Source organism: Calonectris borealis, chromosome 14 (assembly GCF_964195595.1).
Source record: "Calonectris borealis chromosome 14, bCalBor7.hap1.2, whole genome shotgun sequence".
Lineage (NCBI taxonomy): Eukaryota > Metazoa > Chordata > Aves > Procellariiformes > Procellariidae > Calonectris > Calonectris borealis.
This window is the reverse complement of record NC_134325.1, coordinates 15,797,187-15,941,365: the sequence shown is the minus strand read 5'-3', so window position 1 is coordinate 15,941,365 and position 144,179 is coordinate 15,797,187. Positions and strand designations below refer to the sequence as shown.

General features: G+C 38.5%; 3 protein-coding genes and 1 long non-coding RNA gene across 7 annotated transcripts; 1 reads left to right on the top strand and 3 right to left on the bottom strand.

Annotated features, from left to right (window-relative positions):
- Positions 1-2,845: 2,845 nt before the first annotated feature.
- Positions 2,846-4,814, bottom strand: FANCF (FA complementation group F). Its single transcript, XM_075162793.1, has one exon. It carries the CDS (start codon positions 3,953-3,955, stop codon positions 2,846-2,848), a length of 1,110 nt encoding a protein of 369 aa, XP_075018894.1. The 5' UTR covers positions 3,956-4,814.
- A 19,326-nt stretch (positions 4,815-24,140) lies between these two features.
- Positions 24,141-122,529, top strand: GAS2 (growth arrest specific 2). Of its 2 annotated transcripts, none has more exons than XM_075163295.1 (8): positions 24,141-24,952; positions 34,682-34,843; positions 43,047-43,171; positions 62,861-63,002; positions 73,232-73,295; positions 78,115-78,259; positions 81,609-81,716; positions 121,145-122,529. In XM_075163295.1, the coding sequence occupies exons 2-8, from the start codon at positions 34,702-34,704 to the stop codon at positions 121,361-121,363; spliced, it is 945 nt and encodes a 314-aa protein (XP_075019396.1). In that variant the 5' UTR covers positions 24,141-24,952; positions 34,682-34,701; the 3' UTR covers positions 121,364-122,529. The 2 variants fall into 2 exon arrangements, with proteins under 2 accessions (XP_075019396.1, XP_075019395.1); XM_075163294.1 differs by having other exon boundaries at positions 24,141-25,119.
- Positions 118,152-121,366, bottom strand: LOC142088208 (uncharacterized). The gene is made up of 2 exons (XR_012675767.1): positions 121,212-121,366; positions 118,152-119,709 (listed from the first exon to the last, which is right to left on the bottom strand). It is a non-coding gene; the product is annotated as an uncharacterized LOC142088208 (long non-coding RNA).
- Positions 122,530-123,459: 930 nt separating the features above from the next.
- Positions 123,460-133,028, bottom strand: SVIP (small VCP interacting protein). Of its 3 annotated transcripts, none has more exons than XR_012675765.1 (6): positions 132,843-133,028; positions 131,790-131,840; positions 129,211-129,324; positions 127,704-128,433; positions 126,302-126,715; positions 123,460-125,586 (listed from the first exon to the last, which is right to left on the bottom strand). XR_012675765.1 is itself a non-coding variant. In XM_075163296.1 (4 exons), the coding sequence occupies exons 1-4, from the start codon at positions 133,026-133,028 to the stop codon at positions 128,419-128,421; spliced, it is 366 nt and encodes a 121-aa protein (XP_075019397.1). In that variant the 3' UTR covers positions 127,650-128,418. The 3 variants fall into 3 exon arrangements, 1 of the variants encoding a protein (XP_075019397.1); XR_012675766.1 differs by having other exon boundaries at positions 123,460-125,596; positions 126,314-126,715; XM_075163296.1 differs by lacking the exons at positions 123,460-125,586; positions 126,302-126,715 and having other exon boundaries at positions 127,650-128,433.
- Between the last annotated feature and the right edge of the window lie 11,151 nt (positions 133,029-144,179).

Sequence of the window (144,179 nt, the reverse complement as noted above, 5' to 3'; positions counted from 1 at the left end):
CTTTTTCCTTTTGTGTTTACGCTTTTATTAAAAACGGAGTTCCAAAAAATTTCAATTAAGTGTCATTTGCACGGCTACCTAGCAAACTTGACAAGCATGCTGAAATAATAGGGGATGTGGACTGGTGCATTTATTTCAATAAATGCCATACGGATTTTGGAATTCAGTAATCATGGATCCGGCACCTCTTTATAATGTATTTGGGACAGAGTGGAACATTTTTGCGAAATTGCTACAACTAGGTTCTTCTGCTTCACTGAGGCTAAACCACCTTTTACCATTCAGCTTTCCCCTAAGGAGGACAGAATTGGAAATCAAGTATATATGGTCTACACTGACCCATCTCTCGCCTGCCCCTCCCAGATTATTTCTTTACTTTCTTAATAAAGTCACACTGAAGGGCCTATTTCTTCCTAGCTACTCCAGTAGAAGATTCTGTAGTTGCACTTAGCTAGTAAAAGGTATAATGATACATTACTTGGAAAGAAGACATCTATCTTCATAAACTGAATTTTATAAGAGAAAGCTTAAGTTTATCAAAAAGCAAAACTTGACATAGCACAAGTACAAACTCCCTACAAGCATCAGATTTATCCTAGAAATAGTTAAAAGCTGCTAAGAGACTTAACTCATGGTCAACATGCTGAGTACATTAGGAAACATTATCTACTCTGACAAGCAAAAACGAGACTTAACTCTCATTGAAATTTGTCAAAGACTCAGGTACCTGGGAACAGTCAGTTTTTAAATAGTTGAGGTCAATTATACCTCACTAAGAGAGGGAATGCCAGAAGCTTCTACCCAACTTAGCTCTCCATGCAGAAGGAGCATGATAAGGTTTTTTTTTGTTTCTGTAGCATTTGTAACATTACTGCAACATTTGATATTCTCCCTTAACATAGCCGGAGAGAAGGGAATGACTTTGACTAGTATCTTTGGGTATATCATTCATCAGGAACCTCTGATAGCAAAAAGTACTCTAACAGACAAAAAAACCTTATGCCTGTTAAAAGCGTTAAGAGCAAGCTCAAGTGCAGAGTTTCCATACCAAATGCCAAAACTACATACGCAGGGAACTGTGGCTAGACAACATAAGTTCAAACTTCATGCTTTATACTTCTAAGCAGTTTTAAATGCTTATAGACAGTGTTCATATTCCTTTCGATACCACCAGAAATACTGACTCAGTCCTGAGGTCCACCGACATAGTGCTCTCTTTTAAGACTGACCACGACCACAAGTTCCAGAAGGGGGGACACCCCATTGAAGAAAGAGCAAGACAACTGCCACAGCTGTAGTTTTTAGAATATGTTCATCTGCACATCTCCATAATGTCATTGCCTCACTGACATGATGTAGCAAGGAATTCAAAGAAAACAGTCATATTTTTGATAGGAGATTAGCAGCATGTCCTTCTAACTAATTAAAGTGTGCTACCCTTGAGTATCTCTTTTGTTTTAGAAGAGGGGGAAGAATAAGAACTTATGCATGTCTTTAATTATTTCCATACAAGTTAGAATAGGCATTATTTCTTTTCCCAAATAAACAATATTCATCTCCTCGTACTAATTGTTTCCATTTCACAAGATCCTTCCCACTCTAGTTTTGTGGTACAGAAATAGTTGCCATGGTTGTATACATTATTTTATGTTGTAATACAGACCATTGCTCTAACTAGCTTCAATCCAGTTTATACTTTTTAATATCTTGTTTGCTTTTTTTTAAGCTTATAAGCAGAAGCAAAGCACCTTCTAACCCTTCCTAAACAGACTTCAGCCACAGAAGAGAAAGATGTCTCAACTGATCTTGAAACCACAAGAATATGGGCTACAGGAACTCTTTGACAGGTACTCCACACAAAAGGTTAATGAAGATCTTTTTGCAGTATTCACATATATTTCCCCCGTCTTCCTCGACTATTCTCTTATCACACTGCTCACTTTTGGTAATACTAGTTTACAGCGCTAAATATACACGAACATGTTACCTCTGCATTACAACACTCATTTTAAATGACAGTGATAAGGTAAGATAGAAACTACCCTGATCAAGTTTTGTTCACAGAAACTGATTAAACATAAAAGAATGAAGAAAAAAACCAATTGTCATCTAATAAAAAAGTTTGTTGTCCACTCACTTTTCTGTTCCACAAAACAAAAGTAAAAATCATGTAATAGACTATGGAAAAGGGAAGAAAACCACACAGAACACCCTACATTTTACTGCAGTTTTCTTAGAAAATACTTGCATATTATCATATAATATAGCAACTAATAAAGCATTCTAATTTTAGAACTTTTCAATAAGCTTTCCAGTTGGCTTTCTCTCACCTTCACTTAGACCCAGGGGCTAAGTCATGTGCAAGAGTTATAGAAGCATGAAAGTGGCCACCAGAGCAGGCAGCCCAATGAAGACAACCGCTACTAAATTAATCCTGAATTTGGGGTTTTCACATTTGAAACTCCACCCTCCCTTCGAGCTTTTGGTCAGCTCCAACAGTTAAAGACACAACTACCATGACCATATCTGAACTGTAACATTTTCTGAACAGAAAACTATTATATATTAGAAACAGAAAGCATTTTCTTCATTTTATTAGGTGAGCAGCAAGTACTGAAAAGGAAGACATTTCCTGCAGTGACCAGAATTGACAGCGCAATTACAAGAAAGCACCAGGCCTCCCTGAAGGACTTCACATGCAGTAAGAAACAGTGTGATCAGCAGCCACAACAATGCTTGGTTTTCAACCCAAAGCGAGGTATGGTTTTCTTGCCTTTCATATCAAATAGAGTTAAGCAGATTTGCTTGATTTCAGAAGTTTTCATGTTGCTTTTGCGTTCACGCATTAGCGCTCTGCTTCTTTCCTCAGATATTCCTCTATCTCCATCAGTAAGTCAGTCCACACACTTAGGCCACAGACTTTAAAGTCTCCATCCCGTGCCTTCAGGAGTTTCAGAGTAGCTTGGGTCTGTCCCCTGACCAGTGCAGATCCCTGACAGAGGCAGCTGAAGCGCTCCCTCAGCTCCTCCCAGGACAATTCAGCTTCGTCAAGACAACTTTTAACCCACCGTCCCTGCAAGGGGTCATAGAGCAACTGGCTTCCCCAGCCGGTTAAGAGGTCCAAATAAGGTCTGCTTAACTGGGAATAGTGACCAGCTAGGGAGGCAAGAAGGGAACCTGGGAGGAAAAGGCAGAAGGCAGAAAATCGCTCCAGGTTCCCCAGCAGCCAGGAAAGCAGGGGCCCGGCACCATATCCGTCTCCTGTTCCAGTCGCCTGGCTTCCGTCTAGGCTGTTCCCATCCCGACACCTGCCTCCGGCCTGCTCAGCACCACTCCCCTGCCTCAGCAACAGCAGCGCCGCCGCCGCCACCTCGAAGGCCCGGGGCTGGGGGAGCTGCTCCAGAACACCGGACAGCCAGAGCAGCCGACCCGCGGCCTCCCCAGCCGGCTCGGCCTCCTGCCCCTCCTCCCGCAGCCGGCTCAGCAGCAGCTGCGCCTCAGCTTGCAGCTGCGGCTCCATCCCCTCTGGGGGCCGCGGCGGGCCGCAGGGCAGCGCTAGCAGGCGGGAGGCGGCCTTCCGGCGGGCGAGGAGCGCCAGGCTGCGGGGCTCGGGGCCGGCCTCCGCGCCGGCAGGCTGCAGCAGGCTGTAGATCAGGCGGCGGCAGGCAGCGGGCGGCAGAGCGCGGTTCTCCAGCAGCGCCAAGCCCAGCAGCTGCAGGCAGCGTCCCAGGTGGGGGAAGCCGAGCAGAGGGCTCGGCTGACCCCGCCGCAGTCGCCGCCCCAGGGCCTCCCGGAGCCGAGGCCGGGTGCGGAAGCGGTCATGGAGGTGCTGGAAATACCGGGCCCACTCTAGAGCCCTGTCCAGGGTCATGGCGTCCCAGTCTCGCACCAGCGCAGAGCGGGAGACGGCCAGGAGCGCGGGCAGCTGCCCCACCTGCTCCAGCACGGCCTCCATCGCCGCCGCCCGGCCTTGGCGCCACCGGTTTGAGCAGAAGTCCCGCCTCCCGCCGGGAACCGCAGCCAATCCGAACCGGGGAGGGAGGAGATTTGTAACTCTATTGGCTGAATCTGACGTCAATCCGATGCGGATTGATCTTCCCTTAAAGAAGGCTCTAACCAGGCGCCTACGTCAGCTACTTGTGTCTAATCCCTCAGTAAAGGGCGGGTGGGAGAAATTGAGCCGAATTACAGCGTTAAAAACCGAGCTGGATTAAGAAGTTAAAAAAAAAAAAAAAAAAGCTAAGAGGCTTTGAATAAGCCTTAGACTAGTATTCCTAAATACCCCTTAAAAAAAATAAAACTTTACAAGAGCAAACATCCCCTGCCCCACATTTGGGGGTTTTTCTTGATTCCTGTGGTACGCCCCATCCCTGGAGGGGCAGCCATGGCCGAGCTTAGCGTGGAGCCGGGCTGGCTCCCCAGCACTGCCCGCAGCTCGGCACCCTGCCAGGGCCGAACCCTGCTCAGCCCTCCTGGCTGGGTTCACCCTACTGACCTACCTACTAATGGCTTGTAGCTCATTAGGGATTCCCCAGTGCCTTCCCTGGGTACCCGCACTAGGCTTCTGGCTGCCTGCAGAGGTAATGGCTGACACCTGCCCGGGCCTTCTGGGCGCCAATGCAGCCAGGCTTTCCCACATGGACACCCCCCAGACACCATGGTGGAAACGTGCTAGAACCGCTCCTCTCTGTAGCGAGGAGAGGCGACCCCTTCTCCCTTTCCCGCCTCCGCCAGCTGAAGGGCAGTTTTACATGGAAGGCTAGAGATATTAGGCGTAGCTTGCAGGATGCAGCCTACCTGTTGGAGCAATCGTTCCCAGGTGCTTTCCTCACGTCCATCGCCTCAAGGGCTTCTGCTCAGCTGGGGGACGGGTCCTTTCCCTCTGTCCTCGTCCCCACAACAGACCTGCCACGCTCAGCGTTCCCTCACAGTGTGGAAGGGAGCAGACCAGCCCGGCTTCTGGCAGCTTCTGCAGGTGCCCCCTGCTCCCCGGCTCCTGAGGGGGTGAAGCAGTGGCGGGAAGGCGGCGGGGCGCTGGAGCTGGTAGGTTTGGGAGTTGCTGAGCGCTCCTCAGGGAGTTCACGAGCCCTGTGGCATAATCCTGGCCACTGAGCGGGTACAGAGGCAGCGGAGAAGCCTGGTGAGCCCCCGGTGCCGTCGGCTGGGCCCCAAGCTGGGCTGTGGGGCAGCGCCAGCTGCAGCAGTGCCCAGGGCGGGAGGAGGGCAGTCACCGGGGCTGGGCCTGGGGCGCGGGGGGGGGGGGGGGGGGGGGGGGGGGCATTCCCTCCACATTCCCTCCTCACCCACGCCTGGTGGGACATGGCCCCATGGCCCACCCCTTGGGTGATGGTAGTGAGGGACAACACAAATCCCGCTGCCAGCCTGCCTGAGCAACTACTTTGGTAAGGGCTTTCTGAAAGTCAAAGAGCAACACCTGGCAGAGTAAATGAGGTTTGACTGGAATTTATTGCAGGAACCAGCAACAGAAACCAAACTATAACGCTGTGAGCTACAATACTGTAGGGCAAACCATAATACTCTTCCTCTTATGTAGAACGCATGTTTTCTTCCATACACTTAGTGCTAGAAATGGTTTCCCCCGAGTTTGTTATCTAAACAAACTGCATTTTTGGGTGATGGAGTGAGTGTGCAGTAGACTCACAGTAGCAAATATCCGTTAGCTCAAATAGTAAGGGACACAGCTCTTGTAGCCTCTGAGTTACACCAGACTTCAAACTAACACAGTGAAAGACAAGAAAGAGGCCCACAACTCGCTTCTACTGCTTTCTTTTCCATTAAGGAAAACTGAGGCTGGTAAACAGAGCCATTGAACCCATTAGAGTCCCATGCCTCGCGAGGAAAGTGCGAGACCTTGTCCCCCAGCCACACATCCTTGCCCTAAAGGTAACTGCTAGCTGTTGGTGACAGGCTTCTCTAAATCACATCACACTTCCAAAATAAAGCAAAAGAGAGAATAAGAAAATTGTAAGTAAGGGTTTAGATACTAGTTTTTCTTCTTCACACCCTCTCCTGGACTGCCCTGGATGGTTGTTTAGGAAAGATCTTTCTCAAGTACTCTCAAGAAAACAGAGCGCTCATCTGAGCTCTTACCGTATTTTCTTATTTCAGTCATCTATTTAAAAAAACATGGGGTTATAGACTTGATCATCTAGATCACCTGTAGGTTAAGGGCCTAATACAGGAATTTGAGTGAAATTCTATGGCCCTTCTGGTTGAAGGAGCTTGTAACAATCCCTCAATATCTATGAATATAATGTATTTTAAGGTATCCTTTTAAAATAGATGTTTTTCTCCTGAAAAATCTCTTTTAAGCTTTCTGTTAACTATTTCTGGAGTAATAAACATAAAATTGGATACAGGTGGCTAGAGATTTGATGCACTGTTAATAATGGAATTGCTTTTGTTATTAATAAATTCATACTTACCCATCATCTGCCATGCCCATATACTCCAAAGCATATTATAAACTAATATACATTAAAGAGAAGATAGAACATGCAGACTTTTCAGTTACATACAATTGAGTGCAACACTTTGGGACATTTTACTTAATGCTTTACTTAAATGGAAAAATGATAGAAACCTGAAGTGGTTGGAACATGTTTACATATTATGTACTTTGGCTTCTCGGTTAGGTTTAATGCAGCATCTCTTGAATTAAGTGCTGTGGCATACAGGAAGAAAACAGTTTCAGTGAATTCCAGACCCACATTCTATTTTAGTGAGGGATATTTTTGGAGGTGCATATGCTCCATGTCATGAAGAAGAGAAGAGATATTTCCCTTTACATCAGAAAACTTTTCACAAGAAATCTTTCACATTATTGTTCTTTTTTTTATTGGATAAAGTATATGGGTTTATATCCTGTGAATGTCTCTGTATGTTTCAGTTGAAAGAAATCAAATAATCACATTTGCAGCACCAACAATCTAACAAAAACAGGTTGTGAAAATCTAACCAGACGGGAAAAATATGGTATCTAGAATACTCTCGCATGTGAAGGGAGATGGCCTGCATGCTCTAATGGGTCTCTGTAGAGCTGACTGAAAAATGGAATTTCCGTTTTACGAAAAACTGAATATTTCAGCACTTGTTTTTTTCTCAAATTAGGATGAAGAGTCTAAATATCAGCATTTTTCATCAAGGGGATACAGCTTGACATCTCTGTAATAAAATGGTTCATGCAAAAAGACATTTATGTATTTCTAGGTATTGCAGCTGTATTTGGAGTCTCTAGTCATGATGGGGCACAGTTGATGCATATAATGAAAAATAGAGCCTGATCTGAAAAACTAGGAGAGTTCTGCATAAGAACGCATTAGAAGATGAATTCAAGGAACAAACAAAAGAAACAAGGTAACACTGAAAGAGTTATGATTCATGTAATAAATTGTTACACTACAATAGCCCTTAAAAATAGTAATTCTTTTTCCACACTCACCATCGAAGGAACTCCCTTTCTACTCTGAGAGTTGTGTTATTATTTGAGAGCCTAGCCACTCTCAGAACGTGCTTTGGGATCTTCTACTGTAAAACTGGAATTTATTTATCTGTCGATTGATCTGCTGATGCTAATGCCATGTAGTAATCAAACTAAATTGAACAAACATGGTTTCTTTCTCACAGGTGAATTATTTTCCTATAACTTTTAAGTGTTAGTACGCTCTCTTCTATGATCAGTCTTAGTTCCAGCTTGAGTGGCCCTAGGGTTTTTCCTACCAACAGCAAGGTTACTAAGCATCAAAGTTTGCATTTTGTAGTTACTGTCTATGAACTTATGCTAAGTCTGTTGCTACTTGATAGTATTGCTGAATTGTGTAGACATCGTTTAAAAATATCTGTACAGTGCTGAGTTGGTTTTCTACTGAGGAACGTCTATGGGATAGTGGAAAGATACTTGGGAGGTAAGCACTACAAGACTGAGGAGGTGGGGTAGAGGGTTAATGTTGGGGAAGGGGATGGGAAAGGTTGGGTCAAGACGTCAGGAGATATGGTAAGAGCACAAAGATGGGGGGGATAGAATAGTGAGTGCATTTTCAGATAGCTGGGTGTGTAGGGGGTGCTTTCCTACTTAGCTTGATCACTTTTTAAGAAAAAAACTTAAAACTTCACTTCTAGGCCTCACATAGGTCTTTGGTTGTTTAATATCAGTGTGCTTCCCCTATTAATAACTCTTGTGGTAGTCTCTCATACTGTTTTAGGCAGTGTTTGGATGTGTATTTCATGTTACATAAACTATGCAGTCTCTATTTTTTTCTAACAAGAAATGGAACCCACAAAGGTATCTTAAAGAAAATCATACAGACTACATGTGTGAGTGCATGAGGCTTCCTTCTATGAAGGATGGGGAAATACATTAAAGCAGAATTTTTCAACTATTTTGAAGAATTAACACTTCATTGCACAGTCTGAAAAGTATCCTCTTTGTTTTGTCTGATTTAAAAGCAAAGAAGAAAATAGACAGAAGAGGGAACAGGGCATATTTTGTATGATAGGCAGATTTACAATTGCAACACATCGGATTGTTTAAGCTCTCTGCTATATGCTTCTTGCAAGTAGCTATGATACTGTGAACAGGGTTAGCTAGTTTTTCTTGTGTTGTGAGTTTTGGTTCTGAGGTTTTTTCTTTTTTTCCCAATAAAGTCTATCTTTTATTTTAATATCTAAAATGAACATTAAAGTAAGAAAAGAGTCTTTAAGAGTATTCGTCTACTGTTGTGTTAAGCTGTAGTAAACGTTTCTCCATTACAGCTTTTGATTGATAAGATACATGACAAAGAAAGTTGTTGAGCAAATAAGAAAAGTGTCTGTTAGGTACAGAATCTGGGAAGTCATTTCCACAGCTCCCTGAAAACAAGCCCACTTTTCAGTGAAGCACTGCAAAACAGTTTCACAAGCCCTGCATTTTGTATGAATTACTGTACTGTTTTATCTAAGCTGAGAAGTCAAGTAAAAGATTCATATGAAGTTTTATGGAACTAGTGAGTTTCTTCACTCTAGTTATGGAGCCAGTAAAATTCACCCTGGCAGGGAATATCAGTTTTGAAGCAAAATTGGTCAAAGTAGCCAGAAGTCTGGATTCCATTGTTGTATTTTCCTTCCTCTCAGAAGTCATATTGGCTGTAACACTGTTATACTATTTCTCCTGAAGAGAAATTTAGTACTCTGTATACTCAGTATACCTAGCATTATAAAACTCCAAAATGGCCTTTCCTTAGGTAGGAGGTGTTACTTCAAATTACAAAAACAACTACATTGAGAGAGATGTTTGATCGTCTTCTATATTTCTGGCACCAATATTCACTTTTTAACTGTAAGGAGGTTTGTTTAGCTGCCTCAAATTGCGTGCTAGGAATAAGGTTGCCACACTCATTATATAGTGACTTATGTACATTGATGATTCTGAACCATTCTTGTAGAATTTCTTTCTATTTCTGCACCAAACTTTGCAGAAAACTGAGGTTATTAGTCAAGCCAGTACCTGGCAGACTCTGTCACCCCTTCCATAACTTCTGGTGAAGTCCTCAGAATTTTTTTGTCAGTGTAATCTCTCATATCTCAAAGGGTATGGTGGGCTTTTGGAATGAGAACAGAACAAGTGTATGATTAAATTGCATAATAAAGGTATTGAATCTACTAATTTGTACATCAGCATGAGCTTCAGACTGTACAAAAGGCATATGTGTCAGCAGGGGGTTTTCCCCTGAAACCTCTTTGTGCTATGCTCCAGTTAGGATAGCACGGTAAATCCTGCATATGCTGATTGTAGTGTATCAATGTATTAATAGCAATGCCTATTTGCGATAAGTTAGACCTATGATTTCAGTAATTGATGTCAATGACCAGGCAGCAGTTGTATAATGCACTAGAGTGAAAATTGATTGAAATTCCATGTGTTGAAAGAGTGCTATATGTAACATATGTCATTACCAAGATAACCTAAAAAACACTCTAATTAGGAATTTTTCTTATGTCTGGCTATACCAAAACTGAATTTTTAGGAAACTAAACATATAAACAGGCAGACTTTGCTGCCTAGCCCCATTTCTAATTTTGATACTATGAGTCAGGACTATACTAGCAAACCTATTAAGCTAGAGTATAGCTCTTCAGTATTATGCACATAAAAATAAGTACAACTGAGTGGCAAATCGTGCCACCTTTTTCTGACTGTGGATAGTTGATTAGAAGGGGTGAAGTTACTACACACTTATGAAGGTCCCTCTCACCAGATGAGCCACGTTAAATAATCATGTGTGCGCTCCAAAACCAGTTGCAGTTGCTAAGTGTGTATTAGCTACAACTAGTTTTGCCTTCAGGTTGTTTGAGCTAATGAATTTTAGCTTACATTTGCTGTAGGATAAGAGCACGCATGCAGTCAGTTAATGTTGCTCAGCTGATGAAGGGTAAGGTACTAAGCTGTGTGCTTTGATCACTTGCCATTGTTTCTGGTATCTTTTAGAGAGGTTTAATTTGCTGTCTGTTGTGGCCATGGGTTTGATAGATCACAGCACGTACTGATTAGAGTATTTGTCTACATGTCTTTTTCCGGACTTCTTTTCCTTCAAGCCAGGAAAATTCTTAGTTACTTATGTTAAGTACTTTTATTATAGGATCAGATGCACAAATTCAGCCTTCTAAGGCAGTTTGAGCCCATCTTCCCCTTTTTAGGGTACCTGTTAAGAAGTATCTTAAAGAGCTATCTATTTCAGAGACCATCTTATCAGAATCCTCTGAAAATAATAATCCATAAAGCTTAAGTCATAAAACACTGTTCATGGCTAAAGGTTTGTAATTTTGATATATAATGCTGTGGAACCTAGTTGCATATACTAGGACTAAGCTTAGTGTAGCATCATGGATTTAGTATTTAACAATGAAATGTCTCTAAGAGAATTGGGGGGGAAAAATCTGTACATTTAAGAATAGCATCTAAAAATTCTTTCCTACTCATAGATTGTGTGTTTCCATGACAGTTAAATTGCTGTCATTCGCAAGAGTACAGGGAGACCTTATAAACACAAACTTTCGTGTTGGAATTGGTTATATTTTTCACTTACATAAAAAGATATATAAAATTCAATGCAAGACAACTATGTGTAGAGCTATTTACACGTATGTCTGGGTTCTAATAACATAAGTCACTTGGATTTTTCACTTTCATTGCTCTAATATCCTGAGAACATCTTAAATTATCAGACACACTAATATTGCTCTTTCATAGCTCTGTACAGTGTCTTTACGAATAATACATGTCTGTGTATACAGAGATAGCCACATTAACACACACACATGCACATGCTGGATAGACATTTCTTTTTTTGAGCAATAAGGCTTTTAAGTATCTGTTGTTTCCATTTTCATGTCTCCAAAGCTTTTATGTGAATTCTTCCAGCACATTTCTCATTATTCTCTCAACCTTTCCTCTGCTGGATGGCTGGGGTTTCCAGACATATAACCTGAAATGTCCTGGGAGAATTTACATAAAAACAATAAAGCCAAGGAAATGGAAACCACAGAATATATACATAATTTTTTTCAGTCTTTGCTAAGAAGCTCATTGGTTAATATTTACAAAGAAACTCAATTTTCCATATTAACATCCTTTTCACTGTGAAGCAAATGTGGGAGAGTGGGATGGTAAGAATCATTACTTAAGTGAATGGGGGGTTATATGTTAATCTCATTAATGATTAAAAGATTTTACTTTTCTCCATCCTACTATATCAAGAAGAACATCCCATGAAAAAAAAAAATCATATAAATGGCTGAATCAAGCAAATGTTAATGCAAAACTTTGAAGGATTTTTCTTCCTATTTAAGAAAAGTTTAAGGGTTTTTTTGTTTGTCTAAACACGTATAAAGGAATACTGTTTCTGTTATCTATACTCATAGCATCCTCTGAAAGCAAATAATTAAAACTGATACAGCTGCTTATAGGATCAATAGTACAGTAAAACAATTTAGGTTTCTATTGAGGGCCGCTTGTTAATAATGAGTTGTGTACCTGTCTCTAGGAAATGCCTCTGGCAGGTTTTGACAGGACCTTCCTGACGGTAAGCTTCTCATATCATAGAAACCACTACAATAACTGTTGTATTGTCCTGATATTGATATTTTCTGCAGAAAGGGCAGGCCAAATAAACACAGACTTAAACTTTTTTCCTAGCGCCAGAGTTTTTAACTTAATGGTGTTCTTTAAGAAGAAGTTTTTCCCACATTTTACAGAGAATACTGGTATTTAGTTAGTAAAAATGCCCAGAAACCAAAATATTTTGTTCTGGTGTTACAGTTCTCCACAGCAGTTAGGATTTGTGTATTTCATATTAATTCCATATTATTTTGGTTGTCTGACTTGGTTCCTGGTCCAGTGCTGAACAACAATTAAGGATTTGTATAATGGTGAAGATTGGAGCCTTTGTGTATATCCAAAAAGCATCACAATACAGGTAATATATGTATTAGAATATGCTAGTTCATAGCTGAACCTGAGACATTGCCGTTAGCTTTCTCAATAAGACAGGTAATCAGCAGTGCTAAAACAATGAATTGTACTTGCAGAAAAGAATAACAATGTGTTTAAAAAAAAAAAAAAGCAGAGATGAGATTGTAGCACATAGGATACTTGCATAAACCTAAAAACCAGCAGAAAAAAATTGCTGTGTAGTTCATACCTGTGAATGGGATGAAGGTGATGGGTGAAGATGAATTCCCAGAATTAAGGAAAAAGTCTAAAAGAGAGGTCTGTTCTATTAAGGGTCTCATTTTTGGGGGGAAGAAAAAGGTAATAATCATCCGGTATTAAACCTGGAAATAATTAAATTCATATTAATTCAATTTGTTCTAATGAAAACAGTGAAAACACTATTCTTAGTTGAAACCACTGCTGCAAGCGTCCTTATATTTCTTGATATTACAATAGCTTCCCTTAGTTTGAGAGAAATACGTTTGTAACTACATGAAGGAATTGTTACTCGCTAATGAGTGTACTGGAGTTTTATACTCTGTGTGGAGAAAATAACACTCATGAAACAATAAAAAATTATTGTTTGTATATGTTTTTCTTTCTGTGAAATGCTGATGCTCATCAAGTGTTTAGAAAGAGTGTGAGGTTCTGTTAATTGATAACTTATGACCCTTCAGGGCTGGAATTGGTTCCCTTGCTTTTTGTAGGAAGAGTTGGATCTAACAATTCTCAGAAAAGGACAATATGGATCAAGTCTTCCAGACAAAACTTGCCTATGATTGACGGTTCAAAAACACCTAAGGGAGTTAGGTGCTTTGCCCCAATAGCAAGTCAATGGGAACCAGATGCCTAAGGGTCTTAAGAGCTCTTGAAAATTTGTGTATTAACAGAGATGCTTGTGTCCCAGTTAGGGATACTTATTCACCTAGTGAAAGCATCTTGTGCAGCTGGCAATAGTCATGATTGAAGCTTTATACAGGAAATTTAACAGTTTATAATCTGGGTGTAACTTGTCTAAATACTGCAGTCCTAGTGGATAGATGCTATAAACTACAGTACAGAAATGATTTATCCAAGAGAATAGTCCAGAGCATTTCCACGGGAGTTATCTGAGTAGCTTTTTAATCTCAAAATTAAATTTCCTTCTATTTTCTTGGGTAGTCTTTGCTATCAAAAAGTGATTTCACTATGAATGAGGGGTTAGAATTTTCTGCTGAATGAAGTTATCAAATAAAATTACTTGGGATAAATCAAAATGTTAGTTTAGATAAAATCAGTATGTTTTGTTTAATATTTTTTACTTAACTTTTAAATGAACATTCTTAAATGAAATTATTTTAAAGATTTAAAAAATGAAACATTTGTTCAAAAAAATTTTCAAAAAGCATTCTAATTCTGTAGTAATGTTGACGAAGGAGGGTTACTTTTACCTGAACAAATTTTTACTCTAAGCAGAGAATTTGTTTGGGAGGTTTGCGTAAGGCACTTTCCAGCCTTCCATTGCAATATTTTGGACCTTCTTTTATTAGTTTGAATGGATGTTCACTGTTTTGAACTGCTGTTCCCTGACTTGATCTATTCAAAGGACTTGGAAAAGAAGAAAGGGTCATGTCAGTCCCTATCTTGTTGACAAGATCGAGATACATGGCCTGGTTCAAAAATACCCTTTCTCTTGCTGGTGTGGGAAGAACTGCAGAAGAGGAAGAATTAGAAATGTAGAGACTGTCTGATAGCATGCAGTGGTTCCTCAGACAGCAGGCTTAGCACGGGTCGATAGTCAAATGGAAAATGTTTGTTTCTCCTTTTGCTTACATTATATCGTTTTGTTGTTTGTTTCTCTTGAATATATAACTGTTTCTAATAGCATTTTGTTATTCCTGGTTTCCAAGTCCTTTTCTTCTACAGTTTTTGTGAAGTTTTCACATGGGAATGATTTCAACATGTGTATTTCGGCTTCGTACTAAACATGTAAGGTTCAAGTTATACACAGCACATTGTTTCTAGGTAATTTATCCTGCCTTCTGCCTACTGTGGCTAATGCTACTGTGGCTAATGCATCACTATCTGAGGTAATGTGAATTAACTAGATTGGTGGGAAGTACTGACAAAGATATTGGTCAAAAATAAAAGCATGGACGTTATTTAATTTTTTTTTATTTTTACATGTTGTTTTAATTAGTAAATTGCAAACAGTGACTTCAGTCCTGTTCTGAGGATTCCTCCAGTTATAATATTAATGGACATAAACAGAAGTTTAATCCATCAGATTTGGTTATGGATTTCCTGTTAAATTTGTCCCCAAAGTGATTCAGCGTCCTAGTTCTTAACAGCTCACTGAACATACCCAGCCAGTTGTAACTGGTCTGTATAGAAATTACTGCCATGTTCAGCAAAATCCGTGGAATTGTTCCGAATCTCTGGGGAGAGTTTTGTTGAACTTGCAAAACTGGGAGTCTTTGTTAGATTTTATTTTATTTTTCAGTGTCTTTTCAAGGAGAGACATTCCAGACTCTTTTTCCTAAAATTTACACATTGTGGGCCTGGCATTCTTTGTACTTGCTCCACTTTCACAGTAGTGTAAACCTCTTGGCTTCATTAGCATTTCTCCTGATTTCTGTCTTTTATAGCATTTCATGAAGAAGCAGTGGTGAACTCAGTTTAATCGTAGGATATGAAATATAATTATGTGTTCTATTAGGCTACCATATTTATTATTAGGTTCATAATCTAGTTTTTATTATTAGAGTAATAAAAATTAAAGTTACCCTCAGAAAATAATGTCCAGTAAGACATAGTGTGTGTTACAGCAGAAGATGTGGATCACCTATTATGCCTTGGTAGATCACTGTATATTTTTGTTTACATTACAGTTTTTTCTACAGATCAAAATTTCACACACATAATTACTGGGATGGAAATAAAGAAGTCCTTATGATGGATTTAGACCCTAGCACTTGCATATACTAAGGCTGAAGTATGTCAAATTACTGTCTTTCCCATCTTGTTTTTTGTTGAATGAAGCCTGAGGGCCACAGATACACAGTACAGTATTTAGTAGCGAATTCCATATGGAATTACTAGCATCCAAGTATCTCATGCTATCAGATGATCTAGATAACTCATCTGAATATTCGATCTTAGTTGTTTGGTCTACTTTGTTCCTAATTCTTCTCACCGACCAGGCCTACGATATTTTGCACAAGTGTTTTTTCACATTTGCTGAATTATTTCTTGATTTCATTATTTTGTGGGCTCTTTGCCTGGACTTGTGACAGATGAAGAAAAAGCAACATAGTAAATTAAAAAATCACACAGAATGATTTTTAATACTGGAATTCTGACCCTGGTCTTATTTGCAAGCAGGGCTATGATGTTCACAAGGTAGAAAACCTAGCTTTCTATCTATAGCTTTCTCTCCTCATTATTGGTTTTGGGCATCTGGTTTCAAGGTTGGTCTGAAATTTGATCTTCCTCAAATTCTCTCAATGCATTTCAGCAACATATGTCATTAATGAAGGGAGCTGGGTAACCGGTCTCACCATTGTTTGTAATTCAGCCTATGACAGGCAGCAGGAAAGCAGAACAGTTTCAGCCAGCCCCAATTAGGAAAACATGCCCAAGGCATAGGCTATAGCATAAACAGAGATATGTCAGGCTCCTCCCTAGAAGAAAACCAAAAGCATATACTTGGCAATGATGCTTTGCTTTTACTCTGAACAAGAAACCTGTTGAACAAAACCAACTCCTTATTTTGACATTGGTATGGTTAACGGCAAGGGTAAATAATCATTCCCAATGAAGAGAAAGATAAACTGGAAAAGGATGATTTGTGGATTGCAGGTGCTGAAGTAACATTTATGCAAAATAATAACCTCCTAAATTAAAAACGTACAGAATTACAAAAGCATATTTTTGTCTGAAAGAACCATACTAAAAATATAAACACCAGTCTTTTGTCAGCAATTAGATATTCCCTTATCACGTTTCAGACTGTAATGCTGTGAACTGGGAAGATTCTTCTGAAGGAAACTGCCATACCACAACATGCCCTTACATGAAGAATAATGTCACTGAGATGATTCTGGAATTGAGCAACTTCTTCACAGCAAGAAGAATGCTTGCAAAAGAGGTAATACATTAAAAAAGTAATATTTATCATTTCTGTTGAATCCTCAGTCTGTGACATCAAAATGTTTAATAGGTGTCTCTTACCTCACAACCCTCATGAGATACACTTAATAATCATCTTATAGATTGAAAGTCTGAAGCATCTGGAAGATTAAGTAACTTTCCCAAGATCACACACAGATTTCTTGTTTTGTTATGACAGCAAATGATTACCAGAGCCAAGATTATTCCCAAACCACCTTACTTCCTTTCTCTAATAGCATATTACCAGATATGTGGTTTGCAGGATAAGGAAGAAGGAAAGACAGAGACAGGAAATATGTGCAGGACTCTTCTATAAATTGAACTAATAAATCGAGCCCATCTTTATATAATTCTTGCTGTCCACTAACGTCAGACTACTTTACAAGAGAAAGTTATTATGAATATGCCTATTTTACAGATGGGGAAACTGAAATAAGAAGTGATTTGACGAAAATCATACCACAGATAGATTTGCGGGGCTGGGGAAAGGAACCGAGTCTCCCAACCCCCACGAGACAGGAATAACTTATACTCATTAAATGAGCTGGCATTCACCCTGTTTCATTTGGCAGTGTAATATAGTGCAGAAGGAATGGTGTTCTTTCCATTAGGAATGCTTCGATGATGCCACTTTAATAGAAGAATGAAAAGAAACGCTGGACTCAAAGCATTCCCTAAGGTATAAGATTGACTGTTTGAACTGGGCAGCTGGAGGAAAAAAACTGGAAAAGAATAGCGATAGAAGTAATATCTAAACTATAGCTTCTGAGGAAACTTAATTTGAAATGTTGATGGAGAAAGTGTAGGGTTGAGGAATAGATGCTGAAAAGTGGTGTCAGAAACACCAGGACAAAGGCTGGGAGAACCATGAAGGTAGTGTGGAAAGAAAATCAAACTCACAGATATGTTAAGTGAACACCTAATTTTTGCCTATAAGGACCAGCTTGTCTCTCTTCCTCTACATTGCTGGCCAGGCAATGAAGCTCTTGAATTTTGTTGTTTCAAAGGCAGGTTTATTACAAATTACACGTTTTGTGAGTGTGCATCACTTCAAATGGGATAGAATTAATTATCTGCCATTTTTTACTTCATGAACAGAGCAATGTGAGGAAAGTAGAACTGAACTTGTGAGATAGCCAAAGAATCTGCTGCTTTATGGGGTTTTCGTACGGAAACAGGATCCCAAACTGGACTGCAGAAGTTGTTCCAGTGACGAGGCTAGAGTAGCTCTGTGAAATTGCTGTATTTTCACTAGGTAGCCAGTAGGGAAGGAAGACATATTTGGCTCACATCGACCTGTACAGAAATACCTCTGTATGCCAAATACTTACTTCTGGGTTGAGCTTAGCATTTTCATTTAGAGGTATCAGATCACTAACTGGCCTATTGAAATACATTTTTCCCCATTCAGTAAAATATTATGATAACTTCTTTGAGAAGTATGGACTGGAGTGGTGTGGGAAAATATCGATGTGGATATGATGAAGTTATGAAGACTCTGAGATGAGTCCGTAGGTCTGTAAGAAGAGATTTAAAGCTATATCTGTAGTTATCTACAGGTCTCTCAGATTTGGAATAACTGCTGATAATTTAGTTCTTATAAACGAGATGCAAAAAAAAGCCTCAACTGATTTCATTAATGTTAAAGGAAGTTTCTCTGTGAGTTATATTAGGGACAGAATTGGGCCCTGGTTTACTATAAATAGAAACTCAACAAAATATTTTCATACAAAGTCCAATAACAAAGGGAATAAGTTAATGGGAAGGGAAATTGAAGCAAAGCATCTTAATGATTTGTGGTGGTTTTGGCTGAGTTAGAGTTGATTTTCTTTATAGTGGCTAGTATGGGGCTGTGTTTTGGATTTGTGCTGAAACAGTGTTGATAAGACAGGGATGTTTTCGTTATTGCTGAGCAGTGCTTACACAGAGTCAAGGCCTTTTCTGCTCCTCACCCCACCCCACCAGCGAGCAGGCTGGGGGTGCACAAGAAGCTGGGAGGGGACACGGCTGGGACAGCTGACCCCAACTGACCCCAATTTTTGAATATCCAAAAGGGATATTCCATACCATATGACGTCATGCTCAGCATATAAAGCTGGGGGAAGAGGAAAGAAGGGGGGGGATGTTCGGAGTGATGGCGTTTTGTCTTCCCAAGTAACCGTTATGAGTGATGGAGCCCTGCTGTCCTGGAGATGGCTGAACACCTGCCTGCCGAAGTAGTGAATGAATTCCTTGTATTGCTTTGCTTGCGTGCATGGCTTTTGCTTTACCTATTAAACTGTCTTTATCACAACCCACAAGTTTTCTCACTTTTACTCTTCTGATTCTCTCCCCCGTCCCACCGGGAGGGGAGTGAGTGAGCGGCTGTGTGGTGCTTAGTTGCCGTCTGGGGTTAAACCATGACATGATTTTAAGAGAAACCTAGGTATGTGTCAGGAGAAGGAAGACATTGAAAGACAAAGAGAAAAAGAGGGAAGGCAGGATTTTGACCAGCCAAGGGGGGAGTAGGTGGTCAGATGTTACTACTCTGTTAGAACATTTTTTGTTTAAAAGAATTTTCGAGTTCTTGAATAATGAATTGGTCTTCTGGTATTCTTTGTCTGGAAAATTTATTACTTGCAAGAAACTGTGACGTGTGCATCTGGACTGTTTGTAAATTGCTTCCCAAAGCACAGCATTTATCTGTTAGTTCCTATGAAAATTAGTTTGTGTTTTTTGAGTAAGCCTCTATACAAGAAGCAGCTGATAAAATTATTCCAGAACACTTCTGATACAAGAAGACAATGTTGCTGTGGTAGCTGTTGGCATTCTTAGATTGTCTCTTTCTCGTTGCTGTTCTTGTGCTGTTCTACTGTTGGTAGTTAAAATCTCATGCTTCTACGTGATGTTAGATAGCACCTTATTTTAATGACTTGTCTATCCCAAGTAGAAACCAACCACAAAATCTGGGGCTCTTGTTGTAAAATATAAGAAACGAGAACAGAGAACAAATATGCATTTTCCCATCACTTCATTTACATTTGGGCTAGTTCTGACAGGTATTTGAGTTAGTTTCAGTCGCTATGTTGTCTCCTGAGTCACTTTCAATTGCTATGTTGTCTCGTGGAGAGGCAGTGCAGTATGAGTTAGACAACTTTGAGTTCTGTATGTGAGTATCATCGATTTCACTTCAAGAAGGAAGGAAGGTGTAATCAGGCCTATCTAATCTACCTAGGTATTTAAATGGTCTTTATCAATGTAGTATCTGAGATCCTCATATTTAAGAAAAAAAAAATAATAACAATCTGCCTTGTTAATGTTTAAGGCACTGGCTTGTTTAGAAACAGATCATTACACTTTAGTTGTTAAACAGAACGTAGACTTTGACCTGCTAATCAGCGTCAACCGCAGTATTTTTCTTGGCATGTCAACTGCATGCTCTGTATCCATGAATAAACTATTATGACACTCAGCCAAAAAAATAGCTTGCTATTAATCAGAATTGTGAGCACTTCATGCCAGTGGTGCACATTCAACAATGTATGTCCCAGTGATATATTCACCTGTAGCTTCTGAGCAGTCTATATATGCTGGTGCACAGTACGTCAATTCAAGTACGTGTACTCCATGATGATAGAAAACTGTTGTTGGGTCAAATTTCATCCAGGTGTTTTCCGTGACACTGATGAAGGTTACTCCAAAAGATAAGAAGTAGGCATGTTTTAGTAAATATGATGCAGAGGAAACCGTTAACTTCTGTTTAGGCTTACAATGATGAAAACTTCTTTTTCTCAGATTACAGCAGTCAGTTTCACATTTATGATTAAAACCAAAAAAGTTTCATGAAAATTGTAATTATTTTAAGTCACGTATAATTATATGAATAGAAAGTAAATTTCTTGCATAGTAAGTTTACAAGATGGAAGGACAAAACATACTACTTCTATGGTGAAGGAATTGTTTGCAGTTCATTAAAGGAGCTTTAAAATGGGTATTCCACTGCAGATTCAATAAAAGTTCAATCGATTGCAAAATCATTGTGTGCATTGAACTGAATTATCAGAGGATCGAATTAACTTACAGCATGCCTTATTTTCATGGTAATTAAAATGGAAAATTATGCATGACTGAACTAATTTTAAGTTTTACCCATTCATGTTTTTCCATGGCAATTCTTCAAATGGCCAAACACAGGACACATTTTAACTAGGATTTATATATTATATTCCAACTGTTTTAACAAAAATGTAAAATTAGGAGGTATCTGCCACTGGTCAGTGCAATATATTTCTGTGAGTTCCACAAGGATATATTTATTGATCATGGGCCCACAGGGCTACTGACTACTCTGCCTTTTTTAAAAGTCAAGGAAGATAGGGGAATTTTTTTGCAAAGTAAGTACTATAATACTGGGACAATGCTAGGTCATTTATGAAACATGTTCTGTGCTCATTGTGCCTGCTCCATAGAGTTCTCATATTCTAGCAAGCTGACCCGAGTCAAGTATCAGCAGTTTTACTGACCTCCGACTCCACATCTTTCAAATTTTAACTTCTGTGGCATATACTGAAAGAAAGAAGAGAAGAGAGTAAATGCATTTCTGCATTCTGAACTTGCTTAATTTTCAGTTAAATAGTTTAATTGTATAGTCCCTTAAGTGGCAAAAAGCAAGAAAAACAACAGGTATGACATTCTCTACTCAATATACACTTTATTCATCATTTCTGCTACTCACTCTGTTGCTCTCTCCCATCTCTGTTCTCTTAGGTGACCAAGGTATCTCCTGTTTAATGACTGTATGTGCTTTAAGAGTTGATATGGAATTGGGATGCCAGTCATAAATTACATTGTATACATTATATTTAACTCCTATTATACTGGTCAGTTGTGACACTAATTACATACTGAAGAAGGAGTATTTGGGAAATTTGGAAAATCGCTGGGAAAGCGTGATCTAGAGATATGCCAAACCAGATGCCTGTGTCTCTCCCCACGGAGAACTTCACCCTCCTCTCTATATTCTCCATCTCCTGCTCCCTTTTCTTCCTCCCCTTTAGTGACTGCTGCTTCAGCTCCCTGTGCATTGATAACCCTTTGATCTAGGTAATTTTCTCTCCCTATTTGTAAGTGACCTGCAAGGTACCTTCTTAAGAAAATCCTGACAACGCCACAGCATGATATAGCATCCGCAGATCATCAGAGATGGTGATCACAAGACAGTTTTAGAAAAGGGCTGAGGAATTTTATGGATTAAAATGGGCAGTTTTGATCATCCTTGCTGACCTCGTGCTCCAGAATTTCATCTCTAATTATCTATGCATCTAGATTTATAACGTGCAACCAAGTTAATCTTTCAGAATCTTTAATCCTGAATTGTTGTTCCAAATCGTAGAAAGTTTATGACATCTTTAGATAGAATTTGCTGCATCTCAGCCAACTACACACATCTTCTATTTCTTTTGAGAGTTAATATTCCCTTCCTACTGTTAAAATTATCTAAATGACAATGTGTAGAACCATTTTGTCCTAGTCATGGTAATAATTTTGCTCAGGCTTCCTGCATGCACATATGACTTCCAAACAAGCTTTACCTTCTTCATTGTAAATCCTCCTCCCTCTCTCTCTTCTCCTTCCTATGTCTGTCTTTAAATCGTCATTTATTCATATGTCCACTCATCCTCTTATCTGTTTGGAAGTAGGCTGTGTCAAAAATATTATCGGAACATGTGGACACTTGAAGTTGAAACTGTGGGGAGCTAAGATTGTTTATGTAGAGGAATAGTGAAGAAAATGATAGCATTTCACAAAAGACTTTTGTGTATTTACTCTACAAAGGTTAGCAAGGATGTTATTGAAATATCCTTATGTAGAAAATCTATTTGTGCTGTGGCTCCAAAGTTACTGTGTCAAATTTGAAAGCCAAATTCTAATGTTTAAGTGTGAAACATAAAAGTAGTCCTGCCTGAAGTGTGAATCTCAGTGCATTCGTAACTGTGGTGTCACTACTGAAACTTCCATAGCATTTATATAATGTACATTTCAGATGCATACTTGGCGCTGTGTTCCACTCAGTCTTGCTTGTATAAGATTTGATCTAACCTTCAGGTTTTTGTTTTTCTTAACCGTTGTACTGGGAGTTGCATCAATTCTTTATGAAGTGATGTAAGAAACTAATGACTGAAATAATAAAAGGTAGGACATGTTTCATATAGATTATGTATCTATGAATGCATGCTTTTCTACTATCAGCTGATGTTAGATTATTCTTTGGTACAAACTGACCGTATCAAGGAGTGCACAACCAACTTTGGCTTCAAAATCTTACAGCTGCTTTTTCAGCCCTTCCCACTGGTACATACGTAAATGCACATACAAGATTTATTGCATGACGCCTGTAAAAGCCTTAGCTTAACTCCTGATGTAGAATTGCTCCTAAACTTAGTAGGAATCTTGTAACTTCAAGAGTACACAGGAACTTTGAGAAGCTTTTACTGGAGACGTAACTGCTGCTTAGGGGAACGTTTTTCAATTTCTCTATAAAGTAGCATGATTTTTAAGTATAGAGGGCACCTGAACAGAATTGGTCTTCTCATTTCAAGCTGTTTTTTATATTGAGGTGACACACAAATTGGATTTAAATTGCTGCTCATTATTAAAAAAAAAAATCTTTCTCAAGGTCAGATAAAACCTCTGTAAGATCATTAAGTGCATACAGGAATCTGCTCATCAGCTCACCATCCGCTCCACCCCAGTGTATTTTCAGGAAATTTGAGGGCTTTTTTCTTCATTGTTTTTTTTCCTGACCAAGAAATTGAATGAGCCAAAGAAAACCACCATGCCCAGGGGCATCCAAATTTTGCTAACCAGGACAAAACTAGGAGTTCATTTAAAACTGTCCCGTTACACACATAGTACATGGCTAGAGCTCATCATACTTAAATACATCAGCATGCTGATGAAATGCTCTCATTTAAGTAGCAGTCATCACAGCAGTTAATAGTCCATCCGAACAGCATAATATGAGTATAGAATACAATAAATAACAAAATATGTGTGTATTCTGATTGGCTAGAAATTAACATCTGCTACTCAGAGAAGAGGAATTTGCTTACAGTGCAATTATTGAGAAATAGCCCAGCATTAATTGCGCAAATCAAGTTTTCCCAGCAGATCAGAGTACAAAGAAGTGAATGTAAATAAAAAATAAGGGTCAGCTTGATGTGCTTTTTCAGCAATCAGGTTAAAACAGTTCTTTCAGTATAATTATACATAATGTGCTTTGGCTAGAACAATTTAATTAAGAGGATATACACTGTGAAAGAAAAATAAGTGTGCTGTTTGACTGGAGCACTCTTATGGAAAGTGATAACATGATACCATTAGGAAACTCAACAAGACAATCTACATCCATGCATTAAGAGAAGCAGAAGTCTGAACATCTGTTTCCCACTATTGAATTCACAAAAGGGGCTTCTCTGTGCAGGGAATAAGTGAATAAACAACAGTTGGAGAAGGTTATCTCTGACATTTAACAAAATGTTGAAATGTCACAAAAATGAAAGAAGGCAAGAATGAAATGACTGAGATAAAGGTGTGCTAGGAGTTAGCTTGGCAAACGAAGCACAGACATACAAGAACAAGCAAAATCTCTACCCATCACTCTTCTAAAAGTGTAATACAAGAATGATTAATTTATGAACAGCATATGTTTTTTGTCAAAAATAGACAACAAGGTGGCATGAAATTGTTTTGGCGAAATATGCAATAAAGCAGAGTTCCCCAAGATGTTCCTTTAGCCAGAAAAAAAAAAATGACAATTAAAAGAGGTGCTATTAAGTGTTAAAAAATTCCAGAGACAACCAGTCAATTTAAAGAAAAAGAGAGTTTTATCTTGGATGTAAAATTTTCCTTTCTCCTTTCCCTCCCACCCCCCCCCCTGCACAATCAAGAGTCTTGGAAAGGGAGTAATAATAATAATAAAAGAGAAATGGACCCAAGCACCCACTTGCTGCCAAGGGCTGTAACACAATATCTCAGCATTTCAAGGGTAAATCAGTGTGAACTGCGTTTGCCGTCCCTCTGAAAAAAAGTAAGTATTTAACTTCCGTTCAGTCTGTGTGGACTGCTGAAATATAGGAAATCGGTTTCGGAGAGGAAAAAAAAAAAAAAAAGAAAAAAAAAAAAAAAAAGAAGGGTTTCCCAAAGAGAGCACCGAGCGGAGCGGACAGAAGTATGAAGAGCGGCAGCGCGGCTGCTGCCGGTCTGCTCAGCTCCGCTCGGGGGGACGGCGGCGGCTGCCGGAGGCGGGCGGCTGAGCGGCGCGGCGGGCGAACAGTGAGTGCGGCCCCGGGAGCCCTGCCTGCCTGCCCCGGCGGCGGGGGGAGCCCTGTCTGCCCCAGTGGGGCTCCCAGCCCGGGCTCCTTTAAATCCAGGGCGTTTCGCGTGTCTCGCCGGCTGCCTTCGATTTTAAAGAGAAAGGGGCCGGGGAGCGAAGCGGGAAGGTGAGCTTCGCCCGGCGGCTCGTTGCTGCGGAGTAGGTGCTTTTGTTTCCTTCCCCCCGTGTCCCGGGGCGGCCGTGGGGGGCCCGCCGGGGAAGCGGCAGGGCTCGGCGGCGGGCACCGCGCAGCGGGGCGGGGGCGGCTGCGGCTGCCTGCGCGCCGGGCAGCGAGGGGCTTCTTTCTGGTTGTGGGGTTTTGTAGTTCTTTTTTCTCCCGCTCTCTAGCTGTCCGGAGCTTGAAAGCATCACGGAGGAGGAATGAGAGCGTGCGTGGGTGTGTGGTGGAGAGCCACGAGCGGTTCACCCGGGACTCGCGGCGGCTAGCCCGGGGGTTGCTGGCGGGCCGCCCTGGGCATCCCGCGGAGGGCCGGGGGCCGCGGCGGGTTTGCTTGGTCCTGCCCCCGAGGGGCAGACCTGGGATCAGCGCTTCCAGCACTCATGGCAAAGCCATTAGCTCAGCCTCACTGTGGAGGGGCCCCGAGGAGGACAAACGCATCCCGGCGCAGCGCAGAGCCGGGCTCCGCGGCGGGTGAGAGCGGGGGGGCGGCTGCCGGCCTGCCGGGCGCTCGCAGCGGTGCGGGCAAAACGCGGGTGGGTGGGGGGAATTCCCCTTGCGAGGCGGCGTGCGCGCTTCCAGCCCCTCTTTCGGGTAGTTCCTACTTGCTGTGCGCTGCCCCCAGCCGCCCCAACCTCTGGCTTATCTTTCGGGCCGCTCCGCGTAGCCCTGGCTTGCTGGTGGTGCAAGGAGAGGGAGAGGAGGACGGGTTTTGTACGTTTGCAGCGCGCGTGGGAAATGCGAGCGCCCGCATCGGAGGCTGCGGCAAGTGTTGGGTGGGAGGGGGCGAAGCCCTGCTGCGGTGCGGGTGGCTGCGCCGGGGCGCTCCCGGCCTGCCCCCTCTGCTGCCCCAAAGGGCAGGCGGGATGAGACCCCTCTCATGCCAAAAATCTACCCTTCCAGGTTCTTGCTTTCCTCCTCGGGCTCTAGATTCAAATCTCAGGAGGGCAGAGTTTGACTTTAAGACGGCTCTGTTTCTTCACTAGTGCTTTACGCGTAAGAAGCGAAGGTTGCTGTCTTCCTTATCTAGGATTGCTGTCAGCTGAGCCCTGGCTCTACTGGCTTTGCATGCTTCTAGGGGAGAAGTGCTCTGGGGGCACCGGGAAGGATGCATTGCAGGCTCCCCAGTGCAGTTCCAGCACACTTCTGACATTACTTTGAAATTAAAAACAAACAAAAAAAGTATTCTTCAGTTTCCATGTACATTAAGTTATGAATGGTTTCCTCACTGTGGAGTGGATGCTGTGCCAAGTGTAATGGGTTTATGATGGTTTTGTGATGTGGATTGTGATTTAATAGGAAATTAGCTGACAATCCTAAATTCGTATCATATGGTACCATAGGCCATCTGATCAGCATTATACCGTGGTACCCTAGTTGGAACCGCAACCAAACCAAACCTAGATGGAGGTGGTGAGGTGAGGAAGAATCAGTACTATCCTCAAGTTTCTAGCTGTTACTGACTTTAGGCTACTAACGTATTTGGTCACTTTATTTATTTTACCCACAGTCTTATTTAAATTGGCACACTTACTATCCAAAGTACCTCTGCGACTCCACTTTGCACCTCTCAGTTAAGCTTCACACTAATTTCAGGACAGGATTTGGAAATGGAACTTCATAATTAAAAGCAAAGCTGATGATTTGGAGTCAGCTTGTAATACTGTCTGCATAGTGTGCTTGCAGTGAGACACACGCTTATACTCCTCGTAAGATGTGATATGTCAGTTTAAATATGTATTTCCTTTTCTAGTTGGTGGCGGTTGAAACTTCTTTTGTACTAATTTTTAATGACTATTTTGCTTCGACAAGCAGAAAAACATACAGTAAGAGCCAGGCAAAGAGAAGCCAACTTGAAAGTTTTTGGACTGTGTTAGGAATCGGGCTCAGTTTCCAGAAGTTATAATTTTATGAGCAAGTAGATATTGAACATTCCTAAAGTTTTGTTTTAGTCTATGTGAGAAGGACTTTTTGCTTTCCTTTTGGTAGAGGAGACATTATCAAGGCAATGAAATTGTTTCTACTAGGCATAGTCCTCAAAATGTCTAGGCTTCCAATGATTAGCTCAGATTTTTGTGTGCGGTTAACTTCATTTTGGTCTGGCCTCAGACCAAGGGCCTTACAGGTCTAAAGTATCGGTAAGCTGTTGTGCCAGGTTCTCAATCCTCCGCTCGAAGTACTGCACACATTTGTAACAAATATATTCATAACGTGAAGGACAAAGGCTTCTTGTGATTAAAGTTTACTTTATCAGTGTAGATCACATTTTGATGTAAGCCCTTAAAAATTCTAATTGATTAATGAGTTTCAGATGGTGGTTCCCCTCCAGTGCCCCTCCCCCTGCTCCTAACATGTACAGTATGCTCCAAGTTAATCTGGGAAAGCTCCAGAAACCTTGGGCTAAATTGGTTGTGGTATAGTTTATAAGGATAATAAAATAACTAGAAAAATTGAATTTCCTTACAAAAATATGCTTGCTGCATTTGTGAGCTTATGTTTTATCTGTTTGTTTATGGTAGTGAGAAAACTAAATTACAGATATATATATTTAGGATGATGCAGACAAGAATGACCTGTTGTTTCTTACAGAAGTGAAAGCTCTGTAATAGCTCTTGAAGAGGAGCTATGTGATGTAGTAGCACTTTAAAAGTGATTGTATTTGTTTTTACATATGTAAAAGGGCAAAATGAGAGTGATTACTGTTCTGTAGTAAACTGGAAATTGCAGGTGGTAAAGGTTGACTGAGTAACATCTATCAGTGAGTGACAGGTTTCTGTGTTTTTTCCTACTGCTTCTTTCAGTCCACTTTAAGGATTTCAAGTAGGGGAGTTTTCATGGTTTCACTTGGGGAAATTATTCCAGTGTCTAGCAGATCTCACCATAGGGAACAGCTTCCTGACAGTAAAAATATCAATTACAGAAGTTGTTAGTTACCTCTGTGGCTCTCAAAGGAAGACATTCATATATCTTTTTTTGCCCCTTTCTGCATATATGTGTGTGTATACACATATGTATGTATATGGGTGAGGGGGTGGAAAAACAAGAGCAGCCGTTAGTCTGTGGACTAATCATATCCTCTCCAAATCTGAAAAATATGCCAACACCGAGGCAGGAAAACTGAAATCAGTTTTCAAATTTGAATGTATTTATGCTTGAACGTGCTATGTGTAAAACTGGCACTTGCTTATGTGAAAGTGGTGATTGCAAGTATGGATCCCAAATTGTGGGCAGCCTCATTTCTGCTTGCACAAATGCACGTTTTGTTGCTGCAACTTAATCTGTTTATGAACATTGAATCTTTTATTTAAGCCTCTTTTGCACCCAACTTGCAGTTACAGTAAGCAAATGCTTCACACAGTCCACTTAATATCCAGTAAAGTTTCAAAAGTTCTGTTCTTTTCCATCTGCTTGAGGTGATTAGAACTAGCAGGGAGATCCAGCAGAGACCCTTGCCAGATACTCATGAGCTCTGTTCTGGCTTTTGATCCTCTGTCTCCTCTCTTTCCAGGATGGCTGCTTTCCAATAGCATTACCTTCTCTCTAAGACAGCAGGAGATTGTCTGCAGTTATAGCCGATACCCCTCTGTCAAAGCCAATGTGCAGTCTAGTGCTCAAGTTCCAGTTCCTTCAGAGAAAACTATTGCTGCTCTTGTCTAAGTTGCTGTCTGCTCTCTCTACCACTGAGAGTAAAGCTATTGCAGAGTTCTGTGCATGATGTTTGGTTTCTTCTACAACTGATAGCTAATGTGCTTCCTCAATCATATTACAAGAGACCTCATTTCACGAGCATAAAGCCTGCATATTTAATTCTATAAAGTTTTTATGAAACAGAATCTTTTGAACCCAGTGTCCAAGGTAGAGTTACGCCATCTTCTGTTCCAGTTGTTCCAGCTTTGTAGAGCAAGTAGGCCACTGAATTGGCATATGTGCAAATCTTCAGTCTTGAATGACTCTTGTTTGGCTGCTGACAGAACAGAGCCAGTCAACTAGTTTGCCTACTAGGCAATAGTGTCGGGGGGGCCAAACCAGATGTCTGTTGCACAGTGTCACAGTCAAGCTGGTATGGTGCAAAGGGGATGCCATGTAGGATCTTTGCATCAGAGATGATTTGATTGATCTCTAAATAGAGTTCAGCATTTGCTTTATGATTTTTTTTTTTACCTCCATAGACATTATTATTCTTTTTATGCTTTTCTAACTGAATACAAATACAAAGAAAAATGCTTGTTTTGCTGGATACTTAATTTCTATGCTAATTCTTAAGCCAAGTCATAAAGAGCAAGTGACTCAGCAAAACTTCTTCATCCCTGACCTGGAAGGATACTATCTAGGAGCAAGTTTGAAGGAGTGGTTCAAGCCTCATTTTATTTGAGAACTAATGCACATGTTGTAATTAGGAATAAGGCTGAAGTGACAATGAAACTCCTGTGATACAGAGGGCACTACATAGCCAGCAGCTACTCAGTATAAGCCATTATGTATATATGCTGGAACTGGATGGGTAATTTGGAGTAAAAACTTATTGTTTTGTATGATTAATTCACAGGGTGGAGTATATGTATTTTCTGTGTATGTTTATCTATGCATTCACGCATACTTTTATGTATAGATTTTTACTACGTAGAATAAATTTTTTCCTCCTGATTATGCTTGACTTTAGTTGAAGAGTACTATTATCACAATTTTACAGGTAAGGAAGGTGGTTGGAATAGGAAATGGAATTGAGTCCAGGGATCTGCAACTGTGAGTGCCTAATTGTGCAGCCAGTTTTACTTTCTGGATTAAACTATCTTTCCCTCCTGTGTGTTTTGAGTACACAGTGTATCATTCTTGAATCCTTTTGTTCTACCAGTTAACCCCAACAAAAGTCAGTGAAATTACAGAAGATTACTTGTTTGATTCTCATTGCTTTCACCTGATGATCCCTGACAACAATCAGCAGATAGTGTAAGTTACACTGCTGGCAAAATATGTGCAGTGAGCTACAATACACAGAAGACTAAATGTACTACTGTAAAGCAAAATAAAAACTTCACTGTTTGGTAGAAGCAAGCAGAGAGAAATATAACCTTTTAGTGTGTTGAATCTGTTACATGTCACTGGGTGTACTGTAAGCTATCCCACACTGAATTCTTCAGCTAGACAATAAGTCTTAAGAATTTGAGATGTTGTTCTCTTATTGAAAGAGGTGGAAAAAAGGGCTGTGCTGCATAAATATGACCTGTAACAAAACAGAATGAAAAGTAGTTAAAGACCTTTTCTTGTCTGCCTTCAGAATAGTAAGGGGAAGAGATTGCTTTTTGAGGAACAAAGCATCTAGAGGTAAGTTTTGAAAGTGCTTGTGCGTATCTCACGTCAGCCTCACGTTTATAGAGAAGTGTAACATTCTATAAAATATTCGACATGTTTGTGTTGGCTAGTTTTAAAGAACTTTATATATGATGATTTGATGTTGCTGTTAGAAAGTAGTGAGATTAGGAAAACCAATATTTTTTGGCTACTTTGTTCATACCTTATGTCTGCCAAAAGGAAAGGATGAAATAGTTGTTGGAGCCAAAAAGGCTTGCCTCAGCTGTGGTGGTGTATCCTTGAATGCTACTGTCTACCTCTGTGGCAAGTTAGTCCATTTTTCTGAACAAACTCCTCACTGCTAAATTGTCAAGAAACTTCTCTCCAGCTCACCAGAAAATAAATATGTTAAGACATTTTAAGGAGGTGAGTTGATGGTATCTGAGTGAAGAATCAAGAGCCTGGCCTTGACTACAGGTAGAGTCTTCAAAGGGGTCTTGAAGAAGCTCAGGACCCAACTGCTGTCACCTTTACCTAACTAACTCAGTTCGGCTTCTTCATAGATCCCAGCTAGTATGTGATGAAGTTTTAATGTTAAAGTATGGGCTATTACAATTGATGAAGTAGATGAACATTCTAATGAAGCTTAGGTACTTCAGCACTGAAATATTGTGGAGGCTTAAGTGAAACTTAAGTTGTTTAGTAGCGGTCAGCGTTTGCATATAGAATAATTAAGAGTTTGATAGCTTCTGATGCTTGCAGTTTGATAACTGACCCTCAATATGACTTGTAGAATTTGTGATGGGAGCTACAGGTAACAAATTGCGCTCTGCTCCTTGAAGGCTGGTGGGTTTTTTGTTGTGTGGTTTTTTTTTTTTTTTTTTTTAATTTTAAACATCCAAGGTAGGAATTTTGTGGCTTTGATTCTAAGAAGAAAGTGTTTTACTGAAGTGTAGGGCAGGTTTTCAGAGAAGTAGTGGGGAAGGGGAAAATTAATTTCTTTCAGAAATGAAATTAAAAAAAACTTTCAGAGAGGTAAGGTTGGATTGTATGTGATTCATCTGTGATTCTTCAGGGTTCTTCTCAGTGGGGACTCTTCATCAGTGTTAACTTTCTCATTCCGCAGTCCTCACTTTGTATGCCTGTTTCACCAATTAACCCATGCATTATTGTTAATTCAGGGCTACTATTTCAAGCAGATCTAGTCCCAGTATAGAGACGCCTGGATCATTTTCAGCTTCTAGAGATTTTTGTCACCTGTCTATCTGTCTTTCCTCATCTTTCCTAGTTTCCCGTTCTGAGAACCTGTGTTCTATTAAAACTACCTTAAACTCAGAACACCCTTCTTCTCTCTGGATCTTCTCTCTTCTTAGTACCACAGTTACTACGAAACTGAAGCACCCATGCATCCTCCGAAATCAGAGCTCTTTGTTCTCCCACTTTGCTTGTTTGAGACCTTTACACAGCCTGGTTACTAAGTTTTATGAAACAAGAGGTAGGTCGGTATGAAATATATTTAAAGACAGCCCTGTATTTTAGAGACAAACTGAAGTAACATCTCAAATCCTGAATTCTCTGCTCTGCGTCTCCACAGAGATCAACCTGAAGCGTAAACGGACTGCAGTGCTTGTTTCACAGACTGATGGGGAAACCCAAACTGCCTCCATGTAGCTGCTCCAGAAGCCTTCCCTCTCTTTTCTCTAGTCTTAAAGAAATGCAACTTTCAGACCTTAGAATTACCACCAGTGGCAGCAGCCTGTATCGTATCTGGCTGGCTGTCAGGCATATTATAATGATGTTGGTTACCAATTAGCTCCAGGTTTTGTAGGGCACTTCACATACGTGGTTTTGGAGGTGATAAGGTAGGTGGACCTTTCCTGAGGTGAAAGAAAAGGATGTTGTCTCCGTAGTCTTCCTCTTAACACAACCCAGCTCAGTGCGTGTGCCATGTGTTACACTCCTAGCAGGGCAGACCCTGCTTAGGGTCCCATGAATATTGCTGTGTGCATCCTTGAAATATAAAATTACAGAATAATTTAGGTTGGAAGGGACCTCCAGGGGTCATCTAGTCTAAGCCCCTCCTCAAAGCATGTATGAACTGTGAAATTATTTCCAGTGAAGAGGTGCAGTGTCTAACTGGTTCCTTTAGTACAATGGTGCTTCTTTTTTGAGGTGTCTTTTTCCAACCTGTGTGTCGAGAGAAACAAATTGCAAGATTTCATTTCCTAAATAGTTAGATACATAGGTGTTAATAAACTGAAAAATTGTTGCCAATACACATTTATTTGTGTATTGTATATGAAGTGAACATTCAGGAATGAGAAATTTTTTTATTACTTTTTACCGATATAATTTCAGAGGTGATTCAAGAGAATAAACTAGTTTCAGTTCTGGTTCTCACTGTGTCAATGGAGTTTATAGACTCCAGAAATCAGTCAAAAAATGATTTTAAGGCTTTTTTCCTGGAAAGAAAGTGTATGACAGAGGTATTCATTCTTGTCAATTATCTGTCCTGCCTGTGTTTCTATCCAAAATGAAGCAGTGATTTGAAGCACTAAATTGCGTGGTTCTGAGTGACTTAGAGCAACTTTAAATACACTTGTCATTGTAATTCCTTAGCTGTCAGTATCGTCTCGTCCGAAGGAATCTATTTTGAGAGTGACATTCCAGATTGATTTTTGCAGAGCTAACAGCCTAATTCTTCTCCCTCCACTCCCTCGCACCCCACCTCAAATGAACAGGTATGATTTGGATTTAATCAACCAGGAAACCATAAATCCAAGCTGACATTTTTACAAAGTCAGTTTTCAGAACAGAGCTGTGCTTAAATTACATACTTTAGTCTGCCTTAAACTGCTCTGCTTTGAAAGGAACTTTGATACATAAGGATTTGTTTTGTAAGAAAAATGTAAAATCTACGGATAATTCAGCACAATTTTATGGAAAGGCAATTGCTTTTTACGTTCAGTAATCATTTTCCTTTTTTTTAGAGAAGGAATTGTTTTCAGTATTCTTGTTATTCTAGGCCGCAATGGAATGGTATAAAAAATTGTTCTTTTTTGTTGTTGTTTTTAAAGTCACTATTACCTCTTACCTGACTTGAAAGGTACGCAAAGGACAGAAAGAAACAGTGTTTGCAGTGTATCATAAGCTGAAGCCAGCTGACGTGTAACCGCAGTTGGTGTGGATCAGGCGGTGACAATAGGCAAAGAACTATTCCTTATGGACCTCCCACCCCCACTTAATGCCACCTACGTAAGACCTTGTGACTGCCAGTTGGTGTGACTGGGCTTTCGGCAGCAGCCAGGCAAGAAAGTATCTCAGCTCATTGCTACAAGCATTAGGGTCCAGGTCTGAATTTCTTTTCAGAGAGCAAAATAACCTTCTTTCCTTAGCACACTTCTGCCACAGATGGGGGAATTAGTCCTTCAGGAGCAGAGCTATAGGTCCAGTGGGCCTAACGTCTCTGGCTGCTGCAAGACTCAGAACAGTTAACTAATATTTAACACATGACGTATTGTCTTACCTGAAACTGAAGTTTCAGTAAGTCGTCACTGAAGCAGAGGATTAGTTGTATAAAAGGTGGAAGTGGGAAGTGTGGGTGACCAGCACTAGCTGTTGTGCTGCTTTGCGAAGAAACAATACTATTCAGTAAATATATTTGCTGTGTTTTTTTTTTTTTTTCTTTAATTATTCTAAAGCTGTAGAATAGACTGATTCCATTTGGTAACTGCATTTGTTAATTGTTAGTAAGTTTGCTGTAGTAGCATAACTCAGTTGCTCCTGTGTTTTTATTGGGCCTCATCCAAAAATCTCCGAAGCTTTCCATTTATTTTGAATGGATATTGGATCAACCACCGTAGTGAGTTGTTAGCTTTGTTTAAAATGTTTATTTTGATTTGATTTTAATCATTCCTTGCAGAATATTTGGTTATGTGTTGGCAACGTGTAGCTTGGTGAGGACAAATGAAGTTGACATTTATCTGTATGATTTAATCACTTGCAGTGTGATCCATTAACAAAACAGGACTTCAATCATCGATGTTGTATTCATGTGTTAGATCCACATCTGTTTGTCTGACATCTGATTTCTTAGAATCATAGTTACTGCTGTTGTCTTATACAATTCTAAAAACAGAACCTGCAAAACTTTATTTGGTATAATGAAGTACTTCTTTTTTCTTTTTTTTTCTTTTTTTTTTTTTTTAATGTAATAAAACAGGTACAACAAGCGGATAAGCAATGTGCACTGCTCTGAGCCCGAAGGCACGTGGGCCTGGCCTCTCGGATATGCATCAATACAGTCAGTGGCTTGCAAGTAGACATGAGGCCAACTTGTTGCCGATGAAAGAGGATTTGGCCCTGTGGCTCACAAACCTACTGGGTAAGATACAATAAGACAGAATGCAGATACTGGGCACTGAGAGAACTCTCAATTCCCAACTGTTAGCTGGGAATTCAACCCTTCAGACTTCTTTGCATTTCAAAAATAAAGGTAGTTATGAGTAGGTAGCTACCTCCACAGAGTGCAACTGTTAGCAAGGTCAGAAAAGCTAATAAATAATTTGCCCCCACAGAGTTTCTGTGAGTAGCATAATTGGACTTAATTATTGATTTCATGTTTATTTTTCCTCAAATTTCCTTTGAAGTGTTCTTTTGCATGTGTTTTCTGTATTAATACCATTAAGTTGAATGGTGCTAATTACTGTCATCAACTACGTCTTCCATTTTTATTGGTAGGCCTCCTAAAGAGTATGGGTGTACGGACTGTCTTGAACAGAAGGAGCTGTTAAATAGTTCTTTGCTGACCAAGCAGTCTAGTGATTGATAATTGCCGCCCAAGGCAATGCATGCTAAGACTTGTGGAAGCTGGTGCATAGAGGGGTCTGACATAGTGGCTGCAGCTGGGACCTGGGGATTTACTGGTTGCAGCTGTACGTCTTGGTGTGTGAAGCCAAAACATGGTGAAAGAGGATGCAAACCAAAAGCCAAGAAAAAAATCAGGTACACATGAAGAGGAGTGAAAGAGAGTATGTCCCTGGCAGGAAGGAGAGAGACAGTTCTTTGGGATATACGACTCATTCAAGAAGGTGGAATTTAGAAACTATGAGCCAGAAAATAGTATGTTGTTTGTTGAGAACATTCAGGGGAAAATGGCTTTTGTGTGATCTCTGTAAGTCCAAAGGATTCTACCAAAGAAATACATGACTTACACAATACCTCATCCTAAGGGAAACATGCCAGCAGTTCCTCTTATTAATCAAAGAGGAGAAAATATTTCAGAGGAGGCGATGTTTACATGAAACTTTCGTTGATGTTACTTTGGAGGAAAATTTGGATGAGCATTTTTAAATTTGGTGTGTGTGGTTTTGGGGGTTTTTGTTTTGGGTTTTTTTTTTTTGTGGAAGACTGTTCTAGTGAGACATAGGCAGTGTCTTGCCTTGGCAAATGCTGAAGCTGAACCGTCTCAGAGATATCACAATAATAGAGTATATCTAGTGCCTTTCATCTGCACGTTCTACATTGCTGTATTTCCTCTTTTTAAAAGAGGAATAGAAGTATCCCTATGTTGTGAGAGGTGTAATCAATAAGTACAGTGTCATAGAATGCAAGAACACAGTATTTTGCAGGTAGGCAATACCCATTTTAGAATTGGAATAGTTATGAATCCACAACTGCAAAAGTAGCACTTGTTTTAAATTACATCTTTGTGTGGTACTTCCATTTAACTTAATGAGTTTTGAATAGAAAATTGTCTAGGCAATACCAGAACAAAATCCAGAAATCCTGACTTTTCATTCCAATTACTACAAGACAGCAATCCAAGACTGTTTTTTGAATCAGAAGCAGAACATTCCATTAAGGATTTAATATATTGTTTAAATGTTTTAAACAATGAAGTTTTAGTGAGCCACTCTAAAACAAATAGAAGCTTGTTTGCAGTTCATAACAGAGTTCTCACAGTGACAAGTTTAGGAATGAGGTCATTTTTTTTAGCAAGAAAGTAGCAACCAGCAGGAGGTTCTGAAATGCCAACTATAATTAAAAATCTGATTTTTCATATGGACACCAAATTCTGCACTGCAGAACTAAATGGGCACAACCTTCTTTTAATTAAGTAGCATACACAGTTCATTTGCTTAATGCGTTCCCCCACACCTTCTCACACCAAGCTCTTCTTTTCTCAGAGTTTGTCCTGAAGAACTGAAATTATAGTTATTTGTTAAACTGCTTTGAATTCCTCTGTAGACATTGTTATTCAAATTAATAACTCAATTAACTTAAAATTCACATTCAAAATAAATTAAGTGTAACTGAATTAAAGTAATTAATATTCATATAAATATATTAGCTCAGAATTCAAATTTGGTTTAATTACTGTATAATTTAGGCTAACTTTAATGAGAGGGGGGGGACACATGAGCATGTTGCTGTAAGATAAAATAGGTATGAATTTATAGCATGCCGTTACCTTGTTGTAAAAACCTGTTTGTACTCTCTCACTTTTCAGCATCCAAAAGGATAAAAGGATATGCAAGACTCTTTGTTTGTTTGTTTTGTTGTGTTTTTTTTTTCCTCCATGGGAGAAATAATGTACTTTGCATTAATGGTCGGTAGGTTTTCACGTGCATGGATGTGCAGATAACACAGAGTAGGTAATATTCTGTGTATCCACACCCTAGTTTGCTCTGTGCTGTAACTTGTGTGGCCTCATTGTAAGTGTCTTTATGCCAGTTTTAATGCAATAGGATTTCTCAACTTATAAAGAAAATTAATATGCATTTCAATTAATTTTTGCCATGTTGGTTCATGTTTTGTTTCATGTATATTTTGTTCATTCATTTGTACTATGACTCAACAAGGACACATAATCTTTTCAAATAAATGTAGATTTAAAAAAAAAAAATAGAAAGTATTTTAGGCAAGAATAGGTCTGAACTTCTCTGAGGTAGTTTGATCACCTGATGGTGTTTTTGGAAATTTTTGTGGAGAGGCAAATATGTCCTACGCAGTGTTACTGAAAGTTAAAATGGTGACAGTTTTGCAGCAGCAAAGCCTGGTGTGGGTTCGAAATTACAAACTGGAAAACATTAGAAGGATATTGCACTTTATAATATGAATGAAGGGTTTTGATATTAGATGGAAATTAGGCATAGCTAGAATTTGACCTTACCCGAGTGACAAATTGGAAGACTGAGATACATGGTGCAGCTGGAAAATAATGCGTGTAAGAATTTTTAACCCTGAGACTTTGGACATTTTACTCTAATTTAGCATGGACATTGTGGGTTTTTTTAGTAATCACTAGTACTTTTTATGCATTTTGCTAATTATTTTTGGAACCATGTCAGAGAAACTCAGAGCTTCTGAGAGGACGGTTTGTCATTACACTCCATTGCTGAATAGATTTTAGCTGCCTGTATTCTGGGGGCTGGAAAAAGGACATCGCAGATGAAATCGATGTGTCAGATGGGATTGACTCATGCAATATTGTACATTATAGCATTCTCAAAGTGGGATGCGTCAGCATTGTGGGGGTTGGGGTTTGCGTGCTGGAGAGGAAGATTGGAGCTATGGATATTGTGTCTCTTGCCCTCACTTCCCTCTGCTGAGCTCTGGTGGCTCAGTCGAGAGATCCTTGCAGTAGCAAAGTTAAGGAGATGTGTTGACCCAACTGTCTTGCAAATCATGATCATCTCTCAGCCTTGTTTTTATTATGTATAGAGCCAATGAAGCACTTGGCAATGTTTTCACTGCTGACACACTCCAAATTTGGTAGATTGTGTATGTACTTATTTTAGTGGAATGCTCTTGTGGATACTGAAAACTTCCCTTCCACCTCGAGCAAGCTTCACATGGGAATTAGCACAGTTGAGCCATAGTAATCTTCTAGCAGAGGCAAAGTGGCAATTTGAAAGCAAATAGAGTTTGCTTGTCTGTTTTACTCTCCAGCACTGTCTTGTTTTCTCATGTGTGTCCGCAGAGGTGAAAGGGCTGGCATCAGGGGGAGTGGGCCTCATCACCAGTCTGTAGTTCAGGACAGGTACAGAGACATGGTTTCTCTGCTTCCCCTTTGGCTATTGTGTAGAGCTCTGATCTTTTTTCCCATACCTGGAGCCCATTTACCAGCTGCAGAGGGTTATGGTATTGTAGCTTATTCCATCCACCTTCATTTAGCACATGGGACCACGGAATAGACCTGTAAGACGTACCTGGGCACATGTCTGGGCTCCAAGGTTTCAGTGCTGAGGCCTCTTCCTAACAGAGCTTTCTGGGCTTCAGAAGCTCATAGGAAAGGAGCTGGAGAATGCAAGATGCTGAGGAATTGGACATGTAAATGTTGAATGTTGTGTAAGGCATGTAAAAGTTGCTTGGGTGCAAAAGTGAAGTAGGCTTGAAGAAAAGAAACAGAGAGGTAAGGATGTTAGGAGAGGCACTGAGTTAAAGAATTTAAAGGTGTATTGAAGGAGGCGTAAAGTTTGAGGGATGAAGGGTGGGAAGTCTTCTGCAAGAAAACTAACTTTCTTTGATTCTGAATTAAAGCAAAACCTGCTTCAGCTCGGTGTTCTTGTTCATCTTGTTGTCTAAGAGGATTCTGTAGCAGTACCTTTATTTTCAACATCAGCGTGGTCAGCTCAAGCTAGTGGGAAATGCAGGTTTTAAATATCTGAATATCAAGACATTCATGATAGTGATACTTCTAGTGATTCTGTTGGCACTGATGCAGTTTTGTATTTAGTTGAGTGGCTTTATAATTTTCTTTAGTATCAACATGCCTTTGGGATTGTTTAGATGTTCCATTTCAACTAAGTGATAATATCTCAATGCTATCAAAAATATTTCTCTTGCTTTCAGCTATTGTAGGAAACAGAGTAGCCTTGTCAGAAAAGAACCAGTTTTGTATGTGCATAAAATCATTGGCCTTTGTTTTCTTTACTTTTATTGTGTTTTGTTACCTTGGGTTTAAATGCCACACAATTTAGGAGGGTCAGGAGGAGTTGTCCCACTGGTGCCTCAGTACTGTGGAAGCTCATCCTTCTACCAATGTGTTTCAGAGATTCACCCGAGTGAATCTCAGAGTTTGTTAACTACTAGTTACTGGTTTTACTAGTAGTTTTGTGTTACCACTGAAACGTACAATTAAAATAGTCGATCGGCTAGTTGTGAGGCTGGAGTCAGTGTCTTGCATTGTAGTTATTAAACTAAGTGTGGAAGAAGTCAGTGCAATAATAGAGGAACCAACTAGATTTTGGTACTTTGTTTTAGCCTTTGAGTCCCTCCACCTTCTTCTGAAAGCTCTGGTTGTCTGAGATGGCCCGTCGGGAATGCTTTATCTTCGGCCTCTTGGGCACACACCCTGAGCATGGGCTCTTTTTAGTTATTCTTTCATAGACCTCCCAGGCTGGTTGCATTAGGACCCCCAGGGCTGGATGGCTTTATACGTAGCTGCCCACAGTTTCCAAGTGGTAGGTGTTCAGGTATAACAGTTTGTCGTCTTAAAGGGCATCTGGTGACTGCGGTAAAGGAGAGGGTAAGCAATGCTTGCGAGGTTTGAGAAAACCTTCATATTCCTGTTGTGTTTTTTTTTTCCCCCATACTTTTAGTGTTGTTTTTTATTATACTTAATGTTATTACCATTCTATAAAAACATTGCAACTGCTTTCTTGTAATTATAGGGGGAGTTATACATTTTTAATGGAGTTTAATGTTTTTTCCATACAAATATACAGAGCCATTTTTTTCCTCAGGCTATGAACATTACTCTCATTTGAATCAATACATTTCAACTGTTAAATATGTCAGAGTGTCTGTTTTAGCAAAGAAATGCCACCTTTTGGAGCCATAAAATACAGTGAATTGAAAGCTGACACCTAATATATTTTTCATTGGATACAGATGTTCAATGCAAAACTCATTCTTTCAGCTTTCATAAAAGGGAACAGAACTAAAATACTCTAGCTTAGTGTACAATATGCAGTGACCAAACTGCTTATGCAATTCAGCATTTAAAATAATATAAACGTATTGTTAAATAGCAGAAGATAGAAGAATTTTTCCATCTTTGTGTAAAGAGAAAATACCTCTAAATAGGCTTTAGGTTTTTTTAACGCTTGACCAGTGAAATAATAAATCTATAAATCATAGGACAGAATAGATATGTAGAATGTGATTTTCCTTTTACCTGTGTTTAAAAAAAAAAAGCTTTTCAAATTAAAAAAACCACCTTGAGTAGGTTAAAAATATTTGAAATAAATTTTTAGAAGAAAATGAGACTATTATAAAATGCAATACTGTATTAAAAATAAAGCAGTTCCTATAACATAGTCATTTTTCAAATTTAGCTTTCTAATGGCTTTATATCTTTTGCCAAAAATGCTGATGGGTCAAATGAGAAAATATGTAGGCTAGAAAAGTGATGAAGGCTTTTGAGGTGCTGAGATGTTCAATTTTTCTATCTGTGGGCTATTATAGTTTCAGTCCTGGCTTCAGCTGAGCTGGAGGCACTGCTAAAATATTGTCAGTTATGCGCAAGCTACCACTGAATGTCTGCAGTGCTGCTACTGCTCTTTTGCCTGGAGAAGTCATTTAGGTATACAGGAGCTATAAAGTGGGCTATATGGCAGAGAGAATTAAAGACGAATAAAAAAGGGAAAAAAACTGCACATTAAACAGGCATTTCTGAAGTAGAAATGTGTTAGAAAAAACAAGTTTAACTTCAACCAAAAATATAAGTCTACTATTGTATCTGAAAATGATTTGCTGCAAAGATCTTTATCTTAGTCTTTGATTTGAACTGACCAAACTGAAAAGGCTCACAATTTTTTGCTCAAAGGATGCTGAAGTATCTAACAGTTTTCAGGCAAGGGCCTAGAGAAATCAACTTCCCTTTAGCATTTTTGTAATCATACTGCTTTATAATACTGTTATCTTCAGTGTTATAAGTGACATTGAGTACATTACAATGTACTAGCAATATATTGCAGAAGTACAATATTAATTTTTGATTATCTACTTAATTTTTGGTACTTTTGAATGTTAGTTTTCCCCTCTCTGCTAAGTGAAAAGGTATAGAAAAGCTTTACTTCTTTTTTCTAAATCTACTTTTCCTAGGTTTTTTTGACAAAAAAATATTGTGAACCTGTTCTAAACAGGTTAATGTTTTCAGTTTCCAGACATCTCATGGAAAATAAATTTCCCCAAACTAACTAGAAAAACAAAATAACCTGGTTTAGTCAGGGAGCTGCTTGTTGGTCAAAAATCTGTGGGGAAAAAAACTCGACCAGCAGTGAGCAGACTTCTACTTGTTGTCCTGCTTGCAGACAAGCTGGTTTTGAGTAGCAGGAATGGATCTGGATGGGATGAAGAACCACTCTCACTTCAGATTTTTAATTTTTTCTTTGGCAGGGTAGAGTATTGTTACTGATGATTGCTATGGAACAGCCTATGAAAAATGAGTTGATAGTGTTATTCCTGTTCCCAAATGACATATGTAAATATCACCAAAAATAAATAAATCCTGTCTTAATAGGAGGAGCAAAAATTAGTCCTTGATGCTCTCTTGATATTAGTAGAAGGTAAGAGGGCTGAAAAATACAGCTGCTCGTCAAAAAAGTGTCCAAAGAGAAGGCAAATTTTCCAGTAGAATTGTGAAAATGGAAAACCTTGAATAAGAAATAGGGATATTTTTACCTGGAAATGATGTTAAGATGCTGGAAGTTTAGTTTAGGATGTTAAATGATTCCCTTCTCATCTGGGCTGTCCAGCCTGGTCAGAATGCACATCTCATCACAGGACTCTTGTGATCAACTCCAGGAGGGTGTAATTACAGTGTAATGGAAGGTCGTCTGGTCTGCTGTAGCCAGGGAGGACGATCTGTGGCATGAAGTATAGCTGAAGTATAGCGTCATCTAGAATGATAAAAATTGATATATTTTGAAATCAGAGTATTTTGGCTTTATTCTTTGGGTGAAAATTTTGATCTGTGTGGCAAGTAGATACATAACATGGAATTTCACTTTCTTCCTCTTTTCTAATGTACCTAACTTCTGAAAAAGCTCTTTCAAAGGAGCGTTGCAATCACTGTAGTATTTTGTCAACTTCTTGCAGGATCAAGTCTTAAAGTCTTCTTAAAAAAGTACAGTCCTTTCCTTCTTGACATGGTTTTCTACTTCTGTTACAAAATAAGCTGCAGTAGTGTTAGCAACTCTTACAACTCTTACACTATAGCTACCCACACACACTGGTGTAAACCATTTGCCTGCTGTACTCTGTCTTTTAAAACACTATGTTAAAAGCACTGGAATATCATAAGTAAAAGGAGATATGGGGATTCTGATACACTAGAATTATTTTTCAAATACCACATGCGTTCCCAACGAAAGCATGTTACTTTTTAACAATTTGCTGTATGTCTACCAGTAAAGTAGTAGCGAGGTTACTCACTAAATATTCAAAGTAATGGAAGTTATTCAGTTAAAGCATATTTCAAACTGTTGTCAAGATTTCTACTGATTTCTCTTTTTACACAAATGCAGTCAATACTATTGCACACTTTCTGCCATGTTAACTTTCTGTTTGCTGTTCAGGTAGAGAAATAACAGCAGAAACCTTTATGGAGAAATTGGATAATGGTGCCTTGCTTTGTCGGTTAGCTGAGACCCTGCAGGAGAAATTTAAAGAAAACAGCTTTGATGCAAACAAGCCTGGCAAAGTAAGTGTCAGTAAATGTTCTAGCATGTATTATCAGTATCTGAGGTATCTGACTGTTTTGGTACTGAACTTTTTTGTGCAGTTAAGAGATTTCATTTGTGGAAGCTCTGCAAATGGGCAGGGAGGCAATTGCTCCATGTAGAAAAATTACAATGTAAAATTGGGGGAATTAATATTTCTTGGGTAATTTTTAAAGTAACTATGAAAGGAAGTTACTCAAAAAATGACTCGTGGAGGATAAGACATAGAACAAGATCCAGCAGTGTGATCTGGTAGCTAATAGAGAAAATGTGATCCTTGTATTTATTTGCAAGGGGAATATTAAGTAGCTGGGGGAGGTGCCTTTTCCTCCATAAACAGCTCTAGGGAGGCTAATAATAAAATTCTACAGTTAGTTTCGGTGCCTTGAGTTGAAAGGTTCTATTGGTGTACTGGAAGGGGTTCAGTAAGGAGTTGCAGGGATGATGTGGAAAATGTGAACCTTCAGAAGATAACTGAAGAGCTTTGCAAAGGTCAGGTTAAGATCTTGCTTGACCGCAACCTCCCTTTAATTTAAATGATTTTCTTAGGACAATCTTATTGGGAGAAATTAAAGAGTGCAGCAAGTTTCTTTTTGGGAGAAGCTAAATTAAATGGTTGACATAGACATTAATGCCTTTACTGTGAAACTGTGTTTATTTTTCTTACTGAATTCAGATACATCTTCCCTGAAAGCTAAAACAGGCAAATACACAGCAGGTAAAAAAAGAGCTCAAGAGCAGAAATCACAAAATGTATCTTCTATTCTTGATGTTCTCATAACTAGTCTGTAGCAGAAATCAGGGCACAGCATAAATTTTATCAGCAGTTCTGAGAACTGACAGCCTTGTGTCGGCTGCAGCTGCGTAAGTTGTTTTTCTTGGTTCCAAGCTGATAATTGTTGTTGCAGAAGGAATTGGCTGGACAGGCTTTATTTATTTAATTATTTTTAACCTTCCGTGGGTTGGGGTGGGTGCAGGGGAGCATTGTTTGTTTGCTTTTGGGTGGTTTTTTTTCTGAAGAAAAAGGAAGAGAGAGCTGGGAAGAAAGGTAAGAAGTAGAGAAGGAAGGAAACCTTCCTCCACAAAGGAGGAAAAGACATCTGGAACTCATATTTCATATTTCAAATTGTAATCAGGGTTTGGTTAGTAGAAGTACTGGATGACTTTTGAGTTCCTCTTTATAATATGGTCCAGCTTGTCTTCACCTAAGTGATGGCCTGTTGGTGTTACGGTAGATCGCAAGTTGAGAAAACACTTATGGCAGTCTTTTTGGTTGAGCCTAGGAAACTAGCTAGGCAGAAGGAAGGGTTACTTGTTGTTTTGTTTTTTTCCCTTAACAAACAAACCAAAGGTACCATTATTGACAAAAACTACTAAACGCTTCAGTGAATACCCAAAAGGTAAACTTGGCTATGGAGTTCTAAAACATTCCCTTTTCATATCTTGCCCAGCTGGCATACTAGAAAATCAATTAAATCACAAAGTGCAAAGCATATTTTTACAGACTGACATCTCAGAAAGCCATGTCTATTTAATACGAAATTCTCAGGAAAATAATAGTCATAAATTCATCAACAACTACAAAATTCTAGTGAATATTCAGAAATTCAAACAATATGTTTCTGTTAGGTGTCTAACTACTGCTTTTGGGGGTTTTGGTTGTTTTTTTCTTTTTTCATATGATCAGACTTTGGTTTCATGGTGGCCCAATTGGGGAGAGCTACCATGGGAAAGATAACCCAGAAATGTTCCAATGTTTGGTACTTCTGTGTTTGCCACTGAAAAGAGGTAGACCTCCTTTCTTGTATTAACTTCCTCAGGTGAGAATATGGCCTTCCTTACTTCAGTTACCTGATCCCCCTTTTTTGAACCTAAGTTACATTAGAAGCCAATTAGACATTTGTAATCCCATATGCTGTAATTACTTAATTTGTTGGTCTTTTATTTTTCAAACTGGTATAACAGGCAATGCAATTAAAGGGAAAAAATTCTGCTCTACTGTTATTTTTCTCAACGTATATTATTTCATACTTAGTATAGTAAGAATTCAAAGAAATGGCAGAGTAATAGATTTGTGTCATTGTAGGCTATTAGGGAGGTATTTATCCTTTCAGATTGTAATTCCCCATGTAGCAGTCCTAGGCAGTAGGACTAGTTTACACATTGGAAAATCTGATGTGTGGTGCCAAGGAAATTTATAAGAAGACTATACCGTATGAAATTTAGCATAGTAAGAATTCCATAATCCTCCCCTGAATCATTACTATGCGTTCTGTTAATAATACATGTGGAATTTTGAAGCCATTTCTCTGTGCTCAGGAAAACGGAAACATTATGGTCTTTCACCCAGGTGCCTTGGTGACTTCACTGGCAGCTGGAAGAGGCTGCTGACTTCCATAGAGTCCAGCCTCTATCTAAATAGATAACATGCTTTTCTATCCGTATATGTAACTTTTAATTTTTTTAGATAGAAGCAGACTGGTAAAAAATGAGTGGCTGACAGAAGGATCCGCTTGCAGGCAGCACCAGGTTGCAGCTGAGTGAGGGAGACAGGATAAGGCTGTAGATAATGGGGGGGGGGGGGGAGAAGCGCAGAATCTTACTAAGTCCCTCCACAAGCATGAAGATTTGGTCTATTTTCATACGTGAAGTTTTTCCTTGTACAAGAGCTACTTCCTAGGTGGCAAAGCTCCATAAAATACTTTGGTTTTACTTTTATCTTAGAGGAAGGTGATACATCCTGTTCTGCTTGATATGTACTACTGATCATGAATTCACTTTTGCAGCTCTTTGGGGCTGTCTGGCCAGTTTAGCAGCGATAATGCTAAGAAGACATTAAAAACTAATACTGCATGAACTGACTCATCAGTTGTTTGCCATAATTCCTTAAGTTCATATTGCAATACTCTACAGAATGGCAGAGGTTAAATCCTATTGCACAAGCAGTTAACCCAGAAGCAATAAGTTTCTAGTCGCTGTCGGTTTCGCAGTTTGTTTCATAACAGAACTGTATCACTCCCCTTCGTATTAGGGAGGACTGAACTTTCTTCAGCTTTCAGGGTCCCCTTAGGTGAGCATCAGCCTTTTTGAACGTGGAATAAATCAGGAAAGCATAAACCAAAAAATTTGTACCTCCCAAAATATCGGGTTTTCCAAATCTGGAAGGAAAATGGTGGTATGGATATAAACCTTTCCTTTTTTTGTCATGTGGAGACACTTGTGGGTACTGGGGACATTTTCAAAAGAGTTAGGAAACTACTGGTAATATGACTTGGGAATACAGCTTTAAGAAACTGAAAACACTTAAAAGGTGTGCGGTGCAAAAGTAAAGTCTTCTTTCCTTAAGAGTCAGAGGAAGGCAATGAAGGAGTAACTTCTGATGAGTGAAGGAGATCAATGGAGTAGGTTTTTATGAGTGACTGAGTTAGGTTAGGATTCTTCAGTGTGGAAAGAGGCAGCATGGAGGCATATGATGGAACCTGCAGAGTCAGGAATGGCATGATAGACGTTCAGTCTTACAAAAACTATGGGACATCGAACGAAGTGAGTAGGAGCCAAACAAACAAAAGGGGGTCCTTGTTTACGAACCGGTTGGAAATTTCTTCCCAATGAATGTTAAAGTTTACCTGGGTTCAAGAAAACACTGAATAAGGTAATGGAAGAGAGGTATCTTGGAAGGCTGAATACACAGAAACCCCATCTAGATGAGGAAGTCCCCATAGCTGAAAATGGTTGGAGCTTGAGAAAGTATTGAAGGTGTAACATGTTTGCTATGGTCTTAGTCTTCCCTACTGGCTTACTTACGGCCAGTCTGGGTTGGATGAACCTTTGGCTGACCCAGTAGGGTCACTCTTATGTTCTATGCGTTACTGCTTCTTGGGGCTGAATACCTTGCTGGTTGCAGGTAGGCATGGACAAATCTATCCTTTCACAAGGGTCAAACTTCAAAGAAATTATTTTAAATTAAATATGTACTTTTTGTTCTATATAGAGATGCCTCTTTAGGACTGAATCCATACAGCTAAAAATAGCACTTGAATTATACTCTGCTTTGGTATCTGTTATCCAGGGGAGTAATGTGTGATTGAGAGTGCTGGAGTTTGGCAGCCTATGGTGCCATTTACGCAGTCCCTGCTCATTGCCCTTATGAGCTTAATGCCCTAATGGGCACTTCTGGGTATCATAATAGATACTCTGAATGCATCCTCCATGAGTCTAGCTCCCTAATCCTGTGGTGTTTGATTTGTTAATCATTTTGTAATAAGTTACAAAAAAAGCTTTTCAGTTTCTAAAGGGGAAACATTTAACAATTGTTCATTTCAAAGGCTGTTTGAAGGGTGCTAGGTTCTTTTGCAAATCCCAGAAGACAATGTTCTTCATTGTTAAGCAGCTAAACCATGCTTCAAAACCTGGTGATTCTGAAAACGTTGATGTTGTATCTGATCCTTTGCTTCAGACAGAAAAAACTTTGAGTTTTAAATGAAAATGGAAATTTTAAACAGTGAGGGCAGTATTAGACTGGTGTGACTGTATGCTATATTTTTAAACCAGTCTTTTTTTCCCCTTTTTGGAGATTTTAGAGTCATAAATAAATCTAATCATGTACATTTATAAAATGACAAGGAGATGACTGATATCAATCTTAATAAATGCTCAAGATTTGTATGGTAATAAGTTGATGGAACTACCTGTGCTGCTGCCGCTAATGATCTACTGTCTAGAAACTACAGACTTATTATTATAGCAGGAGTTATTCCGTAAAAGTGATTCATGTCACAGGATGCCATTTTGTAATTTTCTCCCATTGGCTTGGATTTCATCTCTATGTTCTCCTGGCAGTATTTTACTTTTCCTGACAGATAGTTAATTTGAGAATTTCACAGCTGTAGAAACAAATTCAAAGCATCAAGGCATGTGCAGCATGCACAGAGCCCACATTTGCTTGGGCTTAGTTTAGTAAGCCCATTAATTAAGATTTAAAAAAAAACATAAATAAATTGTGTTAATAGTTATCACCATTTTAATAGGCAGGGCATAATAGTCTCCCCACCATCCCTGAAGCGGCCTACATATTTATGAACGTTCCACTGAAAACAATGTTTTCATGGCAAATGAATGAAAACAGGTTGAAGCTGAATCATCCTTTTTCTCCAAGTTCTCAGAAGTTAATCAGATAAATCTCAACTGAAATCTCTCTTAGAAATACTTTTGAATAACGAATGGGAATCTGAAATTCAACCTCATTTTCAGGAAGCTGGGATCTAGATTTGATTTGGCCTATAAAAGAAATAGAAGTAAGTACAAAATAAATCTAGACGCAGATATTTCTTAAGTCCTAGAATGTTTAATTCAAACGTGCATTTAATTTTATTCTTCCAATTGGAGCTGATTTAATAAGATAAAACTGAATGTGCACTGAAATAAAGCTGTTGTGTAGGAAAGAGCGAGTAAATTTTGTCCTTGATGTGCACATGCACTTCCATTGAAACTGTCTATGAAAACAGTAATTTATGCACACACACATTCATGTATTTCCTAACATGAAGAGATTCTGTCCACTTCTTGCCCATAGTCCTAGTATCTGAAGTGTATTTTGCAGTTGTTCCATATCCAAAGCTTTCCTTTGCTCCTGGGAAATATACTTAGTGAATCTGATACTTGGTGGGTGTAGATCACTGTGACAGCATTGACTTCTCTGAGTCATGCAGCTTTGTGTAAGGTAAGATTTTGGCCTAGTGATAGCACTGAGAGAGTCACATTTTGCATTTGGAGAGTTACAATTAAGAGATCTAAACTGAGATACCTAAACCAAGATTTGGGATGGAAGTTTTTTGCCCTTAATTAAGTTCTAATATTGAAGTTGGATCTCGGAGGCAAAACAATTCAGCAGTTACACAACTGAAAACTCACGGTTTGTTTTAAATTTCAAGATGTTTATGTTTCTAAAGAGAATTATGTGTATCTGTGAAAGTAGAGGCAGAATCCTGTAAACTAAAGGACTTGAAAAGCCAGGGTATTGACTTGAATTCTGTCAATATTGAAAGAAGGGGCTAGTGGCAAAAGAACAATATTATAAACTGGAGGCCGACTTAATTTCCCATCTCAGCTGTAAGCTTATTGTTTGCTTTTGGGAGAATACATCTCTGTGCTTTCATTTTCCACATCTGTAACCTGGGAATACTGTTCACTGTACAATAGTGGCTTGATTTGTGAACATTGTAAAGTGCTTTGAGCAATTCTTGTGCCAAACAGTATTGCTACCCCATTTGGTGAGCTGTGATTAGTATTAGGTAGTTCCCATTATGAAAACAAATTGATACTTGACTCTGCTTATTTACAAGAAACATGGAAACTCATGGTTCTCTAAATGTAGATAGGAGAGAGACCTTTGCTTGTGAATCTGCTGCTTCAAAGAGCTCTGCAATGGGGCCACAAGCAAATGTAGTGAACCTAGTCCTCCTAAAGTAGAGAACCTGGACCGATGGTTTAGGATTTGACTCATCTCCCAAACCAGTGAGTCAGGATTGAGTAACAGTTCTGGGATTGCTCTAACAATTTATAAGAACAAAAGATGTGTTTATGCTTGTTTGATCTTTTCAATCATTATGTGAATGGGGAAATTATCAGAATCCTGGAGGTTCACGAGAAGTAACAAATGCCTGTGAGTCTCCAAGGCATGCATTGTCAAGGAAAGCAGTGTCTGGCAGCAGTTTAGAAATGAGGAAATTTGTTTTTAGAAAATACTATGTATCTTCATATGGATATATTGTCACATAGGTTAAATGACAAATGAATATGCTACTGTAACCCTCATTTGTAAGTAATCCAGGAAGATCCGTTCAAGTCTTGGACAAGGTGAGACACTTGTACAGATACTGTAAGGTTAAATTGTTGTTTGTGTTTACGGAAGACCATACACATCTGACAAATTGTAGAAGGTGCAATACATCATATTAGTATATTTTCACCTAAACAGATGAAATATCAAACCAGGAAGAGAACTAGGAAAATATTTAATAATTTCCCAAGGTAGTTAGCTTGGCTGGTGGACAGGAGGCGGGCTGTGCTTGGCATAATTCAAAGACTCAGTAGTTGGTTTAAGATCTAACTAAACCTGAATAAAGTAGTAAAGACCACAGTATTTTGGAAGAGCTCTTAAAAATGAGGAGGCTAGTAAAAAATTCTTTGGGCTAGATATTGTAGTTTATAAAATCAACACCGAAGCTCTTTGACCTTCCCTTACCAGAGTTGTCAAAAAGTGGGTGTGCATTAAAAGTATTCAGGATATTAAAATGCAAAAAATAGGCCAAACCAGATAACTTTGTTTTTCTTCTTCAAGTAGAAAAGATCCTGCCCTAAGGAAATCTTCCTCTCGACAAATGATTGAGGTGCTGTGCAATGAACATTAGTGAATTTATAATTTCCTTTCATTTGGTCTTTCTGAAATATAATAATAATTTTTCAACTTACTGCATCAATGTATTCTCAATTAAGAATAAGACTAACAGATTCCTAAACAGAAATCAGATATGTGTGATTGCTATGAGAACATCCATTAGGTACGATAGAAAGAATTGCTTCAATTTTTTTAAATTTGGAAAGAGTATAAATTTTCATGCCTGAAGATGTAATTCAAGTTCAAATGGAAAGGGCTAAGAATAAATTTTTCTCTTCTATCTTTGTCTGCTTTGAAGTATCTTCCTTTGAAGCATGTGGATCTTAGTCCTCTTAGACCCTGGATGGCCAAGCTGAAAATCTGATCTAATCAACATGGTGGTTCTATTTTTACTGTAGGCTTCAGTTTCTCAAGTTTATTGTGGTCTGTAGATGGGATGGATTCCCAGCAAATACAGTATTCTGTAAGCTTGGTGCCTTGAGCCTGTCTGCCCAGCATAAAGAGTCCTCAGCTATGGCAGAGCCGTGTTCAGGTGCTCTCTGTAAGTTATAAATCTGACTCTCCAGTCAGATTCATTGCATGAATGTGGTTAGGCTATGAACAGATTCTTTGTGGTCTGGGGCAGCAAGTTGCTTGTCTGCACACTTGTACTTTCTGGAGACTTTTGTTTTGCAGTAAAAGCTTGTGGAGCCAATTTCTAATCATTTACAGTACAGATATGTCCCTCAGTTACTTGGGGGGAAAAAAAAAAAGTAGAGCATTGTCTTTTTGTATATTAATCTTTATAGTGGCAGACTGCTGTGGATATGAGAGGAAAAGAATAATCTTGTGAAATGACTCACAAGTGCTAATCCATCTGGAAAGAATCATTTCCACAAGACTGTAAAGCTGTTTGTTAGAGAATACCTTGTACCTTTCTCAGACATGTCAAGAGCTTGCTGAGCTCATGTTCAACTGGATTGCTACCAGGTTCTTGCCGATACTGTAAGATTTGCTTGCAAGAGGTCATGTGGACAAACCCTATATGCCTCAGCAAATAATTTTTACAACTAAGGCTTTTCTGCTTGCAGGAGGATTGCATGGTAGGATAGAGTTCTGTTTCTCACCAGACCGTAAAAGGAGATTTCTGAACAAATTTAGGATATTCTGTGGTTGTCTGCTTGGCACCTTCCAGGTGAATACATTGAAGAACTTTTTATAACCTTTAGGTGCACTTGAAGCCATGCACTCTGTTGGGGGCAGACCAACACAATCCTGGAAGGAGCACTGAGACCTCTCTCCAGGTCGTTCTTCCCACTGATACTTCTTGTCCTTGGGAAAGCATGGTTTGTTCCCTTGTTTGGCTGGAGTGTATTTAATGTCTGTGTGAACTGGCCTTGCTCTTGTTAGTGCACCTGAGGTAGGGATTCTCCTGCGTACCCCTCCCTCCACTCCTATTTGACATTGCAGAAATAATCAGAATTTGCATCTCAAGGTAGTTTTCATGGAAAAAGCAGTGCAGATTTAAGCAGTTAACTGCCTGTTAGATCCTGCTTTGGAAAATATCCTAATGATTCAGACTGCAAATCAGGTCAAGAGGAGAACCAAACTTTGATTTCTAATAACATCATTTAACTAGAAGGCATCTCAAGTTTTTTTAATTAACATTGGTTTTGTATGGAATTCTAATACTTAGACACTTCATAAAATTTGTATTAAAACTGGAAGTTTCCATAACATTTTTACCATTACTTCAGTCCAGGTATTGCAAATAGGGATGGCATATTTTCTGAAAGAAATATATAAACAGCCATTTTTAGATTTGCTGGATTTTGCCTTTTATGTGAAATGCGTTGCAACAATCCTATTATTTATTTTGTTAAGTCTTTGAAGGAAACTGCAAAAATCTTTGTAACAGATCTTTCTATGGGGCTTTTTATTTAGACTATTAGGAATAGTCTGGAACAGAAATATAAGATTAGGGACTTGAATGGAAATTAGCATATATTTTTAAAAGCTTGAGAAAATATAATTTAGACCGACTATCTTCAGCTTAATTTAGCAATTCTTAGGTCAAGCTCAGTGTTAGTAGTTTTTAGGGAATAATGAATAAGCAAGAATTACAGAATTTGGTCCATTTACCAATAGTGAGTCTTGAACTTAAAATACTGAGCCAAAATTTCTGAAATAATGGGAATAGAGAATATACAGCCATAAGTGATGACTGCAATGCAGGAGAAAACAGAAGTCACTTTCAGGCATAGACACCAATTTATAGATATCATAATTGTGTCTAATTTGTTTAAATAAACATGTATTCCCATTTGGGCTTGTATATGTAAATTGGTCCCAAATGCTTCAAGTATACAGTAAAGCTTTGTTCGCAACTTTAGAGGCTGATTTAAGGCTGGTTTGGAAATTTGGCTGTATAGATTAACATTCCAACATGTTTTTCAAATCATGGACATTTTAAAATTCTACGCCAGCTTAGAATTCCCAGGGGTCTAGCAGTTTCCTTGTGGTTTCTAATTGGAAAACTCACAGAAAATCAGATTCTTTATCATAAAGGCAAAGATGCAATTTTTCTTAAAAATGAACATACAGGGCTTTGGAGAATCAGACTTACCTGCAGTGAGCTACATGTGAAATTCTTTCTGAATGTTTTCAGCATCTGCATAAAAATTCTATCTTTGTTAAACATCTGGAAATCCAAAAAGCGAACAGATAAAGCATCTGAAAAAATTCTATCTTCCTCTAGACTGCGTAGATCTTTATCACAGTCTTCCTTGACACTTGGCTCGCGTTAGGTAAAGCACCATTTGGAACTAATCTTACAGAAAGAGCTGGGAACCCCCCACCCTGCCTCGCACTTCAAAAGGTCACCAAGTGTGAGATTGATCATTGAGAGAAAAACAGGAGGAAAAGGAAGAAGAGGCATGACTGTCATACAGCAGTATACCCAATGTTATAATTATTACATCACGGAATTTAAATGGATTCTTACATTTGTTATTCAGACTGCCAGTGAAAGGTTATCCACTATAATTCCATAGATCAAAGAAATATATTGGTTATTTGAACTACATTGTACCACACTGTAAGTGAAATTATGGAAACATCTTTCAATATGAAATTTTAGAACCTATAATGTGTTTTGATGAACTTCAGATATTCCAACTGAAACTTTCTAAGCATTGTCCTTAGCTTGGGTTGTTCTGGAATGACTAAGGGGAAGAAGTGATTTTGAAATTTCTGAGACTAAAATGAGTTGGTTTTGCCAACATTTAATATTTGTCATAGTTAACTTCACTTTGAGAGAATTATATCCCCTTCAAGAATGTGATGTTTGATAAGACATGATCATGGGTTAATAAGATGTTTTTTGAAATGTGTCCTGTGAAAATCCACTCAGATTTGACCAGTTTATATCTCATGGAAAAATTGCTGCTTATGCATGTAGTTGCTATGTTCATTCACAGGTCCTACTGTGTGACAATGAAATAGCCACAAACAACTTACTCAAATGCAATCCTCCTGTTTTTCTCATTAAATTACAATATAAATGAGGGAAATTCAGAAACTAGGATTCTTAAACTTCTTCAACTAACTGTACATTAATTCAGCTCTGACTTCTGTGGTTGTGATGGGGAAAACCTTACGATCACGTATCAAAGATAAGGTGTAATTGTCCTCTGAAAGAGCAACTGTGCGAATTGCCCCATTCTGTTCTACGCAGATATTATCTAAGAAACCTATTATGAAATGCCAATCTTAAAAATCCCCATCTAAATGTAAATTCTGAAAACCAGAGGTCTAGGGACAAAGTACAGAGCATTTATTGAATGGGAATGAACTACGGAATCCCAGGCTTTGCCCCTTGCGTTTGTTTTCAGGAACACTGCAAGGAGGTCTTTGCCATGACTTATCTTTGTGTCTCTGTCTTAGTTTCTCTGTCTATAAAATATTAATAAGCTGCTTTTCTTTTTTATTTGATTTTAGTCCCTCTCTTTAATGCTATTATAGCATTAGAAAAAAAACAAACCATCTTTGATTTTTGCATTTGGCCTGCTAGCATTTTCAGATTGTAGATAAGTAGAAGCAGTGCTTTTAATTTGTGGCGCGTACATGCCTGGAGTTTGTAAATTACTTCTACAAGATCTCTGAAAGACTATTGATAAAAGTGAACTTGTCAGTAGGCATAGATATGTTATACAGTTGGATGTCCGGAAATTTTGAAAGTCAATTTATAGGTCTCTCCGAGACTATAGTGACTTAATCCCATCCTCGATTACACAAATTGAGTGGGCAGGAACAGGGTCTGACATCTGTTTAAATGGGCTCTTTGTTGTCAGCTTCCATTAGTTGTGCCTCACCTGCTCTCCAATGGAGGGTTCCTGGTTGTTGGTGTCTGTGCGTTATCCAGCTGCCCAACAGCCAGCCTCTCATAGGTGGCCGCCTGATTCATTCACAACGTCCCACGCGTTTCCTCCTTTAGTTTCTCTTTCCAGATATTTCCAGGTAATTCAGTTGCCAAATATCGGTTGAATCCTAACAGAAATTCCTCACATGTCATATTTTACTGAGGCTTTTGCTTTCAGTTAGATAGATGCCACTTATTCTGGCAAACATCATGATTTTGCCTCCATATGTTGAAATGGACATGTCCCTTAACTACATATAAATTAATTATTAGTCAAATAATCAAATGTGCATAAGCTGGTGAATGAAGCTTCTGCCTTGCCAATTTTTGACATTATTTACTTCTGGGTATCCCAGTTGTCTGGTGCATTGTATGTGAATTGAATCATCTCTTGTATTCCTTGGCTTTCTAACACACTGCTAGAAGTAGGAGTTGCAGTGTTTCTGTTAAATTATTTTTTCGTAACTATTTATTAACCCCATCTTTTTTGGAATGATAACCAATGTTTTCATCTTTTGCTGTGTGACCAGTAAGCTGTGTCATGGACAGAGCACTTGGAAGAACAAAGCCATGAACAAAATCTTAACTTCTAAAACTATATTGTTGTTAAATTAAGCTTATTCTCCATCTATGCTTACTCTTAAGAAGTAAAAACTAATGCTACGTGGAAGAAGTGGGAGAATGTATTCTACTTCGACACTAATAGCATGGCTAAACCATTCACTTAGTTTTGTATTTATTTTAACATTGTAGTCTGTGTGTTGATATAAAGCCTTGATGATGTTAATTATTTTTATTGGCATATCATAAATTTGTTAGGTATTCCAAAGTGAACACAAATGCTTTCTTAGAATCTAGGAAGTTGATGATGAGTGATTTTTGGCTTTTGATGATCTCTGCAGTGATTACATAGGGTAAAAATCTGGTCAACACATGATCTTTAAACTTGAAATCCAACCTGCTATTCCATTAAAATGACATCTCTCTACAGTACTTAATATGACAGTGCAAAGGTTGTATTTCACTGAAGGACAATGTTTCGCCAATTGTTAAGTGAATTGCTTAGGGATGCTTTCTTTGTTGTAAGTGCAATGTCATTTTTCATTAATCTGGAAGCTGTTCCTGGTTCCATGTCTGTTGAAAAGTTTTGGCAATTTTTATTGATGTCTCCTAAGGCTTCAAAATTTCCATGTTGAGTGGTATGTGTGGTTGTGTTGGTTTTTTGTTTTGGTTTGTTTTTTTTTGTTGTGGTTTTTTTTTTTTAATTTCCTGGATTTTAACTTTTGTTGTGGCTTTGGGAGGCTGGGGGGGGGATTATATTTTTTTTCTTAGGTTTTATTTTTTGCAGTGGGAAATGCTTCATTTTAAATTCCATGTATGTATTTCTATATTCAGTGTTTCTTCTATGCATTTTGCATATGCATTTAGCACATTCTTTTGCTTGTCAGTCCAGTTGTTATATTTGGAAAGTGTTCTCTCCCATAGTAAATGGGGTAGGGGGAAAATAAAACTGGGCGCACCTTGACGAGGAGTAGTTATTTTACCTTGTAGGTATTACAGTTTCATTTATTTAATGTCTAGTTCATACTTGTCTATATTTTATGGCTATTCACCAAACCTGAATTTTGCCACTGCAAAGGAGTCTGAGGTAAACTTAATTTTCCTTTGCCGAAATGAGTGTCTGGGACACCACTTCTGTGATTTGTAAATGGGATCTGAAACATTTTAGGTTTGAGTTCCTGAAGAATTAAGAATAGCAACTGAGTAAATGATGGCTGGCTAGGGGTATTGTCACTCTGTGGTCAGGTGAATTGTAGCAGTTCTTGTAACAATGAGATTCAGTTCACTTATGTTTGACAAATTAACAAAAGACAAGGAGAAAAGTCATATTTACAGAGAAGATTGTGGCAGAATTTCTCTTTTGTATTGCCTATCCTAAAGAGCTAATTCAGATTTTATAAGGGGAAGGAGGTGTTCTTTTCTAAGAATACCTGAGCAAAATGAGGGAAGAATTTAAGAAGGAAAAGAATAGCTCTTTGCCCAGTAGCAAAGTTAAAGGCAAAATTGTAAAAAGTTCTGAAATAGGTGCATGTTCTATGTAGCTGATATACTCAAATTTCAGTATGAATTTATGCTTACGTAACACTAAACAGTTACATGAGACACCACTGCAGTCAGCTACTGCAATCTCCATAATGTAATTTCACCCCCTCTTTTTGGTTAATGTGGGTCATCAACCGATAAAAGCAAATTTTTCCTATGAGTGCCTAGCTAACTGTAACCCTCTTCCATAACAAACAAAATTGCTAACCTTTTTCCTTTTATTCAAGTGCAAGTGACAGTTCAAAAAGTTATGAAATCATCTATTCAAAGAGCGGGGTATGATTAGGAATCTTCAGGATATGGCTCAAGTCTGCTATAAAAAAATGGGTGTTTTAATATGTATTTGTGGACCCTCATTTTGGAAAAAAGGTACAAAAAATACATTTTTCCATGTGATTTCAGAGCATCGGTGTAAGAGAGTCCCTTTTGGGTTTAGAAGTGAACCTGACAGCATTTTTCCAGTATTGCATCATATGTTTCACTCACACTTTCACATCCTGCATTAAACCACATGCATGCACATCAACAAGACAAGATTGTAAAAGGAGTGTAACTGGGGAACTGTTTTCATGATATTTGATAGGAGTAATTGCGGCCACTGCTGTTTCAAAGCAACTGCGGTTATACTATACTATGTCAACAAAAGTCACTTTTGCCATATGGAAACCTAATTACTTCAGAATGATCTGTTAGAAAGCACTTTTGAGATAGTCAGGCCATTTATACAAATCAGTAAAAAATATTTGTGCATGAAACCTTTCTTAAATAAGAGCTTTCATGTGTTATAGGTTGAACATTACAGTGATAGTTTTGGGAATATTAAAAAAGTAGACTTCTATTTAAAAGGTGGTAGGGAAATTTATTAGGTGATGAGAAAATATGAGTATTTCCCTATGATTTCTGTGATAAACCTGATCGTGCTATTGTTGAATGGAGAGGAGTTTTTTTTGCTGTTCTCTTCAGCAAGACGCTAATATTGTGCGAAATGGGATGAAATATAGAATGCTACATTTTAGTGAGATAGTGTGATGCCAGGGGTATTTATCTGTGTAGTATTTGTTCCATAAAATGACTTCCCCCCCCCGCACCCCCCCCTTCAATAATGTAGGGTTTTTCCTCTTTAGTCCAGGACATGCCTTGTTTTTACATTTGGGTGTTTGTCACTTCTGAGTTGTTTAGGGCACCCATTAATCAGACATTTTTTCTGTCACTATGAAAGTAGAGAATATCACAAGTTTGATTAGTTAAGTGTGATAGTTCTGTACCTAGACTCATATTTGCTGTTAGTAGCTGTTACTACAAAAATGCACTTCTAAAAGACATCGTAATCTTTATAATTGTAAAAGAAATGTTGCGAGCTCCATGAATATCTAAGTTTCACAGTGAAGCTAGGTTGACTGATGTGTTTAAAGGTCTGTCTTAGTTGTCAAGGTATAGAAGCGTAATTTATGGATAGTCTGTTACGTACATGAAGTTTTAGATGGTTTATTTGCTGACTCTAACTGCATAGAGTTCTGACACATAAACCATCTGTTCTGAATTGCTTTTCTTGAAAGCATTTCTATATTCAGTCATTACGATCTACCTAAATCAGAAGACATAAAATATTTAGAACCAGATTTTTTCGCGTGTTGTTAGTACTGGGGAGCAGCATTGACCCAGGGGAAAACTAGAGTTTTCTGCATGCCTGCCAGCACTGCAATGCCTTCCCGACAGCCCCTTATGAGAAAGGCAGTGTAGGTTCTCCTGGCTACCTCCTCCCTTCTAGCAGCTTTTGTACTGCTGAGGGCATCTGTGCCAAGGACCAGCTCCTGGTCTCCAGGACCAGTGCTGTGGACTTGCTCGTATACTGTAGGCTCAGGGCCAAGGAGAGCAGATTGGTTGTGCCCATGCTGGGCCAAAGTCTCCTCTGATTGCCAGATGGCAGCCACCAGCCATATAGCACAATATTTCTTTTTTTTAATGGGTTTTTTTCCTAGTTCAAATTTCCTGAAGTAATATGAAGGTTTTATCACAGACTTCCAGAACAGCGTTTAATACCCTTAGCATGATGTGAAAGAATATAGGCTGGTTATCAGGGGATGTGGCAGGACAAAGTAGTTTAAAGGCTCAGAATCAGTTGGGCTGAAATCGGAGAACTGAGTGGAAGGAGACAAACCTGGTATGATTTCACTTGTAATGCCCTTCTGAGCTGTTCCTGGGGTTATAAACAGTTTTTGTCTTGGAGAAGACTCGCTAGTTTTCTAGTGAAGTTTTCTGAGAGCAAAGTAGCCTATAGGCACTGTGGAAAATCCAGAGATGAGAGCTGAGGAGGGAACTAGGAGATGACATGATTTGACACCGCAGGTCTGCTTTCAAATGAAAATAACTATACCTTTATCTCCTTTCCATGCTCTCTGAAGTAGCTTATGCAGAAGTATGCAAGTGCCAGGAATACTGGAGCTGGCTTCTGTCATCTTGTTCTTGTCGCAGTGCTGCTAATCCATTATAAGGTCATCCAGGATTTGTGCTTCAAACTGGACGTAGTCATTCAAAAATTCTGAAGAGTATAGTTTTGTCATATATAATTTGTTTGGTCTCCTTACGTTGACCTGTTAACTCAGTTGGTTCAACATCTATGTATCACTTCAGATACTCTGGTCCAAGCAGAGATATCATGGGAGAAGGATTTTGTTCTGTTTCATTTTAATGGTGATAAATTTATAGCTGCTGGTAGTTTGGTTCTATGAGAATATGATCAAGTATGCTGTATGTACAGTGGATGTTTTATGTAACCATATTAAGGTACAGTGCTATGAAATGGCACCTCTTTGAATCTACCGACAAGTTAGAGTTGATTATAAACTAGCTATGTATTTCTGAAGGGATTGATTCCACTGAAATACTAAATAACAGAATAGTTGCTGTCAGGACGTGAGGGAACCAAAATACCTTAATAGTCGTGACCAGCCTCACCTGGGACCTCAGCCTGCATCCCTGCCCATGGCCCAGGCGCTCCCTTTGACCTCAGCCCCACTTCTTGCCGGAGCCACGTTGTGGACAGACCATCTCCAGCCTTGCTTCCTGCTGGTTGGGCTTTGTGGCTGGAGCCTCAGCCTCTGCTGCAGCTTTGCGTCCAGCCTTGTCTCCTGCTGTTTCTGACTTGTCTTCCTGGACAGACACTAGACCTGACTTGTCACCTTGTCTTGTCACAGGACAGTCAGCTAAAGCTGTTATGTCACAGGCGCTGTCCTCCTCGGGTGCTGTGGGATGGCAATGTTGCCGGAGAGGGCTGCCACCTCTTGTGTTGGGGTCACCCTTGGCTCCTGGCTTATCTTCCCTCATGGAGCAGCCCAACTCTTGCTGCTCCCTGCCTGTTTCCCATCTTGCGTCATGCTGCCGTTCAGTAGAAAATCGTGAAACAAAAGGCTTGTTTTGACAGCTTTTCTCCAAATGCAGACTGGACTAGTTGACCTTCCTCCAGCAGGCTGCCAGAGAATTTTGTGTGACTCCTTTTAACAGAAGGGTGCTCTTTTAAGACTATTAGACTTGTCCAATTAAAATCTTTTGAGAAAAGATGTAGGGGGGGCACAGAAGGACAAATGCTGCATTACTTCTTCCTGAAGGCTGTAAGTCACAAGGGGAAATTCAATGTGTGAAGCGGTCTGTAGAGTATAATGAGGATTTGCCTCAGGGTACAGATACTCATTGTTTCTTTGAAGAAATTAGTGTGGTGTGAAATGGGTGCTAGTCTAGAAATGTGTCTAGTGCTAATAGCTTTTTATTTAAAAAAAAAAAAAAAGAGAAAAAAAGGAAAAAAAAAAGCCCTGGTCTGTGAGGAACGGAGCTCTCCCGCTCTTCTCTCCCGCTCTTCTCTCCCGCTCTTCTCTCCCGCTCTTCTCTCCCGCTCTTCTCTCCCGCTCTTCTCTCCCGCTCTTCTCTCCCGCTCTTCTCTCCCGCTCTTTTCTTTTTCCCTCCAAAAGAATGGAGAGGGATTTAAAATAATGGTTAACAACTTCCTTGTGCTCTGATCTGTAAGGTTGTTCCATATCTAGAGCCCCTTGGAAGAATTTGGGTTTCATTGTTTTTTACTTTTACTGGATCTATTGAATAGTCATGTATCCTTCCCTACTTTCTTCCTTCTTTCCCTCCCTAATTCCAGGATGGTCCAGGAGGTGATGTGGTGTCTATGACACAAGGTTTACTTGGATTTTTCTTTAAAATATCATGTAAAACTGGTCAGTGTTTTCTGAGAATACAATGTAGAAAAGTATTAATATCTCCTTTGAAATATTTTGAAACATAAGCATCATTTTTGTAAAATAGGGAAATAAATGTAAAAAAGTGCAATTGGAATAAGAAACATGGGGGAATGAGAGCTAGATGGTGATCTGAGGAGTAGGTCTAAGCATTTATAAAGCGTATATACATCTAAAGCAATTTATAAGCTCTTACTGACGTATTGATAGAATAAGTAGAATTGGTTTATCCCTGTAGCCATTCTATGTGCAGTTTATTTGGTTTATCAGGTATGTAGATGTATTCTGCAATTACATTGCTGCTATCATATGTCTGTGCATGTAGATGTATTCTGCAATTACATTGCTGCTATCATATATCTAATATAAAATCACATATAAACTCATTCTAAACTGTCTTTAAATACTGACGTTAGTATGCTACCAGCAGCTGTTGTAAGGGGAAGCCTACTCCTGTGTCTTTTATTCCCTCTCCACATTTCCAAGAATTATTTTGGACTGTTAAAAACGGAATTTTGGACATAGATCTAGGAACTAGTAGAGACACCATTTTCAGTTTTCTACCTCTTAGCTCACTTGCCATTGAATAACTACTGACTCCAGAACAGAAGCAAATATTTCATAAATCAGCATAATAGAAAAGCAGCACATTCATATCGACATGGGGTCTGAATTCCCCCGTGGTTTAGAGATTTCTAAAGTTATGTAGTAACAATATTTCATTCTTTCTTCATTTTGCCGTTGATGATGGCTATTTTTCCTTTGAGGAAAAGAAACCTTAAATGAGAACTAAATGCTAAAGTATTCTTTGTATGTGTCTCAGTAAATGTACCAATACAAGTAAAAAGCTTGCTGTGGTAATTACTCTGTTTGGTTCAGATATTAATATGCTGTATCTGTAGCAGCTCCTCTGTTATTGAAAACATGTAAATGGAACTACTGGGGTACAATGAGAGCCTGGCTCTGTGTTAAACCTTGATCTTGTAGCTACTAGATTACATTTCTGTGTTGCGCATAAGGGGCTTACGTATGTTGTTAAATGGGAGACAGTGGTGTTTCTGAAGTGTTTACACTCTCTAGTCCTCAAGACCTATTGCTTTACACTATGATTCCCTCCTAACATAGATCTGAAACTAATTCACCCTTAATTTTGTGGAAGTTCAGTTCCTAGTTTAAAGTCTGTCTTTATAAATTTTTTCTTTTCTTTTTCTTTTTTTTTTTTTAATTCAGTGAACTGGACCAAACACTAAATCCCAAAATTGTAGTTGCTAATATGGCTAAAAAGTTGCTAATACTGATTCAGCTCTGAACTTCACATCGTGTAGCCAATCATGATGCTTTTGAAAAAACTTTGTGGTTGACAACTTTGTACCATTAAATTCACTTCTCATTCTTCTTTGTTTGGAATTCTTTAATGGACAAGGAAAGGCTCTGTAGTCATCCATCTATGCAAAATTTGCATACTGATTTCAGAATACTTAAGTACTATGCTCGCAGGTATCATTTATCTAAATAGATAACTTCTGTTTTTCAGACCTTACCAGTACGGAAGATTCCATGCAAAGCCAATGCTCCTTCAGGGTCTTTTTTTGCACGAGACAACACAGCAAATTTCTTATCCTGGTGCAGAGATGTAGGAGTGGATGATACCTGCCTGTTTGAGTCAGAAGGTTTGGGTATGTATTTGTTTATATAGTAGTTGGTAATTCTAAATAACTTTTGCTTTTGTGTTTAGTGTTGAAAGACAGAATGGCTCTCTTAATAGATCCTGACTCCAAATCTGACCTGTGTCTGACTGTGTTAGTTCTGCCCCTCATCTGAAGCATGAACAAATAAAGTACACATCACTTAAAAATCATTTAAGTCAATTTTAAGAGGAGCCTAAATGAGACAAAAATCATGCTATAATTTCTTGCACACAGATGATTTTTCACCCTACACACACTTTGATTATGGAGTGCTCTTCCTCAGTTCAATGAATAAGATAGTCCTGTTCTGTTTAGGGAGAGTAGGATACAAATGCATTCTCAGTTTTGGCTGCAGACATTTAGCTATTTGTGCAAATTCAATGGATTGCTCAGGAGGCAAGAAAATACGAAATTCTTCTCTGCATCCTACACTGACATTTTTTCCAGCTGATTCCCATGTACAGGTCTGGACAAAAATTATCCAACACTATTGCTTCAGGGTGTTCCATCAAAAGAATTGGACTGCTTAGGAAATCACTGTTCTAATAGTACATATTCTTCATTATTTTAAGTCTTCTCTCATCAAAGGAAAACTTAGGCATTTTACCTCTAGATTTTATTTCAGCCAAATATCATGAAATGAAGAGAATCAAATGTTTGTTTCTTATCTGAACTCAGATAAAAGTGTAAAACAGTTGTGATGATAGGCAGCTCAGTTTCTATGGAAGACAAATTAACACACTGTACTGAATCAAGAGGCTTCTTTGCTCTGTTGCTCAAAAGGCCTTTGACTGCCCAGTTCTTATCTGTGTTGCAACTGCTTTATTCCCCTTCTTTTACAGTCTTGCTCTTCTAGCACAACTATTCCTGAAGCAATTTTTTTCATTTTCTGTTCTTTTATCCTGTGAGATTTTTTAAATTAAATTAGATTATTTTATATCTCCAGGAGAAAATGCTTGGCAGAGAAGAAATTAGTATCACAAAGGTGACAAATAGTCAGGAGGATATACGTATTGTCTCTGTTTTGTTAATTAAATCCTCAAGGTGAAATTTTTATTGGACATGGCAAATCATGTGGAAGATGAACAATAATTGTATTTCCAAAGACTTGAAATTATGGAGAAGTTGGACATTGCCTAGGACAAAGAAACTTGCAAACACAAGAAGGAAGGGGACACAGACCTCCAATGTGTGAGATAAGCAGAAGAATCTGTGGTTAATCCAGCACGTAAATGAATTTAGATTTTGTACTGCTGTGGTAAACTCAGCAGTTTACCATTGTTCCAGTAATAGGTTAACTATGTAATTGAGAGCGTATTCATAAGGAATTTTCTCGTGCATTGTTAAGAAACCAGACCTTGTTTGGAGATGGAATTGGCATAGCTGAAATACCGACATTCTCTGGATAAGTTAATTTTTACACATTCACAGTGTTTTGCCTGCCACAGTCTAACACTAAGTGCAAATGCACCTGGAAAGTTGATGTTCAAGATGACTTCCTCTCTCAGAAAACTGAAGTGAAATATGCCAAAGACACAGTCCGCAAGCCTGTGCTGTATTAGATTTGTTTGATTAGCGACTGATTTTCTTCACTGATTGAAAACTAGGTTCTGTTGTTTTCCTTCTCTGAGTGTTACTGTTTATAGAATGTGTTTGTTGAAAAGACTTATGGTGCTGGAAATAGGATTAGGACTTGATAATATTTTAACCTATTTTTCTGAACTTGAGAAGGGGATAGTGACCATGCCATTTCTAAAAAAGATAAAAATAGAAGCCGCTGTTCCCCCTCGGTTTGAGCTAGAACTCTTAAAAGTTTTGATTTCATTTGAGGTTTTCCTAATGCATTAGCAATAATGATGAATCATAACAGTTGCCAATCTAAAGCTTTTATGTTCCTCTCTCTCCCACAAATCACTTCTCCACTGCCTAGGAAATAAAAATTCAGCAAAGGTAAGTAATATCAAAGGTTCTATTCAAAGTGGTGAGAAATGTGTAAATGATATCTAAGTGTTCGCCCTGCGTTATGGAAGTCTGCTGTGTCTTTCATAATAAACAATTGTGGTGAAATTATGGTCACAAAGGTATGTGGTTTTTGTGTTTTCTGTGTTTTTTCCCCATGGCTAATAAACTGTATTGATATGTAAATTGCTAGTTTCTGTCTATATTGAGGAACCTTACTGTGTTAATGTTCTTATATGACTTGATTTTTATCCTCCTTTTTTACTCTATTCTGCCTCCTTTATGGTATGTAAATACTGTATTATATAATTAGATGCACATAGTGATATTTTCTTCATGCCATTGTATCACATAAAACATTCCTGAGGCCTTTTTCTGGCAAATTCATGTTCTAATGTTATAAGAGTAATTTTGAAGATTTATTGCACTGAAACATTTGAATCATGGATTTATGACACTGCTAATTTAAAAAAAAAAAAGTTCCAAGTCTATTCAGAGCTCAGCAAAATTAGATATATACTAGCTAAGAAGTTATTAATTGCTATTATTTCTCATTACTTAGAAATATGTTCTCATCCTGATGAGTTCTGAAGTCTTTGAAATCATGCAAGTATAACTGCACACCAGTGCATCCAACACTCCCACTTTTTTAACACTCAGATTGAAGTCATATGAAGGTATTCCTCGCTGGAATGGAACTGTGTCAAGCAGACACTATAGCAGATAGGTGCAGTCCACGTCTGAGGAGCCTGCAGGCGAGTGATATTAATGGGAATCTTGAGTGTTCGTAGAAGCTTGGTTCTGCAAAGCATTAACATTCTAGGGCTGATCCAGACGAGCAGGTGACTCATGTCACTCCTGTGTCCCTGTACATCGCTTGTGGACTGATTTAGTAGTTTATTTAATTACTTAAAGTTAAGCACGGGTTCAAATGCTGTGTTGGATTTGGACTATCCAGCTAAGCTAAACAAGGAAACAGGATCAAAGTCTTTCTTCAAAATAAATAGTAGGAAAAAAAAGCGGTATTTTTTACGCTGGTAGATATGCTTATGCCTTCTAATCAGTAGAGTTACTTCAAAGATCCTTAAAAGAGATCAGTAGAGAACTCAAAAGTTTGAAAACAACATAATTGTACTACTAACTTGTAGTTAGTAGTCTATAATATTAAATATTTAGTCTTGCTGAATGTTATGATGTTTTAATATAGTTTAAAAAACAACTTGGAAATATAGTTTTCTGTGAAGATTTATAATACAGCCAGAGCTGACTGATAGCAATCATATGTATTTTGCCCTTTGCACGTATCTTAATGCAGAGACATGGCAGGGAAGTCTTGGAGTTAATGCCTCTGCAAAGAACAGGTGGATGCTGTGCCTGTTGTATGAACTGCAGAAAAGACACTAGCATCTGTAATAAATATAGCAACACAGTATGTAGGGGTAATCTTGAATGCTGCAAAATAGAGGGAGACTCTGCATGCTCCCTGCACTCATTGACCAATTTAGCATGCTTTTCGTAATTGTTGTTTTATAGTTAGTGTATTTAAAGAAGAAGGGATTAGCTTTGTTGATACGAAAAACTATGATCCAAAGTCCAAACGTACATCATCTGGGCAAATCTTGAGATACACGGTCTTTGAATGAGGTTCTTAGATATCTCATAGGTCAAAATTTGTCCCATATCTAGGACTTGGAACATAAAACACTAACTCTTTTCAATCTAAGAAAAGTAATACTCTCTGTAACTCCTCTGTTCCCATGAGATGTATATTTTGTAAGTTCCCCTTTGTAGGTTTTAGGGCAGGAGATCCACACAGCTATGTAATTCAGTTTATGGAAGCATTCTTGATGGAGATATTTGTAATTATGGTGCTCAAGGCTGAAGAGTGTAATATTCGAAGAAAACTCTTCTTGGCCACACAGTGAAAATGGTAAGATTTTCTATGATTGCTTTAGTTAAGTGAACTTAAAGGTTATGAACTCTTTGTTGGTAACATAGTGTTGTTGGATGATTATAGGATTTGGAACCAATGAATAATCTGCATCTCTCCTATGGTAAAGACTCCACCCGGCAAGAAAAGGGTTTGCCACCAAGTGTGCCAGCATGCTAATGTGTGTCGTTTGTTTTGGGAGTTGTTGGATGATATTGCTGTATTAATGTTTTGTGCTTGTATATGCTGTAACTGCGTGTGTACACACAGTATGTGACATGGACTTCTTTTGATGCAACTTACTGATTATAGAGTTTAATGGACAGATTCCCTAAACAAAGGCATCTAGTGTTTTAGTGGAAAAAATAGACTTAAACACAAACACCTCTGATCTCTATTCTAATGTTGGTGTTTTAAAGTTTTTTAAAAAAACACTCGAATGTTGATTGCTTAAATATAGTTTATGCATAGGGGCAAAGGATTTTTTTAATTAATACTCTAGTTTATCTAACTTCATATTTCAAGATGGAAGTATTTTGACCAGTCTTTCACAGTGACATATCTACAGCTTGCAATGTGTTAAATTTTACATGTAGTTGCATCAGAATAAGGCTTTGTCCTGTCTTTCACAACATTTTACTAAACGACTCATACTAATGTTGAATATGTCTTGTTTTGAGGACTATAGAAGCATCCTGGACACTGTGTTATTACCATTGGATTAGCATGTTAAAGTAATGATTTCTAGTAAATACGTTTTGATGATCTCTGTATACATTCTAGAATTCTTTACTGTCCATAGATCTACTGTGTTTGAAACATTAATTGTTTTGAGACTTCCATAAGTGATAGTGCTGAAATAGGGGACAGGGAAACACAACTCCTTGATTTAAGTATGTCATAGTATACCTCTTTGGTGCAGAAGCAAGGATATGCTGGGATAATTTGAACAGAGTAAGTGTTGTCAAAGCAATGTTAAAAAAACCCAAAACTAATGTAGGATCAGAAGAAAAAGTGTTAAAGGAGAAAGTGAAAGACAATAGGAAGAAGGATCAAAGGATCAACCTTTTGAAAAACTTTCCCTAAACATGTGTGAATTCTGATGTCAATTGGAAGCTTATGATAATAAATACTAAACCCCTTCAGAAAATCTTTTCGCTTCTAGTGAGCTGAAAAATGCTTTAGAAGCAGAAATCACATTCACTTTTTTGACTCAGCTATGCCTGAGACTTTTTTAAAAAAAAAAGTTTATGTTTAGAAATAAAACTGACTCCACTCATAACGGTTTATAAAAATGTTAGGAGCCAAGGCTTGAAACTTGGCAGGGAGGTGTAAGAAATTTGTTCCTGTATTGTGGTTGGGCATTCTGCTAATTTTAAAGAGAGAAAAAAAAAAACCAAAAAGCAAGCCACAAACAAAAAAAAAATCCCCTCACATTTATTATTGTGAACACACTCAGTTTAAATGTGCTGAAACGTGCTCAGCAAACACATGGTCTCCATGTGCAGGGTGTGTTCCAGCTGATTCCCGTGTACAGGGGCTGATCAGCACTGAAAGCAGAGACTGTTCCTCCTCCCCTCTCTCTGCTTCTCCTGGTAGCATCCAGGCACTGGGGAAGGGAGCGGTGAAGGATGCAGAAATGTGAGGAACAGTAGGTAGGAAAGAAATGAAGTACAAGGAGGGAGAACAAGGGGTGAGAGAGCAGGAGAGGAGGACCTGTAAAAGGAGAAAGGGTCAGCAACAAGATGGAAGCAGTGTGGAGAAAGAAGTTATAGCCAGAGAAGAGCAAGGATAAAAGCTTGCTAGGAGCTGAAAAGGAAGTATTGTTGAAAAAGAGTGGCTGGAAGTAGCTTGAAAAGATGGAGGCAATGAGGACAGCAGATAGGAAGGATTTAAAATGGATGAGATGGAAAGCAAAAGGCACTATAACTGTCAGGACACTAAAATAAGCTGGACTTGTATGCACTACTTCTAAATCTTCACATTGCTTTCTTGTCAAGCAAATATCACCAGTGAGATTCTCTGGCAAGGTGGATATTTCCATTCATCTTATGCAGTAGATCTGTGTAGCGCATGTGTCTTCTACGCTTACAAATTGCTACTTGCTTACAGTCACCTACTTGGATGATTCACCTTGCTAATATTTGATAGGGGAGGACTGGCCAATGATTCTCCAGGAATATTTTCTTCCATATATGAAACCGTGAAAAATTACAGGAAATTGCGTACAAAAATTGTATTAATGCTGCAAAGTGAAGTACTTGGACTATAATTAAGGCTGGCTGTACTACATCAGTTAAACTATTTAACTGTTATGATACACCTATCAACTTTTCATGTAGTCATGGGCTATTTTTTCCCCTAAAAGAGCTGTGTTCTCTTTAGGATGGACCTTGCTCTGCCAACATCTTGGTATGGTATGGTTCATGAAGTGAAGGAAGCTCTTGTTGGTATGTTATTTTCTCCTCACATGCCTCATTTGTTGCAAAAAACTGAAGATGTTTGGAAAATGATGCAAGATGCTGAAGGATAGTATTTTGATGTTGCTACTGAATGGCGTCGGAAGAAATGACTATGGCTCTATTACGTAGCTCCCACATGCAGCGGGAGGATCCATATCAGACTTTGTAACGTGATCACTAGTTGTGTTGGCTCTGCTTTCATACAGAATGTAGCATTAGGAAACTCTACTGTACCCTGGAGATCAGGCAGTACCTAGATTTGTGTGCTTTTTTGTATCTTATACCTATACCTTAATTCCATGTATAAGATGGGGATAATAATACTATTTACCTCATAGAAGTGTTAGGGAAATCTTCATTTTTGCTTTTTCTTTAAATTCTTCACAGCATACAGTAGCACTGTTGTGGAAATGAATTGCACTGTGTTGAGCGTAGACTTCAAATGATGTGCAGTGAATTGTGTATGTGGCCATAGATAAAATGAAGATGGCTTCTAAGAATAATTTTTTGGCTTCCAGTGCTTACCATGTCTAACTGTGTATAAATTGCTACAATTACAGAAAATGTGTTGCTTAGCAAATGTTTGTTACCCACGTAGTGTATCTGGGATTAAGTAACTGGTCAGGTCAAAAAGTTGAGGTGGTGCCTATTACTGAAATGCAACTATTAATATAGATCATAGTAAGTAATTCAGAAAATGGTAGATGTAGTTCTCACAGGATACAACAGAACACAATGGGTACAGGTGTTACATTTCAACCTGAGCTTGTAACCAATCACTTCAGAATGGATTGCCTGTAGTGATCAAATGATATTAGTTATTACCGTGTGTGTGTGTGTATATATATATGTACAATTACATATTTATGAAACTGTATACATGTATGTAGTGTAGTTAGCCATGAACTGCAATACAGTCAGGATTTAAATGAGAATTTAAGTGAGAATTTAAATGTGAATTATGAAGACTTCTACAGATTTTCTTTTTTAGTGGCATACGTATTTTAAATAATGAAATAAGTGATTTCAATGCTGTGTAGTGCCTCTGAAATAGTTTTTGCCATCTCTTCTAACAGATGTCTTGAAGTGCTTCGCAAATATCGATTAACTCAACTTCATACGTAAACCTAAAAAAAGGAAGCGTATTTCTTTCTGTTCTCTAGATGGAAAAAAGAGTAAATGTAGCTTTTTTTTTCAAAAAGCTTAGGAGGCAGCCTTTTGAAAGTGACTGTAAATATCGAGTTCTTTCAGTTATTGTGGAATAGCACCAGACAAAAAGTATCTCAAAATAAGTACTCAGAAATCAAGGCACTCGAAAGTGCTACTTGTTCCAAAAGGCAGTGGTCTTAATTTGCTCGCTCAAGGTTATACTGAATGTTTGGGACCAAGATAGGTGTGGAAATGCAGTCTTGTGTCTCTGTGGCTTTTGCTGTAACTCCTGACAAGAGACCTGTGAGGTGGTAGCCCATTAAACAGTTGTGCTTTTGGAAAAAAATGAAAATTTTGGTTTGAGAATCTAAATTACTTCCAGTGGGTATTGCAGTGTAGAAAATAACATCTGTTTGTCTCCAAAGTTCCTGAATACATATGCTGGTATAGTCCTCAGGAATGCTAACATTTTCTTGTTAGAAGCGGTGTCACCGTTGTCTTATCAGATGACCAAATGTTTGTTTTTGTGGTTGGTTCTTGCCTGCACAGCTCTTCATCCTCTAACAATGACTTCACTGTGTCACGTTGTTTGATGTGAAATGCATGAAATGTGTCTAGATTATGTTGAGTCAGATTTGCTAAAGGACTTGGAATTTTGTTTGGGCAGAAGAGCTTTAAGCATTGACAGAAAAACATTTAACCTTTTTTAATCAAATCATCTTCCAATTCTATTTATGGATTTTTTTGCACATAATGTGACTTGAGCCTCTGTTTTCCTCCTCCCTTCCAAAAGTTACTCAGATGTGTATATGTGTGAATTGCAATTAAGAAATATTGGACTCCCTTTGTCTATTCCAAAACTGGTTTATTCCATTTATATTTTGGGGGATGTCTTATTTCTTAAAATCAAGTTTTATTTTGGGGCAGTCCCAACTGGTTTAGAACCAGTTTAGAATACGTTTCTAGAGTCATGAATGTTACAGTTTAAAAATACTGATTACCAGTAAAGGTAAATGTTTCATAAAATTACTGTGTTGTGGCAAGGCAGAATATTAAGAATAGCTGAATGTCCAAGTCTGCATCTCTTATATTCTTAATAACAGATGGCTGAAGGATAAAAATATTTTGCCTAGTGCAGTGCCATTTTAGTTTTCATGCTCTGCAGTTTCACTTCTGGAAATATATTTGGATGAGATTAGAGGGGGAGAATGCATATGTCTCAGTGCTACATATACTCTAGTAAAACACATTGAGACGAGCATTCAACTCTTGCAATGTACCATACCTTTATTCAAGTCAGTGGAGCTAGAAGTTGAAGTTGCAGAAGCTGAAGATCTGCCCCAGTAGGCTTTAGTTATTTAGAGATGTTTAAGTCTGTGGATTTGCATTCTGGGCCTCATATGTACAATATAGGACAAAGCAATGACTTTCAGAGCTTTAACTAGACGTTGAAATATCTTTTTCAGGTATGGTATTTTTTCCTTCATGCATTTGAGTTAAGTGAGTCTTTAGATAACCAAAATGTTTATACAGCAGATGTCTTGACCTTAACTCATTAAAAACAAATCAATTTTGTTGCTGTTTCTATTTTTCTGATTCATACAAATATTCACACAATTACTTTTTGATGTCAGGTCAATCTGAAGTATAACATACAAACCTTTTGATTGTTGTGGAAATTTCTAAAACCTAAATTTTATCCACAACATGACGGTTTTACTGTAACAGGTATTTCTGGAGAGAAGATGACAATGTACTCATAATGCCTTTTTTCTTTTTTCTTCTGTTTTCCTTTCTTCTTTTTGGACTTTTGGTGAGTTGATTATGCAAACAGCCACAGGCCTATCCCCATCTATTGATTTTTGGATTTTGCTTATATATATTTTGCTGGACTTCTCTACAGAACGTTACCTATCTGAATTGTGGGGAAAAAAGAAATAATTATCTTGGATTTTGGTCGTATTTCCTAATGAGAAGTTCATGTTGTGTTAGAGCTGCTTCTGAAGCTTAAAAACTACAGGTCTTGTGTAGAATCCAGGCATGAAAACTTGCATATATGTGTGTATATATATAGAAAAAAAGTTTTTTGTTTGGTTGAGTTGTTTTCTGTGATGAGCTGAATTCTTAAAGTATTCTAGTTTCATATTTGCTTTAAGAGTAGATGTATAATGAATTCAGGAACAAATTTATAATGAGATATATTTTTGCTAGTGCAATTTTGTTATTTTTATGATTTAAATAGGCTAAGGAAAATAGTGATCTAAAGGATAGGAATTCTCTTAGTTTGTAGAAAGAAAAGTACCATCACTTTAATGTTATTAATTTTTTTTTTGACATTCTACTAGTTTAGTGTTCTGCCAGAGCTCTTGATTATTTTTAAATAGTTATGAACTGCTTGCAGGTTACCAAATAGCCCAAATTATTACTTAGTGATTTAGATTTAGAATGGTATTTTTGAAGGAACTAAAGGATAACTAAACGGGAACTTCCTAAATCATTTGCACTCTGAGAACCACTCCTCAATCCCATTCTTTTTATTCCAGTAAAACTCCACTGCAAGCCAAAGAAAACCAACTTTTATCTGAGTCAAGATTTACAGATGTTGATGATTAGGTTCCATTCTAAGATCACTAAGATCTTTCACTAAGATCAATCACTAAGATCTTTAAAATAGCTTTTATTTATAAATGTTTTCCGTCTTCATTTTGCTTTTCCAGTTCTCCACAAGCAGCCAAGAGAAGTGTGCCTTTGTTTGCTGGAACTTGGAAGGATTGCAGCAAGGTAGGTGAAAATATTTAAAGAATGAAGAAACATTTACATTCTTGACAGCAGTGGCTGTTGAGAGACTTACTAAATCAGCCCATTTCAAGCTAACTTTTATGCTCATTAGGTTCAAGGAGAATGCTTGTCTTGATGCCACTCAAGACTATCTTCTGGGCAGTTGTTAACAAATACAATAAAATCTCTATTCCATCACCTCAATGAAGGTATTTGTTGGCTATCCTCATATTAGGAGGGGGAAGAGTTGAGAATTTTGTTCTAAATAAAGCTTTGAGCTGTTTCTCCTTCTAACAGTCAGATCTCTCCATAAACAACTGAGATTTCATTAACTTTACTGATAATAAATTGATCTTCACATGACATAAATCTGACCTAAGCAACACTGACTCTTATTTATTTAAATAAATTTAGCTCTGATTTTCAGCAACAGAAGCAATACGAGAATTGAGTTAACAGTGTGTGTTCTATCTCTGTCAGATGATTCTAGTCAGGCTGGACCCTCAGTACATTGTAGCATTATCTCTGATGTCAAGACAACGGTGACTTTTGCTAGACAATCAACATGACAGTAATTAGAATGCGATTCTTCCCTTTTTGCAGATGCAGAATTAACCAACATAGAGCATAAGATTTGCTACAAAATATATGAACAACAGTGCTGCTGCCCAGTCTTGCATGTAAATTGCAGTTGCATTCATCCGTGTGTATCAAATTGGACTGCTTTGGTATTCAAATAGTTTCATTAATTTCAGAAGAATTCCTTGTGGTTACAATCAATGTGAAGGAGACCCCTGTTTATTCCTAGCTTAAGAACTAGTATTTTCATGTTATAATTGTGTTATGGGTATTCATATTTTATGAATGCAACTCACTTGGGAAACTGCTTAATTAGAAATTTGTCTCTTGGTCAAGATTCAGAAGAGCCCTCACTGTCAGTGGACGCTTGTGTAGGAATAGCGTTGGCCAGAAAAAGAGTTGATCTCCAGTTTGCAGGAATTTTCTTATCTCTAAAACTTGGATTCAGTCCAACATGGCCAAAAAAAAAAAAAAATTAATTTAACTTTCCAGGAATAAGAAAGTATTCTGATCTGTAGGTGTTCAATGAAATTGATTTTCACGAATCTTAATTTACCTGAGCAAACAAACTGCTTTCAAGATCCCCAGCTTGGAGGTAGACCTTCTGGCATCCAAAGACCCTACACCCAGGGCATACCTGTCAGGAATGTCTGCCCCAGGTTGATTACTTAATAGTGTCCAGCTTCCTCAGAGAATGCAGGTCAGTGGTTAGTCAGTGTTGGATTCTGCTAAAGTTGGTTGAGTTAGATAAATCTCATTTTGCAATGAGATTTGACTTCTCAACAGATCTACATAGGAATTAAGATAGAATCTTACCCTTCCTATTTGTCTTTTGTCTTAAGCTTCCATGTCTCACATGTTCTGCTCTAGGCATGAAAACAAATACTGAACCAATAAATGAACCATGTTTTCATTTATTAATGCATATCTGTCCCTTTGCCTTTAAAATATTTTTATTTTATTTTTTATTTATAAACATGTATATTACTGTATATCATTAATGTATTTTATATATTATATTTATGTTACTGTATTTTATTTTTGTTTATAGCTTAGGGGTCAAATAACATATGTCCGCCTACTTGTTCCTGCTCCAATATCTCTTTGAAAACAAACAAAACCCCATTTATAATCTTGTAAGATTCCAAAGTGCAGAAAAACTGTTGAAGGGAAACATCAGGTTAATACAATTGAAAAACAAATATGTGATGCCAGTTTTGCCTGAGCTGTGGTAAACTAGAACCGTATGGAAAAGAATAGTTGCCTCCACTAAGCGTAGGAAAGAGCACATTAAACTGACGTTGTTGTTGTGCTGTTTTAAGCAGGAGAGAAGTCAGATGTATGCTTGCTTTGTAAAGCAAACTGGGTCTGTTGACAGTTGTCGGGATCTGCTTTCCAGAACAGGAGCTGCAGAGATCTTTGAAAAGGTGCCTCAGTATGTTTTTAAAGAATGAAAAGAGTAAGAGACACTGAATAACTTCTTACTTTTCTCTTCCTTTTCTGTTTTAGAAGCAGAAAGATATGTTCAAAGTGGCTTATTCAGCACAAGGAGCCAACTCTTAGCACACTTTGCACAACTAGATTACTGTTAGTCTTCAGGGTCTACACTCCCATAGGTCAACCTAGGCCTTTCTTAATGAAAATAGGCTTGGGATTGAGGCACAAGTGAGCAGGAATGCAGATTGTTTGAGGAGGAGACAGAACTGAGCTCTGTTCTGCTAAACTTGAACCCATGCAACAGATACTCTGTGGATGAGGGGAGACAGTTGATAATTTACCTATGCTTTAGCAATGCTTTTAGCATATTCTCTCATAGTGTTCTTTAGCCAAATTAGAGAGAGATGGACTGGATGGATGGACTACACAGTGAGTGGAAAACTGGTGTGACCACTTGGCTCAAAGAGCGGCAGTTCAAAGCCCAGGTACTAATAAAAATAGAGTAGCCTGATAAACTATCCTGGATTTCAGTAGTTTATGAAAAGAAAATTCTGAGGTCATTTGTGAAATTTCAATAGCTAAAATGGGCCATTGTGTGCACCACATGTGGGTAGAATGAGAACATGTATGAGAGAGGGAAGTGTCCTACCAGATGAAACTGAGCGTTGACAATACACAAGGCTATTGCAGTGGGTTGCACAGGTCCAACATTCTCCTGAAGTATTTTAAAGTCATGAGTGAATCATTTAAGCTCAAGTGATGTGAAAGCAGAATCTATCACTGCGTAATCTTCGTAATCAAGACTTCATGGAGAATGTGATTATTTGCAAATAGATGTATATGTGCTGTCTGTCTGTGTGTTTAAAGAGAGTTTATACGATGGAAAACAGCTAAATTATCTTTTCTGCAGAAAGAATTAAGTTCTTGGCTAACTATTAAACTCTGGGGGGTTAAATAACCACCACAGGTCTTTTGAAATTACTGTTGAGCAATTTCAAGATCTTTCTGGTATTGTATTCAATTTTCCTTGGTAAAAATGGGAAGTGGTGCTCTAAGAAATCTATTGGAGATCATGTTACAGTCCAATGCTGCTTCATTTGTAGTTATGAGAAGGCAGGCTAGAAAAGAGCAGAAAAGGAAATTCTCAGCATACCTTCCAGACCAGAATTTGCACCTCTACCCCTCCCAGAAAAGATGTGTTTTTTACCATTTCAGCTTTCCAGCAACTTTGCTTCAGGTTGATACAGTATGTGGAAAAAAATGTGTGTCTGTTTGTTTGTTCATTTTTGTTTTATTTTTCAACTTACCACCAGAGGAATTCAGAACACTGGAAATATAGGAAACTTTTAAAAGTCTATCACAATGACAAAAATTGGAGATTATGAAAAGCAGCAGAAGCAAAGAAGCAGCATTGCTTAGAGTGGAAGAGTTTTATTTGATGAGTAAGGCTGCATGCAGGTGTAGGCTTAGAGCCCAGTGGGAATTTAATGATTTACAGCCTGTCGGCATCTGCAGACAGACAGGAAGTAAATGGATTGTATATAAGTGCTTGCTTCAATGTTGGCTGACTTCTCATTAGGCAGACTGCACCAGTTAGAAGCCAATACAAGCACAGATTTGGTTCTTGGTTTTCTTTATATTAATTTACTAGGCAGTAGTGTGACTAAATTAAAAGTTACCATAAAAATACAAAAGACAGTATATGCGCTTATGCCCTTTCTCTGTACACTTTTAACATTATTATGGTATTTAGCTTAGATTTTCATAATATGTTTCTTACTGCTCAATATTTTAGTGTCCTGATCCTTACCTAGATAAGTCACCATAGCTCTGCATCTGGGCTATGGACTTTTCTACTACAGAAGAAAATATGGTTTCATTTATGCAAGTAGTTTGCTATGAGAAGCCTACCTGGCATGATAACTTTTTCAAGCTGAAGTCTTCTCTGAAAAAGGAAATCTTCCTATTTTTCTGGGTTTTGTTCAGTGTTGGCAATTAAAAAAAAACAGAGGGGAATTATCAGTGATTAGGAAAATGGGATGGGCTTTTAGACTTCTGACATCTGTCCAAGCTCTGCTGCTTGCTGTGGGATACTGGCTTAATCACTTGCCATAAAGCTTTCAAAAGCAGGCATTGTTTTAAAGAGCCTTGCTCTCCAAGTGCTGTGTTTGAGATGCTCCATGCCAAAGTTGCAAGTATTTTGTTTTAGTTGGAGCTACAAGTGTTTTGCCACTGTAAACAGAGATATGAAGATTGGCTGTCAAAAATAGATTAGAAAAAGCATTAGCCACTTCAGAAAAATATTGGCCATGTCTCAAATTTATCTATAAATTCAGTGCAATAGTTGAGACGGGGATAACCTTTAATCCCTTTTCATCTGCATTTCTTTGGAAAATACTAACACAAAATATAAGTTGTCAAGTAATTTGCTAGGATGTTGTTGGGGAGGGCGGGGAAGCTAATGTACTGAACTTGAATCTGCCCTACATGGTATAGCAATTTTTGAGGCCTAGTGTTGTTCATAAATTAGTCATTCGCCAACATGTATGTTATGAGACAGAGAAGTTGAAAAAAACCTGTATTTCCTGTAAATTTTTCAACTGAGAGTTTCCGTCTAAATTTTTTTTTTTTTTATTAATTTGGAATGATGGCATTAATGATTGATATATTTTTTTTACGTGTTTACTAATGTATGTAGCATTCTATTATTGCACAATAGCGCAATACAGAAAGTATAAATTCTTTCCACTGCTTTGCTTTAGAATACTTTATAAGGACTAGTAATTTGTTTGCATGTTTCCAAAAGGTTTGGGGTGGAGCCTCCTGGATTAATAAAGTTGGAAAAAGAGATTGAACAAGAGGAAACACTTTCAGCCCCCCTTCCATCTCCTTCACCGTCACCAACAAAGTCTCCTGGGAAAAAGAGCACAGGGAAACTGTTGGATGATGCTGTAAGTTGTGGGAGGAAGCTTCTTCCTATCTGACCCGTTCTGGTATGCACTTAACTTGCAAAGCATACAGAAGCTTGAGTTTAACATCTCGCTGTGTTTTAAAGATTTGCAGACTGATAGAGTTAATTTATTTTTGACCACAATTATTTATGCCTGACGTTTGGAAAAAATGTCGCACTGTGGAGGAGATCTGCAGTTTAGCCTAGCTTTGTGTTTAGGGCCAAGTTCCCATCTTATTACTCCATTTTCTTTTTCCGTTCACTTCTTATTCATCAACTCCCACTTGGTGTTTTGTCTGAGAAAGGACTGAGTCAGGACTAGGAGATTTGGCCCATACTGACTCGTACAGATTATTAACAAACACTTCTAAGTTATCTCAGCCTAATTTTTATGCTGCTGCTCTGCATGTTTATCATGTGGTAAAAAAGCAAGCATTTTTTTCCTCATTGTTAGAAAGAAAGTATCTTGCTTTGAATTTCATTAAAATCCTTGCCCTATACTGTAGTGCTCATTTCTCTGTTGCAAACCCTAGAGGGGTTCATTTGAAACAGCTGGAATCAGATGAAAAGGACACATTTTGAGACCATGAAGAGGTTAAACTTGAAAAGTACAAATATATTCTATAAAAAGAAGCAGTTACTATAGTAACCGCTATATTACAAGGTAGATGTGCCACCTGGGAGTTACAAAGCACTTCTTGAAAAATCCGTGTGCCACTTTTTTGTTACAAAGAGCAGATGGAATATAATGTTTGTTCATTTTATTGAAATACTTCGTACTATTTGATGCAAATAATTACATTTAACGTTTTTTACATTTTGTATTTCTTCCTTAACTTTGCAAAAGCACTCACTTATGTTTCAACAGAATTGAGAAAGAACAGTTATGTGGAAGGAGGGTGGTGACTGCGTATCTTGTAGGAACAGAACAGAGAGTATGAAGGTTGTCTCCAACCACCTTCTTTAATTTGGAAAGCAGTAGGGATAGAAACAGAATGGAATTCATCCAGCTAGATTCCTGACCTGCACTGCCCCAGACACTCACACCATAAAATAGCAGCAGTGCTCATATAGTCCAGACACAAAATAAAATAGGATATAATTCTTCCTTCTGCTTCCTAATTTGATTTCCAAATTCCACTCAATAATACTTTTATGTCCTTCGGGATAGTAAGGTAATGGCAGCCTCAACAGCAGGATCAGCAGTGAAGGTCTCATTATCCTCTGTTTTACACCAGTATAAATCTGTTGGCTTTCGTTCTCCACAGGCCTAAGATGGCTCTATTTTGCTTACACTATTCAAAATAACCTTGAACCTATTAGGTCTGGCTACTCTGGGTTTTTGCTTGCTTCGATGAACCCTGGTAGATGCAGCATAATTCACACTATCCATTTTCAGCTTCAAATTTCAAGAGTGTCTTCAGAGGTGATAACTGCCATAGGATATTATGTGAGAAATCCTTGATTATCGGGCAGCATTCAGAGGGCCATTCCAAATAGTCCTCTAAGCACAACCCCAGTCTTGTATCCAGGAGATACAGGAATGCACCTTTTGCATCCTCAGCACCCTGCACTTGGATTTAAGTCATCGACCACTGACTTCATATAAGTTATTCCTGTTGTACACTGAGTATCTAAATAGTTTGACTCTCCAGAAATGGAGGCTAATACTCGCCCTTTTGTTGATAATCACTGGAATAATTAATCTTAAAATAATTCAGTGATTGTACATTCAAACTGAGGATAAATCATCTGATACTTGAGAAATACTTTTTGTGTGTAAAATACATGTAGGGTTCCTCTGCTAAGTGTTATTTTAAAATGAAATTTTTTCACAAAAATATCATGCCCTGATTAAAAAAAAAAAAGCTAAGAATAATTATAAAAAAATTGTTCCACAAAGTAATGAAGTTATTCAGATAGCAACATTGAACAATTTCAAAAATAATTGGAAAGCCTTTAAATCGGACAATAGGGCTAGTTTCAAAAGCAGTTTTGCTCTCCATTCTAGTACAGAAACAATAACTGGTTAACTTTTAATTTCTTTCCGGTTTATTTAACGTACTATAACTTTATTCTAAAAGCAGATCTGAAAGACATTTGTTGTACTTCAGAAGCCTTTCCTGTTCATGTATTGAAGATAACCAAAACACCTATCAGAGTGCCATAGTTTTGCCCTGATTTTTTTTTTTTCCCTGAAACAGCTTAAGACTTTAATTTGTTAGCTATTTTGAGAATATTCTTTCCCAGACCTCAGGCTGTTTTTACAGGCCTTGGTTTGGAAACTGGATTTGAAAAGGTCTTTGGAATATTATTTGAAGTGGACAAAACCTCTAGGAAGTTCCTCTGGCATTTTGCATTGTTTGATACTGACATACTAGGTCAGCATTCATCCAAGGAAATTGCAGTATATGAAAATGCTGCACTTGTTATTGCTGTTCCGATGCATTTGCATCGAATGCGATTTGAATGTCAAATAAGAGTTTCTCAACCAGATCTCCTCTTTTGGCCTTGATGGCTGTACTACTTTCAGATCACTGAAGAGTACAAAATATACTTTTACTAAACATTAATGACTTTGGTAGCACATGCAAGGCTAAGTTTTCACAAGAGGCTGAAGTCAAGCTGATGCAGCTGATAAAAAGCAGGAAAATAGTTTTCATCTGTATTTTCTCAGCCCTTATTGTTGGCAATGATAGAGTAGAGTACTCTTGAGGCCCCTTTAAATTACGCTTGATTGCATTAATACCCTAAGGTGGAGATCATCAAAGTGTAGTTAGCAATACTGGGGAGCATCTTGGCATGGATTTACGATTATGTCACAGTATTCTCTGTATACTTTTTTTAAGGCGTAAGTACGCTATTTGAAAGTGCCAAGTGAAGGTATTGGGCAGGGCCTTTTATTCATAAGCAAGATGCTTCTGTATTTATTATATTTATTTAGTAGGGAAAATACATCATTATGACATCTTCATTTTGCCTGTCAGCTGTATTAGCACTTTGACAGTTGAGCTGATTCACCATAAAATACTGAGAACACATCTACAAAAGTTTGATGCTGAACTCAAATTTACAAACTGTTTGACTTCAGTTAAACAGTGCAAATTTTATGTTGAACTGTGTGACATTCATCTCTATTTTTACCTCATCACAGCTGTAAAATCATTCTTGATATTGGAAGCACCATAGTCTGGGATTACAGAAATATTAAGAAAATTAAGAAAAACTAAGAAAATATCATCAATGAAGGCTTAGATTAGAGATATCATCTTATGGCAAATGTCATCTTGAATGTTTTGCTACATGTGCTGTTTCAAACAGTTTCTATTAATAGCTTCCGTGTTTTTCAGGTTAAACACATTTCTGAAGATCCACCTTGTAAATGCCCTAATAAGTTCTGTGTGGAGCGTCTTTCACAAGGAAGATACAGAGTTGGAGAGAAGATCCTCTTTATTAGGGTAAAGGTTTTATTTTTTATTTTGTAGTGAATTGCTAGTATCTGCTACCTTCCCCTTTGCAGATGGTATCACTAATTAACAGGAGAAAATATTTTCTTGTTAACCAGCACTGACTCATTTTTATGATGCTTTTGGGGAATAAATAAGCTACAGTGGCTTAACTGACCCAAGGAGTTATTAGCATGTGGTAGATCCTTCTAACTTTAGGTCATTGAATTTGGTCTGTCTTTGATCAATGGCAGCCAAAAGTCTTCACAAACGGAGATGATGACTTCCTCTCGGTTTGGTTTGAAAGAACATCCACTTCATTGGAACGGCCATTCTCCCACTTTGCTTTGACTGATAGTATTTGACAGGTCAGGAAACAGATCAAAGACTTCATGATCGTTGAATTGCCAAGTCATGACTAAGACATATTGCTAAAGTAGGGTGAGCAAAACATTGATGTCCATAGTACTTCATTTGATTAACAGATATTTCCAAACCCGGTGTTGTATTTCAGACTTCGTATGTAGTATATTAACTCCCAGAGCACAAAGTTAATCGTTAATATAAATATTTGCTAGCATTGGTATCTGGCTGAATTTAGCACAAATATACTATCCAAACCTAATTTTGATCCTCTTAATCTTCTCTATATATGCTTATGGTAATAATAATGAAAATATGCTAATTATTCTGTTATAGTAGGTTAAGAATCTGATTCATTCTATGCTTCTTTCCATTTTTCTCTCCACGTGTACTATCCTTGAGTAATGACTTGACGAAATGATAGTTCTTGCTCTCAAATAACTGTTATTCCTATTTTGCTAAAGGCATACAACTGTGACCTGATAAAACTGAGGATTTAGCAGTTGTGAGAACAAAAGAAGTCAGAGGGACTCCTTCCCATCTGTAGAAGTCAAGTTCCTAGTTCAACAAAACACCAGGGTGCTTGCTCTGTCATAAACTTATGCTTAGCTTACAACGAAATCAAATTTAGATAAGGATTTAGGTTTCCTCATGTGAATAAGGTTGAGAACACGTTTAAGTTCTGTGCTGAATAGGGATTGAGAACTACCAATTAATTCAGTAATAGCTCAGAAGGGAGAAGAAATACAGGATTTGTCACAGATAGTTAGAGATTTAACATGCTAGTATAAAGGATTAATAGCTTTTCTGTTTCATAGCCAGTGAGACTTTTTTTAATTCTGCAGTATTTTTAGGTATTAGCTTTATTACTAGCTTCTAACAACTTTGAAGAAGGTAATGTTCATTACCAAAGATCCCAGTAATCTGGCATAGTTTAACACTTTTGTTTTCTTCCTTTTGATTTGAATTTCAAATAAGAATCAAAGTATTTTTAGTAATCTTCTAGTTTTGATAAACTAAGTTTTTCTGCCAGACTGGTGAGTGTCAAATTCCCTTTTGCTGGCTTTTCTTATTGTGCAATCTAGTCCAAGTCAGATTTCATTCCAAGTTTGCAAACAAAACACCCTTTTCATATCACGCTACCACATTCCAAGCTGAATTGTTCCAAAAAATAACAGTAATATAGATTAGACATTAAACTGCAGCATTAGAGATCATTCCTACAACACTGATATTAATGGAAACTTGCCATAAACTTCAGTGGGAGCGAGCCCATATTCCTAGGTTTTAAAAGTCAGTTGTCTTTTGGTTTTGGTTAGTTTGAATCCCATTTTGGAACGCTTCACTGGATCACAGTAAGTTTTTACTCTTCATTCTACATGTTCTTATTGTGTATATAAGTAGATTTATTAGCCTTTCTTTGGAATCCTTTGGACACCTGTGAGAAAACACATTTGAAATGCATAGCTGGCTTTTAATTTTGTTGATATTTGGCACCCTATTTGATGCCGCTGAGGTAGTTCCTCCTATGTTGTATGTTCTTTATACAGCATGACACAGCCAGATATATGCCACTTGTTTATAACCCAACGTGTTCCAGTTGAATTGAGATTGAAAGTTTCATTGTTTTAAGTTGGCTTAGTCTACCCGTTACTGTCTCTATTAGCTTTCTCCAGAAACCTATATAGGACTTAAAACCTATTTAGTTTCAGTGATGCTGCAAGTATGCCGTGTGATAAAACTTTACAAGAGCTAAGTTTAAAGTGGGGTTAACACCTATTAATTGATGGTTAAGATTTTTTTTTTCCCAGAAATTATGTAATAATATTATATCCGTAACAAATCTCTTTTATTCTAGTTCTACAAGTTCTCTTAAAAAGAGAGAGAGAGAGAAAAGAGGAAGTGTCCAAGTCCCTCTTTTTATTAATTTATATCTGTATATGAAACAAGTGAAAAAGGAACAGCAAAGAAAAATAAAACCTGGCAGAACATAGAATTAATGCAAAATATCACACCAAAAATTACATGTGTCAATTTAAAGCAATTTTAAGGAAAAAACCTTTGGAACATGTAGCAAAACGCAGGGGGGACAGTCCTTCAGAATTTCTCTTGTATCATAGTAACTTCTTAAGGTAATGGTCCCATTAAAATTACTTGAATAAAGATTTTTTTTTTTTTTTTTTAACATGGAAAAATGTTTAAATTTGAGATGAAAATAAGCCATGGGAATCCATGAAGTAATGGAAATGATGAAAATCCATGAAAATGTTAAGTCCCTTAAGTCTGCTGATAAAAATGCATGTCACAAAAGTAGTTCTTTACGCATGAAGTAGTTCTGTAATGCATAAACTGAACATGATTACCATAATGCTGTGGTAGCTAGATGCTAAAAATTTATTTTCAATAAAAATGTATCTGCTCATGAATTCTTTTTCCTTCCTGCCATATAGGAATGAAAGAGTCTAAATTCCACTTACACAAAAATGATGGAAGACATGTTTTACAATAATGGATTGTGTTAATAACTTGAAGTAAATTAAATGGCTAGCTTATTTAAAACTGAAACATTGGTTTAGAATTAGTGTGATCTCTCTGTGTGCCATATACATCAATTATTTGCCTATTCACTCTTAGATCCTACTGTTATGCCATGAAGTGGTTTAGGGAACAAGCCTTAGTCTTTCAAAGCAGAACTGAATTAATAAGCCTATTTTTAAAAATAAAGAATAACAAGTCATGAAAACTTACCTTGCACAAATGCATGTTTTATAAATTGTAAAAAGAGGCACAGAGTTTGAAGTGCTTATTTCTTGCAGAAAGCAGTAAAGGAGTTATTTGGATTAATAGAGATTTTTATAGTAAGTCAGTTGACTTACTATGTCAGTCAGGCCTTAAAAAAAAAAAGGTAATTTTTTCTAACAATTTCAGTGGCAAATATTCTTATTTCAAGTTATCTTGTGTTTATTACATTGTATATGCATAAGAATGTACACTTTCCACGTACTAGCAAGCTTCTCTCAGAAAGATCTGTCCTGTTGGTCCATACCCATAATAACATTCAAATTGTTGGGTTCTGCACAATGGAAAAATTATTTCTTTGTGCAATTGGAGTCAGATTAGATGATATAATGGGTCCTGGCCTTAAAGCCTATCATTTTTCCTATAACTTATAGGTGTTCTCTACCTTGCAGACCAGATGATAAGCATGTGATTGCTCTTATATTTTTTATCATTAATGTCACTTAGCATTATTTTGCTGTAGTAATAATAAAATGTTTGTTTAATACTATCTTCCTCTGAATCCCAGGAAATGAAAGGCGTTTGCCTGCTACAGCACCTGTGTACAAACTTTATTTTGGGATTCACTACCAAAATGTGTGTGTGTATATGTGTGTGTAATATATATGTGTATATATATAAAGATCACTCTGCAGACAGTCTGGTGTACGCTATTGCCTCTTCATGGTGAGAAAAATGTACTCATGTATAAATACGGAAGCACGCTTTAATCCAAACCATCCAGGTAAGGATGATATACCATCTAAAAACGAAATAAGTAAAAATGGAAAGCAGATTGATTATACAGTCCTCAAGACTCAAATGTCTTGTTCTGCTTTTCCAATCCAAATACATAAATCATACTCATAGTGTTTGCTTGGTGTGATTCTGTGTTTTGGTTTTTCTTCAGCATCATTTACCTGGCTTTTATTGTCTTCCTTATTCCAAGGATTTTAACAGTTGTTCCGCTTTTCCCAGGCCCATTCACTTCTAGTTTACAAAATAGTTTACCTTTTTAGCACAGAAATTCCTTCCCTAGAGCTTTATCCGTATCAAATACCTTTCAGGGATGTTTAAAATGTCAAAAACATAGGCAGACCAGGAGTTTTAATTGAACTAACTCCAAAGGAATGTGGCGGGATGCCTGGGAGTCATCTTGCGAATGAATTCTGAAAACACATCTTGGGCCACCGGACAGTGACAGTCGTTGGCATCTTTTTTGGGCTTCTAATCTCAGTCTCCTCATGCTTATAGACAAACATACTAATTCTCAATGCTAGACTGCAAAAGACTCAGGGAAAGGCATGTCTAAAGTCCAACCCTAATTTATGTCCCAGATAGAAGGTTTTTTTGGAGACCTTCCAGCAGTGGGTGGCTGGACACTTTTACTATCTGCCAATTCCTCTCCAACTGCTTTACGCTCACAGAGTAGTTGGCACATTTCAGTTTTACTTGTGCTAGTGAAGGTGGAATTCTTCTCAACCTTCTCAGGTTTCGGTTTTGGATTTTGTTTTAAAATTCCTTAAAGGACTGGTAAAATTCAGTCCACAAGACTCAAAAGCTCTTGGACAAACAGTGATACTGTTTGTATCACTGACGGCAGTCCAGTGCTGCCTATAGGACAGGCGGTCAGGAAATCTGTTTTCTTCTTTACTCTCCCATTAATCTGTTGAGTGACATTAGGCAGACCCGTGCTCTCCCCCAACTTGCTTGCTTGTTCTCACAGTTACACTTTCTCTCCTGCTTCTCCCTTTTTTTCTTTATTTTTTTTCCCCTTCCTGCCTTGAGCCTTTCTTGTTCAGGCTTAGCCTTCATGGAGCAGAAGGCCATGGACATCTCTGTTTACACTGTACTTGATTTTGCTGTGTTTACGCTGAACACGAGCAGTTACAGTTCCACTGTCTGGTTCTGTGAAGAAGACTTGATATTTCTAGTTAAATGGTTTACAGACTTTCACTGAGGGTTAGTCAAACCCATAAAGTAGTACAAATTAAATAATTTTTTTCCCCCTCTTAATTTCATGTCCTATATTTTTTCCTCAACATGCTGCTTTTGCGTGGCCATTCATGTTAATTTAGTGTCTAGAATTTGCGTGTGCAAATTGTGTGGGGATAGTTGGGAATACATATTGTGAGCAAAAATGCTTTAAAGGATTCATTTTAAACTTCTGTAGAAAAAAGCTGTGTAAGTCAAATTCTTAGCTGCTAATTTAATGGAAAAGTGATGGAGTTACTCCTTTTTACTTTCACTCAAATGGTATTCTCATTAGTCTTGGTTGAAAATGTTTTGACAGAATCTATCTCCAGTGCAATACTTTGATTCAGTGGAACTGACAGGCTGTGTAATAGCTTAGCAGTTTTTCTCACTGACTTAGACCTGTTTGCCTTAGTGAACTCCTTCTGTAGACAATTAAATATTGTGCTGTCTTTAATTCCCAGTGTCTCCCTCTATGCAATATTGCTCAATGAGAATTCCACTTGGATGTTTGAAAAAAATCTTTAGCAAATAATATTGTGCTTTTCTAAGATATAATGCGTCTTCAAGAAGTGTCACGTTCTACTTCTTGCAATGACTAATGCACCTGCAGTAATTTCCTGCCAAGGTCTTTATAATTTAGGCTCCCAGAGTCGAAGTTATAACAATATAAGGTTCCCTGTATTCAATGGAAAGAGAAATCTCCCTCAGGAGGTGGCTCAGAACAGGAGACCAGGGTAGGGCATTGTAAGTTATACGTGTAATATCTTTGAAAGCACCAGCCAAATATTCAACTGACTTCCTTAGCGATGTGATTCAGGCTTAGGAGGCCTTTGGTGCACACTTAATGCAGCCAGCGCCTGCAAGAGCTGAAGATGGCAAAGCGAGCCCTCCCTGGGTGCCAGTTTCCTCTCTGGCAGGTATGTGCCAGGGTAAAATCGCCCTGCACGCCAGTATCAGCAATGTGGTTTTCTGTGTGGTAACTAATTACACAAAAAATTTCTCAATACTTGAAAGGTATATAAAGATGAGTAACGAAGCTAGATAAATATGTATTATAGATCTTATTATTTCAGACTTTTTTTTTTCCCTAGAATGCTGAGAATACAAAAATAGACCAAATTCTATAAGTCCCCTCCTGTTTGCCCCATTTCCCTCCCTTCCCCTCCCCCTCCTTTTTTTTTCTGCTCCTGTGACTCCTTTTATATGAAAGGTACTGGATCAGCATCTGCAAGAGCACACATAGGCTGCTAATCCACTCCATCATTAGTCTAATGACAAAAATTACTTTGCAAAACAAAAAAGCCTTTATAGTTTATTATTGAGAACTACAGAGTGGGTCCCAGAAGGTTATACTGAAAGTGTTAATGGGAAAAGTATTTCCTTTTTTGTTCAGTTATTTTCTTGTTGTGGTTCTGTTTCATAGATTAATAATTTTGTAAGAATCCATTTTACACTTCCTAGACATTAATACATTTTACATTAAAGATGAGAGGGCAGTTAATGCTTGCAGTTTGGAACTAGTAAGCCCGATGCATTAGAACAGGAGATGCAGCTATTTGTGGTGTTGCTCTTTAAGGAGGATAGCACCAAGCTTTGCATTTTCTTATTTAAACCTCTTCCCTGGTGAGGTGAAAAAGTCTTGTATGACAGTAATGTAAATAATATTTAACACAGTTCAAGGTGAGCACATCTATCTTTTATAGGACGATGCTGCAATATTTTATGGGGTGAATTAAAGTTGATATTCTTCACTGTAGCTTTAGATAATTTGTATACAGTGCTAATTAAAAAGAAAAAAAAAACTGATTCTTTGTTGTGATATACTTTGTGTACAGTATACTTTTACACTCTAAACATAACTCATGCTACCATCTAGAGAAATGTCAATAAGTGAGGCTTATGTGGTGACATCAGTAAACCAGTTTCTGCACTGTTCATCAGAGATTTTCATTGAACATTTAGGATTCGGGCATAAAAGTACATTGATTATCTACTGCAGTATTCTTTAGCTTTAGGAAAATATTCTTAAAGAACTTGTAGCTTACATGGGAATTTCCAGCTGGGCTTTATATCTTCACTCAGGAATGATGGTCCTACGTAGAACTGAATTGGCCATGATTTAACAAAAATGGTATGTAGGCTTTTTAAATATTTAATACAATATGGCTTGGCCTGTCCATTCCTGAAATAACAGGAAAAAGTTAAAGTGCATTTTAAAAAGTGTTTTATTTCTTTGTCATTCTCTTATCAGTGTGAAAGCAATGGTTTTCCCTCCTGTTGCATCCAGTTACACTTTGTATGCATTCATGTTGTTCACTAAGAACTGTATCTACTGTATTTTATTTTGAAGTTAAGCTCCATCACACCTCTGTGGCAACATGCAAGATGCATGTAAAGTACTTCTTACCATGAATAAAGGCAGCAGGATTTTATTCCATGTGTTTGTTGATGAGTTTGTCCTCAGTGCTGCCTTCTAATTCCGACCAGTAGAAAAGAAGTAAATGCCCTATTTCCAAATCCTTTTTATCATGTTGAAATATAATGTTTTAATGAGAGTGTTCATGACTTGCATACCAACGAATTTATCAACCAGTATGTTCCACTAGGATGCTTTTTTTTCCTAGTAGAGGTTGTGAGATGCCCACTCTTCCTAAAGAGACTAGGGGGAAGTTGAGGTTTTATTTTTGGGTTTTGTTCTCTTAAAAAACGAATATTGTTTTTAGAATCTGCAATCTGGTTTTATCTTGCCTAGGTTTGATGCCCCCAGGGTTGTTTTCAGTGGAGAGGAACACTTAACTCCTCTCTATTTCTATTATGTTGGTTAACTGGATTGTTAATCAACTTCCAGAATTACATGGCATACTATATTATTTATCTCTTAGATTAAAAAAGTAAACTGTCCATTTGAGATATTCTTTGTTCTAAATTAAATTATGGGGAAATTTTTTTTACATTGATTTTTCAAGATTCTATCTTGAGATGTTATGTTCCAACTTTAAAAGAAAACAAAACAAAACTTCAGTTGCATCTGTGTGAGTCAATAGGAATTGATTTCTCTTTCAAAAACCAAAAAAAGAACTTGGCAAGAATAATTTTTTTTTTTTGGTGGATAATGGATAAAACAATGAGATATTTATCTGTAACAGTTATGTCCTTGAATTATTTATTAACCTGTCTAGAGGCCTATGAAAAAACATGATAATTTAGTGGGTCTGTCTTATATATGCAATAGCTTAGAAAGAATACTTTTAGGATATATTGAACAAGTGCAGATTTTTAGATTTTATGTAATTACAATGTAATAAATTTTTCCTTTGAAATGTAATTTGCTGTTAATAATTTAGCATAGTACTAATAGTGAATTTTACTTCATGTTTTAAAACTCATTTGCTAATTTAGTCATTCAAAAAACTGGTTGGTAAATGTTCTTGCTTACAGTAAAAGAAAATCAAGGAAAGAGGTTTTGAGGCTATGTGCACGCAAATTTGATTGTATATTTTGGTCTCACATGATAACAACTTGCCCATTCAAGCTTCGTTGTGCTGAACATATATAAAATTTAGTTTATGATCAAAATACATGAACAGATTAAAATATAGGTTTTACTAGTTCTCCACGCGTAACTATCAGACCCTAGACTAGACTATATCAGTTACTGTCTCTGCTTCTTGAACGTGTGACCTCTTTGTATGTCACAAATGGAACTAGTTGCAGCAGATGACTACCCCAGTTCACATGGGACCAAAATTACGCTTCCGTGGCTGCTGTTCACATCAATAGAAATTGCAAATGCTCAACCAAGGTCAACATTTGAGCCTGACTTTATTTTATGTGTTTTTGTTTAATTTCTTCTTGGCCTTAGAAGTAGCATTTTTGAGTCCAAATCCACTTATGTGCTTTGTGCATTAATTAATGAATTTTCACAGAAGTTATTTTCTACATAGCTTTACTCCTTTAGCAATGGAACATTAAAAAGGCTATAATTACCTCCTTTTTGCCTTTATGAAAATTTTATTAATTATGACATGAGCACTACAAAGTAAGTTAAGGAGACAGATGTAAGCTGGTAGCAAACACTGAAGTCAGTGGTAGCCCACAAAAGCCAAGGGATAAAACTTCTAGCTTCTCCAAATGTGGAATTTGGAATTAAAACTGGATATGAAGTTCTACTAAAACATATACCCAGTGCCATTATGTAACCTTTTCGGAAAACAACATTGTTTTCTTTACTTAAGTCCAGAAGTGATTGTCTTGTAGTAATGAACTATTTCATTGAGAGATAGCTGTATATGAAAATGAATTTTACCATATATTTTGATTTTAAAAATGGTGAACACACAAACTTCTAAAACTTTTTTAACCATTTTTTTAAAAATCATCTTGTTTTGCAAATCTCATTGAGACCTAATTTGTATAAAACTTATCTAAAACTTTTGAAAAAATGTTGTGCATGTTTTAATGGAAGATTACGAACATCTCTCCTGTTCTTTTTTTCTCATTAATTTTTGAAACTCAGAGCAAAACAAGAAAAATCTGTTGCTCTAAGGAAGTATTAAATACAGCAAACGTTTTCTTTGGCAAAGATTAGTAAACTCTGGAGATCCCAGACTCAACTATTTATCTGAAGGGTATTTTCCAAAAACCAGCAACTATTAAACTGAAGACCAGATATAGATTGTTCCTTAAGTCATAAGTCAGCATCAGTTGATTCAGACTGCTTTGTGTTGTGCTATCACGCCTTGTTTTCAACTCGCCAGAAATGGATTTACCTTAAGGTTTAAAAAACAACCCAAAAAACCTCACCATACCAGATCATTAAAATTGTAGTATTTTATCAAGTTAGTATTTCAATCATGGCAACAGATGCTGAAATACTTTACTCGCTATTAACACTCCATTCAGATAAACACATGCTGAAATCATAACTGATTAGATCATTTTAAGTTCTGCTATCAAATATATGCCTTTTGTCTACTCAACTGGATGCAACCCTATTTGCACTTTTTAAAAGTCAAAAGAGAGCCAGAACCATTGCCCTAAACATGCCACTTACTCTTAGTTATCAGGTTGTGATTGCTTTTATAAAAGCAATTAAGTAATTTCTTAATTTGCATTAACATCTTCTTTTAAACTCTACCACAATACAGCATAGGGAAAAGGAGCTGCTTCTTCTGCTGTATTTACGCCTAAAGCTTTTGACAGTCTGGCTTTTCTCATATCATCTTAAACATGTGACCATCTTAAATACAATAAGGTTCCTGTGAAGTTAAGAGAAATTATTTATTCATAAGGAGATGTGTTTATAACTCTTTGTCAAATGCATAGCCCTGATAAATTCTGTCCCATTTGAAGGAAGATTTAACAATCTCAGAGACTTTCTAAATATAAAGGAAGTGGGTTTGTGCCTCAGTCTCTAAGTTTTACACGTGTTAGACTACCTGCGCTTCGTGTAATGGAACTGGTTTCTACCTCAGCTGTGTTCTGCCCCAGCAGTCCCCAATCTGAAACCTTTCCTTTCCCTGAATTCTTAATTTTTCTTTTTTCTTTTCAATGAGATGAAGGTATAATCCTTGATCTCTACACATCTGAATTTCCAGATTGATCGCAGACACAACTTGGAATCTTGCTATGAGAGCAATGATGTATTTAAGTAAGTGTGCTTGATGCAAACGGTTCTGGTGTGGGGGAGGCCCAAAGACATGACATGTGGCCGAGGCCTTTTGGCTTAGCAACTGACAGCTTCCTTGTCCCCTTTACTAGTGTTATTTTACATGGAGCGTATTAATAGACCACTTAAAGATGACCCAGCTAAGTCACAAACTGAGAGTGTCTATTATAATTTATTTTTTAAACTGGCACAGATATTTTTAACACTTTGATACCATTATGCTCTCGTACATTGCTTTCCATAGAAGACATTTGAGCTCAGCTTAACTGATATGATATACAGTGTGGCTTCAGGTGCCAAAATTGCTCCTTGTTTCCTTTAAGGGAACACACTCAAAAAAGTTAAAATTGTAGTAGTTACAGTAGCTCAGGTTTCTCTTTCAATATTGGACCTGGGAAATATCTTGCCATTAGCTAGCCTGTTACCCAACCAGTTAAACTAGTATAGTTCACTTGGTTTCAAACAATGTAGTTGATCATAATATTTGAATAGTGTTTTGAAAAGTAAACTGAATTCTTTTAACTATATGATAGGACTTTAAAATTTCTAGCCTAAAAAGTTTCCCAGTCAAAAATTTCCTAAGTTTATCTTGCTGCCACTTCTTTTTATTTTTATTATCTGATTATCAGGACAATGATCTGTATTGTTTCATGTCTTCATCAGTCTTCAATGTATTGGACAAGATTATTTTATTTTTTTTTAAACACCAAACAAAAGCAGCCAATATTTCTGTGGAACCTGACTGACTTGCTGAGGACCTGATTCATAATGCTTCCAACCGTATTGCCCTTTTAGACAGTCTTACAAAACTACTGATGCTTTCATATTTTGTTTCCTGGCTTTGGTTTGGGTCCCATCCTCCATGTATTTAAATCTTGTTTTAAATCCCAGGAAGGAGTATCTTAGTGAAACAGTCGTGAAGAGTTGCGCTTGGATGAAGCTGACCCTTGGTAAGGTTGCACACACAACTGAAAGGAATCACTTGGTTCCCTGGATCCTCAAAAGTCTGGTGGAGAATAAGCTGGCCAGAGTCCACAACAGTGTCTTCCACAATTACTGTTATTGCTATTTCCTTGTCATTCTAGGTTAGTAAGCACTGTCCAACACATTAAGATGGATGTTGCTGAGATCCCACAATGTTATGATGTAAGAACCAGCAGGCAGGTAAACTGAAATTAGAAGAAAGGAATAACACATTTAAAGGTTTTACAACTTCAACATAGATCAGTAAAATTCAACATCGAAAGCATGGAAAAAGTGAGTCTACAAAAGATTCTTATGTGGGGGAAAAAGTAAAATCCAGCATAAATCCATCAGGATTATCAGTATTCCTGGTCCGATACTCTGCTAGCTGGCTGAGATTTATCAAGGAAGCAGGGAAGGAAATATACAACTGGAATGTTTTAGTTAGGCAAATGTAAACATAAAGTGAACAAAAGCAACTCCCATTTTCCCTTTTTGTTAGTACAAAATTTTCAAACTGTTTTATTTAGCTTTTTAACATGGTTCTTCTTCTGTCCTAGGAAGATTTTTCAATGTGGAAACCAAAACAGATATTCGGGAAACTTGTTGCAAAACTCATATTATGTTAGTGGATTTTTCTAACCAAACATTGATTACACCATCTTTAATTGCCTAATCTAATTTTGCTATATATGGGAAAGCATAGCAAAAATTAAAAAGTGCAACATGTTGATTTTGGGCTGCCTAAGTGTTCCTGGCTGGCACAGCTGCCTGTTAAATACCAACAGGTTATAATTTCCACTTGTAAATAAGGTCAGTTTCTCTCTTTCGGCATGATTAGAAGAGCGTCCATTTTCTGTGTTCCATCAAATGTATTTCCAGTCTGTTCCCTGTTCAAATGCACAAAAAATGTAGTGAAAGCCAATGGCATCTGCGAGTGGGAAGTAAAATTAATGCCTAAAAGTAAACTCCAAGCCAGTTTACAGCTTGAGCTAAAAAACCCAAACACACACACACACCCACACCTCCTGATGTCAAGGCATAGTTACTATATGATTTCTTCTCTGTATACCTGTGAAACACAGACATCTATTACAAAGAACATAAGGATAATCCTGGATGGCCTAAAAAACCTTCTTTGCAAAAAGTATGTGTTTTAAATATCAATATTCTATTGTGTCTAAGGTGTAAGAACCACAGTGGCATTCAGAATTCTGTGTAAAACCTTCTAACCAGAGTCATATAAATCAGGTAAAATGACAGGCTGGCGTTTTAGTTAAACCAGGTTTTCAGAAATGACTGTGCTATTTGTGCTAATTTCTTCGTTCATGTTACTTAACTACTTCCCTGTGATTTACTGAGGGGCAAGAGGGAGAAGGAGTCATTTGGCATTTCATAAGGGTACAAAGAACCCTGTTTCTGTTTCCTTCCCTCCTCCCTGCCCCAGTCTCTCGAAGTATATATATTAGCAAGCCAAAGAATGATATCATGGCGCTTTCGTGCTGAAAGTGTACATTGTTCTCAAGTCTCCCTCCTTCTCTTGAGTCTGCTTTGGTAGAGTGGCGGGGGGAGTGTTTAAATGAAATATAGTGTTTGCAAAAGATGCTGTAGAAAGTCCTACATAAAACAGCTCTGAGCATAAGCCCTGATTTTGAAGGAGTCAGTGAAAACGTGGTCTGCATGTATTGATAATTGTGTTTCGTTATCTTGCAGAGTCAGGTATAATGTAGCTAATTTGCTTAGGGTTACTGTCTTATTGGCCTAACTTTAGAACACATTTTCCAACTAAGGAAAAGTAATAGCAAAGTATGGGGGGGAGGGGGGGGGCTTGTTTGTTTGTTTGGGATTTTTTTAATCAGATATTGTAATTTAAGTATTCGGTCTTGACCTAGCCCTGATTACCTTGCAAGCAGTGAAAAAAAAAAACACACCACCTCTGTGGAGTTAAGTTGGTTCTCAGTGCTTCAGAAAATCCCATCAGTACAAAAGAGCTAGTATCGGTAAGTAAGCTGCCAGTGGGTTAGGAGCACCTGAATATGTATAGAACAGTAGGGAAAAGACCTTTTGTTAAATGTGCTAAGCATACAGATCCTTTCTTTCAGCTAGTGAAAAGCATTGCAAAATGTCCTTAACATACTGACTAGGTTTGTGATACTGCTTTTTTAACTCCTGTGTCCTTTCTCTACTGTGGTTTCAATTTTGTCCAATAAACTGGCCTGAGGGTTAAGCCAGATGAGATGCCTTCAAGCTCAAAGCTTTATACTGTGTAATATGGTGTCTGTGGTATGAAATCTTTGCTGTAGGAAGTGTGGAGATCAAGTGTTTGATCCGGGTCTGGCAATGTATCTGTATCTGTTTCAAAGGTTGGTCAATGAATTTTTCTGTGAAGCCAAGAGTCTGGCTGCATTTGGCTTAAAGCCATCAAGTAATTTTTTGCAGAGTCTAGTGAATATTAATATATTGACATTTAATACTTCAGGAATTGTTATATAATATCCCCATTTTGCTAATACTGAAGTGAAGAGTCCAATACAAAAATAAGACTATACTGATGATGAGAAATGATGTTGACATGAAAATAGAAATTACATTTTCACACTGTCATCTTCACAAGAGTAATTCATTCATGTTTCTTGGCTATTTAAAATTCATAGTACCTGCTTAGGAGATGTTTTGAGCAGGAAATAATATGGGAAGAATTTCTCAGAACTGGTGCTTAGCATTAGCAGTGCTAGTCTAAGGGAAAGATCTCTGTAGCTTTGTCTCTGTCTAGGGCTACTGCTTGGGGTTATCCGTGAACATGTAAGAAGTTAAAACCAACAGTCTTATCCTAACAATTAGTTTCCAACTTTCCAGATAAACCTCATAACAAAACCTGCTTTAAAAGCAAAGTCTTTTTGGAATGAAAGCTAAAATTAGCTTAATAGATTCTCCAGCTTTGTTTTACAACACACGATTCTCTGGCTTAGTCATAATACAGAAGTGGAAAAAAATGTTATGAAAATATTTTATAAACCAGTTGACCTACCACCCGAATACATATGTTTGCATTTAGGAACTCTCATCTGCTTTATACACCACGTTACCTGGCCACAGTGTACTTTGTGTATTTTACGTGAGAGTGTGTGTGTGCGCGCGTACACACCTACACATGGGTGTGTACAAACACACACATGCCACGCTCTTTTATCAGTGAAACCATAGTCCTCTGACTAAAATTTATATGATGTCAGCTCAAAATACATCAAAGAGCGGTAGTATCGAGCTGATGGTTTGATTTACTGAACAATGACTGGAGTTCAGATTAAAGCGTAAGGCAGACACTGATCTGGAACTGCATGTCAGACTGCAGCTTCACTTACCATGTGCACACTTACACACGCTCCCAGGTGTAATTCCTGTGTTAGCTGGGTGGTTCTGTGTTTCCATTCTGTGCTGTACTTTGGTGGTAGTTGTACAGCCAGTTGTGAACTTTGTAAGATAAAGGATGAGAAAACAAATGAGTTCAAATCCAGAAATACTTTCCTGCCTTTTCTCGGTGCTTGAAATTCACCACTCCTTCTCCAATGTTTACCATTGATTTTTAGTTATGCCCCCAATCTCCCAAGTTTAGATATTTTCCTTCTGAGAAATAGCTCATTACCTACCCTAAAGACATACATACTGCCCTAACTGCTCCACAAAATGCCTATGGCTTCAGGCAAGTTCAGGCTAGCTGACCTTCTGCATCTACACATAAGCTGGTCACCTAAATGCACTGAATGTAGCCTAAATGACCTGAGTGTAGCCCCCTCCTCTTGGTGTCATCTAACCCTGCCAAATTCCCATCTTGAAGAGCAATCTGTGAAATTGCATGTTTTGATTTTTATTTTTTTTCTCTCCTTCACTTCAATATGTCTTTTTAAATATTTTACAGTATTCCAGGACAGTGACATTCAATCATTTGCTTTATTTGCCGTTTTGGGATAGATATTATCTGGGTGTTTGTTAGATACCCAGCGTGAATTAAAAGGGAGAACTGTGCCCTTTAAATATTGTAAATGTAAGAAGGGAATGTTGATTAAATTTTCTCTGGTTTGGCCCTGAATTGGAAATATTTATGTCTATATGCTACTTTGTAATCTAGTCAAACTGTTTCGCAGAATATATATGCTGTAGTGAAAAAAAGCAGTTAAAACAGCATATGCTGAGAGACACTGTGAAGACAAAGATCCGTACAAAAGAATTCATTAGGAATTAATCTGCCCAGTGCCAGTTGGGAAACTGATTTCTCATAAACAGTACCCTTGAAGAAGATTTTTTTTCATAAGATACACACCACCAGGATCTGCTTTCAAGCAGATATGGCTTAGTAACTGTATCTAACTTGTCATGCAGTTGCAATGGATTTCTTTGCAGGACTCTGGGCATGAAGACTTTGGCCTTTAGTATCTCATTTGAAAGGATGCACTCTTTCACTTTTGCTGTTTAAGTTTAATAGGTTACATTTGTAGAATTTCAGTATGTGATTTCAAGAAGTCAAGAATTGTCATGCTTTGTGCTTAGATTATATATATATATTTTTATAATAACTTATTCACTGTGGATGGATTAAGGGACCATAATGAGGCTTTAAGAATTTAGCAGACCTATAGATTCAACTAAGATTTTTAGGAACTGCAACTGTAGTTCCTTCTAGGCAGCTCTGACTATGTTTAGATTATGAAATAGATGTAATTTTGGACACACGGGGTTTCTTGAATGTCCAGATTGAGTATGCAGCTAGAGCTGTTGTGGCTTCTCCTTTGTGGAAACCTGAAAGTAAGAGGAGAGATAAGGTTAAAACAAAGTCGTGCCTTCTCATGGATTAAGATGTGGCCAGGGCACACCATACAGATGCTTTCTACCCCACAGTTCAGATGTAGCAGCAATGAATGAGAGAGGATATTTGAGAAGGCATTTCACCCAAAAGAATGTTTCCGTAGCTTTTCAGGCTTTACTGGAGCATCACCTGATCACCTTAACAGAAGAAAGGGGGGGGGGGGGGGAACACCACCCCAAAACCCACACACACGATCATACAAATAAATGTCATCACCATGCAACGTCATCTTGTAAACATTCATTACATTCTCTATTGGAGCATTATTAAAGGAAAATCTGTCAAGCTGACAGTAAGTCAAAAACAGTTCTCTGAAGGAAGTGAAATCTAAGGATGAAGTATTGAAGTATGCAAGTATCCTTGCATACTTGATCCTTGCATTGGGTTCCTTGGGTTCGTCTAAAGGTAGTTCTTCCTTTTGTTAGAAAAACTTTTTTTTTTAAAAGGAGTTTTCCATAGTTCCTGCTGTTGAAATCATGGTTAAAAAGCATATATGCAATAGAAGTACTGTTTCTGTCCCTATCTTATGTGTACCCGCTCTATCTCCTGCAGTGTAGGACTAAATGGTACAAAATTTATTTGTGCTTCTGAGTAAGTGAAAACTGGTTTGTGTAAGACAACAGAGTCACATATAGCCTAGTTATACACAAACTAGCAGTGAGGAAAACACCTTTGCCAGGAGAGTCGGTTCTAAATCAGAAACAAGTTTACATATTAAAAGGAAAAGGATAGAAACTCCAGGCTACTCTGTTACAATAATCAGTGCCTTTTTGGCAACTAGCACATTTTCCCATTCCAAGATCTTTGCCAGAACCTAAAAAGATCTTTCTTCTGGTATTTGCGGAAAGATATAAAACTGATGAGTGCAAAGAGATCCAACATACTAGAATATATACAACAGGGGATTTCCATGTGACTAAATCGCAGTGCTGTCAGGTTACAGCTGGCAGCTATCAAAGCTAAACTAAATTACTAATACTAACTTTAAATAATTCATTCCTGTGTCAAGAGAGTTATCAGAGTCCTAAAATTATTAAATATCCCAAAGAAAAAGAGCACTACATGAAAAATCTGTGTGCTGTGTAAGTCTGATTTCTTCTCCCCTTGACCCCATCGGTTCTTTATCTTAACTTCCACACCAAGGAAGTGGCTTTTTTTGGTAGCACTCACAGCACTTAAACAGATTTCAGGGCTTGGCACCTGGTCAGCCACTCACGAGTGTCATGAAAGTACAGTACAGTAAACTGTCCTTGAATGTATTCCAAAGATAAACTTGGAATTCTGCAGAACAAAAGTGATAGTATTACCATGATTTTTTCCTGGATCCATCCCGTGGAAAAGTGAGGATTAGGCACAAAGTTAATATCAGATGTGCTGTCAAAGTAGGGCTGAGGAGAACGAAAACATCAGTATTTTCTCTTTTATCACCCAAATTTACCAAACTGGTAAATATTGGCAGTTTCATGTCCACATGAAATGTTTTGGTTTATGTCAAAACAAGTAAAAAAATCAACATTACACATCAAATCAGATGAGACTGTGATTTCAGCTGAATTTCACTTTGGGCTAAACTGTTTTAAAAGAAATGCCTGATTAAAAAAAAAACCCTCAGATGATTCATATGTGTACAGTTTAGAACATTAGAAAGATCTGTTAATGTTCCTGAGAACTGAAATCACTGTAATTTGTATGTTCAGTTATGTTCAGTATTGATGGAGTAATAGTGTAAGACTATATGGGGTGCTGGTAAGGAGGTCCAAAAATGGGTGTAATGTGACAAAGGAGTTATGTGTGAAATGAAATAGTCAGCTTCAGTATGTAAGATTCATACGTTTTGTAAGCTGAAATGCAGATCCTTCATTTCTCTGTGGCACTATAATTTCAGAGTAAACCCATTTTAGGTTCAAATGCATTGGAAATTTGATTCAAGATGACTGGGAGTGCTAATCTGATCCCAGAAAGGAAGGGGAAAGATGGAGCAAGAAACGGTAACAGTGGAATATCGTGCAGCCATGTTGTTGTACGTTAACTTGTGCTTTTGCTACCCTCATCAATGCAATTGTATCACCTCTGATTTGCATTTGGATGACTGTTTTTAGAAGCTGGGAGAGTGACCAGATGTGGATTTCCTGCTTTCACATTGTATCAGGAGTAAATTTTGTCCACTTGACGTGCTAGTTTAAGTTCTCCAACCGTTTGCACTCTTCTCCAGTTGTTGTACCTGGTATGTAATTTCCAGGATTATTTATACTCTGACCAAATTTGGCCCAAAGACTTCCATGCAAGCTGCTGTCACTTGAACTATGGTGGATTTGAATTTAGATAATATACTACAGATTGCACTTGACTGGATTTGGCTCTATAGCGAAATATTTGGATCTATAGTCAAGACTGATGATTACAGTCTCAGATAAATAATTTCTGATCTGTAATATCTTAATGTTATTCAAAGTTGTTTATTCCATTCAGATTGTTTTCACAATTTTTTAACACATTCGTATAACTTTGGTTCATTACTTACAATGTTGCTTTCATAGATTTGCAGTGACATAATTTCATTCCAACGTTGTAACATCATACCCCATAGACTCACACTGACATCATTTTGAAAACTTTGAGAGGATGCTTTGTACTATTTAAAGGAAATTAAGCCTAAGTATAAACATTATTGAAATTATGCTACCCTTGTTCTCCCCTCATTACCCCGATGTAAATTAGAAGATGTTTTAATGAAACCCATGGAGTAAAATAAGTTTAGTTCAGGCCTGTTCATTTAAAAGAATAATCTTTAGTCTTAATTCAAGCAAGATCTGATAAAATAATCTGTCTCTAGATACTTTCCAAATGTAATTTTCTTGGTTACGCATGTAGCTCTGTTGATTTAAAAAACAGGGGATGAAGGTAGGAGGCAGTTTCCAAATCTCTGCATCTTACTTTAGGACATCTGTGACTGTTTTCATAATTTTGGTGTTGCCCTAAAATGTTCATATGTAAGACTGTGGAAAACAAATCGTGAAATTTTGTGTTCTTTGTCTATTAGATCTTATCTAAAAACACATGGACTAAGGTTTCCAGGATAACTAAGAACCACAAAACATAAGGAATCTGAAGCACTCTATAGGCAGCCAACCAGTATCTTGGGCTACTTGTGCTTAGCACAGGTTTTCTGAAGTATCTTAGAGAATCCTGACAGTTCTTGTGAATAAAATCAGTCAGTGATGGTTGCAGGAACGTTATCTGAATATTGCCAGCTCACGGACATTTTTATTGTAAGCCCTTTATATCTGTTATAGGTGCTAGTAACCAAAAGATTCTTCTTTGAGATAATTTTTGCATAAAAGCTATAGCTATGCCACTTCCAGTGATAAGTCAATGTAAGCAGTTATACTGCAGGGTGGAGTTGGCAGTGTGCTTACTGTTTGGGATCTTAGGTTTCTTAGATAATGTTTATTCCCTTATTGTGTTATTTAATTCCAATTTACATGAAACTAAAAATTTTTTGTATTTAGACTGTACCACAGAAGTAAAGGCATATTGTAATCTGAAAAGAAATTGAGCTGGAATTTGACAACAGTGAGAACATTGTGTTGCTGAAAGAGATAAGGATCAATTTTTTTTGTGAATTGACATTAGAGTGAGGCCATAGGATAATTATAGTGCAGAGACTTGCTGGCACTCAGGACTAGGATGGAGAGATAGTGTGAAAAAGAGTGAAATAAAATATACACATGATGCATTTTTCAAAGACAACTGTTGTACAAGTAAAAAAGCCCATATAAACCTGGACTGAAATTAATCAAAAGTAGTTGTTAGCATGAGTGTATAATACACTGATACTCAGTATAATTAAGTATTTTTAAATATCGATTGTTAACTACTATCAGTTCACCAGATACATGACAAATAATAGAGGAAATATAGACATATGCGTATCATGACCTTTAATTTTAAATGTTGGTTAGCTCATGTTTTTTACCTTACCATGCTCTGCCTACAGGGTTTATGAATCTAGGAGGGCATTTTTGAAAAGAGGAAGAGGACACCTAGTTGAATGGAGCTGTAGAGATGGAACTGTATAAATTTGAAAAAAAAGTCTTTTTCTCTTCTTAACTATTCTGTCCATTATTTGTCATTTTGTCCCTTGTACCCTTCTTTATATACATGACATACCCCGGATGAGGCAGGAGTGGCATTGGTCTGGAGCCCAGAGTTTCTTACTGCTTACAACAAGTAGTGAGGGTGTAAGGTGCTTAATGCAATGTGGTGCTCTCCTGCAACTCATCAAGGGAAGGAGGTGGAGTCTGGAGCGGTGGAAACATTCCTACCAGAGAGAGCATGAGTGGGAGGAGATGGGATTACACCTCCTGCTGCACTGCACCATGGGGGGAAGCAATCGGAGGCCAAGCCTTCACTCCATGGTCCAGAACTTTTTGGAAGAGAGTCAGACTAGAAGATCTGTTTCAGTACATTGGGAATTAATTTACATCTCTATGGAGCTAGATTGTGCTACATAGATTTTTGGGCAAATTAACCCAGTTACTTTTAGGGTGTGAGTTAGCAGCATGTCAACTACTCTACAACAAGTGTTCACATGCAGTCTTTCACCTTAAGGTAAATGTTAAGCAATAGTCCCTACTGGACTGGTACTAAAATTATATTGCACCTATTTGAGGAATATTCTGGCCTCAGAGTACCAGAGAGCTAGGAGGCTGGGACAAGAACAGTTCCCTGTTTTCTCCTCCTTTCCATTTTGAAGTACTGGATTGCCATGGGGCACTTGTAAAGAAAAGGCTTGCACCCTTCTCCATTTCTGTACTTGTTCCTTTGTGTTTCCATTCTTTGGCAGGTTTTAATTTTCTCTCCTCTGTAATGCAGAATGCAGATTTCCCTAAAGCTTGTGAGTTGTGGAGAGTGAAGGAAAAAACCATCCTGTAGAGGAGAGATGGAGGAAGAACGGATGGATTAAATTATTGAAATGTAACCCGCCCTTAAACATGATAAATGTACCTCAGTGGTGTTTACTAATTCCTGTTGCTATTAGAAGAAATTCTGTACGCAATATCCTTAATGTAGCCTCATTTTAATCAGTCTTTTTCATAGAGAATAGTATAAAGGAATAGTTTCCTTCTAACAGACCATATTGTTAAATATATTTAATGATAAAACCAGACAATAACATGTAACCTTTTGAATTAGTCAGAATAAAGGCCCAATGAATTTCTTTACATCTCTATTCTAGGATCACTAAGCAACCAAGGACAAATGGCTTTGTCTGGTATATTGTATTGCTTTTAAAAGCTTTTTAAAAGAACATTAGTTCTTTGCACAGGAATAAATGGATTGTAAGCGTATTACAGCTCCTCTTGAATCATTTCTGGGTTTTGGCACATGATCTCCCCAGGCTGGTGTAGTCACATGGCTGGGGCTTCCCGAGTTTTAAATTTCTCACTTTAATTAAACTTCATAGTTATCATCATTGCAATGCATCATGTTCGTGTTGTTCTTTTGTGTTTGTTTGATTTTTTTTTTTTTTTTTTTTTTTTTTAATCTGCAGTCACAGTGAGATAGGAGCTTAGTGCACATTGAATCTGTGGAGAATAGTTGGTGCATCTTTGGATACATGTAGGTGGCTAGATAATTATGAGCACAGACCAATTTCATCTGCAAGCGTTCAGTGAGGAGTCGTGATAATGCATATGTTAGTCTTAAAAACTGCTTTTAATTTCAACCATAGCTATCCTCTGACTGGTTTACATCAGTTATTGGAAACTGTACTTTCTAATGGTGATGTTTTATCCACATATATTCAAAGATCCTATCTTTGAATAGCTGGCAAGCCAGTACACAGAAGAAATGGAAAAAATAAGTCTTGTTATGCCCAGCCTAGAGACTTGAAGTATAGAATTACAGTATATTTACTTGCTGAAGGTCATGCGAAAGTATGTCTTAGAGCTTATAATTAAACCTACAGCTCTCTCATAAATTCGAGGAAGTGAAATGGTATTATAGTCATTGTATATTATTTACTCCTATGGTTTGGATCGGACACCCCTGCACTCTGTCAGACCTGAAAGTAATGCCATGAAGAGGTGAAAAGTCTGAGTAATAAAGGCATTATTGAACTTTTCATCAAAAAAATTCTAGGCAACTTCTGCACCTGAAAGTGTGCAGATTATTCTGAGAATGTCCAGAAAAATACAAATCTAATGGGCATTCTTTTGTTGGGGCCCTCACTGCAGAGTGCTTTGTAGGGTTTTTGTTTGAGTGTTATTGTTGCTTTCCTGGAAAAAAGATGAATGAATGAATGAAATAATTTCCTATGTAAATTCCAAAGGCAACGTCATCTCAATATAGCACAGATTGAAAGCGATACAGAGATGCTGCTGGATGCAGCAGTGGACATTATGGTTGTGAGAACTTCCCTTGGTACAGCAGCAAGCTTTTCATGGTGGATATCTAAGCCCAGACACACAGCAAGAGCTGTTGCCATCAGCTTCAAGTTCAGTATAACAGTTCTTCCGTGGTGATGGTTACTTGTGACATAATTGAGCTTGTGGAAATCAAATATGTGGATATAGGAAGAGAAAAATAATCTTTTTCAAAAATCTCTTCAAACTAAAGATAAGTCTGAATGGAAATTGAAAATAGGGACATGCCTACCCTTTCAGGTACCTGTGCTTGAAACAATGGGTCTGTGCTCTGGCTTAAACCCAGAGACAAGATTTTCCTCTGTTTCCAATGATCAGACAGAAATTATATCTTTTGTTCCATCCTAGGAGCATACAGTCTTTGTGGTCTCTGTCTCACAGCTAAGATATATGGCACGTTGCCATTGTGCAGGCCTCTTTTCTCCAGTCTATATAACACCTCAGACTATTGTCTTTCCTTTAGGTTACTTGATAGTGTCAAACCAAATGATGCAGGTGCTAATACCAAATGAGCTCACAGACTGCAGAAAATTATCTAAAGTCAAGGTACTGGTTATGCTGATCCGTGCAGAAGACTCTACAGCGTCAAATATTTTTTTAGTTCTTCACAAAGATGAATCTGCAAACATAAAATACATGGCATTCAGTTCCTTGTAATCTGTTAAAGCGTCTGGAGATTTTTAGTTTCCGTTAGTTTTCATTACACAAGCAAGTGAAAAAGTTCCAGCTATCCTTTGTGAGATTTTTACTTGTCCTGAACATCCTTTTTTGTTCCTTTTTCTCATGCATTTAATGGATTGTGATGTTTGTCTGCCTCCTTGTGATTTTCTTTATAACTGCAATCTTGATGGGTTTGGTGGGTTTGTTTTTGTGGGTTTTTTTTGCGTAGGCTATGCTGAGCAATTGAATTTTATTGTGATAACTCTAGGCATGCCATTTTTTATTTATTTCTCAGAAACACATATGAGTGATGCCCTTGAGAGACTCATTAATGAACAGATGAGCGTGATCCCATACTTTGTCATAATTTTTTCTTCGTGAAAGTGATAGCTGATGCTATCATACCTTCCCGTTGCTGACTAGGTTTTTAATCTTGTGACTCAGTAAGACATTACACTGTCCTAAAAGTGACTTCATTTTGTGCACGGCTTTTTGCTACTCCAGGCAGGAATATTTTCTATTTTAAGTAATGTAAATTTGTAGCATGGGATGCGCAGCTGTGAAAAGTAGCTGTTTCACTGAAAAAGGAATGAAAATAAAATGGTTAGAATCGGAGCCAACTGTAAAAAAATCCTGAAATTTGGGAATTCTGAATAAATTATTCTGTTATATGTCTGTTTGTTTAAAGGTTAGGACAGAGTGGTGATATTTTTGCAAATCTGTGGTTTGCAGTACAAGAAAATGGGGTAGTTCTGTTTTATAACTTTATTAATATTATAAGTTCTGGTTTTACTCTGCAGTGAAATCTGCAGGACCTAACCAAGATCAGGTCCCTCATGTTAGACATTGTAAAAACTCATACTAAAAGCTGGTTCTGTTCAGGTTTTCAGATTATCAGATTAGACAAAGTAAGTGGAAGGGTAGTGAAAGAAAAAAGAGTGTGTTCATGGAATTAATTTCTCAAGGTCATGGAGGAGGTCAGTCATGCAAACTGGAATAAGGGCCAGTCATACATCCAGTTCTTGATCCATCCTGTCTCACTGACCTGCTCAGACCTGAAGTCTGTAGAAGCTTAGAACATCAGCTAGGAAAAATGTTTAAAAGCACCAATTGTTAGGGTTCTGCTTTAATGTTGGGGTTTGCCGTTTGGGTTTTTTCTTCCAAAGTATTATGCCTTTGGACTGAACACATTAAACTGAAATACTAACAGAGAACTTGACGATGTTGTTGTACCTATCTCAACTGAAATTAATTTTGAATGTTGGGTAAATCAAAATACCTTAAACATAATTTTAAAATTTATGGGTCATGATTTTTTACCACTAAGGGAGCTGGCAGCATCTTGATTTCAATAGGAGGCAAAAGATGGGCACACTATTTTTCAACACAACATGGTTTCAACTGGAAGAAAATCCAGACATGCAAGCGGGAAAGGAATGAGGGGACCAGAGTTATGGGGAGCAGTGTGAACTGCCTTTAGATGCTGGTGGTTTAAAACAGCCGCTAGTGAATCAAAGTCTTTGTGAAATGCAGCTTGAACTCCTATTGTTTGAGCTAAGGTAACAGATTTCACCTTCTGGCTCTGAGTAATTTGTGTTAATGAATGCTTTATATCAGTATCTCTGTGTGATAGGAAAAATATAATTACAGATACTGAAAGCTTTATTTCAGCAAAAATACGTTCAGCTACTTTACTCAAATGTTTTTCTGCTCAAGGACTTTCCGATCTCCACAACACGCCTGATTGATTGTCATATGCTTTAAGTGGAATGAATAACTTCTAATAATTAAATTTCCCTTCTTTTTCCTCTACACTTGTGAGAAACCGCATTCAACTTGGTTGCTTTTCTGTACTTAGGGTAAGCTCCTGCTGCAACATTGCTTCTGAAAACATCCTTTTAGGTTTACTTACTTTTCGGTTAGAGCCTGTCTTGTCCACTGAAGAAAATAGTGGTTTGGGGAAAATGGCCTACAGTCACTTCTGTGACAAATATTATAAAGACCACAACTGCAGGAAATTTATTGCTGGATCTGCTGTATTAGTATCCCTGAGGATATGGATGCACAAAGAAGGAAGAAAATTAAACATTTTAATTCCAGCTTCTGCATTAATCGTGCGTACACTTGAAAGTAGCTGTTTGAAGCAGTTTGGAATGTTAATAAAAATCCAGAGAGAGTTAAGGAACCATACAGGTTGCACAGTTGGATGCATGTGATAAGTCAAATCAATCTGTGCTAGGCTTATAACATGTCTGTGTCACTTATCACATGCACATCACTTCTGTAGGCAGGCAGTGAGAAGAATTCTGTAGATGAAGGTGGGTTTTTTTAATTCGGCTGCGGGAAATATTTTCTTTCATTTGTCTGTTTTGAGGCTGTTATTCAGGAAATTAGGAGAGACAGAATGAGTCTTGAGAAAACAGCTAGAAAACAGATGGCACTTTAGGGTTCAAAAGAACATTTTCATGTACTTCTGCAATGTTATAACACGAGCGTGTTCACATGCAACCCACGCACATTTGCATGGTGAAATCCTAGATTCACTGAATTCAGTGGCAAAATCTAAATGTATGATCACTCTGTGCATGAATAAACTCTGTAAATTACTTAATATCCTTAAAGGAATGTAAATTTGGAGAATCTTTATAGTCTGGGTAAAATTAATTCCTTTTGTACTTTCTGTTTTAAATTTGTGCAGTTTATAAGCGGAACTCATATTTTTATTTCTCATTAGATATTGCCTCTCTAACTCATTCTGAGTAGTATCTCACTGCTCCAGTATATCATTTCAGTGGTATTCCTTGAGGGATAAAAACTTACTTAACTTTAGAAAGTGAGGCAGAATTGTCCCCTTCGCTGTTTTTAAGAGAGACTTTCAAAGGCTCAAAATGCTGTTAGAAACATTAACTATCTACAATTAAGAAAATTAATTTTATTTTGTTATTATTCAAAGGTAAGAGTAAAGCTTTTTTCTTCTTTTTAAGCAATCACTCATAGATTTATTTTGGCAGCCTCATGCTTATGTTTTTGAAATAGATTTTCTGAAAGACAGTCTTCCCTCCCCCCATTATTTGATCTTGGTACATCTGGTTTTTCATGTCTCCATCCAGAGACAGCATTTGCCAGTTTACACTTTCTCTTCACTTAACCTCATAAACTCTGCCTGATTTCTTTTTCTGTATTTAATCTGGTTGCCATATCATCTCTTCTGCTGAGCGTTGCATAAAATATTTCGTATGAGTCAGTGCCGTAGTGAGAAGCAACTAGATTTCTGTTAAACATCCCACATTTCAGTTGATAGGGAGTAGGTCTGCTTGGCTGGCCCACGCATAAATGTCTGGAGGGGAAGCAACAAGAAAGCGTCACCCTCATTGCCCTCATAGTCAACCAGGTGCAGGGTCTCACCCAAACTGCTTGGAAATGCACAGTCCCTTTACCTACACATGCCATTCTGAACATGACTCCCCCATCTAATTAATTTTCCTTGGCATTATTCCTCCTTGTCCAACAAATAAAAGTCTCCACTGGTCAGAAATTCACTTGTCTCTTAACGAATAAACAAGCGTGTTTACTTCTGTCTGCATCTGAGTCATTTCTCGCACACAAAGTGCTCACCTGCGTAGGATGCTTTTTTCAAACAGCAGCCAAGGTCTAGTGTTAATTAGACACCAAACATGTACTATTCCCAAATTCTATAAAATTGTGTCAGACAGAAACTGAAAGTAAGGTTTGAGGGAAAGTTTAATCAAGAGTGAGAATCCCAAATGTCCAAACTCTCATGTTATTTATATAGGTACGCATCAAAGATGTATCTTGATTTCAGTTAGTTAGGCAGGAATACTTTGAGTAATTATTTCAATGAGTCTGCTATATTCTGAAAACAGAAATAAAGACTTTCGTTTCATTAAGTGCAACATTTGTGCTACAGACAATACTTTAATTTGACCTTCCCCAGTACTTTCCCTTTGTAAAAATGTTTTATGCAACCTTGCCTTTTCATTAACCTCCAGAGGTCAACAGGCTGTTGATGTTAAAGTGTCTATGCCGTGCAGGATTTAAATGGCTGAGGTTTCACCCTCTAAGCCAATTCCTGGCTTCTTCAGGTACACAAAAAGTGACTAAACTGTTCTGTTACAATCTAGAGCTTTGCAAATGAGGCTGGCTCCCTGCACGTGTATTCAATCCAGAGCTAAACCAGTGGAACAGGCCATTTTCTTAGTTTCCATCCACGTGCATTAGTGTTTTATGCCATTATACCAAGCATATTGACTTCATCTCTTGCCAAGAACAAATAGAGGGAAGAGGTTGTATTTTTGCAATGTGAAAGGGGAAAAATTCCAGTTTCCTTGCTTGATTATTTCTTTTGCAGAAGGTGAGATGTTATTTCATGGATTCTAAGTATCTTTAACAGTAGAATGACTGTGGAAACGCTGCTCCTCAAGCTGGGACCTCTACACTAATCAACTGTTTGTTCCTCAATGCCTCAGGCTTAATGAGATCTTTCCATTCACTTCACTGTGCAAGTGGACCTTTCTTCTTTCCTACTCCATTCCTATAAAGTTCTCAGTTCCCCTGATGCTCCCTTGCATATGTGTCTTTTTATGTATCTCAGGTCCTGATGTCAGCTATTCTCTTGGTGATTGCTCCATAGTTTCAATCTCTACCATCTCTTCAGATGACAGGGTGTCAGCTAAAAATCATCTTTATGCTAAATCCCATAATTTATGAGACAGTGTTGTCAGTCACGCTTCCAGTTTGTCCTTTGAGTTATTACATTTGTCTTTCAGTAGTTTCAGTAATTACTGTTAGTTGCCCTGACATCTCTCTCTCTATCCTTTACTATTCCATGTCTTGCATCAATTCAGGGTGTCAGTGTGCTGTTTGATTCTAGCATCCTATTTATTCTGTTTTCTTAGACACCCTGTGTCTTCATGCTCAAATATATGTCTCCTGGCTTCTTTTGGACCTTTATAAACTGCCCACTTTGAGCAGCTGTTTGTTATAAACCAGGATGTAGCTAAGAAGCCATCTCAACTTTTCCACATATGTACCTCAACTAGGGGAAAGCTCTAGGAACAATTTATAAACCCTTTCGTCTTGTTATTGGGTTTCTAACCCGATTACATGCTAGTTTGTTGAGCTGTGACTAAATCTAAATTAATTTTTGTTTTCATTTCATATTGCTGTGATGCTTGGTAAGAACAATTTGCCTCCTGCATAAACAATAACAGAGGAGCAGGTTTTAGCTCTATGTAAGGGTGAAAGGGAGAGACTTGAGATAGTTGTTCACACAATCCCTGGATTTTTAAAGGGCTATACAAGTTCCACTTGCCTTCCTGTTAGGGGGAATTTACAGTCATGCATGAATTATATGTCACTTAAGCAGTGTTAAAGCATTTTAACTTTCTTCAGCAGGTGACCAGGTATGGACCTAAATTAATAGGTCATACCGACAAAGTATGTTAATATATGAAGCCTTTGTTTTTGAGCTACAGCAGTCAGATTTCAGTCGAATCACTAGACACTTATTTTTGTGCCTCTCTGTCTTCAGCAGGATACAGGTGTCTTCAGTTCTCAGTTGCATCATCAGCCCTGTGCTGAAAATGTGACATCTTATAACAGTGTTTCATAAACACTATAAAGGAAGAGTTTTGACTGATAAGGTAGTTTAACAACTTGGGTAAGTATTGGAAAAATAAATTAAAAGTTGTGAGGTGGAAATCTCAGATGAGGTTCCAAGATCCTCTAGCAGGAACTTGCAAATGGAATAAAGAAGGTTTGAAAAGAAACTGAGTCCCAGGAGGCAAGGGTGTTCTCATTTCAGGTCAGCTTTACTTGCCCTCCTTTCGCTTAAGTTTTTCACAGAGAGGAGTATTTTTGCAAGTGGAAGCAGTTGCCGAACGGACAGTTGATGAATGATCAGTAAATGTCAGCCTAGAAAAAGGAGAAATCAACATGCCAGCAAAATGACTGACAGATCAATTAAGTAAGGATGAGTTGGGTGAAAGCAATTCACTTCATATTCTAAAAGAAGAGATCTATCCACAGTGTGATTTAGTGAAGTAAAAAAGTTAATGTTCTTATGCATCTTTTCATAGGAATACAGGAGATGAAAAGGAGGATGAGAGGGCTGCTTTGTAAGAGTGCATTTAATTAACAAAGGACATGGTGGGTATGGTTTTAAAGCCCTTATCCTTGGGGCTTTTTCAGAAAAGAAAAAAAAAAAAACAAACTTATTTTAGCAAAAGGGTCAGGTTCAGATTTCAGAAAAACATGACCCAAAATACATTTTGAAGAATTGGATAAATTGGATAAATTCCCATTGACTTCAGTAGGATCAGTCACTTAATGAAAATGTTGTGTAACTGGTCTCATTCGGTTTTATTAGATTTCATTATGTTTCCTCTGAGACATTTTGGTGCATTGGTTAGTTAATCTGCTAGGATACCAGAAGTTAACTTATGTACTTCGCATGGATCATTTTAATACCAATGTTCAAGGATTTTGAAGCTTGCAAGCACTATGCTCTAAGTATTGTTAGCGAGCCTTCCGGTTTTGTGGCAAAGCAATAATGCTTCATCATGTTTCAAAATCCTCTCCCTTTGCCGCTTAAGGACTGGCATTTTCATGTTGATGCGGAACAATCTTAAAAGTCAATTTCTATTAGCACAGAAAACCCTGTGAGCAAGGGAGGATACATAAATAACACAGTCATATAACTTAATACCTGTAATGGCCAAGTTTACTACACAGTATTGAAGAACAAAAATCAGATGCAGCTCTGGCTTCCAAAACTTCCTCAGTCAGACTGGCAAAGGCCTAAACTGGCAGGATCATTTTGAGGAATAAGAGTTCAGGCTGTCAAGTCTCTGATCTTTTTGTTAACATCATCAAAAAGAAAACATGAGTTACAATTGGGGAACGGCTCTCAGCTTTGAGACCACCAGCCATTTTACAAAACCCACAAAGAATTACATGTTTCAGGTCAGATTTGAATCAGCAAAGTAGAAGTAAGAAAATCTCTATATACTCTCTACCCAAATTCACTACATTCTGTGCCAAGTTTTAAATTTATTAATTACCAGTTTAATCCTTTCTTCAAAAAAAAAAAAAAAAAAACCAATCCCTTAACCAGAGAGGAACATCAATCTCATTGATGATAAACTTTTTTTCTTATTGGAAGTCATTTTAGTTTGGCTTTTTTTTTCAGTGACAAATGGAAACAGATACAATGTCCTACTAATTGTGGAGAAGGAATAGGAGAGGAACGTGTATCTCTTACTGAGTAGGCTTCCAAAATTTGGAGATTGGATCTTCACTTTATTTATATATTTAAACATTTCCATTTCTACTTTATTGCAAAAATCTATTAATAGATTTAAGTGTGAAACTATAGGTAATACCTATTTAATTTAGTACTATATTACACTAATACTATATTATAATAATAAATTATAGTACATAATATTATATTGTATGTTAATCTATAAGCTGCTATCACTTTACAAATGTGGAAGAACTACATAATTTTTGAGGCTCAACTGTGTAACAGAAAACTGACAAACGTCTGGGTAGGAAAGACAATCTAACAAAAACACAGTTATAACATAATTCAAAATCAAACATTTTTCCCTTCATAGCATAGTGACTGTTAAAGGTGTCTGTTGATTGCCCTCTAAACCTTGTGAGTCTCTCATTACGTCTTAACTTATCTGAAGACAGGTGGCTTTTTTTAAAAAACCTAAGTCTCACTATTAATGCGAGTCTGATGTGTGTATCTGAAGCATTTGGAGTTGAATATGGTAAATGGTATCAAAATATGTCATTGTACCCTAAATCCTTATTTGTTTTGTGATGATGCCTTTGGGCACCAGGCACAGATCAGGGATCCTGCCATATATAGTGAAAGATAGCGTTTGTCTTAAAGATGTCGCTATGTGTAATATATTGCACCACTAACATTCCTTCTTTTGTCTTTAGCACTCTAACATAATAAGAGTTCTTGCCTAGGAGAATGTATGAAAATTAGTACTCAGCTCAGAAAGCCTCACTTAGTAGATTTTAAACTTCAAAACAAATAAGGATAAGCTTAAAACCACTGTCTTTACTGTGGCTGATGTCCTAAACGAAAGTCCTGTCTGCAGAGGGATACGACTATAGTCCTCTCTGATGAATTACGTTTGACTGAGTGAAGTGATAGCCAAATTTTGAAAAGGAGAAAAGCAGATACTTACACCTGCCATTTTCTGTTTCATACTTCTCGTGTTTAAATTGCCTTTTGGGTATTTACATGTGCAAATGATTATTTAGATGCCTCTTGTATTTGCATGCACAAAGACTGCTTGTTCTTTTGATCTGAAACAAACTTTGAAAAAATGACTCAATGAATTATAGGAGCTTCTGATCTATATTTAGTGTAAGGCCTGGTCTGTATATGCTTTGAAGGCTCTATTGGCGCGAGCATCTGTGGCTGCCTCACCTGGAAAATCTATCAGGCCTCAGCGTATCGGCAGCTGCTGAAAATTATTTCAGCTGGCACTACACTGATACAATTTTTTGTGTCACCTATTTAAGTCGATGCTTCTTTCGGTTCCCCCCACCCATAGACATGGAGAATGTAAGTGTGGTGGTGTTGCTGAAGCAGTTGGGAACTTTATTAGGTTCTACATGAAAACTGAGCTCCTTGTTCAGTGAGAGATATCACTTGACACAAAGCAATAAAGGTTATTCTGCCCAAAAATGGAGATTCAGGGATTCTGATGAATGTCTCCATTCTGGTTTATTTTCCACCATTAATATTTACTATAAAGTCAGGAATGTTTGCATTTGATTTGTTTCAGGACTATAGACTTGAACCAATGAAGCTTATAAATCATTTATAAAGTATCATTCCATCCCATTCTTTGTTTATACAACATAGTGTAAGAGATTGTTTCAATAAACTGAGTGGGTACCTGGTAATGTGTTTGATACAGCCCAAGATATAACATTAAAATAAAATTCTTTATAATTCAGAAAGTGTGTTAATTCTAAAACCCAACTCTAGCACAGCTAGAAATATTGTGACAAGCAATTAGCGTGCACTCTTGAGATCTTTTTTTCAAGCTGAGCTTTTTTATAATGCTTTTTCCAGCTAAGTGAGATTCATTTAGTGTGATTTACTACATATAAATCCCTGAAAATGAGAGGGAGATGTTAATCCAGCGAGCTGTCTATTTTCCATGTCATTATTATGGTGTCTGCAGAGAGGGAAGTGCAGGCTCCTTTATTGGGGTTTTAGAACGACAACACAGAAACTCAGTGGAGGTCCCTAAACAAATCCATATGTAATGACTGGTGTGATACAAATTGCATCATTTGGAACTGTTAAAACCAGTAGACATAATCCAAAACAGTTTTGTATAATACCGTATCAAGAGCGGGGCTAGGCAAAATGTGACTTAATGAGGGATGACAAGGAAAAATGAGGAGTGCATTTGTCCTGTTTTTCAGGTGGAGAAAGATTTTTTTTTTTTTTCTTTTTTTCCTTAATACAATCGGATCACAGGATAATTCAGGTTGGAAGGGAGTAATATACTGTTGCCTGCCAAAATACACATGAATATACTGTAAGTAGATTACTTCAGTGTGGATGAATAATTAATACCTGGAATTGGCTACATAATTTGCACTTTTTCAGATTTGCAGAGTTGAGGTTTAATTTGAATTCCTTAGATGTGCACTTAGGCACATAAGTGAGTTCTTAAAAGTCTAAAATAAGCTTTATGTTTTATCAGACTCAAACTTTTCTCCAAGAAAGCAACACACAAATTCAATGACAAAAGGAGAATGAAAGCCAAGAAAAAGAACAGTTGGAGGGAAGCTTTCTAGCTTTCCAGCTGGAAGCTGCTTTTCGTCCATATCCTCTTGGGAATTGCTCCTGCGATCCCTTGTGTCCGTAAGGGTGAACTCTATGTATGTAGCAGCAGTAATGCCTCTTACAAAATGTATGCTACAGTGGCTGTAAACTTTTTAAAACAGGAATGTATCTAAATCTAACCTGACTGGTGTTTAAATCTGATGGTACTCCAGGATTTTGCTATAAATTTTACAATGAACTCTAGAGATGAAGTTGCATAATCTCTGCTAACAAGGTATTTTTAACGTCTGTAATTATGTGGCTTGCAGCAGTTAATCAGGCGACTATTACACATTCTTGATGGTGTTTTCAGGTCCTGAATTCTCAGGGAAACAGAAAAACTCCATATAGCAACAGTTACCTACAAATTTCTGAAAATTCATTTCCCCATTTGAATGTATTCAGAAGACTTGGTGTAAATGCCTGCTCCCGCCTACTCCTGCATTTACTGCACGGGCAGGTACTGGAATTGAGTAAACTGTCAATATGGTAACATTAATGATTATGGAAATACAAGGTTGCTAAACAACACTCTTAGGTATCGCTAATCCGTGATCCATAGGGCAGCGCTGCAGCTCTTTTTCTTTGGTCCAAGGCCCTTGCACTTGCTCACGTCAGGTCTCCTCAAAGCCTCCGTGCAACACGTAGTCTGCTCCTGGCTTGCCCCATCAGAGGCCAGCCACTCTCAGCAGGGCTGCACATCTGTGTGGTTTCCCTCAATTTCTTTTTTTATCAAACCCATTTTCAGACCAATTGTCAGACCTTTATCAGACCAATGGTCAGGGCCCATTCAGCTCTCCTCAGTGTCCTCTTCCTTGCCAGCCCCCAGTCATGACCTGTTTGGATGGAGTATTAGCACTACCTGTTAAGATGAACTTTTGTGTGTTTTGGTGACTGTCAGGGATGTTGAACTAATATCATCGGAGCGTCTGTGAAGGCATACAGCTAGACAGGCTTCTCTGCACATTGCCAGTCTTTCAGAGTCTTCTCAGGGCCCCACCTGGCTCCGCGTTAAATGACAGATGTGAGAATTTTCAATGGCCACCTACAAGAGGACCTAGGTAACTGCGAAGCATTGGAATTGCTGGGGAACTTGAGGACTAATTTTGCTGGCTTTAGAGTTTTACCATTAAAAGTTTTTGCCATGAGAAAGAATAAAATTTTGACACTTGATGACACGAGCCTTGTTCTCTGAAGCAATAGTGTCTCAAGTCTGCAGATAATACTTTTTCCTCTTCCATATACACATGCACACCAAATTCCAAGAAGACTTCACCTTCTGTCAGCCACACGCACAGCCACAGGCTGCAAGTTCTCTCCTAACATCAGTTCTTCAGGCCACAACTAGGAAGATACTGAGGGAGACCATGGTCTCTTGTATGGAAGAGATGTCCTACTCCATGAAAATGTCCACATGAGCTATGCCTTGTGGAACAGTTTGTCATTACTTGACAATACCATATTCTAGATACAGGCTCAGAGACTCACTGCGGAAGGCTGGTAGCCCAGATCTGGGTCCTATTCCTGGTCCAAGTTTTGTACCCTGCTCTCACCTTTTTACTAAGAACGATTAGTGAATACTGAGATTTGAGAAAGCCTTTTTTTTGCATAGACAGGAGGGTAGATCATCAATGTAAATGGTACAGACAAGCTGGGGCAAAATGATTCCTAAGTAGCATCAGCTGGGCTTGCAGCAAAATCATAAAGTAGAGGTGCCATGTCGGAGTGTACCCTCTGTGTGTGTGTACTTACCTCAGGCCTCGAAGCCTGCAGTGACGGCGGTGAGATGTTCCAGCTTGCTATGGGTAGTAGTCTGAGAGAGTAACGTGGATAAGTCTTAACAACACTGGGATTTCCGTAGTGTTGACCTGTGATGTCTCTGGGGTCAGCGTGAAAATAAATTGATCTAGAAGCCCATTTCATGGGCTGAACACCTCTCAAAGAAGGTCCTCTAAATGCTAAGATAAGAGAAACAAGGGTTATATCTACTGATGACAATGAGTCTAAGTGGCTCATATGCAGTAAAAATTAATTGATATGTATTCAATTCTTCTCTTTCCCAATCTCATTAACGCTTCACTTTTGGAGTGCAACATTTTCTTTGCACAGCCACTCGTGTGATGCACTGCGTTATTTTGCCAAACACCGTTGGATTTTATAATCAATATTCTCTCAGTAGGTAGCCTACATCGTTTCTGAAGTTGGCCTAAAATCACACCAACTAATTCCAGGCTATGATTTGCTTTAGGTTGCTGCCCAGCCCAAGTTCCTTTCGAGTCAGTAGGATTCTTTCCGTTGGCTTTTGCAGTACTTGGATCAGATCCAAGGTGTAATTCCTCCCCCCGCTTCCCCTCCCCTCCCTGAACTATTCTTCAGATTATAATGTAACTTCCTTAAAGAATAACAATATTGGGCCAGATTTTCAGTTCCTATAAAACAGAATAGATTTGTTTCAAGTCAGTAAAATGATGCTCATTTACATGAGCTTAACATCTTTACATGCAACCTAATATCTCTTTAATAAGCCATAAAGCTCTCATCTTATTTATGTGAAAACCAGAACCGTTTAGACTATATTACACTTTCATGCCAAAGTCCTATGCAATGACAGCTTAGTTCACCTAACTTTTATTGACTATTTGTCGTGTTATCTCTTGATACAGCCTTAATGCATACCAAAATAATCTATAATTCCTCCTCTGTGATGCTATTGTCTGGTCATCTGGTTTCTCATATGTTTGCTTCACTATAGATTCAACCGTTCTAACTTAAACACAGATTCTAGAGGGAACAGCTTTAGTGACAGCCCTGCTTCAGACACAACAGAAATAATGAAGATTTATGGCAATCGTAAACATATGTTGGATTTTATTTTACAGAAAAGGTTTTCTCAGTTTCAATTGGCTGGATAGCAGTGTGAAAATAGATGGATGTCATGAAATTATTTACATTGAGAACTGACAAACTTTATTTGTAGAGTCCAACTTTCTCAGAGATCTCATGCAATGGAAAAGCTGAATTGGGTGGATCATAAAAATCTCAAAAGTTTCATCTTCAGCTGAAGTGTATGTTGGGGAGGAAACTGCTTTTTCAGTTAGAAGGTAAAGCAAGTTTGAGGTTGGGGGGGGTTGTTTTGGTTTTTTGTTTTGTTTTTTTGTTGAGAAATCCTTTCTACTTCTGTGAACCTGGAGCAATTCTGAAGCTAGCAGAATTATTCTGGATTTGTGCTGATGTTACTAAAATCAAAATATGGCTGTAGGAGTAAAATGATGCTTTTGTGGCACGGCACAGCATGAACAATGACTATATTTAGGATGCAGGAAAAGCCAGTCTCTGTGGAAAGTAAGCATCCAATGAATTTTATAATAGTATAATAATAGAAAGAGAAAGAAAAAAGAGGGGAAAGACAGAAGATGTACATTTAACCTGAGCATCAGGAAATAACATACCAGCAGTAGGTTTTATTTGTCTGCACAGTAGTCCCGAAGGGAAATTGAACCAAATATCCTTTTTGCTAACTTTCCATTCCCAACTTTTAATCAAAAGTCCAGATACTAACTGCTCTTGGAACGGGAACCCCCCATGACAATATGTGGAAGCTGAAATTCAGCAACGGTTAACTCCTTCCCACACCAGCATCACATGTTGTAGTGGACCGAAGTTGGGCTTGAAATGCTTTTATGTGAAAAGTTTTTGGGGCATTTCTCAAATGCTTTTTAGACATTCCAAGAGGAGGAATTTGCTAAATAAAATTCTGTAGACTCTTTTGTCTCAAGGCTGTGTCACCATTTGAACTGCAGTTTTCAAACTTGATGCAAAAACCATTTGCTTCTTTCATGATATGTTGTCCAGACTAAAGACTTGATTCAAATCTCATACCGCTGAAGGCTGATCATACCGTGGTCAGTGCAAAATGAAGTCTTGAAACTAAAATACAAAGCCGGAGAGGAAAGAGAAAGAGTGTGATTGGCGAAGATGAGAGTCTGATTCTGCTTTCTTATCCATGTAAATCTAGAGAAAAACCTCACTTGTGCATAGCTATTGCAGAGGCTAACACTCCTACATCCCCGAGCAACAGCACAGACAGTCTCAGTAGCTGAGAGATGTTAATTAAATTAAGAGTACTTGAGTGTGCTCTCATTAGGATGGATCAGAAGTAACCTTATTTTTCAGTATCTGTAAAGGTGAATTGACTTCCCGTTGTGTTTCACATAAAAACCAAAATGCAGGGGCAAGAGCAATTATTTCCCTTGATTAAAATGTTTTAAATGAAAACTTTCAAACAAGATTTCATCTGCAGCTCCTTATTCAAATGAAGAGTTTGATTCCTTATAAACTTACCCTGATTTTCAAACTTTAGAAAGTTGTACAGCTTTCCATGCTTTCTTCACTCCAGGTGAATCTGTCTCCTCATGTAACAGAAGTCAAACAACGTATTTTTAGGCTGAGGTGGGGTGTTTGTTGGTTGGGGGTTTTTTTAAGAGTTACATTTTTGCCTTTTATTATCTGTGATTTTGTTTGATGGAGAATTTTTCTTGTTTTGTTGTCTACGCTATGTGTACTAATCTGAAGCGTGCTGTGTTACAAAAGGCTTGTGTGCCACATAAGTCTCAACTGCAAATACTGTCAGCCCTCGAGGGAGCTTTGGACATGTAGAAGAGCCCATATACACACCACAGCCATAAATCCAAATGACATTACCCAGACTACGTTAAACATCTTCTAGCGTGCCTTTTACAGGGCCAATTTTTAATTTCTGGTGCTACGGCTAAATGGTGTTTAGCATTTCATGAGATGTACTAATCAAAGCATTTTTCAATGTCTGATTTATGATGTGGCTTCTATAGAATAAGCTGCTTTACGGTACCTCACTGGTATTTATTTGACTCTTCTGCATGGAGAACCGGAGGAGAGAAATTAGTGAAACTGCCAACTGAACTCACAGGTGCAGACATGGGAGAAGTTACATTGGTATTTGGTGAAAATTTTGAGTTTAGGCAGAAAATGAGTCTGGATCTGGAGGATATACATTAGAGATAGGTACCTAATTTGGCAGTTAGATACCCCTCTCAACCTGAAATTCCTTTGTAGGTCAAGCCCCAGTGTTTGTGGAATAAAGACAGCGAGCGTAAGCAGTACTGAGCTTTCCCGCTAGTAAGAGCCTGGGGACTTTCCTTGTATTTTCTTTCACAAACTCAGCATAAATTCGGGTATCTCCAAACAGTTCCAGATACATTATTTCTGATGTCTCTCATGAAACTAATTTAATTACAACATTAGACTATTTTAGTTAGAATGTATGTCAGCAATACTAAATCGTTAAACTAAATGGTACTTCATTTTCTTAAATAACTGTTTTGATATTTTAGGAGATTGTTTTGGTTGCTTGCCCCTTACTACTCCCTTTATATAGATCCCTATCCTATAAATAAAAGACAGTTTCAAAACATGTAAAATGGTGTCTTTACTAGCATATTTTTAAAAAATTAATCTGCAAAACATTCATATTCCCTAACATGTTTATACTAAACACATGAAGAACGGGATCACTCGGTGCTACAGGACTAGAAAAACATGAAAAAGCATTGTTTAAACTAAAATACGAAAATCTTTAGTTTTAAATACTATCTCATTTTCTTACAGTTTTTTTTAATTTACTTATTAAATTCAAATAAAAACCATTCTACTATTTCTTTTCCTTTCCTTTTATTACAAAGCAGACTACTAACATATGTCTGTGACTTTTAATTAAAGTAAGCACAGCTTTTTCTAGTAGAAAAATTTCCCAGTGAATGGTTCCCTCTCAAGAGTTTTTGGGGTTTTTTCCTGTATATGTAATTTCAGATGCTGCACAACAAACACGTGATGGTTCGTGTTGGAGGAGGATGGGAGACTTTTGCAGGTTACTTACTGAAGCATGACCCGTGCCGAATGTTGCAGATCTCCCGAGTGGATGGGAAAACTTCTCCAATCCAGAGCAAGTCTCCAACCCTCAGGGACATGAATCCAGACAATTATCTGGTTGTTTCTGCCCATTACAAAACCAAGAAGGAGATTAAGTGAAATAAGCTTCTCATGTGATTGGGACTCTATGTACGTAGGTCCAAATTATTTTCTCAAGTGTAGTAAATTTAGTTTATGCTTTAAAAGGACTTCGGAAAATTTAAGACAGACTGGAAATGGCAACCCATTTTGAAGATCTTTGAACTGTAGAACTATTTATTTCTAGTACTGTATCTTTTATAGCAAATTACCCTTGATAGGCTAATTACTACAATCAGATAAGAAATAGACATATATTTTTAGCCAAATTATTACTCTTTAATATGTGAATGTATACTTAGAGTTACATAAAGGAGTGGATCCTGTTAATGGAAGAAAATACACGATACAATATATTTGTATGAAAATCTTATTACATTGAATCCTTGACTGTTAGGCTAGTTGAAAAATATATATGCAGGTGGAAAATGAATATTTGTGGAAATTATTTGGTAATGCCTCTTGAAATGAAATAAAAATTGACTATTTTTATGGGTTGCAAGATTTTCTTAACCAGTAGAATATAAAGACTTATTGCATGCCAAGCGAATTCCCAAAGCCATTACTTTAAAAAAACAAAAAGCCCAAGAAAAAAACCCCACACCTTCTACTCTTTAAAGCTAAAGACAATGCTCAGTGCTAGATCTGTACGTAGATCCCTTCCTGTTTTTTCAAAGTTGCCCAAAATAGAAGCCCGGGGGAGTTGAGAGGTTGCCCCTTCCTCTGTCAGACAATAGAGACGGCCAGTTGTTCGAGCGGGGTGATGTACTGCAACCCGTCAGGGGAAGCAGTAGAAGATGCTCAGGCCTTTGACCCAAGGAGGAGCTTCAGAAGATGCTAGTCCCTCCTGAGCCACCACAAAGCACGACGCTGTTCTTCAATCTGAGCTTTTCCTTCCCCTTCTTTTTAATTTTCTTGGTCATGCCAAATGTGAAATATTCATTACCCTGTCAGCAGAGTGATTCACATTCTTGTAAATCATTCACACACCTCTAAAATAGCTAAAGGCACAGGGGGGCTTAGTTCATTATTTTGGCTACTTTTCTATGTTTATATTTGGTAATTTATGTGCCTTGTAACGTCCTAGAAAAATCATTTTATAGGATTATTTCACTGACTGTATAAATTTGAGCAGAACTCAGTTGTTTCATTACAAATGAAATAAAATTTTTTAAAATACTCATACATTTTGAAAGTCTTATTTATTATTTGTAATCTGTGTTCCCGCTCTTTGCTGCTACTGACCGGATGCCTACAATATACAGTACTGCTTGCTAACCTAATAGTGAGCTACACAGTGAACGGGGCAAGCATTCACTTACTACAGATAGCACAGAAATACCCGGATTTTATTGTAAATTAATTTTCCTTTGCAGGGAAAGAAAAAAATCAAAAGCCTTCTTGAAATCATTTGTTAAGTACCAACTGGTATTTTTCTGTATTTTTTTAAGTTTAATTTTAAAACATAGCCTTATGATCTGTTCCTGTGTCTTTAAAATTAACAGCAAAATATCTACTGGCTAGACAGGGTCAAGACCTTCCTCTTTCATGTTCTGTGCCTTATTAAAATCAGCACTTTGTATCTCACTTCTGTGGAACCATTCTACCACACCGTCTAAAAATATCTGCTAAATACAAATAGTTAACAATTGCTTGGTGCACCATAGGAAGTAGCAGTATATAATTCCAAACATGTTTTTAGAAAGAAAAATTGTAGCCTTTTATTCTTATTTTGAGACATTTTCTAGGAAGATTAAACATATGCTCAAGCAGTAAATCCTTTGAAAAGCCATATGAAGACCAAATTCTCATAGACGGAATGTATGTAGCCCTTACGGGAGCGGAGAACAGACTATAAGCAACATTAAAAAAAATGCAGCACAGCTGAAAAAAATCATGATCTTAATATATGCACCAAGACATCTGTTTTCAAATGAACAGAGAAAAAAAAAAAAATCTCTTGTGAAAGTGTTAGATGTTTATTTTGAAATAATGGTTACTTTTTAAAAGATAAATAGTTGTATTTCCATCATCCAAGATTAAGTTTGCATTACTATTGTGTTTTTTCTTTAAAATATTGGAGGGTGTTTCCATGTTAATAAATCAAGAACAGATAATTATTAAAAAAAGTATTCTTAAGTTTATTTTAATATTAAAACAAATAATCCTGGTAAATCCAAACCAAGATTTTAAATTAAACATGAACTGCTTTATGTGCTTGGATTGTAGCTATCAAAATAGTCCTTTTTGATTCAGGGTACTCAAACATCTTAAAAAAAAAAAAAATCACATTAAAACACTTCCTGACTTAAAATTTCAACTTAGCCAGTTCCAGAATGGGAGACCTATAAAGGACTTCTCAAAAGTATTGCCACTACCACCTAATCTGTGTAAAAAGCTTGCAGGTGGGACGTACTGCATTTGATGCACCTGGCACAGGTGTGGATAGCAGAGGAGGAAATTAAAGCAGGAGCATCAATAAAGCAAACAAAACCGTGCAGCAAGCTAGCTAACTCTGGAGGAAGGGGTTGGGAGCATCTTATTTGGAAGGTAAGTGTTGCTAATTTGGTAAATGGTATTTTTGTAGTGTACTAGATCCTACAGCAATGTAGGAGTTGGGGAGTTTGTTAGGAGTCTAAGGCTCAATTTACAAAGCTAAAGCTGAGAAGCAAAATCTTGCTCAAAGAGGTATGGCCCTTGTTGCAGTGATGGGGGCAGAACAGACTTCATGTAGAAAGTATTTGGGGAGGAAAAAACCCATTGTTTGACCAGCTAGCTGTAGTAGGTGATACTTGAAGTTTTTATGCCAAAATCTATGGTATTAATTTATCTAGTGTAGATTTCTAGCAGGCTGAACTGAATGGTGGAATACCAACAGGGAAGACCTGCAGCTCTGCTCTTGTCCCCCCAAGTGAGGGAGGGTCTGCTGAGACTGCCGAATAGTTTCTTGTTAAAAGGGCAGGAGACGAGATGCTGACATGTCAACACTCCATGGCAGATGATCGTAAGGAAGAGTGCCATGTAGTGATTTTAGCTTACTCTATCGCTGCATAACTCAGCTGACTGAGCGTTGAGGAGGCTGAAAGTCCTAAAAAGTTGAACTGATGAGCTGCAATGAAGCCTCTTCTTGAAGTACTCGTTGGGTCATAGAACAAACCCCCTGGGAGCTCCTGCTGGTTGTGAATAAGTAACTGTGCTAAAGCTCAAGATGGCTAAATTACGTACGATTACTTTTAAAAACCATTATTATTGTATAATGTCAAATAAGCATGCTGGAAGCAATTCAGAATTAGTTTGGAAATGTAACTGTAACATCTGTTATTGCTCATTACAGGAGGTACCTTCTGTCACCTCGCTGTTCATCTATTACCTGGAGTTTTTCTTCCAAGCAGAGTTATTTACATAATTGATTGTGGATAGGCTTTTTTTCTTGTCTTTATTATAGTGATAATTGCTCCTTCCTTTGCATTACCACCTTTTTTCTAAAAGCAATTTAGAAATGATACGTAAAATCTACGGAAAGTAGTTCAAAGGCTGTTGGTGGGGATGAGTGAAATAGGGAGGTGTCAATATGTGTGTGTGGGAAGGTATAGCAAGTTTCTTATAACTGAAGACCCAGCACTGAATTCATTATGTGTGTTCATTTTAGATGAGCTGTTTGCCACACCAGAAGCATCTGCTAGAGACGCTTCCAAGGGTTTGGTTCTTTTTGGGCTTACTTGTACTGCCTTGTTGGCTGCTAATACGCAGTACCTGACAGGGAAGGAGGTAGAGTGCTGCTTCTTTGCTCTGCGTCTCCTACTTTCTTAGCCTGTGGTATGTTAGGAATCTAAAGTAAGGTGAAACAGACACGTGGGATCACGCGAACGTTTATGGGGCTGGAGAGGTTTTTCCATCCCAGTCCAACTGCTGGCACCGCTTGTGCCTGATGAGCTGTCTCCCAAGGATTTAGTCTGTCATCGTGCCAAATCCACATGCTGAAGTCATCTGTTTTCCTAAGGGCCCGCAGCAGTGCTACCCACCCTTGTGGAAACGCAGCTTCTGTGTCCTCCCAAAGCGCGGGGAGTTCTGCCCCAAACGCTCTCTCCCTGGCATAATCTGCGTATTCTAACGATACGCAGGAGCAGATGGTTTTATTTTCTGTTGCTGCAACAAAGATGATGCTATCGCAGTCACCGAGAGTCAGCCCTTTCATTTCAGCTTAGGAGCATTCGTCTTGGACTGGCAGGAGTTTTTCAAGTCATCTGCAAGAAACTGAAAATGCTTTCAGAAGGTGGAGAAAAGAGGAATAGTGGTACTGCCATAAAGCAAACAAAATATCAACTGCCTAGATAATCTACAGGAATGGATGTATTTTAACAGCCTCTAAGGTGAAGTAAACATCTAGGATTGGGGGAAACAGGGACACTTATTGTGTCCTTAAGCAGCACAAAGTGGTAAGAAAGAGAGGGGAGGCATCTTATTTCTACCAGTATAGAGCAGCTCTAATATGCATAGGTCTGTGTTACCATTTAATGGTAATGTACACTTCAGGTAGCTATCAGTTGTATACTACTGAACTGCAGTATTTTCTGCTTTTGTTCTCAACTGAAATTAATGTTACCAAAAAACTTAAACCAACAGAGGTGTTTTTATTTACCCGAATCATTTCCCAGATTCAGTTCAGACTGGCCATCTGAACAGTTAGATGGGTATAGTATAGAAACCTCTTAAAAAATAGCTTTATTGATCAGTGATTTGTAATATAGAACTATGCGCTATGCACCCCCAAATCCTCTGACGTCTTTCTTAGCTGTAAGAATAAATTTGGCATTCAAAACGAGGACTCATAAGAAGCAGCGACATATCTGGTTTTTACTTAAAGGATGGGAAGAGCAGTTATTTTCTTCTATGGTAATTCTGAATTGCAAAAAAAGCCTCTTTAAATACAAGATCCACTTGATCTGAGGCGGTTCAGACCTTTACTCCCACCTTCCAGGAAAAACTGCCAGGCAGAGAGCCACGAGCAAGCCAACTGCCTTTGCAGGACTAAGAGCTGGGTGACGAGCAGTGCGGGTGCTCAGCCAGGTGGTGACCTCTTACTCCAAGGCAGAGCACCCTGACTGGTGACAGCACCTGGAGCAGAAGAGAGCAGGCTTGCCTCGGGCTGCCTAGCAAGGGTGGGCAGCACAGCGTATCACAGCACAGCCGCACGACTGCTTCACGCCGGAAATCCCTCCAATTTTCACAGGATCGAAATATCAATGGGTGACCCAGGAACTGTGACCTGTTTCACAAGGTTATTTCAGTGGTTTTAACTGAAAGTCTTCATGATACTAATCCAAGTAGAGACTCCTCTTCGGTCCGTGTGCTAGCTCTTTCATACAGCAGGGGCTTGAATGGAAAGAGATGATGGTTATTTCCTCCCCTTATGGTTTTGGGGGAGCAGCCTGATGGAGAGTGAAAAGAAGAATGTATTAAGTTTGAAATACCCCAAGTGACCAACCAAGCGTTAAGTGCTGCTTAAGTGTCTTTGTAGGACACCCCCTGGGACAGATGATGGGATTGAAATTCACATTTCAAATTCATGTTTACTATATTTTACTCTATTTCAATGCATTTTCATTAGACTTCAAATTTGCTATGATCAATTAATACACTGAAAAGAGCAATTGCCAGCAATCAAAAGAAACTGAAGGTATTCATCTGCCAAGGACACAGCCTTTTAGCTCAAACGCCATTATACTAATATTGAAAAGTCTGCCTTCTCAACTCAATTCTGAAGGCTAAGCCAGGAAACTCACTGTGTCAGATCTGTGCTCCTAAGACAGCATGCGACACTATTAGGGGAGGTAAAAGAAGAAATATTTCAGTTTAAAAAAAAAAAAGCCTCTATAGCCTAAACTAGGTCAGAAATGGGGACGGTAACATACTGAGGCCAAGCATAATGCTCTCCGGGGAAAATAAGAGCTAGATTCTCAGTGTTGAACATGCCGCAACAAATGTCTCTCATCTATTAAAGCAGTAGTTCGAGGCCACTAGTTTGAAAGTCTAGTTGTAACACCCTAGTTTAGGTAGCTCTAAATAATGAAAGGCAGCTTCACATTGGGGAAAGGGATTACAGGCATTGCTGAATACGGAAGAAAAGTGACAGAGCTTTGGGTATTTGGCAAGTGTTATTGTGCTGCCACAAACCCACCCAGATAGTACAGAAACTTTAGGAAATGAACCATCCAAGAGATGACGTAGTAAGTTTTTTGCTTTTTGTTTTTCCAACTCCTGAGAAGTGCAGCATTGCCCTCTTGTGGTAATAAAGGAGAACAACTAATAACAGTATCTTTCATTTAATGTTTAACTTCCAGTATTCATTATAAATACTTACAGACTCAAAGGAGATCCACATCAGAAAATGAGAAGAACAATTATTAGACTCATAATAAAACAGCTTTCTTGCTATAAGTACACAGGGTTTATAAAGGTTTCTATTTTTTTTTAACTAGTGTCACAAAACGCTTCCATTTGTAAGCATCCGCCATGAATCTGCTTTCTTTTTTCGAAAAAGGCACTAAATCCCTAAGCAGTTCAAAGGTCATTAGGAAGCTGAAGAGAAATGCTGTCACCCACATATTCAAATATATTTACTTATGAACAACTGTCTACATGAGGACTTGGAGAAAAGTTTAATTAAAGAGCTTAAAATAAGCATCAAAAACACCGCATGGGCACCTGAGCTGTGCCTAAGCCCGTCATACGCAGACATACATACATCAACTGACCGGACGGCACACGCATACTGACTGACTACAGGTAAGGAGGCCACTTCCATGTGAGAAAACCCATCTCACTCCCTTGATGGGGAAGCAATAAAACATGCACATAAAACAAACAAACAAATTTGGCCAAAACTTAGTGTTCAGAGTGAGTTCTTAAGTTTCTTAGCGTATGTTTCCACATCTGTCCTCCCACAATGGCAAAGTACTGCTGAGTCTTCATACGCAAACAGCAAAAGCCACATGATGAGTAAGTGCCACTCAGCTGCAGAAACTGGCAAGTTATTGGCAGTAAACATCAATCTTCTCTTCACAAGTCACACCTCTTTATCCAACCTGCCACTAAAGACAAAAACAACAAAACGCACCACAGGTTTGTATGAAGACAGGGGAAAGAAAAAAAACCAAACCACACCACAAGATTGTAACACCTTTTATATCCAGCAAGTGAAGGACGTGCAGCCCACCAGCAGCAGCTTATACAACCTCCTGCCCCGAGCCATGTATAGCAATGAGGGAAAGAGATGAAGGCTTATGAAGCCTGTGTTTCAATAACCAGATGCATCTACTGCCTTGGAGAGGTTCTAATTCCTAATTACATCTCTGTCTGGCCTTCCGAGACAAAGTTTACGTTAGAAAAGTAGTAGTAGTAGCAGTAAAGTTCTTCAGTATCTATGCCAACACTGTACGGGTTTTTTTTGAAGAGATAGATACATGAAACCCAAAGCCATTACCCTACTTGGTTCAAACATTTTCTATAAACTCAGGGAAGAGAGACAATCTGAACCGGTACTGAAAAGGGACACTGAGTACAGGTCAACTCCATGAGGAGGTCCCCAGTGCTGAAAGTACTGATGCATCGTAGGTGCAGAAACTGGGGAAGAAGGGGGGGGGGGGGAGCTCTCTGCCATCCTTGCTGTCTTTGTGTCCCAGAAATGAAGTCCCACTGAGAACACTGTGTGATAATGACACATGCTTCCATTTCTATTCCATTTCCCTTCCACTTCCCTTCCTCTTGGTTTTTCCTCAAGTTATTCAATCTTGTAGACGACAACAAAACAGGATTTTCTCAGTGAATATAAGGACAGTTGCATCACGTTGTTTCTTTTTTGAACTTACTCTCAGTCCTCCTTCTCCTCCAGAACCTGAAGCTGCAATTCTTTTTTCCATTTCTTCCTGTTTCTTTTTCTTTTGCTCTACAGAGTAAACGTTCTTAATACCTCGAGAGGAAGCCTGGGAGAAAACACATTTGGGTAAGACCACTTGGCTATTTTTCTGGATAGAAACCAAACTGCAAGCCTTGGCAACAGCATTTTGTGAACTCTGGTTGGCATGAAAAGACTGAAACGCTAAGTAATGCTACTATGACATAAACCCAGATTTTTCAGGATACTTCTTCATGCTATGAGCTCTCGGTCCCATAGGTATGTGAGGGTGGTTTTGTTTCATATTGTTATTACATCCAGGCGAACATATTTAATGCAATTACATGTATCTGCTTTACATCCTAAGATGCAGAACCAGAACTTCCCTTCCCAAAAGTCCCATAAATTTTTAGTCCGTGGTTTTTCCAGTGTCAGGGCCTATTTTTGCCCTCACAAACAGAATTAACTGGGAAGAGACGATTCGGGCAGACAGAATTTCTAAGAACTTCAGCTGTTTCATCATCCATTCACTTCTTCCGTCTCTTGTTATCAAAAGGCTACCTAGAGATAGGATACAGATGATGGAAATCATAATGACAGCTTCTATTCTAACACTTGGTAAGCGGATTGATAAAGTCACAAGCTCTGTATGGCAACTACAGAAATTGATGGGAACGTTACATGCAGGGGAGAAAAAAGGTCGTGTTAGTAGTGCTAGCCTAGGCTGATAGAAATCCAAGTTCTAAATTGTGATCTGTGAGAAATAACCTGTGTGATAGTCTACCCCTCAAACTTCGTAGGATGTGTGGACAGCAGTAGTACAGAGATGACAAACCTGTTGTCAGCTGCCTCCTAATGAGGACCTAGACTAGATGGTAGGAATATCAGAACATCAGACAAACCGTTAACACTGTAAACCTAGAAAGAAAATGTTTTAAAAAATGATTCTTAGCTAAGTCTAGAGGTATGATACTACAGCATAAGCTATGCAAAAGATGTTAAAATCTACAAAGGGAAAACAGCAATGCTCTCACCTGAAATTCAAGGCCCTGACGACAGGCACAATTCTCAATAGGCTACTAAGACAAATCTTACCAACAAATACTAACTTACTTAGATCCTATGATTTCTAGCTTTTAGGCAACTGGCCTTCCAAGTAAGTTAGGCACCCAGACCGTCTCTACAGGACCCCAAAAGGAAGAACACCTCACACGACTTCAGGTTGAATAACGAGCAGTTAAGAAGCATGTACAGGAAAACGCTAAGCAGAGAAGGACATCTGATCTACTCCCTTGTCCCTCATGAGGGGGAAACTGAATTAGGCTACTTGCAAGACATCTCCATTGCTCAACATTCAGAGGCTAAAATGCTCTCAGATAGTCCTGAAAAATCCTGGCAGATATTTTCGCTCTTTCTCTTTTAAGAAAACAAAAAGTAACAGAGAGTGATAGTTATGTTTTTCTTTAGCAGCTTAATGGCTACTAGAGAACTTCAGAGCCATCCTTAACAAGTTGCTTCATTTCTTCTTCCTCCCATGAAAGCTTTTTAGCAACTTAAGAGCTACAAGGGGACGTTCCCCTTTCACACACTTCTCAAAAGTGTATTTCTTACAGTTCTGCTTAAAAGCCCTTCAAGACTTAAGGTTACATGTGGATTGCTTTTAGTATGTAGTCTGACACAAAATCAAGAGTTTTTCAAGAAGGACTCCGAAGCATCACTCGGCTGTTGCTCCAATTATTCACCAAACTCCCTTAAAACCAGATCAACATGGTCCTCATCAATAACGGTCGACTTTGAATTCAATATATAATGTCACTAACACTCATACAAATAACACATTCCTCTCTCTTCATAGTTCAGCTGTGATCTCTAAGACACACTTTTTACTTATTGTAGATTTTCTATGGTGTATGTTATGTGCCTTTTTTGAGAAGTACAGAAAGGAAGAAATAGGCTGGCTAGCTCTACATTCTGCTAGAACATTTGCATCCTACCTCTCCTAACTTTAAGGATATTTAAGTAGCTAAAGCTTAGCAACCTTAAAAAGATAGAAATTAATACTATTTCTTTGCTGGAATTTGAGCTGAGAAATGTGTTCAATTGCTGCCACGTCGATAAACTCAACTTGTAAGTGCTCATAACCTCCATTTGTAAGAGAAGTACAAGTGCAGTACCATTTGAAATTGCCGCCAAAACAACTGTTTGACAACTCTGGCTCGAAATATTTCTCAATCTCTTGTTTTCAAATCTTATAATGGGGAAAAAAATAATGACGGACTTGCTCTTCAATTCTTAGGTTGTTTTTTAACTACTGCAAAACTTCTCCCATGCAAATAAACTGTTATCTTGCAATGGTCTTTGAGTACATACCTAGCTATGAAATTCTACTGTAAATATATATAAAAATGGTATAAAGTTAAACATTAATACTATGAAAATATTTAATGACAATTCCCACAATCCAGTGTTCCCACAGAAGCCCTAGCTATTATTTTCCCCATAAACCAGTTACCAAAATATATTTTCAATAAATGGCATTTTATCAGACATTACCTCCATCTGCCTCTTTTCAGCAGCTTCTGCTAGCTGTCTTCTTTTTATTTCCTAAATAAAATGTGAAAGACAGTGAAATTCTATTCCAATTGAGTCTGTACATTCTTTTGAAAGTCTTAATTTTTAAATATGACTCAAATCTGTAATGCAAACTGTCACGAAATGACAACCTTAAGTCACTTAGCATCATCCCTCCCTCCATTGCCAGTCTGCAAGAACAAAGTGTTTTTAGTGACTAATATGCTACAAGAGCAGCTGCTGACATATCCACAGTCAAACCCCACCAGAAATCTGAATTCAGCTGTCTGTATTACGCCTTCGCTCCAAAAAATTCAGGCTGGAATGAGAAGGCACGCAGTGTGTGAAATGTCCTTTTGGAGTCTGAAAAGGGGCAAGCTCGCTTTCCAGGCCAAGTGTGCTCCTCTTCTTCACCCCCACAAAATCCTCAGCTGAGGGGTACAAAAGCACCGAGATGGGGTCCTACCCGCGTAGGAGAAATGTCATCCTATGAAGGTTAGTTAGAAGCGAGCATCACTGTGTACTAGAGAGAAAAGCACAGTTTTTCCCGTTTCTGGTTCAAATGAGGGTCATCTTGGCCTCGATTATGGTGTGAACCCCCTTCACGTGAAGCCCCCAGTCTCCATGCAAGCGCCCACGACTGAGGCGTGGGACAGAGCAGGGGGAGGCTGCAGGGTGCCAGGCCCCAGGGCGGCCTCGGCCGCGGCAGCTCCCCCTCCCGAGGCCGGGGGCCGAAGGACGAGTTTCCCCAGCACAGCCGCTGCCTCGGGCACTCCTCCTGGGGCACTGCGGCAGCCATGAGGCCTTTCACTGACGGCGGCGGCGCAGGGAGGCCGCGGCTCCGCGGCCCGGCCTCCATTTTAAGGAAGGCGGCCCGATCCCCCCCCACCCCGCCCCGGCGGGGAGGGCCGGTGCTGCCCGCGCTCGTCCCCCGTCCCGGTGCTGCCGGGCGTCACTGCCCCCTTACAAACAACCGGGCGGAAGGAGGGAGGGAAACCGCCCCCGGCCCGGGGGCCGCCGCGGCCCCGCACTCACCGGGTCGGGCGTCTCCACCACGTCCTTGACGGCGCCCCCCATGCAGGGCAGGCACAGCCCCATGGCGGGCCCCACGGCCGGCAGGGCCGGCGACCGTGGAGGAGGCGGCGGCTGGGGAGGAGGCGGCGGCGGCCCCGCCCGCGGCCTCCGCCAGGCGCCGCGCTCCGGCAGGGCCCGCCCCGTCATGGGGCCGCGAGCGGCGCCCCGACGTGCCGCCGGGGGCGGGCATGGCCGGCGGGGGCCGCGGTGGAGGCTCTGACCCGCGCTAGTTCCCCCCCGGGAATTAAACTAAATTAAATTCGTCCTGTTAGGGGGAAAGGGACAATAGTCTAATTAATTTCCAGCTCGCGCCGGTAAACCTGATACAGGGATTCAGAGCCTGGCAACGGCAGCGAGCGTGCCCGCGCCCCGGCCCGGCGCTGCCGTCCGCCGCCGAGGGCCTGAGGCCGGCGGTGCCGGTGCTGCCCGCCAGGAGCGGGGCTCCCGCCCTCCGTGTTTGAAGCCCTAACACGGTTCTGGCGGTGGTGTCCGAGAGGTTCTTTCGAAAGCTGGTGCCGATTTACCGAGTGCCAAGCCCGTGAGCGCTCTCCTGCGGTCTTGGCTTGCAGCCATCTCGTAAATGCGGAAAGCAGCAGCGTGCTTTTTCCTGAAGAGCAGCACGCTCGCACGGCTCAAGGCCTCGTCTGAGGACCACCGGGCTGGGCGGGGATGGCACGGACCTGTGCAGCCCGTGCCGTGTCCTGAGGCGAGATACGTACCTGTCTCGTCCAGCAGCTTTCCGCCTTTTTGACTTGCATGTGAGGAAAATGCATTTCTTCACGTTCCTTTGCTAATCACTTATGTTCATCCTGAGATGTATGTGATTTTTTTTCCCCTATTTTAGTATTTTTAAACGCTCGTGTCGTTTAGAAAGCTCCTGGTTTTAGGATTAATGCTTTATTTCGCATTCAGTCTTTTGTCCTCTTTGAAATGGTTCGCTGTGGCTTACTGCCAAGAATTTCTCTCCTTGCTGGCCTTCATTGGTTTCCTCTGTTTCCTGGTACCGAGTTTTCAAAAAGTCTTTTCCTCTTTTCTGGCTCTTCCGCTATTTCTCTTCCTTAAAATTTTGCCGCCTTTTCTTCTAGTTATTTATAGTAGACTCCAGCATTACCCTATTCAACAACATTTCCTGAATTTGAGTGTTGGTGTGTACATCAATCCCCAAGGATTATGTGAAGAGTATAATACGTATTCTTCATAAACAATGCAACATCTACCCAGCTTCTTTCCTGCCTCCGTGATTTTGAACAAGGTATATCTTTGTGCACCAATGTTCTTGTCCTGCGATTTATTCCATGGTCCATGATGTCCTACATTATTGTAAAGTTCTAATTTAAGTTCTTGTGTTTGTTCCCTGCAGCTATATAACCATCAGAGAGGATTATCACGTAGCTGAACTAAATACTCCGCACAAGTCCCAACATGGTCCTGAGCTTTCTGAACTGGACATCAAAAGTCTTGCTGTCCTCGTGGGAGATTAATCAGGCTCATGGAAGGGGAGCAGAAGGAGGCTCACCTGCCACCCATCCCTGCCTAGCGAGGCTGAGATGGTCTGCAGGAGTGCACAAAAGCTCTAGCAGAGCAGCTGGGCTGGGCTGTGTTGTCCCAGGAGCTGCAGCAGAGGTGCTGCAACCTTCCTGCTGCTGGTGTAGTGTGTTATGACTTAACTTTCTGCTTTGTAATGAAAGCATTATTTTTTTTTATTATTTTTAAAGTATCAAGGTGCTATTGTTTTATGGTTATGTGGATTAAGTGATGAGTGTTTGTCAAGCTTCAGGTTAGAACTGAGGAGTTCTCGGCTGGTTGCAGTCTCCTGTTTGATCCGTCAGATGATAATCCCTGAGCGCAGCTAAAATACACTTTGCTGCATCTAAAAGGTTTAGAGGAAGATTAAAGTGCACTTGGACAGAACTCTGCATAGAGAAAGAGCGCAGCTTTCTGGTGGTATGAGCGGGTAAGACGTAACTGAAAAGGTGAGTGGTTCAAGCAAAACTTCAGTTCTTTAGAAGTGCCTGCACGAGGCAGTCTGAAAGTTGTTTATTGAGAAGTAGCAGGAAATATGGTAACAACTTTTTGTTCTGTAACAAAGAGCTTATCGGTTATCACTGAGGGTTTTCAAGGCTTATGTTTTTACTGCTGAAGTTTTAGGCATAACCTTTTGGTAAAATCACTTAGTTTGAGGTTGTTTAATAACTGGTTTCTTCTTGAGACTTCCTGGAATAAGCTTAAAGAAATTCTGAGTATGTGTAGTTTGAAATGAAATCAACAGGCTCTTTTTGTGTTTAGATACACTGATAACCAGTGACAGCTTGAAAATTGGATACAAATTCACGTTTTTAGGATAATTTGGGCTCTATATGAGCGAGGAGTTGGCCTCGCTGTATTCCAAGAGCCAGGTGAGGATTGTCAGATCTCTCTGGCCTGGAGCACTGGGGCAGCTGATTCTCTAGGGTGGTTGTGCGATAGCAGTAATAAAACACAGACTTGTCCTGTGGTTTTGCCTGAATTCATCTGCGTTGCCTCAGAAAGCATATCTGAAAACAGGCAGTGGCAGTTAACTGTCTGTCCCCTCCCTCTTAATCCTTAACACCCAATTTCTGCTTTTCTTTCACCTGGAGACTTACTCCCTGTGTTGGGGCTGACCGATGCAGAGCATCCCGCTGTCCTTCGCCTGTGAAAGGGGTGAAGCTCATCTTCATAAACGCAGCAGCCATCACTTGCCAGAGCAAAGCTCTCCTCCATTACGGGTTGCAATGCTCTTTGACTTACTGCGTGCTGAGTATTTCTTGATGCTGAGAGATCAGTATTTATGCCTGTAGCTCAATTAGTAACAGATGATAGGGTTTTCTTGTTTGTTTGTTTTAGTGCTTTGGGGGCATTTTTGTCCATTTCCCGCACCCTGCCAAGTAATACTGTGCTGGAATAACACTTTAGTTATGCAATCAACTTAAAAAACCCCATACCTAACACTGACATTAATAGTAGTAGCACATTGCTTTTAAATGGGGTTGCTAAGCTGACCAATTTGAATTTTTTTATTCATGTGATAAATTGGGTGTAGTGAGTTTTGAATATCTGATTTAACAAGAAATACATTTAAAAAATGTTAGTGACATTTCTGCAGGTTTTTGGTAGCTTATTAGAAGATCTGGCAATTGTTACCGGTTCATTTGTAACGGTTTAGTTATGGTGGCATTTGTGCAAGAACAGTATTGAACTGCATCTTAATCTGACTTTTATCAATGTTGGTCAGTCTCTAGCCTCTTATCTTCTCAAAATCCAGCAGGTGGTACTATTGACACACAAATTTCCTCTGTTTCCCAAATGTATAGCCACACCTTCGATTTATTGTTTTGTTTTGATATTATGGGCAGTGTGGCTTTGAATAGGAATGAAGATGCTACTATCTGCTGCATTTCTGGAAGTGTCAGAAAGCTTTTCTCAATAACTGACAGGGACTGCAGGGGGGAAAAAAGGTAATTTTTAACCCTGCGCTATTGTGTGTGTGCCGGATAATGCAGGTGCAAGGGAAATTGCTTCAAGAACCCTGGCCAAGTGGCTCACAGGTGGATGACTTTCACTTCCAGGGTGAAAATTAGTCTTTACATGTACTCAATCTGCCCCATAAATGTCTTTTTTCAATGCATCCGTCTTCTGAAACACTCCATGTCATTACGCCACTACAAAAGAGAATCTGTCGAGTACGAGGTCTGAAGGGGCACAGCAATTGTAGTGTTGATCTTCGAACTTACTGATAATGGAGGATTCATGTTGTTGTTATTGTGTGTAAACCTAGAGAAAGAATCCATTTCTGACTGATAGTTTAGCAAGTTATCATACTCATTTAATTATTTAAAAAGAAAAGTAAAACTTATTGCTGATTAAATTATAGTTAGTTAACTCAGGAATATTTAGTTATCATACCTCTCTTCTCTGAATAATAGAAATATTCATTTGAATTTTAAACCTTAGGAATCTTTCTTCAAGAAAAGACAAGTGACTGTAAGAGTAGCTGTGACTCAATCTTAACTGTGGTTTGGGAATCAGCAGTACTTGCGTTCGCCATAGGCAGCTTTTAAAGCAACAAAGATATGTAGCCCTTTCCAGGAAAGGCATGGAACAGCTTAGTGCCAGGCTGGAAAAGTAATTGCAGCATCTGCGGACATTTATATAAGCCCTGATATGTCACTAGTCGTTAGCAATTGGTTTAAATATCACTAGGAAAGGACTGAAGCTAATCAACACGAAGGCTGTCGCTGATTTCCGTGAGAGCAGGCGCAGTCCTGGCGGGCAGTGATGCGCGGCGGGTGTCCGTCAGGTTTGGTTAGCAAGCCTCCAGGTCTGACGCTCTCCACAGCAGTTCTATTAAGTCAGTCCCACTTAGGCTGTTTCTTCTCTGGCTGTGTTGTTGCATGCCACCGTCCTCTCCGAGTAGTAAATTAAAGGGGAAAATCAATTTCTGGCTGTAGAAGAGTTCTTGTCTCTGTGTAAATGCCGCCTGTGATACAGGGGAACATGCTTATGGAGTCCTGCCGGTTACGGAACAGCAGGTCGGGCTGGAAGGGCACACTTCCATCTCTGTCCTGTCCTCTTCAGGGCCATTCAAGTGCTCTACAAAATACGTATAATCCAGCCAATAAGTGGTTAGCCACAAGAAACAGTGGGCTCTGCTACGCTTCAGGCACGCTGAACATATTGATGTTGGCAACGGTGCTGGGTTTGGATCCTGGGCTGCTTTGTTCTGGCCCCTTTGTTCTTGGGAGGCTCAAGAACAGCCATGTGTGTAAAGCCTTCCATCCAAAGCACAGTCACTGGAGACACAGGCTCTGAGTACTCGTGTAAGGAGTTAATAAACAATGCGACTCTGATGGTTTTTATTCGTAACATTTTATTTATATATGGGGACGTTGATTCCCACCAGAGAGATGACAAATCTTAAGACGTAAGTTCATTCTCGCCTCAGTACCTTCTTAGTAGTTCCATCAGAGTTCGTGGTAGAAAAAGATAAGGATCTTTTCTTACTGTTGCCAGATAAGGGTCTTAATTATCATAATTGATTGTGGGCCAAGAGAAAAGAGACAGTTGCACAGGATGAGCACAGTTCAGTGACTTCGTATTTTGTGTCTTTTTATAGGTCTGTATCTCAAGAGTTACATCTGGTAAGAACCTTAGATTTGTATCTGTCTGGGAACATACGACATGAAAATTTCTAGACAGTGTCTGGTTTTGGACTACTTAAAAAACTAGCTCTTAAATCACTTCAGACAAAAGATATTTTATATATGTGCATAGTAGAATATTAGCAGTGAAATAATAATGAACTTTAATTTTTCTCTCTACTTAGATGTATATAATTTTGCACAAAATGTAGGGAATGGGATCTGTAAGGAATAGTTAGAGGAAAATACATTATTAATAGTTCCTAACAGATGAAATGTACTAGTTCTCAACATCACTGAAAGTTTAAGATATTTTTGTTTTAAGAATGTAGCAAGGCTGGTGTTTTTATTTTATTATTCTAACTCATTCTAACCAGAATATGGTGTAGTGCTTAATTATAGATTACAGACACAGATAATTCAATGTTCACTTCATGAGTTTCTACAAATTTCTTTTTATATTTTATCTTAGGGATTACTGTGAATGTCGGACTGCAATCCAAGCTCTGTATGATCTCTTGAGAGTACAGCTTTTGTTGAGGCTCATGAAAGCTGAGGCGTTTTTTAAGTTATGGCTTAACTTCAGAAGCTTTCAGCTAATTTTGGTAGTTTTCCTTCATTAGCAATGAATCCCTTTCCATTAGTTGCCGATCTTTCCTCATGGATTGTCACAATCTGCTCTACAGAAGCAAGACAGCTTTTCAGATTTAAAGGATGTTGCTAGTTGGTGACAAAAAACTTGCATACAGCATACAAGCCTTCTGTCTATACATTTTCCTTCTGTGCAAAAAACCATACACATGAAGCCCTGAAACTTCTGGAAAAATTCAGTGTACAACTCAGTAGCATCAATATCCTTGAATAAAATCTGTAAAAGCATGTGGAAATCCTGCTGGGCTGGCTGTCCAGCATTTAGTGATAAACTCTGAATCCTGGTGAAGCTCCTTCAGATTTCTTTTCTAGCTAAAACAAAGATTGCTTTTAGGTACTGTGCTGAGTGTTCAAATGATGCATTTATCAGTCCAGAATACCTCAGTTAGACAGTAATTAGGGACTGCCAAAAGAACATCTGTTTACAGTCACCATTTCTAAGGATAAATTTGCATCACGAAATAGCTTGTGCTTGAGTACAAGGGCAATTGAAAACGAGACGGAAGATTTCACTGCTTTTTAAGGTCAATTTGCGCTCTGCTTGCCTTTGTGCTGCTCCACAGTTTGAAAAATCACTGTGCAATAGACTGCTTTACAGGACATACAGCAATGCATATGCTTTCTCCCTCTAGCATGTTAGCAGAGATAGGCTTTGAGTTATTAGGCGTAAAATAACTTCTAAACCAAGTAAAATGCAAGCCGTTTCCCCACAATTGGATAAGGATGGGAGCAGACGATTCTCGGCCTTCGGACGTTCAGCTTGGTTTCTGCCGGCACCTGATACTCTATAGGGGTGATAGTGCAAAACCCTCTGTCCATATACTGACCCTGCAGAAGAATACTGTCTCCATTCTGCCTGGGGCACCGGTTTGGTCTCTTGGGTACAGAATGGAATTAAGCTCTCACACATCTGGCTTTTGCATGTCGAATAACCCTCAGCAATTTGAGGAGGGGTTCCCAATCTGTTCCCTGCCGTAGTGTCTGCGTTCCCGGAGACTGGTAGAGCTTTAACATACTTTATTCAAACATTATATTCTTGCTGAAATTTTGTCCTGCTCAAAATTGGCTTAATACAGCTGCTCTAACGCTTTCCTGTTTGGGTCTTTACTGGTTGACCACTCGCTAATGTGGGTCATGTTGCAGAGTTGCCTCTTCAGACTTGAGGGATGCGGAGGCCCTTGCAAAGAGTGTGGCATATAAAGAGTGAGGCTGGGAGAGCAGGGACGTCCTACAGAGTCTTCTACAAGGCTATGGTATTTTCATACATAAGTGCACTTGTATTATTTGTGTGTGTGTTTTGTTGGTTTTTTTAAAACCCCTTGCGTCTGCTCCGTGGGGAACGCATGGATTCACTTACACGTTTTAAATCAGTTGCGGCCGGGGGAACCCAGGAGGTGAAGGACACAGACGTGCATTTCTCTTTTTCTCATCCTGGAAATGTGACTTAAAAATTAAGCCTGTACCTTAAGAAAAAAATAAGACATGCTTCCTGTACCAAAACAAAGCATCAAAAATTGATGTTTGCAGTCAGCAGATGCTGGAGTGTCTGGCAGCATACTTGGCTGAAATCTTTTTTTTTTTTTTTTTTTTTCTTTTTCCCTTTTTGTGCAGAGTATCACACTAGATCTTAAGGCTAAAACTTTTAGTGATATGTAAATTATTCTGTCACCAAAACCCATGGGTGCATGTTCTGGCATATATTTGCAATGCTGATGTTTCATGGTCTCTTCAGTCATCCGGCAACCTGTCTGTATGATTCCATGAACGTAGCAATATTTCTTTGCCTTAATTATCTCTTTGAATTGAGAGAACAACATACCTAAGCTTTACCTAGACGCGTGGACTATGTCTAGTGATAACTCCAGAACAGATGATTTTAGGACTTCATTTACAGTGTAATGCCACTAATAGTCTAATAAATAGAATTCAGAAAGCTAAAGGTAAAATCAAGCATGTAACGTTATAATGGAGTTCTAGGAACCTCTAATAATTTAATTTGTCAGAGCTATATGGAAAAACAAGAACATTTGCCAAACCCTTAGAATAAATGTATGTAATTCTAGTATGCTGCTTAACAATAAATGAACTATGGCATTTCTTTATTATTCCATTTGAAATAGTGTGTTTGGTAGGAAATAATATATATAAACCTTATAAAATTATATAAACTTCTGCTTTCTGGTGTGACTGACTATATTTAATGAAGACTCTAGGAATAACTGAACAGAAATCATCATGCAGGCCACACAGGCTGCATCCCGATAACCATAGTGAAATTCAGGAAATGATGAAGACATGGTAAACTCCCAGAATTTTGCTTGTGTATCGTGTTGCCAACGAATCTTGTTGCAGTAAGTTGTCCTTATTGACTGGTGTTTCCAGAAATGGTTGCCATCGTTTTCAGGACACATCAGTCTCTGAGACTGTTAATGTTTTAATCCCGTACTAGAAGACAACAGCAATGGGAAGAGGATTTCATGTTCCCAGCCCTTTGCTATCCTCTGATATACATTCATGGTGAATCAAGTCTATTCTTATTAATTACCAGCTGAAGAGCAAACAAGCAGGCCATGAGCCAAACGAGCCTTTCCAGGGAAACATTTTTTCAACTACAGCAGAAGCCTGTGCACGCCTGTATTTATAAACACACACAAATGCTTAATGGGCACAAAAGTGAAAAGTTTGCTTGGAGGATAACGAAGGGATTTTTTAATCGCTATAGAAACACTGTGAGAATTTGCTTTGTCTCTTGGGTAGAAAGTTTGCTGGTTCGAAACAGACTGGTTGGAGCCCTGTTACTTGCTCGGGAAAGGACACCTTGTTCATGAGCCGCACAAGCCGCTTGAAGTGCGGGGCATGGGTGCGCCTTTCGGAGGAGCTAACACCCTAGTGTTTAATAACCTCTTTCCTTCGTCCTCTGACATTTGAACATTCCTACTCCCACGTTTTGTGTCTCGCCAGCATTTCAACTTTCACGTTCTTTTCTCTCAGCTGCTTCTAACAACTTTCCAACTACTTTTGTCAGGGGTGATCTTGCAAAACCCTCTGTCCATATACGGACCCTGACAGAATACTGTCTCAATTCTGCATTTCTACATGTGCTTATTATAGACACAAGTCTTTGTGTCACTCCGTTAAAGTTTCCTGACACTTAGCATGACAAGATTTGGGTTTCAGCTTTTTCTAACACTGCCAAACTTGAGCTGCTTGGACTGAAATTCTTCACGTGGCTGTTTGCCCCAGGCTGCCTTTCTTGGAGGAGCTTCAGCAAAAAGTTTAGCTACCCTAGGTAGTATTTGGGAAGCACCAGGTCAGATGCTTAATGCAAACAACTGCCCGGAGACTCTCGTGTGCCACAGCTCTTTAGCAAAGGTCTTACCCCGGTGTCAGGGGTGTGACCTGTGCTGCTGCAGGGATAAGATGCCAGCCCTTGGCAGCTCTGGGTACTGGGAAGCATTGGGAACACACAGGAGTTTTGTGGCTGGTGGAGGAAAAGCTGTGTGGGTGGAAGTGGAAGAGTAAGCGGGAAACATCACTGCTTCGTGCTGGCTCTCACTTAATATTCTTGACCGTATCTTCAGAAACCATGTTTGCTATTTTTAACTGGCTGCAGCAATTAAAAAGAAATGCTGTCTTTTCTGTGAACTGGAGATCAAATCTGAATCTCGTTAGTATAATGTTTCCATGGCAACATTTTGCCTGTTTATTCTAGATGGTTGAACGCAGAATTAGGGTTCAGACAAACTTTGTTCCATGCAAGTAACAAGTTACCATTTTTAAAACTGAATTAAAACAAGTATGCCCAGTTACTGTAGATTGATATGTACTTTTTAGTGGGATATCGGTCCTAACGCTGAATGTGAGTCACTTCCAATTGATAGTTGACTATAAATAAATGGGAATTACAAATCTCTCTTTAAGCCTGCCCAGTTATCAGTCAGACTTTCTTTATGAGCAACTCTTCAGACTGCAAAAGAAACGTTTCTTCAAGCACTACAGATTATGCATACTCTGCTACAAGTTACGGTAATAGCATCTGTAGAAAAACATGCCTTGTAGAACTAGCGGGCTTCTCCTCCTTATCCTAAAGGACTCGAGGAATCTCAGTGAAATCCAGGCTGCAGATGAATCATGAATATACGTTTTGCCTGATTGCAAGTTTGCAGTTTATCCCAACGTATTTTTAAACCATGTATAAAGCAAAGTTGCACAAAGCGTGACTCTGAGGTGCAACTGAAATAGTGGGTTGCATTATCAAAATCTGGTATCCTCTTACGGGAGCCACTGAACTGCAGCAGGATTGGGTCCAGATGGGCAGTACCAGAACAATCCAGCACTGATACGGCACTGTGGAAACTGTTAATGCCACAAGTCTTTCTGTTACTGCAGTGACTTGCTGAAAACAGACAAAGTAACAAAGAAAGGATAATAATAAGCACATCATCGTAGATTAATTTTGTACATTTTTTTAACTGACTGTTGCAGAACATCTGTACTACTGGCTTACTGAGGCACGTTTTCAATACTGCTATTATGCTTCCTATTTATCTCAGGTTTTAGTTATTAACTTGTCAATGACTAATTTCAGCTGGTAGTTAATATATATGTATATAAGGAGAAAAAAATGCAACTGGATTGCCAGGGTGAGAGGTGTAATTTATAGCTGTATTTAAGGAATTTATAAAACCAGAGGGTGATCTCACAGGTATGAACTGTACTCACAAGAGGATAGTTGTGCATCAGATTAATGAGAAGTATGCCCCGGTGTCTTCCGCAGCATGTTATTCATATCCTATATAAATTGAACATGATCTTCCACAACATGTTCAACCTGGTGCCTTTTTAAAATAGTATTCTAAATTAGGTTTGGAATATATTTATATTTGGTACTTGAAAAGGAAATGTACAAATCTTCTAAGGGAATCTATGCATCCTACCATCTCTGTGTGTGTGTGTGTGTGTGTATATATATGCCCACATGTACACACACGTGATTGTCAAGTGTGATGTTATGACAAGTGCTGTCATAGCAGCACATCTTCTCTATTGGGTGCTGGTAAGAATGCAAATTAAAGCAAACCAAGAGGGATGCTGGCGAGCATACTCCAGAAAGCCAAGACATGACTTGGAAAAATACCAGTGAAAGTTATGTTTCAACCGTGAAAATATAAACTGGTATGTAAGAAACAGAAGAGGAATAATACAGTACCATTAGATATCTGATTAGCTGTGACGGAATTTAATGGGAAGCAAATAATCAGTGTATCATTTGAGCACAGATGTTTCTGAGTGTCTCAGGAATTATGTCTAGATATTTGAAGAACGGCTTGTATCTCTATTCTTAACATGTAATTCTAAAAGCCAGCAGCTGATTGTTTGGGCAAAAGAAGAGGTTGTAATGATCAAGATCCTAGAACTCTACTTATTGTTTGACAAAATAAGCTGTCCTGGGGACTTCGTCATATAAGACCTACTATTAGCTATGAAC

What these genes read in the sequence shown, in the direction of transcription:
- FANCF (XM_075162793.1), bottom strand. Translation starts at nt 3,955, where the DNA reads ATGGAGGCCGTGCTGGAGCAGGTGGGGCAGCTGCCCGCGCTCCTGGCC.
- GAS2 (XM_075163295.1), top strand. Translation starts at nt 34,702, where the DNA reads ATGTGCACTGCTCTGAGCCCGAAGGCACGTGGGCCTGGCCTCTCGGAT. An exon ending in GTTTGAGTCAGAAGGTTTGG is followed by an intron (nt 63,003 to 73,231) that starts GTATGTATTTGT and finishes TTGCTTTTCCAG; the next exon opens with TTCTCCACAAGCAGCCAAGA. An exon ending in CTTGGAAGGATTGCAGCAAG is followed by an intron (nt 73,296 to 78,114) that starts GTAGGTGAAAAT and finishes TGTTTCCAAAAG; the next exon opens with GTTTGGGGTGGAGCCTCCTG.
- SVIP (XM_075163296.1), bottom strand. Translation starts at nt 133,028, where the DNA reads ATGACGGGGCGGGCCCTGCCGGAGCGCGGCGCCTGGCGGAGGCCGCGG. An exon ending in TGGTGGAGACGCCCGACCCG is followed by an intron (nt 131,841 to 132,842) that starts GTGAGTGCGGGG and finishes CATTTTATTTAG; the next exon opens with GAAATAAAAAGAAGACAGCT. An exon ending in CTGAAAAGAGGCAGATGGAG is followed by an intron (nt 129,325 to 131,789) that starts GTAATGTCTGAT and finishes GTTTTCTCCCAG; the next exon opens with GCTTCCTCTCGAGGTATTAA.